The sequence below is a fragment of the Accipiter gentilis genome, chromosome 13 (genome assembly GCF_929443795.1).
Source record: "Accipiter gentilis chromosome 13, bAccGen1.1, whole genome shotgun sequence".
NCBI classification, from domain to species: Eukaryota; Metazoa; Chordata; class Aves; order Accipitriformes; family Accipitridae; genus Astur; species Astur gentilis.
Genome location: NC_064892.1, coordinates 34,188,688 through 34,332,866, shown reverse-complemented (window position 1 = coordinate 34,332,866; position 144,179 = coordinate 34,188,688). Strand labels below are relative to the sequence as shown.

The window sequence follows — 144,179 nt, the reverse complement described above, 5'->3', positions numbered from 1 at the left end:
CTGCTGCTGCTTCGTGTGACAACAAAGACAAGAGCTTGTGGTCCCCCTGTTCTGCTGCAGCACCAGCTGCTGCGGTGGGTGACACTAGACATTTCTGCCAGGGCTCCAAGAACGCTACCACACCTAACGATTGTGTGAAACCCTTTCCCATCCCTGCCAGAAGCATTTTGCAAAGGAATAGCTTGGAGTTTTGTCCTCCACTTGGCACCTATCCTGCCTTCAATGCAGTAAGATGGTTTTTAAGATAAATATGTTTCCCCAGCTGAAAAAACATCATAATAAGAGTTTCTTAGAAGCTTATAGATTTTGCCAAACAAAGCCTAAGCAAAGATCACAAGATTTTTGTGGCAGGAATCAGAATTTTCTGTTTGTCTACATAATGCCCCATGCAGTGGAGTCCCAACCTATCTGGGGCCTCCAGATGCTCTGAAAATATAATAGGATACTTAAAATATTAATGTATTTCAATAAAGCTACTAGTGTTACTGATTAAACCACTATTATGTCAATACTCCTCCTGATTATTAGTACCATTAATTATAAGAATAAAGTAATAATAAGTACAACAAAACTAAAACTGACTTTTTTAAAATGGAGATTCCTGAAACCTCTTGCATTTTGAGCTGAAATTCAGGAAAGAGTCCCATCATCTTTATTTGTCAAACAAATTGATGGTAGCCTGTAAAGGAGCAGCTCATTTGCTAACAGGTCATCAGAAAGGCTGACAAGAGTCAGTACACTGAACATGAATATATCTGTAATAGTGCCAAAGGACAGTACCTGGATAGACAGCTCTAAACCTACCCTTATACTACCTTTTTTCCTAAAAATAAATCAAAACTGTGTCCTTTGGTAACTAAAAATAGGTGCTCTCAAGGGGTTTAAAATCTGGTATTGACCTAGACAGTCCAAATGCAAGAAAAAGTCAACACTAAGAGGGGCCCAAAGCAAAACCTCAGACCTGAATAACTCCAGTTTCAGGGAACTTCTAAGTCTGGTTCATATAGATGTTTCACATAAGAGAGAGGTGCTCTCTGAGCTTCTTTTGTCCTGAGGACTCTCACAGCCTTGCCAACAGTGACATGCAGGTTGCACCTATATAATAACAGGGAACTTTCCCAGGCATGGAAGCTCAATCACCTACATTACAAGGGTTCCTGGCATGCTTTCGGCTCTCAGCCACCAGCCCCCACGACTGCCTCAAGAGCTGTCTGTGTTGTGAAGGTCCCTGAAGAGGAGAGAAGAGTGCTACTGCTGGGGGTGGCTTTGCAGGGCAGGCACCCTTGTCCCCCCCACCTGCCTGCCACTGCAGAAACAAGCTCTATGATGTGAAGACCTGCGCAGACCTTCCCATCACTTGCAGCCCTGATGCTCACTTCAGCCTCCAGCTGTCTCCTGTTGTTGTTGTCGCTGCCTCTTTGGAGGAGCGCGGGAGATGTCACCACCCATGTATAAAAACAAAACTCACTTTATGTTACATCAGTAGTCTATTGACATGGAACAGCAAAGTAAGCTTTCTTGCTGATAAATAAAAATTATTAGCCTAACTGACTGTTGTATATTCATCATTCTTGATACCTGGCAAACATTCTGGTTGTCAAGCAGGCAATATCTGATACATCTGCCCTGTTGTTTATCTCTCAGGCTACGCTAACTCAAGCACCTTGTCCTTGTCTGCATTCTTTGCCCACTCTCTCAAAAGGCCTGATTGAAAGTATGGCCATCTTTTTAATGTATTCTTTAAAACTCAGACAGTACAAGGCTAACAGTGGACTTTTGAAAGCTTATAAAAACTGCAGCTCGTACTTAGTGCCATTATTAATTCCAACCATTTGCTACCTGCTAATATAATAAACACTTGCTTAGGGCTATATTCAGACTACCTAAAATAGCACCTAACACTCCAACTTCAGAGCCAAAGCTCAGGGGAGCAGGAGCAGTTTGGGTTGGCTCCCCACAGAGCCTTTGGAGATAAATAGTCACAGTGTCCACATTAGGCACTTTATAAGTACTGGTTAGAAAACACAGCCCCTACACCTCTGTTGGCTGGATAAAAAGCCAGCTCTGCAGCCCTGGATAGCAAGCAGCTTGTTCAACTCTCAGGTCCCTTGAACTTACAGTTTGTAACTGGCATGTAAGCGCAGCTCATGTGAGGCTCTCTAAAAGGCAGACAGGATACTGCTTGAAGGGCTACATTCAGATAAAGTGGAATTTTAGCTAACTTTGTATCTAAAATCAATAAAGTCTGACAGGCACTTACAAAACCTTTTCAGAGCAATTTAGAGAGCTTACTCAAGGTGCTGAGTGCCATCTTGCTATGTTATTGGCATAGATTCAGAAGGTAAACAATTCTTACATGATAATGACCATTTCTGATCAATTAAACTATGTTCTGTACATCTAAAAAGAAATGACACGTGCCTCTGATCCCAGTTTTCAGCTTTTACAATCGACAAAGACAAAATTGTGGCCCTTCACCCTTCCACCAAGATGTAATTAATTTTCTTTTAGAACTATTAAAAACAAGAACAGCAACTGAAGTATCAACCTTAAAAGAAGATTGTTTTATATCCTAATTACTTTAGCAACAACTGGAAAGAAAACATGCAAAACCAGAGAAGATCTTCAGTGCTGGGTCTCACTTGGGACTGGGTCTCAGCCTCGCAAAATAGATGCAATGCCATACGCTTTGTCCTGGGATCATTAGTTTTCCCAGTTCTTCCCTCAAAATTGCCACAAGGTATAATGTGACCCTAACCTAAACATGGGAGAGAGAGAGAGAGAAGAACGCTGATGTTTTCAGGTGATGAGTGGACAACCAGTTGTGCCAGTCCAAAAGCAGCAGGGCTGCAGGGTAGGCAGGAATAGAGTAGACAGGGCTGTGGGACCAAGTGGATATAGATGGGCCCTGCCTGCTCCCTACCAAGGGGAGGCTCTGGATAGCGGGGCAGCTATCCAGCTGCATAGGAGGGACAGCACTGTAATTGGCTGGGCTTTTCTATTTTGGAAGTAGCAACTCTAATGCTATGTGATGCTTCACTGACCATATAGGCTCTGCCTCTGGCACGGCTGGTTTCTGCAAGAAGAAGACATGCAGATGTGCATCCCTTTGGCTGAGGTCATATAAGGCAGCTGTTCTGCACAAACTCTACACTACACCAGGATCCTGGGCCCTTGCTTATAGCTCGCCCAGATGGGTACATATCAGAAGGAATCCAAGGAGTTGGAGTAGCATTAAAACCCATGCAGGGTGAGAACCCCCTCCCATCAAGGAAAAGGGAGAATGGATTTTTTTACTTCACCTATTGTTTTCTCCACTTTAAAAAGTCCTGCCCTTTCCTTTGCAAGGCTGTATCAAACGTTCCCATGTCTTGATGACTGGAATAAGAAAGATTGAGAGACAGAAATTGAAAATGTGTAGAAAAATAGGAAGGACTGCTTGAAGCCAGAGAATGACAAAAAAAAGCCTGAGACTAGAGAAAGAGATGGGGAGAGCCCCTCACTTCCCATGACTGACTGTGAAATGGATGGCTGAGGATAGAAAGGCAATGGACAACCTGACAAAGAGCCATGTTGCACATAAGAACTGGGCCTAACTGGGCAGATTCACACTGGGCAAAACACTGACATTAGACAAGCAGCCCCAGCCCCAGAAGGACACCAGCCCATGCTGCTAATCTGGAGAGATGACTAGGAGCACAAGTGAAGATGAGGAATGATGAAAGGGAAGAACTCAGCAGCAAAGAGAAATTGATGGCAAAATGAAAGTGCTACAGTGCCAACCAGGAATGACTGGTTCCAGGCAAAACCAACTGGGGAATTTGGAGTGGGAAGTCATTGGAGGACCTGCTGAATGATGAAACTGGAACTTGAGAGAAGAGAGCTAAAGATGAGAGAATGAAGCTGGCTGGACATGGAGAAAAGGATTGGAACAAGCAGCCGGATTTGGCACAGGACAAGGCAGAAGGATGTGTTGATCCTGTACACTGAAGTAAGCAGTGCTTCTGAGCCCTCCATCAGGAAGTTAAAGACTGTGCCAGGAGATAGACATAGGAAATTATTATTAAGTTAAAAATCCAGAATGAGCCTTCACTCTTGGTCTAACTCAGAAGAGCTGAATTTTGCAGCCTTGGAGTTCTTGTAACATGCTGTGTGTGTATACATTTGTACTTTACAGCACAGGATGGGGTTGGTCTATTCTATGCCAGAAGCCAAGAGTGCGAAACCAGGGCTTTCCTTCTTTGTGACTTACTGCTTCTGACTCTTCAGCTGGAAAAGTTCATTGGCCTGTCTTGTTTGTGCTCCACATTACAGCAGCTAATCTCATGTCTGATCAGTTGTCAGACAAGGCTCGTCAGAGCTGTCTCATCTCCATTACCTGTCCCCCATCCTAGTTTTTCAAGCTTACTGCTCCACCAGTTTCTCCTTTCTGTGGGAGGAGACCTTACATCACCTCTAGAGGACTGGCTTATTTTTACCTACATTGAATTACATTGTGCTATGTTTTCCACATATTTTAAACACTGATATATCTCTTACTTAGCGTTTTTCTTTTCTCAGTTTAGTTTCCTCTGGAGACATCGCCTTCAGCCATGAGCCACCATTCAGCAGAGTCCTTAGCAGGCCACTCCTTCAGGGTGCAGGTCTTGGAGGCCACTGGATAGCCAGGTATTAGTGAAGTGGCAGGAGAACTTCTAAGAAGTGGGCAACAGTACGTACAGCCCCAGCTTTCCAGTCCTGCTTCACAAGCAAGACCGAGCTCCTTGTACAGCACCCAGTGGTGTGCAGACACATCCCAGCCCCGTCGGAGCGCTTTCCCTGCGGCTCTAGGCCATTCCACACACATCTAGCTATGGATTAGGAGTAGCTAAGCAGCTTCAGTGTGCCACCAAAACTTTCATGGGCTAACAGCCTTTTCCCCTCTCCTGCCTATTCCGGTGGAAGCCCTTTTCTTATCCCCCTTCAAATGCCAGCTCCCCAAGCCAGGTCCCCCAGCCTATAGATAACAGGATTTCTGATTCTCCCATTTCCCAAACCCTACTGCTGCCCACACAGCCCCAGTCCCTCAATTCCTGCTTCCCAGCTTCTCCTACAATTACTTCATAGAAGGAGCACTGACTACCGACCTCTTCCATACTTCACGTCCACAGCCCCTTTTCCTTACTTTCTGATCCCATGACTCTCCCACACCCTCAGCTGAAAGCATTGAGTCCAGCATTAGCTGAATTCCTAAATTCAGTGCTCCAGAGATGGCTATAAAACATACCAGAGCCAAGCCTGCCACCTTACACAAGACCAAGTCACCATGTGTGAGCTGATCCTTGCTCAGCAGTAACAGTTCCCTTGCTTACCCACATCATTGCTGCACAAGAATTTCTTCTCTATTGCTAGCCTAGTGTTGCTAAAGTCCATGCAGTCCCAAGAGAGTAGGCAGGAGCAGCTGATATCTCCTGGCCACCTCAAAACTAAGACATATGGAGAGAATTGCTGATGAATTTTGAGATGTATCATGTGACAGGTGCTTTTGGCTCTGGTTGTCTGGAATGAGGGGGAAGAGGTGGAGAGGGTCTCAGATGGATAGTTTTCTAGTGGAGGTTTAAATATGCCTAGCCATGAATCATTCTTGTCTATGCTGACCACAGAGCATCACATCTGTTGTTTTTATGGTCAAAAAAAATAAAAAAAGAAAATGACTAATACATCCTTATATAGACAAGCCACTTGAGTCAAGCCTAAAGCAGAGTCGGCTAGTTGGACAAAACCATGGCTTGCAATAGCATTTTAACATTTGTCCTGCTTAATGTTTGTGTTTTGGTTAGTTACTGAAGGGTGTTAACCTAGAAGTGGTCACCGCAAGGGTTTGAAGTTACAGTAACACCCCATTAAGCAGAACATGGCAAATGCACTTCACACCTGGCTTGCCAGTGGTAGCATTCACACTCTGAAGGCTACCCGCCAAGCCAAACAGCAGCACAGGGATCCATGCAATGACTGACAGTTTTACAGCCAGGAAAGCAGGCAACGTTCTTCCATCTCTTGAAGAAAGCATGGGGGCATTCAGGCAAAGACTGTGAATTGACCATGTCCATATCTGCAGCTCGAATAGGTCTTCTCTGCCAGCACTCATTGTACAGGTACATGCACACATGTGCTCCAGGATGAGCAAAGCTGCCAGTGAAGAAGAACAGTGGGGAGCCAGTCTTCATACACTGTCTGGAGCTCAGCACATAGATTCAAATCCCAACAGTGGTAAAAAAAACCCCAAACATAATAAAAGCACACAAACATGGAAGCTGTGGCAATAGATCAAGTGAAAATGTTGGCTTGTAGGACTTGTGTTCCTTTGCTATCACTGAGTTAGAGCCTATGAGGTTTCAATCATGCTCTGGGTAGTATTTCTGTGCACTCCAGAGCACTCTTCATGGCTGGGTCTGGAGTTTTCAGTCTTCTTTGCCCTTCTCCCCTACTGATACACTTAATAGATTACACCACTGTGGCCTCAAATCTCCTCTGCTACCATTCTACCAGTAAACATACAGCAAGGGAGAAAAAAATCTTTCTGTATTGCTGTAGTTCCCCAGGCTCAGCTCCCAAACTTCCTCTGAAATAACGCCAGCTGCTTTACATAGCATACATTCATGTTTTTATTTATATATGAAAATTTATTTAACCTACAGGGTGGGGTTTGCTTCTTGTCCACCAAATAGTGCTGCCTTCAAACATGCAAACTTGATCTGTTTGCAGCATACAAAATAGAAACACTGCTCTAACAGTAATTAGATCACAGTTTAAAAGGATCAGATCCTCATTAAGGCTTTTCCTCAAAGACTTTACAAGCTTAGAGCTTGAAGCTAATCTTCAGTGTCAGCTGAAAGGGAAGCCAGGGGGGTTGAAAGAGGGGAACAACAACCGTAACTTGCATTGGTTGCTGTTGGTGAAAAGAAACAAGGGTTTAGTGCTGCAAATACTTAAATCCATAAGATCCTTGAGGGAGAGCCACAGCCTTGAGACTCTCTTAAGTATGCCTGCTTTCAAGACTTTGGTGTATTGTAAAGCAAAAGCTGAACTGTGACTGCCCTGACTTTCCCACCCTCCCTCTCCCCCCAAAGCAGCTGTCACTGCAGACAGCCACATTGAGCATGTGGAATATCTCTGGAGGAAAAATCCATGAGAGTGCCGAACCAGCTAGATTTCTCTGGCCTGGCTTAATTCACTCTTTCAGAAGCTTCATCCTCTCTTTTTTCCCCTCTGTTTAGTCTTGGTTGTTTCTTCCCTTCTTCCTGCCACACTGGTGCCCCTTCTTCCACACCCTGTTTCTAAATAGCACAAATGAGTCATGAAATATCCTGGTGAGTTAGCAGGGTTTTATCACCCATGTTTTATAGACAGAAAACTGAGGGACAGAAATATTAGGTACCTGACTTAATCAGCTCTAAGAACTGTGTGGCAGGGCACAGACCCAACCTACAAAACCATCTTTCCTGTCTCTATCCATTCATTCGCACACAACTCTTGCACAATGTGTATCTTGTTTACTTTTCTGTCATTACCATCAACTTTCTTTCCTTGCCTCCTGTCTAAATCTTCAGTTTCATCACCCCTCTGCTTCTTAATGTTCTTATTTCCTTCTCGGTGTTTTGCTACAGTCCTCACTCCCACAGGTTTTTATTGGTACTCCAAAACATCCTCTTAGCAGGGTTCAGGTGATTTTCTTTGTGTCAAAGCTTTGCACACCCGAGGACAGCCTTCCATTTAAAAGGTATGAAAGACAGCAAGAAACCTAACAGACACTGGCAGATTTATTTCAAACTGTAGGGATGGCTTTAAGATACAACTGATTCTTAGGGTCTGGGATTTAATATGGAAGATGAGCTGGAGGAAGTAATCCAATTGATCTAAGCCTTAAATATGGCCCAGTTCTGCTTGCTAATTGAAAGCAGTAATTATGCATAACCTATAAAAGCATTTGATTTCATTTTAATGGCCTTTGCAAATTGCATTACCGGATCATTTGTTTACAAAAGCAACAGATTGTAAAACAAATCTATCACCTCTTACCCCTGTTATCACATTGATTACGATGAGTTGTGCAGGATATAAAACTGAGTGGAAACACATCCATATCTTTGATAATGCTGAACTTCAAATTTCTATCATATAAAAAGAAGACCAGTTTCCCCTTTAATACCCAAGATGGTTCTGGTCTAAATCTTATAGTATTAAGAATTGTATTTGTAGCAGATGAATGATGTCAAAATGCTGGTACACAAGTGAACTGATTGTAAAGATTGATGAGAGATAAGTGCAGTCCATAATTAGGGGCCACCGGTCTACTATGAAGCCAGGGTCAGAGTACCCTGCTCATGAGCCACTGAGTATGTGTGATATTGCCCCTTGTCTCACCTCTTGACACTCCTCAAATAACAGGGAAGCACCTAAAATTTTTTTCAGTGTTGAAACAATGCTTCTTCCGCATTACACTTCACTTCCATTTATTAAGATGGGTTATCCACTTCATGCTAAACGCTGACATCTTTTTAGTCACTAATTAGCTAAATTCCCATCAGACCTGCTGCTACACAGTTCTGAGATCTGTGTAGTCAGTTAGGCCTGGCCTAATCAGAGCGGTTTCTTTGTACAATCAGTCCTCAAAGGTATAGAAGTACATAAAAGGATAAGAGAGAAAAAATGGAGTGTTTCCTTACATTGAATTCAGTGAGTCAATGGGAGGTCTGAATGAAGACTGGGTAAGAGCCAAGGAAAGAACCTGATAAATCAGTGCAATACAGAAGACATTGTCAGTCTATAGAAATGCTTTTCCAATAAAATAAAAAGAGGGTCACTGACATGCTGGGAGAAATATTTTAAGTGCCTCCAACTTAAACAGAAGTAACAAATAAAAAGAGATTATCCATTCTGTACAGAAAGCAAAGGATCTTAGGCATCAAACAGAAACAAAAACCACAGTGAAGGATCCTCTAGTTCAGTGGTCCTCGTAATGGAGAAGGAGGGGAAAGAAGAGCAGACTATCCAGACTTCACTCCCCACCCCTTTTTCCCTCTCCCTGAGGATCATAAGGGTTAGCTGAGCCACGGAGAGCCGGCGGCAAGGATGGTGTGGGTGATGGCAGCCAGCCCTTGGACCAGTCCCATCTCTTACCTTCCTGTGGGATCTGGGGCCAGGCCCCCGTAGGGATGTGCCAGAACAGGAATTCAAGGATTGCTGCAGGGAGAGAAGGTATCATGAGCAGATAGTACTGACTGCTATACTCGAGGAAAGGCAGAAAGTTTGGAGGGGATGTTAGCAAGACAGAGTAGAGGTTGTGTGTCTGGGAAGATGGGGACTGGAGAGTGGGTAAGAGGAAGGAGGACAAATTATTGAAATAGAAATCATTATCCAACTGAATTATTACTGAACTGAAATAAAGTCATTAATTAATTATTTTTTTAGATTATTGAATTCTATGTTGAGGAGAGGAAAAAGGAAAACCTGACTGAGAATTGCTGTTCTGCTTTACAGATGAGCCTTTACGCCTGCTGAGTGAAAACAAAAGGGATAGGACTATCACCTCATGCAAGATAAGTGAAATAGGTGTTCTGCTCACCCACCCCAGCTAGGGCTCTGGGCCCAGATCCAACCAGTAACAAAAATCATAACTTCTTTTTTGCTTCTGACTTCTTATTTTACTTTTAAGTTGTAAACACGGGTTTATGCATTTTGTTTGGTCATGAATCTGGCCCCTCAAAACGGGCCTTTTAGATTTAAATCTTCTGGAATGTATACCAAAAAAAGAAAGCAGTGATATGAAAAAGAATGAAGAAACTGTGCAGTGAGACACCATTATGTCAGAAACGCTAACAGAGAGCTTTTTGCCCGTGCTAATGAGTAGCAAACCAGATCATATTCCTATCTGAACTAGAATTGGGGTACTTTCTTCAAATCTTGTTTAAAAAAAAAAACAACAGTAGGAATGAAAGAGGCAGAGAAGTCTCGTGGGCCAAAATCTGCTTTCTGAAGCCAACAATGGCTCACCTGGACTTCCATCAGACTCCTCAGAAACATCTTGGCTCACGCTGTGCCTGCAAGTGAGCAGTCACTGTACCCAACAGAAACATGCCGTGTCAGAATGAGACAGATACCTTTTTGCATGTCAAAGCTTATTTAGTAACTGAACAGAAATACACAGATATCATGAAGCACCTTTCATTAACCTCACAGAGCCTCTCAGTGTTTGAAAGCGGTCAGATTTTGCCTTTCTCTCTTCATGAAGTTTTGTAACCTTACTTCCCCAGCCATAAACACTGAATTTTATCCCTATTCTGGTTTGCTGGGGTGCAGCCACCCTGCCACCCAAATACCTCCCAAATACCCTGCAGCAGTGCAGGGAGAGCCCCGCAGCTGGAGCCAGGTCACACCAGGGGAGGAGGACAAGGAGCAGAGCAGGGCCTGTTGGGGAAACTGAGGCACAGTGCTTAAGCTCATTTGGAGGTCTACTCTTCAGATAAGAAATCTAATTCATTCTAAAGATTGTCATGATAGATGTTTTACAATGATTGTCACGATATATGGTTTGAAATGTATTTTCTTCATTTTAATTTAAATTGATTTGTAGGTTGCAAAGCAAGGCACATTTGTTGTTTATAGTATAAATGCAGTAATGTATTAAGACTTTCACCAATTAAACAATTAACATCAATTCTGGCTGTAGGATTAGTCCAGTGGTTGATGTTTATTACTAAACCCAGCATCCTGGAAACATGTCCAACATTTTCCTCAAAGACACTTTTAAGCCCACAGCCAAATAGCTTAGACATGCACATGGGACACATGCACAGTGAGCCTGCACTCAAAGCTCTGCTGCCATGGGATAAAGGTAAGAGTCATCCTATGCCTTGGGAGCTGGAGAGGAACATAGCCTAGCATAAGAGCCCGCTGGTTTTCTGCACAAGGTGAGTTTTACCTCAATTGCCACATAAACAGTCTCAGTTCTATACCTCAATATCACACTTTGGTGCCTTTAAGTTGTTAGAGCCTCTTGGGATGCAATATAATGTTTTATTTCTTTCATATATTTTGAATGAGGGGTTCCTATACAGGAAGCTGTGAAATAAATTTCTGTCTCATCATGCTTTGTCTTACATCATGGGTCTAGGGCTCTGGAACATGTAGCCCTCTATACCTGAAAGATCTGGGTAAGAGATAAGTACAGGTATCCCCATGTAACTTAAACATACTTTAACAGGCCATCTCAAAACACATTCTCTGACTGTGTATCTCTCCCTTATGCCCTATAAATGAAATCTCTAGACAGTAATTAGGCTTTCCCCAATTTGTTTTTCTGGAATGAGGGTTCTCCACATTTGTACCTAACTTCCTAGGTATGTATCTTCATAGAGGCCTCTTTCTCTGACAATTCAGATATTTTTTTAAATGAAGTGTCATCTACAAAGTGTGCTTTTTATTCTATTAGTACTTTTAACTCTTACACAAACAAAAAAAACTTGTTACAATTCCCTCGTTGTGATTTCTTCTTGGTTGGTTCATTGTCCAGCTGTACGTTCAGTGATCAAAATATTCAAGGGGCTTTCAGGAGGTCATCTAGTGGTGCCCAAAGGCAAAATTGACTATACATCAACCATTCTTAGCAGCTGCCTGTCTAACCTGTTCTTAAAAATCTCCAGTGATGAAGATTTCATCATCTCCCTAGGCAACCTGTGTCAGAGCATAACTGTCCTTATCATTAGAAAGTTTTTCTTCCCAGTATGTAGGATCACCTACTGGAAGACATATCAGTCCCTGAGAATTGCTTTGAGATAATGCTGTGCTGTCATCCAAATCCACCAGGTGCTTGCTTAGGCCTAACATTCAGTCAGGAATACGCCATCCTTGAAAGATACAGAAATGTTTTTGAGCCACTCCCAAGACAACAACTGATAGCAACCAGTTGAGATTCAATTAGCTATTGGCTCCTTAGAGACCATAAATATCTCAGTGGCTGCTCCTGGATATCTTCCACACAATGAATAGGAATGAACTGGGACGAACACTTCTCCAAAATACTTAATTCTTAAAGAATAGCCATTGGGGGGGGGGGGGAATATAAAGTGCCTGGATCAAATACTGAAAGCATCCAGCCCCTGATGAGATCCAGATGGCATTGTGAAACAGATCAGATTAGACTGGATTAGGCCAAATATATATTCCAAGTTCTTTTGCCAGTGAGCAAAAAGAAGCAGCTTCCAAGAAGGCCTACTGAGTTTGCAGTAAACTGGCACTCCCTGCAACATAATCAGATCACTTTAGTGACAGGCAGCTTCATGAAGGCATGCTCATTTCCTGCATGGCTGTTCTAATGCAAAAAAAATAGTTGTTTAATGGCACAAGAGAAAAGGCATTTCCAATGGTGTTCTGACCAGCAGCTCTTATTTGGTGTGCACATTTCAAGAAGGAAAATGGAGGCCAGGAGAAACCGATCACTCAATCCATTTTGGCTAATTCAATTTTCCATGCTTGAGATTCCTGACTTTAAAAAGATACAGAGGTGCATCTTATTTCTTCATTAACTTTTGTAAGAAAAATATTGAAGCTGTTCTCCTGCTCAATTGAAAGAGCTTTCCATGGAAACTAGATAATGAGAGTTAAAAAAGAAAAAGAAAAAAGCAAACAAACAGAAACTTTAAGTCTCAGTCACAAGCCCTCCATTAAAATTTTATTCTGTTCAGATCCTAGCACTCACTTGGTCCTCATCCAAATGATGGCTGAGAGATCCCACTGAGCCACCTACTTTTTTGCTTCCATTATCTAGCAAGAAAATCAGCAAGGTCTGTGCTTGTGTGAAGGCTCAAACACGTGCAGGGAGGCTACGACATAGAGGAAAACCCTACGACCCCAAGAATGAACCAGATGGCACACGAAACAAGGCACTTATCCGAGCAGATGAACACTGCAGTGGTTTTCAGTGGTCCCATGCTGGACTTCCAGGGGACTTGTGCCTGAATTCACCCCCTCTAACTCAGGCACGTAACTGAAGTGCCTCTTCACCCTTGGTGACCTCATTAGTCAGTGGAGGGAGACTGGTATTTCCAGCCCACCCAGGACCTGCATTGCTCTTTGAGATCTCACTCTTGCACCACTGTTGACAGGAGAAGTTTGGAGCATCCAGGCTCCTATTAGATATTTCCTATAAGTGTCCAAAATTAGATAGAATGCAGTCAGGGCTTACTGCACGGTGGGAGGCAAACGGGGCAACTTAGCTAGGCAACTGAATGCCTTGTGCAATGTATGATGGCAACTGGGGGATGCAGGAACCTGTGAAAGAGTGGGGGGCCTGTAAACTGTTCTAAGACATAACCTCTAAGAAAGTTTAGAGCTTGACTGCAGAGTGCAGAAAGGGCTTTTCACCCCTTTGAGTCTCTTCAGGACTTGGACAACATGGCGATAAAGACTTAGCTGGAGAAAGGCAATGCAAAAGGCCCCTGAGCAGAGTACTCCCTGGGGACAGAAGAATGCCGGGGCAAGGCCTCCTCCTGCCTGAGGGCATTTCAGACCACTTCTCCTACAAGACAGCTGTAACCACAAAGGCATGGAGCATTCAGAGGTTTTGGCCACATAGTCCCCATCTTGGCAGGCAAGGTGATCAGTTAATTTCTGTAGCTGTGATCAGAACACATCAGAAGGGTAGGTCCTAGAGCAAAACTGAACTAATACCTAGCTAAGGGTCTGCTTTCTGGCTCTGCGAGTGTGCCCGCACATACACTTGTCTGCCTGTGACTTTCCCTGTGGATTCCTCACCAAGGACCTAAAAAACTGAAGTCAAGACTGTTCTCAGGTAATGCGTCCCACGTTTTAGATCGAACCCCTCATTTCCCGGCAGTAGGAACTTAGTCAGCATTTTGGTAGCGTTCACACATTGCAGACATGATCATTAAAAAAGGCTTACGGCTGGCTGCAGCCAAGACTCCCTGTTAGACCCTTCATTTTGCAGCGCTGAGGCTGCGTCCCGGAGAGGCTGTGGCAGCATCCCCTAACCCTTTAAACTCAACCTTTGCAGGCTGCCGAGGACGAGCCGTCACAGGATCGGCACGGTTCAGCCTGTGGTTTTTCAGTTGCACGCGAGACTACCTCTTTCTCGCTGTCCCCAGCCCGAGGCTGATGTCTCGGGCAGCAGCAGCTCTGCCGTTTGCCTTCGCCGAGGGCCGCCGGCATGGCGGCCGCTGGCCTGCCCCGCGGCAGCGCGGCCCGCGAGGAAGCAGAGCCCTGGGCACAGGATGGCTGCTCTCCGGGAGAGCGGCCTCCGCTGCCGCAGCCCAGCGGCCTGGCCTCGAAGCGGCTCCTGCGGGCCCGGGGAGCGAGCAGCCTGCTGAGGGGAAGGCTGTCCCTGGCCCCGCAGGGCCGGGAGCACCTCGGCTGTCCTCTCCGTCCTTCATCCCCCTCCGGCCGCCGCTTATCCAAAAAGGAATAGCGACTAGGTGTGAGCATGGGGGAAGCAGAGGGTCTGAGCTCTCCACGGGCGTTATTTCACCCAGACCATTGAGTCTGTAAGAAGGAAACCATCGGGAAGAAGAATTATTTAATCTTAGTTTGGGCAGGACTAGCAGTTAAGAAAAGCTGTGTATTACCAATCCGTACGTTGTCGTGAGATCCTATTTCTCGGTGATAAACAGACCTAGAAATTGTGGTTAGACATAGGGATATTCAATTCTACTGGTTGAAAATCTAACTAAAGATTATAGGCCTAGGTCTGCTAATTGTTCTGTCTTCCATGTATCGAACAGCAAAAATCGCCCTGGCACTAATAGCTGGGAAAAGAAGAAAAAGAAACGACTAAAGTTGTCTCTCTTTTTCCTTCCCACCATGAAGTCATCCAGAGCCAGGTCCTTATCCTAATAAGGGCTAGTTAGCAACTCATTCTAGAAAGAATAAGTATGCACGCTTTCATCTTGCACCCTGATTACTTGCCAATGGTAAAAATAAATCCGTTCAGGCAGGAACCTAGGAGGATTTAGAGTGGCCACAGAAGTCACAATTTCCTGAAAGGGTTCGCTGAACAATCGACACTAAGTTATTTTCCTAAACCCTTGGTGAAAACCAGCCGAGCTGTAGGTCTGACACTTCAAGGTGGGTCAGAGCTCTATGGTCCCCTATGAATTCAGCCCCATCAAAATTATAAAAGGTGCATCCAAAGGGAAGCCAATCAGTGGGAACTCAAAGATTAATTAATGGGTCTAGTAACTCCCAGCCTCCCGATTCCTCTCCTGAAGATACTAAACCTGTACAGAGCAAAAACCCACTTCAGTATTCCTTTCTCCCCTTGCTCCTTGCCAAAGGCAGGTCGGATAAGCTTGTTCCATGTGAGGCTGCTTTCCCTGTTTGATGTAAGGTGCTTATTTCAGTACCACTGAAGCAGGAATTAATATTAATCATTCATTGCCACCACAATCTTGACTCATCCAAAACTGCAGGGGTAGGTTTTCTTTGCAGCTCCAATTAAAAATAGACGTGACTTTATCCTTCTAAAAAGGAACTGTCAGCAATGAAATACAAGTGACAGAAACTTTGATGCCTCGGGATCTTCTACCATTCTCTGCTGTGAGGTTCAAAAGGCCAGCAGGTTCCTGACAAAAAAAGTATTCAAACACAGATACCCACTAAGATTGGCTTTCAGCTACTATAAAAAGTTTATTTATTTCTCCGTGACCAAACTGTTGTTATGATTGGCTAGAATCTGTGTGTTTCCAAGATAAATAACTGGCTACAGGGGATGCTCTAATGGGTGGGGGCTGGTATCCAACCATAAAGGAGTATCCATTTTTAAACAAAATTATATACTTGTAATTGCGTTTTGGCTCTCATTTGCAATGGACCAAACCACAATAACTTCTCAACAAAAAATTCACTATCAACTACTGAGGCCCAACCTGGGACCCACAAATGAATTTGCCCTGAAGGATTAAAGTCAGGAGAGCACTTCTGCTAAGACACGATGCTATGAAGTGTTTCAAAACGCCAGTGCTGGGATATAAGGTTGACTTCGGGGAAACTTGCCAAGTCGGCTTTGCTTTCAAAGCCTTGCTTCCCACTCGCCAAGGCAGGGAGGATCTGATTTGGTGTCGATGTCACAGATTATGCAATATCACGCAGCAGAACACTAAAATGCACGTGTCCCACACTGACTCAGCAGAATGGGGTGACAGGGATGTGGTCTGGTGAGGAGGGATCACGCACAAGCTCAGGTCACTGGTTCCCTCTTTGTGGCCTTCCTCCTCCCAGGCAAACACCCGACCAGCTGACAGCTCCTCAGGCTGCCACGCAGCCTACACCCAGGGCAGCGCAGCAGGGCACCCAGGCACTACTGCACCCCGAAATGCACCCGTGGGTACGGAACCAACCGCCCAGACAGCGGGGACCCTCTTTGTCAGCTCCAGGATGCTGACACATGTGAATCATCCTCCTTCCCTCTTTCTGGGTTATTTCTTCCCACCCCCGCCGCCGAAACCGCTGTCCCTCTGCCTTCCCCTGCAACCCGCTCCCACCAGACCCATGTCATGAGCAGCACTTCTTAATCCTTTCTAGGGGCCCCCTCTTCCCAGCCATGAGCTGTTATGTGTGAGTGCAAACTTTGGCATTTCTCGTGGGCAATGCATTCATGCCCCTCTCTTCCTGAACTTGAGCTCAAAACTCAGCTGGTGGGGACAACTGTCATCTGTCTTTTTTCTTTTCGGTTGCTTGACGATTGAAGGGACCACCCTTCGCATCTGACTCACCAGCCCGCAGGCAGGCCCAGAAGGAGTTAACTTCCTTGTCACCCTGCTTTGAGGTTTCCTGCTTTGTTACTGCAAAGAGTCTTCATATAGCAATGCAAAGGAAAAGGAGGGGGGGAAGCCCTTCTTGTTGTAACACCTGGTCATGATCTGCTTGCGTGAATAAAAATTACACTCCCCTTTTGCTCGAGTTGAAGACAAACAGGACTACTTCCCTGCAACCAGAATTAAATAACCATACAGCCGTGCTGAGTGGGGATTGGGGAACTGCACATTGGTCAGTGCCTGAGATACAAGCCCCCTCAGCTGCCATAGGCTTCAGCCGCTCTGTCTATACTGCTGCAGTGGAAGGATGTACAGACCAGCCCACACTCACAATGCTTTGGGAGTAGCCCCTTGACGGCAGGCAGGCTATGGCTGTACTACACAGCACGTGGCCCTGGATCTCTGTCACTGTGGTCCCCTAAAACAGTATCATAGACTCACAGAGTATCTCAAGTTGGGAGGGACCCATAAGGATCATCGAGTCCAACTCCCTGCTCCTCTCAGGACTACCTAAAACTAAACCATAGGACTAAGAGCGTCATCCAGACACTCCTTGAACTCTGACAGCCTTGGTGCCATGATCATTTTCCTGAGGAGCCTGTTCCAGTGACGGTGTATTATTATTTTTCATGCTTTTCTTAACTGAAAATGCCTGAAGTAGTGAGGACTTGGCTCCACCCCAGGGGCATAGCGTTATGGCACTAAGAGTCCATATTGCATACTCCTGGGCTGGCAAGAAGGTATGTGGGCATGTTTGAGGATACCTAACCCTCAGATAGCACTGGATGACTGTGTAGGGTGGAGGCACCCACACCTGGTGCCCTTCCAGTGGGCACTATCAGCCCTTCTGAGGACTCTGCCCGGTGCCAAGACTGTATCTTGGAGACAGCTCATTGAAGGAGTTCGAAAGAGAGCTGGGGAATGAGCTATGCAGTAGAGTCAGTCATGGCTTCAGTGCTCAGGCTTCTTTCCTGGCCTTTTCTATATAACACTATGGACATACGCTATGAGGCTGAGGGTGGGGACTGCCATGTGGACACACACCCTCTCCAGGAATGTCCACAGTGGCATGCCTGCAAGGCTTTTGTCACTGGGAAAGACGAGCTAGCAAGGATGTAGGATCCACTTAATCCAAATGAGCTGATCCGTGGCAGTTATGTATGAGTCTGCTTTCTGTCTGCAGTAAATGCAAAGAGGGCCCGGCTAAACCACAGTGATAGGGGGTTAAGCCGGGTCAGATTTCCTCCCATGTGCCATAGGGTAGGAGCATGCACTCAATTACCGTGCCCCAGCTGATGCTCAATGTATTTATTGTGTCACAATATGCTGATCATATGTCTGAGCCTCAAGAAATGATTAACATTTCTGGTTTGATTAAGTAAAGGTCCCTTTTGAAGCTGCAAATGATGCCACTACAATCTATCAAGCAAATATGTATTTATGAATATTTAAAAATGCTAGTTATGCAAATGTGCACTTAGGGAATTTAAAAATACACGTAATTAATCTCTTTGGGGTTGCTGTGATCTGTTGAGTGAATACATATCCAAGGAGAATAATCAAGTCAATAAGCCAACAATGACTATTGCAGATGGATACTCAGTTGTATCTCCCTTCTCCCCAGGTGATGGTAACACACAGTGGTTCTGGAGTAGACAGTTATCTTACGTCTTGAGTCATTTCTCTGCTAGGTGGCAATAGTTCAGGCTGGCTGATGAAGCATTCCCTGCCACAGCCACACCTAATCAGGGCGTTAAGACTCATTATGAAATCATTGCTGAAAAAAAAAAAAAAAAGAGTATGCAGCATCTTTTCTAGATTAAATGTTTGTGTTCATGTCCTTCATCCCACCATTCACTTCATACTATGTCCTCAAAGGTACTCAATGCTTATTTTTGTAATGTCTGACCCCACAGCACCCCAGTCCCTGGTAGAATCCTCATCCCCAAGTGCATGCAATGCCCAAGGAGTGTGGATTGTCTAAAGAAAGAGGTCCTGGAAACCAGCCAAATCAGGATTCACTTAAGTTAGCAAAGACACAAAGGAAAGAGATGGTGCTTAAGGTATATAAGGGTTGTTTCTGTTATCTAATAGCTTAGATCCCATGCTTACTCCTGCATCTTGGTCCCCTTGCCACCCATACTGCATGTATATTACTTCACACCTGGGATCTTTTTTGTAGAAGTCAACAAGATAAAGCATGAACGCAGTAATAGCAGGACAGACATAGCCTAAGAGGCTAAATGGAGCAGCAGTGCGTGTCTGCTGGCCAGTTGGCATTCACACACTCGCTAGCTGTCCAGCTGCTCTCTCCTGACTTCTACCGAAGCCTATCAGCCTGTTCTTGTGGAGCAAACAAATGGCTATAGGAGCCACACATGATCTTGAGGCTATACAGCGTAAAAGCCCATTGAAGAAATCTGGTATCTTTGAGACTTATTTACATTTGCTGAATTTGACTGAAATCAGATAATCGATTTAAAACTTACTGGGGGCTGGGGCAGGGGGTAAGAGCTAGCAAGAACATACATGCAGAATATAATCTCAGAAGGCTTTTGTACAATTTTCTCAGCAGACAGTATTTTAAAAACTGTCTTTTCTCATAAATCTCCTGGTTACTTACCTGGTAATCTGTAGGAGATTTTTCTACCTGAGCTGCAGCAGACTAAGCACATCTCCTCTTAAGCGTTCAGATGTTCTGGGGTGGGCTTCTAGCTAGAGCTATTTTACTACTTCTTCCCTTATTCCTTATGTCAATTGGTGATTGGCTCTACAATCTGCTCAACAGGGCTTTCATCTGAGATACAAGAGACTGAGGAGCAGATCCTCCTCATAACCTATTTGTACATTGTTCAACATCCTCCCTGTGTGTGGAGCCAGCTCAGCACCCATCCTGTGTGCATGCTTAGGATTTCATTTTCTGGGTTCAGTAGGCATGATTTTCAAGACACCAAGAGAACTTCGTTGAAATACCTTTAGATTCAAGGCCTCATGCATAACTGCGGTAATGGTGGGAAAGGCACCATGGGAAGTACTGTTCTCCTACCTCCATGGCTTTCGTGCCATGCCTTGCCTGCTTATCCAGTGACAGAGCTTTGGTCCATATAGGCTCCTTCCTTGGAATAATCTCCCATGAAATCTCTGGGTTCACATTCACAGGATTTCTCACTCATTCTGGCATTAGGAGCATGTCCTTGCCACAAGGCTTGCAGAGGATTCAGCCTGCAGCAGGCGAGCATCCCTGGGGGTCACTGGCATCTACCAGAGCTGGCCTGGCCATGGAGCCCATCGGCTTATACTGCCCACACGCTCCAGCGGTTAGGGTCCAGCACAGGAACCCAAGAAAATGAACAACTATTTAGTCAGCACTGACTCACACCCGGAGGATAATGCTAAGCCTCAAATATTACACACAGTCAGCTCTGTACAAGCAGCATAGCTAATTTTTTATTTATTTTGTATATGAACTAAGACAAGCAGTCAATTTCCAACTCCAGACTTGCCAGAATAAAACAGAAAGCAGAAAAGAACCAGCTAAAATTTCAGTGACAAAACTGAGAATGCCATACAGGCATTTAAAAATAATTGCTTTGAAAGCATGGGACCTGGTTCCATTCTTTCTGGAAGTGAGAAGTATATCAGGATCCTCAAAAAGGCATTTGAACAGGCTACAGGATACAGAGAGTAAGGGCAAAATTCATCCTCATGCAGATGTCTACGGCAAGTTTAGGCTCCACTGACGCCCACATGGTCCTGAGTACTTTCCATCACAGGCGTTGTAATGCTAGCACTCTCCACTTGTGGTAGGCATGCCACACAGGACCAGTGCTGGTCCCAGAGCGGGTTCAGGAAATCTAAGGGCAGCTGAGTACCAACGCAGTGCAGCAGATGATACTATGGATGGTTACATACACTTAGCGATTACTTTCTGAAAGCAAGTAAAGGCAGCACCACCGTTCACAAAATAGTTGCTGAAACCTCAGCCGAGGGGCAGGCTTGTGCAGAGAGGTGAAGTTCAGCCTTTAGGGAACAGGCATTAACTTATAGCTGCCTTTACTAGCCACATCTGTATCCACTATTACCACACTTGTGACCACAGGGGCAGCAAATGCACCTCTAAACCCTGCCTGGAAATCTGATCGGTGTGAAAGGGACCAATGAACTTCACCATAGTTCAGCAGAACCAACTAAAGTTTAGGAAACAGCAGCCTGTTTCTAATTTCAGAGATCTGTGAGAAAAGGCAAAATCAGGACCATTATGTTCAGCAGCGCACTGACTGACATGTTCATATGCTAAGTTTCACTCACAAAACCACTTATCTCTAGTGGAAATATTGACACATATATGAACAGCAACACTAAATACTTTTAGAAAAGCATTTTATTCCTGAGCTTAAGACCTACTGTTTCAAGTGGCCACAACTAGTAGTTCTCTTAAGCAAATTAAGTCCAATTATCTGATTTCTCTCCCTCCTCAGCTCCATTTGCAGCAATTTTTAGCACAAGAGCAGTAACAGTTACACACACTTTTACCTAATTATAGATAATGATCTTTATAAAGAGCTGCTAGAATATGCTAAGCATCTTAGCATAAACATACCCATTCATTCCTACAGCAAGAGTATGGTAAAGCCCAGTGATCATGGCAAATATTACCCCCTTGGAAGCAATCCGCTCAGTACAAAATACCATGTCAGTCGAATGACCTACCTCCTCCCTTTCTTCCATCCCATCGGCTGCAGGTGTTCCCAGCTCGGAGAGAAGATCTCAGTCTGTCCCTCACACCAGCAGTTTTTAGGAAAGCATCCCTTATTGCCTCTGATTTGACACTTTCTCTCGTTGCTGCCATGAGGCAGGCCAGTTTGAAGACCCATTTTGTCCCAGACCCCACACTGCTCACACTGTTCGATAAAAATTAATGACCAGATTCTTCTGCCAGGGCAGATTAAAGGCACCACTTATTACAAAAAAGCCAGATTTCCTCAGTATGATTGGGATGGGTAACAGAACTCCAGTCCTGTCCACTACTCTTCCTTCCCTTCCTTGACCTTTGTAGTCTGATTCTGGACACTGATGTCCCGTAGAAATTAAATAATAGGTGAACAAATCCTTTTGTACCCAATGATTTTGGGTGAAACTGTATCTGCACCATACCCTGCATGCTGAAATTTACCCTGTGCATTATAGATCTTTCCTCACAGAAGTGCTCATTCTGCTAGGGACGGGTAAAAGGAAGAGATCCACTGGTAAAACTAGGAGCCTGAGCCCAAATATGGTGCTTGTGGCCCTGTGGGAGGCCACGGTCACATGAAAAAAAGCCCTACCTCTGAGCAGCCCTATGTCCTGACAGCACTCAAGGCTCAGCCCTATACCCCTCTGATGTCCAGGACCCCTCATCTACCGCTGCTCCCCAACACGCAGCAACCCCACAGGTAAAGAAAAAGGCTCCCCAGCAGCAGTAAGCTTTCCAGGTAACTTCAGGGAGCTGGAAAGGGAGAGGATAAATGCATTGTAAATACAGATTCCCCAGCACCTGGGCAGTGGAGCAGGAGACTATCTTGACATTAAGATCACAGCTTTGCCTCTCCTGACATTGCAGCCTAGGAGTTCAGGCGCAAACACTGCCAGTTGCCAGGACGGTCTGTGCCACGCTTCCCAGCCCTCCCTGCGTGACAGAAACAGCCTCATCTCACAAAGAGCAGCTGCTGGAAAGACAAGCTCTACTCTTGCCGCCATGAATTCCCATCGGCACATCTCTGAAAAAGAGCGATGCTGCTAATAGCGAGCTAAAAGGAGCTGAAATACAGCCCCTGCGTGAGCAGGAGCAGCCACCGAGGGCCCGGGGAGGTCCTTTGGCAAGTTTTGGAGGGCCTAGCCCCTAACGTGCTGTCTGAGGCACGCACACTTTTTCAGCATCTGAGGACCAGGTCTGCAAGCCCCAGGGAGGCAGGCTGAGCAGCAAGTGCATTTCCTCCCCTGGCTGCCAGCAGACCTGAAAAACCACAAACCGCAGGGCTGGGAGGGGCTGTGGGAGCAACCTCTTCACAACAGAGTGGTCCAGCATCTGCGCCTGATGCCAGAGGCTCCTGAGAGAGATTGTACTGGCCAAAAAGCTTCTGCCAGAGCAGTCGGTGCTTTTGAAGCTCTGACAGCACTGGGCTCACCTCCCCTGAGAAATTATTCCTGCTTTGTATCCTTGCAAAATAACAAAACAGAGGAAGCCAGTTCCCAGTTCTGTGGTCTGGCCCATCAAACTGCCAGCAGCTGCCCCAGGGTTTTAGGCAACGGGGGTATGACAGCAGCCTGAGGTAGCAAATTTTGTTACCCTTGTCACCTGGTAGAAACAGAAACTTCTGCACAGGGCGTTGGTGAGAACCATCACATGGGGCACTTACAAGATGTGTTTCCATGAGCTGTTGAGGGTCTGTGTCTCTTGACCATACAAATAAGCCACTTCTGTCAGGGGAAACACATAAGGGAAGCACCTTTGCTGCTGTCAGGAGCAGAAAGAGATGCAGCAATAAAAGAAAATTAGAAAATGGCCCCGTTAGGGCCTCAGCTGTTTGATCCTGCCAAATTAAAAGGTCTAGTCAGAGAAAGGCATGGTGCTGAAACAAAACTGCTTTGAGAGGTCAATCCTGTGCTTGGGAAAAGCAGTGGAGATGAGGCTGTTACAAAAGAAGTATGTCTGGTGAAGGACCTGCTTCTACCTGTGGTACACTATCTGTGCGAATACCAGCTCAGATGCAAACTCATATGACAAGTTACTGTACAAAACCCTTCATAATTTAGAGTTGAGGTTGCAAGACTGCTAACCTTACCGGCACAAACCTCAACACTGCGGACAAACCCATCTCACAGCTGCTGTTTGCAGCCTACAGCCAGACCGTCCCCACCGCCTCCGTACAAAACAACCATACAACGTGTTTTTAGGAAAGTCACACTAATAGCGTGCAGAACGGATGAGCGTGTAGCTGTTGTGCTGGGTTACGAAGACTTCCTGCCTCTTACCCAGGAAGGGCATGGTCTGCAGGTGTCATCTGGGTGAAAAATACAGCGCAGCTCCCAGTGACTTATTCCTAGTTACCACCTTGACTTTCAAGGTTTGTCTTAGTGAGAGAAGCCCATTAGCCATGTTGTAGTTATATGGAAACATATACATCTAGAGAACACATGTGATAGTAGGAAAAAGAAGCCTGCCATTATTTTGGGCAGGCAGAGAGGAATTGAAGCTACACACACACAAAACCCCATTCCTTGAAGTGATAGAGGAATGGACGGGCTGGAAAGGGTTGCTGGAAACAACCCTTGAAGCTGTATCTGCAGTGCCTTTGCATGACCGACCTTTGCATGCCCCAGGCGAGCGGAAAGCAAGAGACCCCGGGGGCTGAGGGAGGCTTTCCACCTCCGCCAGCTGCTCGCCGTAGCAGCTCTGTGAGAATCACCCAAGAACGGCCTCAGCTGGGTGGATTTAACTGTCAAGAAAGAAGTCATTTCCTGCTGATATGAGCAACAGCACTAACTCTCTCCTGCACAGAAATTTATTTGTCCCATTTTACAGATAAAGAAACAGAAAAGGGCTGTGATCCACCTGACCTGGAGTCAAGACCAGCACCCATCTGAATCAGCCAGGAGCTCACACTACCCGCTCCCGTGATCCAAGACTTTCTCTTCAAGGGAATACACCCGCAGAATCAATTTTAACAGTGTCAGCCAGGAGCTATTCTCTGGTGAATGCGTACAGGTGTACATTTTTCAGTACCTGAAACCATGCAGATTTTCTACCAAATGGGCTCTGCTAAGTGATCTGAAATACTCAGTCAAATAAATTCTTGATTAAATGAAGCTTTCCATAAAGTACTTCCTTTGCATAACTAGGAAATGTGAAGGGCATGTTTTCTTCTGCATACACCGGCCTCTTGCTGCATAGGTCCAATGGGCATTAATGATCCTAGTGTTGACAACTATTTGCCATAGACCTAATCTGGAACAATAACTCCTATAATGCCCTTAAATAGTTTCAGCTGATTCACCGCAGAGCTCATTCTTTACTTTCAATCACTAATCTTTTTCTTCCCCAGTTGACACTATGCTTTGCAAAAAAAGATGGTGTGCCTAATTTGTGTTATTACTACAAGTATTTATGAAAATGATGTTTTAATGAGGTCAAGGAACAGTGGGTCTGGTCCCCATCTCCAAGGCAAGGGCTGCAGAGCACAGTAATGTCTGTTTTACTAAGCAAAATCTAAGCTAGCAAGATGAGTTGGCAACATCATGCATGGGCATGAGACATTTTCTTCCTCTCATCACGTCTTTTTCAAAAGAAAATCGAGCCCAGCATGCTCTTTGCACTAGCTGAAAGAATAAGGAAGTTGTTCTATAGAGGGCACATCAATGGGGACTATATTTCACCCAGGGACGGCAAGGAACTCGGCTTCATTACATCATGATCAGTGGAGAGGATTAAATCTTTTTATCTACTTCTAAGCACAGTTTTCATCTCTTAGCCAACGGATTAAACGGAAGCAAAGGAGCAGCAGCCACAGTGATTTACAGACTGCTGATGATATCAAACGTGACTGCTCAGAGCAAGAAGGTATTCCTGGCTGTGCTGCACTTTCCTGTTACGATCCCCCCAGCAGCACCCTCCAGCCTCAGTCCCCAGCCACCACCTACTTAGCCAGACCCTGGAGACTCCTCAGCCTACCAAATGAGCATGTCCCTTGCTACACCAAGTGGGAAAGTTTGCAAGCACCGTTCTCTTATTTTGTGCTCTCTGGTCATCTATCCTTGCACAGGCATCTCCAACAGGGAGGTAGGGCCAACAGAGACCACACAAAGCTGTGCAGCATAGTGCACGCAGTTGCACGAACATCCTGTAGCCCAGCATGCCCATGCCTTCAGGCCTATGCAAAGTATCTTTAGCACAGGCAAGACATGATCACGGTGTAGCTACATCTTGAATACTGTAGCATATTTTGGCCCTTCCATCTCAAAAACTATACAGCAGAATTGGAAAGGGTAGAGTGAAGGGCTGATATAAAGGCAAAAAACCAAAGCAACTTCTGTAGTAGCAATAGCCAAGGAGACAAGAACACTTCAGTCCAGAAAAACAGGGACTGAGGGGGAATATGACATCATACGTAATGACACGTATCAAATCCTGAGCGGTGTGGAGAAGGCAGGGAACTTTTCTTCATTTTTTTTGCCTCATATGCAAAGAACTAGGGAGCATTTTATGAAACTAGCAGATGGCAGATTCAAAACAGAAAGAAATACTTCATACACACACAGAGTTCAGCTGTGTCCTCACAACTGGCTACTGTGGATGCTAAACAGTTTAAAAAGCAACCGAACAAGTTTGCAACACTTGTGAAAACTTCGAGACCTTGGGAAAAAGAAATATAACCTATTGATAGCTATTAAGTACAAGGAGACTTGCCTCCCTCCCAGCTGAGGAAGTGCCTAGGCAGATAGCTGTTGGAAGTCAGGAAAACTTTCCCATGAAAAGCGCACACTTGCCCTACATATCCCCATCCTTAGGTGCCCACTCTGAGCCTTCTGGGAGAATTGCCTGCCTTTCTTTAGTCTTACCCCTACAGATGCTCTTAGGGTGTTTCTCGTGACACACAGCTCTGGTGTCAGACCCTTAGTGAGCTGTTCAGACTGTGCCAAGGCAGCCCATCACCTATGGGAGTCACATAGCCCTGCAAGAAATCCCATACCCTCTTTTTCATCTGGAAGAAATATACATAGGTTCACAGTTTTGGGAAGGCCCTTTACAGCCACCGTGGTGTTGCAGAGAGATTACCTGTGTGTCACAGAGGAGTACAGAGGCAAGAGGGGACTCTGCTAGATGAAAGGAAATGCTGAAGAACACTTATTACAGGGCAAAATACACATAGCAGGCCACCACTAACAAGCAGGATCCCAGCCAATCAGCTGCATCAGGCAATAAATAGGAGGAATTACCCTTCACAAGCAGCATGATGTCAGATCCACCCAGGCCCTATGGCAGCTCAGCAAACACCACCAGAGGGGCTGCCATGGGCACTCAGAGGCACCCGCTCCAAGAGGGAGAGGAGAGGCACTGGGGCGGCCCTTGGGAACACCTTAACCAGGGCAGTGCAGATGTGGCCATCGTTTCTCTGATTACAGCTCAAGCATGTTCACAGACTGCATCTGTTCCTGAAGTTCCCCATTTATTTCCTAGTTGTCTTGTTGCATAAATCTTATGTATTACCTTATATGTAAGATTTAGGTTTGCGCCTGCTCGCAAAGCCTGTTTCCATTAGATGATGCTTCAGCATAGCTAAGAATAAAGGACCTCAGAAGGAAGGTGCTGAGCTCCATCCACTTTAATTCACTTAGAAGGAGTTGAGCTGTGATTCACAATAAGCTGGAGGTGATGGCAAGTGCATAAACATCAGAAAGAGTGTTTTTTCTTTCCAGCACAAATCATTTCACTTGACTAGGTCTCTGTCGGCCTCATTTACAAAGGTGAAAATATTTACCCTCTTTGGAAATCTACAAACACAAAAGCATGAGATAAGTGCTAAGTATGAGCTGAGGGGTTGTAACACTTCAGAGACATTGCCACCACCGTGCTGGAACTTCCTTTAGCAATGAGGAAAAGACATTGCCACGAGTAGAGGAGGAAAACATAATCCCTTCTCATTCACTCACTGAAAGCATAATTGTAAATCACCCTTGACCAGATGACAAGAGAGGAAGAAATGCTGTTTCTAAAGTTGTTTAGAAATCTGTGTCACTAGCACCAAATGCTCCAAACAGTTGTTTTTAAACTGGGGACAGTAAAATTACAGTCCTTGCCATGCACATCAGCAATGATAGATAATGCAACTAAATAGCTTCTATCGCACTCCTGCAAATTAAATGCAAGTGTTCACAAAGGGATGGGATTGTATGCAATCAATGAACAGCCACAGGGCAATTAATTACTGAGCCTACACAGTACAAAAAATCCCTTTCTCTGCAGGCAGATGGTTTAAACTATAGACCCTACACTGCTAGTTGAAGGTACATGTCCTAAGACTTGTGGCATTCTGTCCCTTTGTGCCAATGGAAAGTCTATCCAATTGTAATCAAGGTGAATATCATTGTTCAAGTCTCTGTAAAAGGTAAACACACATACCACAGGTTGGAGGAAATTGCAAGTGAACTATTACAATGATTAAGTAACCGAGCAACCTTTTGATAAGTCCCAAGTAATTTAGTTTTCCCTGGAGCCACGCCATTGAGTCCATACAGTGAGCAGCACAGGCAAGAGAGTGAGGGGCTGGCTGGGAGGGCAGCCATCCTACAGCTATGCTCGTGCATGCAAAACGAGTTTCTGGAACATGCACCTCCTTAACCACACTTCCACTGAGCTCACTTTTTAAGGCTACGATTATGTTACGCAGTCCTGCCAAAAAAGCAGGTGATACGTGATGAAATATTGAAGAAATCTGTTTGCTCTCTGACTACAGCACTTGTCCTGCCCCACATTACTTCTCTTGGCAACTCCATCGAAAGTCAATTTTATTTTTTGGCCGGTTCCTGTAAATAAGAATTTGGGGACAGAGGACATGGCTTCAGACCCCAGGTCTGCCAAACTTTCTTTTAAAGCGCTACCTTTGAAGAAACAGGGAACATTCTGCTGAGACAAAGAGTGACATTGATTGACTTTATATTGAAACTACTTCTTGGTCCTATTCTGCAGATTAAGAAACAAAGTCTTAAAGATGGGTTGCAATTTAGCTAGGAGCAACCACACAGAAGAGGCACGTGGAAATGAGCATCCGGAAGAACCTGGATTAGCATCTGGAAGTGCCTACACTGCCACATTCCCCTGACACAAACCCCTAAAGTGCTTGTTCCCGAGTAGCACTACTCCATGTGTACAGAAATAGCTGCACAGGACCTACACACAGACCTATTAGACAATTTCAAATGTCTCTCACAACATAGAGAAGTACCCAAAAGGCTGGAAGGAAGGGAATGGGAATGCAAGCACAGGAGGCGTTCCCTTCTCAGTGAAATCAGGTCCCTGGAACCATCACCTCCGACACCCAAGTGCGCATTCAGGTGCTAGATACTTCTGCAATTCCGATCCAAAATGGACTTCGGTCCCTGGGGATGACATCTTCACAAATGCTGTCCTCATCTTCACAATGCTGTCCTCATCTTCATCTGCAAAATAACCAGGCTCTGCTGACCCTTTTTTCAAGGGTTGTGTGTTCCCCTTAAAAATGTCTCTTAACTTGCAGGAATATAGCAGCATCCCTGTAATTTACCTCACATTACATGCAACCATAGCAATGAGATAGCAAAGCCTTCTGGTTTTAACCACAGCCCACCAATTAATGTTGCATAGGCAAATGTAGTTCAGAAGCAAATGAAGTTCTAACCAGAGATTGTAAGTGCCACTTTGTCATTTTTCTAAATGGGAGAGAAGTGAACACCATAATTTGAATCTAAGGTAGTTTTCCATGTTTTTCAGGAATCAAACCAAATATTTGGCTATGAAAGTAGATCTGCTGTTTCAGAAGAGACCCAAGTGGCATTTTTCTGTGATATTAATGCTGGCCCATCATCACCAGCACTGAAGTCAAAGGCATGGGGAGACGGCAGCTGATTTCAGTAGAGCGGGATTAACCCAGTCCTACCTGCCTTTGAAGACCCAGCCCACAGGTTGTGCAAAATCATGGCCCAAATAGCAGAACTTCAAAGTGGGAAGGAAGTAGGTGAAGAGGAGACAGCAGTGAGTTTTGACAAAAGGGGAAGCATCAGTCCAAAGAGAAGCTACTAATAGAATTACTCAGGGAGCAGCCTTGGCCCCATCTTGTTTAATGTTTTTGCAAGTGATCTTGCTATACAAAGCGAGTGTGCTGCTGATATTTGCTCATAGCATAAAGGAGACAGTTCTCATTTTTCTAGGGGAGGCTTGCAAAGCCAAGAACTGGAGGAGCAAGGTGACTGGAGACACAAAAATGGGATGAAGTTCAAAGCTACTCAACACAAGATCATATATCCATGGAGCAATAGTAAGAACTGCTACCCTAAGGTGAGAGCTCATTAACTGGAAATGACTGAGGAGGAAAAGAAGCAAGGAGCATTGGTTAATTATAGGATGACTTAAGCTATCAAGTGATGCAACTACAAGAAGAAGCAAATGTGATCCGAGGATATGTCAGTCAAGTTATTTCCAGAGGAGACAGGTAATTGTTGTCATTGCATAAAGCAGTGGTGCAACACAGAATGGTAATAACATACAAATGACCATCCTAGTTCAGACCAAGGGTCCTCCTACCCCATTACCATTTCTTCAACAGTGGCCAGCATAAGAACAGGAAGGATAAGAATAGGACAAGCACATGTAAGACTTCCCTCTGATACTCCCACAGCCTCGAAACATTTTCAGCTCAGGGGATTTCCTTCAGTCGTTGTGGTTTGACTATTAAGCAACCCACGATGGATTTATCTTCCAAATGATTCTCAATCTACCCTTGAGCCAGTGTAAATTCCTGGAAGCCACTGTGTCCTTCAGCAAGGACTTCCTCACATTTACTGTTTATCACATGAAGAATCACCCTCTTTTTTGTTTTGAACCTAGTTCCCCATAATTTCATCACATGGCCCCTAATTGTTGCTCGGGATGAAACAAGGAACAGTCAATCTACATCAACCTTTTCCCAATTTTTTTAGACCTCTATCATATCTTCCCAAGTGGCCCCTCTTCCAGGCTGAACAGGCCCCCTGTATTCAGTCCGTCCATATCCCTGATCCTTCCTGCTGCCCTACTCCCAGTTTCAATACACCCTTTCTAAGCTAAGGAGAGCAGGACTGCATTAAGCATTCAAGGCGTGATCAAGTCACAGGTTTAAACAGTAGCATAAAGATGTTGCGTTCTCTATTCCACTCCCAATAGTTCCTACATTTGATTGGGATGGGTTTTTTTTTTTACTTTCTGATGGGTAGAAAAGTGATGTTTGCATGTCTAACTCAGTCACCTATGCCCAAGGAACATTAGCTTCACCTTGAAGAGGTACTGAAGTACAAAATCAGGCTAAGATAATGAGAGACATGAAGAGTCCATCATATGAGTTGAGTTTAAAAGAAATGTTATGATTCCTGTTTGTACATATCACTGAAAGCACCAGGCAAGGAGCAGAGTTATTGAGGATAAAAGGCAGTATTGGGACAAAGATGTAAATTGGGTTTGGATGTAAATCCAGCTTGGATATATTCAGACTGGTGATTAGAAGAAAGCTGGGGGGTCACTCTGGAACAGCCTCTCAACAGAAAGGGGGTAAAAAATGAAATTAATTCCAAGATGGGGCACAGTCAGTTTGTGAAAAGGCAGTTGCCTGCAGAGATTGGTACCCCAGGAAGGCCCCACCTCGGTATCCATTTATGAGGAGCTTCACACTCACTCCCTCTGCAGCTTCCTTCAGGCCTTCCCAAGGACGATGCTGCTTCTTTTCCTTTTAGGATGGAGTATGTTTCTTTGCAGATAGACGTCCGGAGACCTACTGAAAGCATCGACAAAGAAGTGAAGGCAGAAAGCAAGACAGGCTGTAAAGCTTGCTGCTGGTTAGGGTTACGAGCCATTACCAGATGAAGAATTGGCTTGGGCAGGTACCTGGGAGTAGGAAACCTACATTAATCCTTCTACCTCAGAGCAAAGTGGTGGGAGGAGCTGGTTACATAATCCCTAACCATTTAAATAATTCAATACTTAGTAAATACTTAAATCATTTAAGCAATTATTTCTGGACTGACTAATCCCCTCGTTTATTGCTCCTTGTGTAGACAATCTCAGAGTAACCATTACTGCAAATACCTGAGCTTATAGTAGGTCAGATAACAGGAGTGTGGAACTAGGCACTGGATGGACAAAGAAACTGTATTGGTTTGGTAAAAGCAGCTTTTTGGTAGGCAGGGTTTTTTTCACCAGCCTCAGCACTTATAAAACCTCAGACTACCACCACATTAAAGAGGAAAAAAAAGAGCCTCCAGAAGTCTTCAGTCTTACTGTTTTCCTCATCACTCGATATATGAACAAAACACGAGAAGATACATATTGGAAAGTTAACAAGTCAAAGGTACTATTGTATCCACTGGCACAACACAGGCACATTTCAGAGAAGTGTAACGTGACTTTAAGACATTTCTTTTCTCTTGGAGGTCAGAAAACTGGGAGGAGACGTTTCCGTATGCTCAAAGAGATCCTGTCTCACAGGCAGGAACAGTAAAAGTCTTTCTTACTAAATTGCCAGTAGAGATGGCAACCCTGATTCAAAAGAGTGAGACCACTCCTGTAAAACTCTCTTTACCTCAGCTGTCAAACAGCTGCCAGGCTCTTTAACATCACTGACAATCTCAGAAGATTCAGCCTAGTGACATTGGTTATAATGCTGTCCTTTAGTGCCAAAGTTATCCAGCCAAAACCCAGTGTCCAAAGGGACAAAGACTTAGAGCTGACTACAGCGAGATCTTGTTAAATAATCTTGAAACATGAAAATATGAAATAAAAAGTAATGTAAGTTTTCTATAAGGTGCATGGAAAAAAATGCATGTAAAGATTGTTTAAAATTATTTATTTAATTACTTGGCATATATGGGCAATCCACAAATACATTCTTTTCTCAAGAAAAATATATTTTGCCCATCACAGAAACACAAAATCTTGGGTTTGATAATCACTCTCTATATTTTTCTTTCAAGAGTAGAGGAGGGATGGATCACAACAGTAACTGCAGAGTTTCAGAGGTCCAGCTTCGCACCACCCAGCTATAGACACCTCACAAAGAACCCCCAGCTTCTACGTGAATGGAGAGAGATCAGCAGAGAGCAATGCAGCCTCCCTAAAACACAGTCCAGTAAATTAACATTCTTGAAATCTTGTTTAGAGGAAAAAAAAAAAAAAAGAGAACAAAAAACTCCTCATGATTTCTGTTCTATTCCCACTGGGGCCATGTCTTCTCATCATCAAGAATAACAATAAAATCAATTCATTATGTTCCATTGAAGGCAGCCTCAGGAGAGAGATCAAAGAGTGAGAGGAAATGAAAGCTGACCGACTTTATCACCTTTGGAGTCAGTCCCAAAGATCTCAGATTAATTTAGATTGGTGGGGCAGTGCATAAAAGCTGGCAAGCCCTTTACCAGCGCAGAGCCTCTATACAAACCAGTGAAGTGCTGTCGTCTCCGGGGTTTTCCAATATGCCAAACATTTTTGCGAGTGCTAAGTACTTCTTCCTTTGGCCATTTCAAGTTTATTATCGGAGGCGGGGGGGAATACTTTCACGTTTTCCCCTTGAATTCTGCAGGGAGCCATCTCTCTCTCCTGAAGGGCCCAGCGGTGACATTTCTGCATGAGAGCCTTTCCCTGGGGGAGGCTGCTGGCCATCGCCCCGTCCCACTCCCGGCACCAGCCACCCCAGGACAGCATCCCCAGCCAGACCCCAGGAACCAGGGGCTGCCTGCAGCGAACCATCCTCTCTGCTCAAGAGAGCAGAGCACCTCCCCGACGCCGTCGGCCACGGGGAGTTTTCCAGGGCTGCCGCAGCGCAGAAACTCTCTGGGAAGGGGCTGCGACCCGAGGCTGCTCGGACGGGGAGCGGGCATCCCCCCCCCCGCACCGGCTACAGCGGGCAGCACAAACCCTGACCCTTCCCTCATCCACACCGGGGCCCCAATGGCTCCGGAGCCCCCTCACCCTGCTGTTTATTTCTGTCACTTTCCTAGGAACTTGATTTCAGACGTTTGAGAACAGCCCTCTGAGCACTAGTTTCCCTTCTGGTCTGTCCTTGCAATGCCTTATTGTGTTTGATTTTCAAACCAGATCACCATTTCCTTTTCAGCCTTTGTTTTAATACCCAGGGCCTGGACTCCCAGACACGAGACTGGCTCTGTTCAACTGCCCTGCCTTATCCCAGGCCAAATTTCCCAGCGTCCGTGGTACCACACGCCAGCGAGAGAGAGAGCAAGATCCTGACAGACACCTTCCCTTCCCTCACCTCCTCGTCAAGCGGCTGCCTCCTGGAAACACCCAGTTAGTCAGTGGATCCCATTAGCCCTGGTGACTCAGAGCTGTGTCATCTGCAGCTGCAGGCGGGCACTGCCTTTTTCCCCTCCACTGCATGCGACTCTTCAAATGGCGTCAAGGTATTAAGCATCTCTGGCCGGATTTCCTAGCAGCCAGCCACGTGGAGTCTGAGCCTACAAGGCTGGGGACTCTCCTTCAAAATGAGACGTGCTTGATACCTCAACACCTTCTGCACGAGCCATAGGATGCTGTGAACTCTGTGTTTCAGACAGGAGACGGGCTTTAAGGAGGCTTCCAGGTAGCCAGGCATTCCTCACGGTGCAATCAAGCCCCACCACCGAAACCGGACCCTATGAAAGGACTCTCTTTTCAGCTACTCACTGAACATCCAACAAAAATTGAATTCCCTTATTCAGCCCCAGCTCTACACTCAGTAGGAGGTAAAACCTCATGAAAAAAAATTATATTTTATGGAACAGTTCCTGATCTTCCAACTTACCTACCACCTGAGGACTCCCACAAGGAGTCCCACAGGGACTGTATAAAGTTTGCAGATCCTAATGCATAAGCCAGTTTTGAAGGATCAGCCCTGAAAGAAAGCTGCTCTGAAGAACTAAGAAAAGACGCAGTTATTGCCATCAAAAATCTGTACTCTTTGCAAGCAGTTTGCAAACCACCACTTTCTTTTGCTAGCCTCCTCACCATGTTGCCTCACTGGAGGGCAGCTAATATTTGTGGAAGGTGTCCTTGCCTGCTATTCCCAAAGCATGGTGGAAATGCATCGTGAATAAACCTAGGCCTGAACTGTGTGCTCCAAAAAAAGAAACTGTCCCCAGTCCATCTCTTGACCCACAGGCATTCAAATTTGCATGCAAATAAAAAACAAACAAACAAAAAAAAAAGTTGAGATTTTTTTTAACCATCTGACAGCTGTTCCTGGACTTGAATGCGAAGAGTCATTTGTCTCCGCGTAGCTCTTGATGGATAGATCCACATGATCAAAACCACTTTCAAAAGTACAGTGTAGTCAGGCTGCTGGCAAGCTCAGAGGACAGAAGGGAAGAGAGACAGAAGGACTTTTCAGCTGCTTTTCCTGGTGGTCAGTTCAGCTGAGTGTCAAAGTACAGCGATAGTCTAAAGAAGAGATGCTGTCACTGGTGCATGCCAGCCTCGCCTGTAAATAAATAAAAGGCATCATTTTCCTCTGCTATGAATCTGGCACTTTTCACCAACACTAAATTGATTTAAAACCTTCCAAAGGAAAAGCCTCAACGTTTAATTTCTCTGGCTAGCCTTACATTCTTGGCCCTACTTTTATTTTCCATAACATCCAGTTTCTTTTGACGCTTGTTATCCTTCAAAAATGCTATTGTAATTAGATCATGACACTCTACAGCTATCTCCAAACTTAAATATTCCCTTTCATTTAAGACAGTTTATGTGTAAATTTGACAAGATTCTAACAATGTTATCTTGAAAGTACACAGTGTTCAGAGCCAGGTTGGAAGGAAAATAAACTCATAGAGAATAAAAAGCAATTCAAACTTCTGCCCAAAAACTCAAATTAAACTCTTTTCATCCTCCAGAAAAACTTACTTGATTTTATTTATTTTTCCATTCTTCTCTGCTTCCTCTGCAGAGGGAGGGAAATACTGAAATACCACGTGAAAAAAATATTTTTTACTGTATTTTCAGCTCAGTGAGGACTGGAAAATTAAAGAGAAAGCAGTGTGACCTGAAAGTAATCTCAGTTCATTCACCTCCGGAAAGTTGTCTGATTAAGGGCCATTATGTAACATATTATCTGAAATATGGATCTGTCCATTTCAAACTGGTGCGATGCCACGGACTCACAAAGGATCACTTGCTGCTATGGCCAGATTCGTTGCTCCCCAAACTCCTTCGATTTCAGCCTCATATAGTTCACCATCAAATAGTTCTCTCTCTCCTATTTTTGCCATAGTGGCTGTGGCCTAAAACCAGAAGTCTTTGCTTTCTTTTCACAATTCGATTCATCTGCTGAGGAAACCTCCCCAAAAGCAAGCAAACTAAATAGCAGCTGGCTTTTAAAGATGAAAGGTTAATGCTCAGCCTCTGTTCATGCCCAAGTACACGTGAATGCTTGGGAGTTTGTTGGCACCTCTCTAACTGCTGGCACCAGCCTTGAGGGTCCCTTTCCACACCAGCATCCACAACTTTCCCCCTGAGTTTCTGTATGGGCCAGAGACAGATCCTGGCCTCGGCTTGGCAAAGCTGCATGACCAATCACATAAAAACACCTTCAAGGTGCTGAATATGAGAGCAATTTAATGCAGGGGGAGGAATCTCTGAGCTGCTCTCAAGCAAGTTCACAAGAAGAAGAGCCAGAAAAAAAACATGCAAGAAAAAATATTGGAACCAGCTCCAATAACGTTCCCACTGCCTTTGCACACTACTGGCACCAAATTTCTGCAAACCAGAGAATGACGTTGTGGATAGGGTTATACAGAGGTCCCAAAGCAGCAAGAGAAGCGACCGAGTCCCAGAGGTGGTTCCTTTTACCACAGACATGTTATGGGTTCCAACCACCATCACCCACAGACTAGCTGACCTACCCGACCCTGCTGCTACACAACAGCCCACTGTGCTGGACAGGATTCAGATTTTATGTTCGTGTTCTGGGTATATAATCCCTATCTAACCTGCTCAAACTGCCACCCAAATCACAGGCTTGCCATGTAGGCTTGATTTCCCCGAAGTTTCAGACTTTACACTCAGGCTCCCAGCTCTGCCATCCCCACATCTCAACAACCCTACCCCATATCAAGGCATCTAGAAGTCAGCATTGCTGGAGTCTAAAAGGAAACCAAGGGCATTTCTTAACAGGCTAAGGAGAGACGAGAACTTTCTTTACCATTGGTGCACTCAGCTTTTAGGAGCCCAAACCAAGCTCCTGAGACTGTTAAAACTGCAGAGAGTTTAAGGCACTTGGGTTTAGAGCAATCACACAGAAATCTGTTGATTCGGTGATTTGTTTCATGTCGATTGGTAGGTTTCAAAGCAGATAAAGCTAACTCTGCTTTTTGGCACATTTTGTAGGTGAAAAGCAGCTTTCTTGGGCCTGCCTGTGAAAATGTCCTTCCCCCTTCAAAGCAGACTGCCTTTAACAGCCAGTCACTGGGGTTCATTGCCCAAACCTTGAGCTGTGCCTCTGAATCACTTCTTCTCCCTCGGTCTCTGTATTCTCCCAGTTCAACAGGCATGTTCTGGAGAGCAGCCCTGCAATGAAGAGGTAATGAAAGCCCAGGAAGACTCATATGATCAGCTTGAACTCACCTCATCTCCCCCCAGCCAAACACAGTGTCCCAGTGCTCCACACGGTGATCTCCAGTGGTTCTCACACAACAGCATGAAAACCAACCAAGTCCATGCCTCGTTATCAGACACGCTGCCTAGTGCTCATGTACTGCATTTCTTAAACCCATGGGAAATGTCAATTCAGCCTGTACCTAATGTAAAACTTCTTAGAGTAGCAAAAAAAAAAAAAAAAAAAAGGTTACCTAAACCTATGTTACCTCAAGTAAGTTACCTAAACATTATGAAAAACAAGCAGTTCTGATTCAGGTTGCCCCAGGGCCAGTTGGCTTCAGAAATGAAGGATCAGTTCAGGATCCTTAGGATGAAGCTGTCTCCGAAATCCACAGGCATTTTACCCCAAGGGTCAAAAGGAGTGACCATTACAAGGCTCTTCTGATGGTCTCCCCCTTTAAGCCCTCTTTGTCTTAGTCCAGTCTAGTCTCTAGGAGCAAACACATGGTAATAGCATTAATCCTGTTCTCTGTTGAACAGATTTGTTTCCTTCCTCTGCTGATACCCAGTACAACTCCCAACATCAACACACCACTAGCAAGAAAGGTTGTGAATGAGCGGTAGTGCCAGAGGCTCCATCTCTTCTCGCCTTTTAGGGCACTGGGGTACTCCTCAAAACATGGTGCCCCACCTCCCAGGTTGAGTACCCATCAGAGGGAATCCTAGCTCTTCTCTTACTTTTCCTCCTCTGGAAAAAACAGTTCATACAAGGAGGAAACTCATCCAAGCTTAACTCTCCAGTATAAATCTTCTCAACACCTTTGGGTGCTATATGAGCAAGTCAGGGGGACTAACTAAATGGGTACCTTGTACTATTCAACTAAGTGGAATTCAAATTTTTTTAAAAAGCGTGAAAACAATAGAAGTGCAGAGTTCCCAGGAATGAAATTGGATTTTTCCTTCTACTGTTAGAGGAGTTAAAGGGGATGCTCTTTTCAATTAACTATGGTAATACACCCAGTATGTCCCAGGGCCAAAATGCTCCTTCAGTTCCCGCAAGTACAAGATGGAAAGAATTTCATGAGACATTATCAGAAAGAATTCACAGTGAGATAAACACTTACTTCTTCCATTTGTTTTCATTCAGACTTGACTTGTCACTAATAATTATGACAGAGGATGTGATAAATGTCCGCTCAACATTTGTAAGAACAATATGCTTTACCCAAACATGAGAACACACAGGAAAAAAAGGCTAATCACAAACTAATTATTTCTTTCACTAATCATTACTGTTCTGAGTCACTGTTTCTATGAATTGCCCCACTTTTTTTCCTTCAGGAGTGAAGCAAAGGAATACTTCAACTTTGGTTTGTTCCTTACCTTGCATCTTTTTCTTTTCATGTTCTTATGTATTTTATTTCTCCTTGTCAAGAGTATGTTGACGTTCCAACAACTAAGTTTGAATTTTCCAGCCTTTATAAATCTATTTAATGCCTAAGAGCAGTTAAAATACCAAAATGCTAAACCTGACTGTGTTTTCATTCACATAAAACGTGGCTCCTGGGAAGTTACATTCTTTTTATGGAGTTGGATGGAGCTTGAACGACAATTTAGACCTGAGCTTTACTCCTCTTTCACCTGCCACCTTTCCAGGGGGTGGAAAAGCTCTTCGGCCACAGAGATAAGACTTGCTCTTATTTTGGGCCTCTGTTTTGCTTTCATACTTCAGCGATGGGTGAAATATCTTGAGCAGACCACCTTCTTACCATTCCTGAATAAAAAATAAATATGATAGTTCCAAAATCTTGACACTCCCTCCTGCCAGGAAAATGAAAGTCACACCAACAGCCCTGGAGAACAGGTACCACAGGTAGGAGAGAAAGGTGGTGAGGAAAATGGCACGGGCTCTGTTGGAAGATTACAATTGTTGACCCAAATACATTTAGAAAAGTCAACGTTTCACCGAGTCAAATACTTCCTTCATGAACTGTTGAGGTTCTTTCATCAACAGGACTGTGTAAAACAGCAAAACTGAACAAACGCTTCGGGGTGTTGTAATTACCAAGAGAGTTTCACAGACACAGAATACCTGTGCTGCTTCTGGGTATGTTCCGTAGAGCTATGTGGACTCTCAAACCCACCTCCATGCTGTCCAGAAATAGGACTGTGCATCATGCTGGACACCTTCAGATTTTTGTGCTGGCAAGTAGGGTTTCTGCATATCTTAGGATTTCATCTTAAAAGACAAATTATAGATCCTGCAACTAACTGTATAACTCCTGTGGTACTGAGTACTACCACCTTCTCTTGGCTTTCTAAAAAGTGCAGGATTCTCAGTGCTTTACAGTAGAATCTCAGCAACCTGCTGGATTTAGCCCTTGATAGAAATGTACTGTTTCTTAGGTAGGAAACTCGTGTCTGTCATTTACTTAACATTCAAGAGATGTGAGATCTTCTGGATATTGCACGATCTCTGGGGAAAAGAAAAAAAAAAACCAGCAACCACCAGCAAATGAGCAGGGGCAAAATCAACAAATTGCTCTTCAGAAGCTGCACAATCTGACAGTTACATAGCAATTTGGAGTTATTGTCAACAACCCTATCTCCTTGGAGACTGGCTGACGCTGCAGAGAAATATTAGATGGGAAATTAAGGTTAACAAAGGGTTTCCTACTGTTGTTGCTAGTAATATAAGCACTTTACACCTCAGTTCTAATTCTGTTGAACTGAGAAAAAGGAAATGGGAGAAGAAAAGTTCAACAAACAGGGACCCTCATTCTACAGCAGAATTAGCTAGCAGAAACCCCCATTAAAATTAGAGTTATCCCATCCTCCAGAGACTCATAGTGCAGCCTTACCTTACCTTGGCTGGCTTGTTCAGAGGCAATCTTGTAATTACTTTAAAGTTCCATGATTTTGCTATTAACCCAAGTTCAATAGCTGTTTTTCAGCAAGGTCTTGTTTCTAGTCAAGTAGAAACTTGACATGGTAATGCCCTCCAAGGCAGGACAAATTGTTTATCCAAAAGCTGTCTCAGGCCTGATGCTGAGAGGCAATGGGCAAGCCCAACACGTGGTGCCACTGATGCAATGCTTGCTCAGCACTACTCACCACCATGTACTTCAAATGTTGCGAGTGAATATGAACTCAAGTCTCTTGATAACAGCTGTGTTGTGTTCTGCTTTCCAGCAAGGCTCTGACATGAACCAAGTAAAAGACAAAAATTCCCATTTCTCTTACATAGAGGTATCAGCAGTAATGAAAATATTTCAAGAGGTCTAGGAATTCATCTCCAGTCAGAGCCTGCCTTTTCTGCTGTTTTCCCAAAGTACTGCAATATTGCCATCTTCAACTGAGAAACCCTCGGGTGTTCAGAGATCATACTGCCAAATCCACATTAGCGTGAGTGGTTATGGTTCTCCATGTTCTCACATGCTTGGAAACAAAGGTGGCTATTTTGAAGTAGAAGCAGCACAGCATGCCTGCTTAATGGATCTTTCAGCAGGACCCTGAGAAGGAGCTAGCATTTCCCAGGTCAGGCTCCTGTCTGAAGAGAAAAGGCTCTCACCCTTCTCCTTGTTCATGTGGGGAGGAATGCATCCAACCTTGGACACTGAACGTTTCTATTGCACCAGGCCACATGGACCTCAAACATCATGTTTTGAGTTCTGCTCTGACTCAAAGACTCATGGCCGTCCTGTGAGTGCTCTTTGCTGCTTCCAGCTCTGCCTCACAGGGATAAACAGGTTTGCAGAAACTTAGGAGGGAGGGGAAAAAAAAAAAAAAAAAAAAAAATTTGCTTGTCTCTCTATGCATAGAAAACAGATTTGGCCTACGCAGTCCCTGCCATCATCATGTGTGTAGCCACTGCTGCCATGTACTTTCCTGATCCTTTTTAATTGCATTAGCCTTTCACTTCATCTTGCTTTTGGACTGAAAGAAACTTGGAGATGGACTCATCTATCAGTACAGTATAGCATATGCCGGGTAGAGAATTAAACACCATGAGCTTTCAGATAACATCATCATCATAGAATTCAAGGTATCGGAAGTCTGAAATTTTGCAGAACTTTTCTTCCTTTTGAACCACCTAAGCCTGGTTTAAAAGAACTGTGACAGAATGGAAACAATGCAGACTGGACAGCACAGAAATGACCTGCCAGTAGCAAGAGAGCTGATAAAATTCAGGAATTCTGGATCTGAAGGGCAAGTATGAATATATTGGCCAATATTTCCTCCAAACCCTTCCAAAATGCCTCTGTCCCCACCTATCTTCCTTACCCCTGGCTCAAGCTATGTCATGCTCATCTACCCAGTTCATGCCTCTGTATCCCAGTGGTCCTAGTCTATATTCCTGACCATCTCCCTCCTTTCACTGTTTCCAGTTTTCCTTGTTCAGTCAGTCCCAGCCTCCCCTTTTCTTCAGCCACATATCTGACCCCAGTTGCCTTCCCATCCACCTCCCTCTCTGCCAGTTCCTTCGTCCACCTAAACTGAACTTCCCCCCACTCAACCCCCCAACACTGTTTCTCTCCCCTCTTGTCACCTTTATGTGCTGAGGTCCTTATTTTATCCGTCCCCCCCCCGGTATGTGGATAAGACAGCTTTCTCCCCCATATGAGTGGGGCATGAGGAAAAGATCATGCACTGTTCCCCATCCCATCCTCACCTCCAGCAGCTGCCCCCAGCTCAGCCCACGGCAGCTGAAGGCACAGCCACAGGAGATGCTGCTCTCCAGCCCGCCAGAGACTCAGATGCTCTGCAAGGATGGAGCATGCACATGAGGACATTGCCAGGGCTGGAAGATGGCCAGTGAGGAAGATATCCTCAGGAGATTTGAACTCTCAAAAGACCCACAAGTTTCTACCTCCAATTTGTGCAAAATGCAGATTTCACGTGGCTTAGCAAGCCTGGAGAGATTTTCAGAGGGGTGGAAAAGAGCCATCTTTCTTTGATAGAAAAGCAACCATTTCCTACTGTATTTTGAATGTCTGCTACAAAGCAGAGGGAAGCATGGAAATTACAGCATTAAAAAAAAAAAAAAGAAAAATCACTAAAGTGCTAATAATTTTTTTTTAAATTTTGACTTTATCTTGAACTCTTCCTTGAGGGGGAAAAAAAAAAAGCCATTCTGGCCTCATTTGCCTATTATCACACACTGTATTGAAAATTTCAGCCTACATAGTTGAGCCTTGAGAACACGAGTAATAATTAAAAACAGAATACTGAGCTGCCAGGTATCACATGACTTTAATGATAATCAAAGCTACCAGCCCCATCTATAATCACATCTTTAAAAGAATAGAAATGAACCAGCCTTTTCTAACCTCTTTATATTCACTATTGCTACACCTTTTTTTTTTCCTTCTTCCCATCTGCCACTCTTCTCCAGCTCCTCCCATCCCAGCCCGAGTACATCGTGGAAAGACCAGTCGCAGCCAGGGGGTTATGATTGTTTTCTAGGACATGTACACAGAAGATTTCACTACAGCTGGCAGTTTAATGCTCCGGCACGTTGTACAATAACATAGTAATATTTTCAAGCAACTGTGTAATGCTCTATTCTTTCTGAATCAGTTAAGAGTTTCATTATCTAAATCCGTGTGAGAACACAGGAAGCTGTGTTTCCCCAACTCCTGAAATATCTGCCTCAGGAAGGAAGGTATATTGTCTTTTTGATGCCTCTGTTTTGCTTGTGAGGTGGTTCTGTGTGCCTGTTTTGCAACAGCACTAGAAAAGCAAACCAATTCAAATCTCCTATGGAAATGACATGTTTGCTAGACACAGTTTGCATCCTTTTAACTCAAGGGTGACTGGATCTTGAGTATATCTTTAGCATTATCAAAACCTCTATGATCTGGGGAGCTCCAAAGTGCGATCTGTTTGAGCTGCAGTGGGAAATGAACAATATGAAAATGATTCCCTGCATTTCAATCACTTCATGTTTTTGTTTTGAGAAAGGGAAATATGCTTCCTGAAAGTCTTTTGCTAAGTCCAGGACAAAAAAAAGAAAACCCACTGTAATCTTTCCTTTTAGTGTGTGAAAAATAATATCTGCAGCAAGGGATGATTTTTATGACCTCTGAAGGCATGAAAGCAGAGCTGAAATAATAACGATTACCCAGACTTCAATCTTCCTCGTTCTTTGCCTACACAAATCCTACTCCAGGCACCAGGAATTTGATCTGACTAATAAAACGTAAAGATATAGAGATTCAGCACAGTTAGGAAAGTAATACTAAGCAAGTGCATGTTGCTGACATGATAAATCTCAACCTGCAAGTGTAAATCATCAAAATATCTCTGTGAAGTTTAACTTCTTGGACTTAAAAAGAAGCTCGTTTTATAATGCTTCAAAATAGTTTCTGAAAATAATGCTCTTTCTTCTACTTTCTCGTTCCACCCCTACCAACAGAAGACACAGCTCAGAGAAGCATTTACACATGCATGTACAATGAGCACACCATCAAGTCCCACTGTCATCAGCTGGGAAGTGAATTTCGATTCGCACCAACCTATACCACCCTTTTGACTGCTCCTCTTCCAGAGTCACATCCTTAGTGACCTGCAGGAACCTCCCTCTGCTATGTCCGTGTCCAGTCCCTGACCCACCATGCCCATGCTTCAGTTTAGCTGCAGGAATAGACCCACTGGCTCGCAGGCTGCAGTAGGCTTTAGGTTAGACCTGGGAAGATTGCCGCTAGAGATTACCACAAATGCAGGCAGAGACAAGCAAGCTTTGAGAGGGTTGTCAGAAAAGGCTGGTAAGTCCCCTTCTGGGCATTGCTTCGGTCACTGAGGGAAGAGCAAGAGGGACAGACAAGTGCCCAGGGAGCAGGGCAGAGTAGGTAACTGAGTCCACTGAGGAGACATTCCCCATGACTCTTTTCCAAAGAGGGATGTGATCAGAAAAAAAGTCGATAGTCAGAAACAATCTTTATAGAAGGAAAAGGAGCACTGGGGTCCTGAGCCGTGCTGCAGCCTGCCATGCAGACTGGCATTTATTCTTGTGGTGAGAACACAAGGCAGCTGTAAGCAACAGCTCAGCCTTGTGCTCACCAGTAATTCAGGAAATTTTAGCCTCATCACATCTACTGTTCTCATATTTATTGGTCTGAGAGAGTTGGCGTGTTCTAGCAAGGCTAGTGAGAAAGGATAATACTTGAAAAAGGTGACAAAGGGGGTTTTCTTCTTGAGCTCATAAATGAATGTTTTTAGAATGGCAAGATGTTCTTTAAGTTTACAGGATACCTTCTCCCCCTACTACTCATTAGACTGGATAAACATTTCACAGCAACAAAATAAAGCCTAGAAATAGCCCCAGTAGGCTCTGGTAGTCCATACCACTTGTTATTCTCTCTCTCTCAGCTTACAGACAACTTGAATTTTTAATTTTTTTTTAAATTTCACATATCCATCTTTATATTGGCCTACTGGTATAAAACAGAAAAAAATTCTGAAAGGTTTAACATAGTGCTTTCAGGCCATGTATATTATCAGCTCAGAAAGCTTTGCCACAACACCCTATGGTATGAAACAAAGAACAAAAAAATGCTCTTAAAAGGCTGCTGAATAAGGTAGATAGAACGCTTGTTCAGGACTTCTTAATGTTTTTTTTATATTCTCCCATGGATACATTTGTACTTTATAATTCACTTTCTCCACTGTCCAATTATCTACAGACAATTTAGTCTTGGGTGGATTATAATAGGTTCTGCTTCAGTTCAGCCAAGACAGAATCATGGATGGTTGGTACAAGGCCAGCAGTGAAGGAGTGGCAGATTGCTGAAGTATTTTCAGGGTCACTTCTCATTCTGAGCTTCCTACACTGTGTCCAAGCATATTGTAATCTTAGCTTTTTATGTTCAGCATATATCCAGGTCTGAGATAGAAGTTTTTACTTCCCTGCTTATTTCAAACATCTTTGAGGTATGAACAATTACCAGCTCACCTCTTGTGCAGGGTCCAGAAATAGCCTACCTTCCCACTCTTCGTCCTCCTAACATCGCTGTTTCTTTCATTTTTTCAAGACCAGCAGCTAAAGAGAATGCTTTCTACTGACCAACTTATCTGACGTACAATCAAGCATAAGAGCTTGGTTTTGATTGTTTTATTTTAACCTTTTCACTTAGGAGGACCAGAACTTGGGGAAAAAAATTCTCTTTACGTGCTTTTTAAATGACAAGTCCACACTCCACAGTTCAAGCAGTGTGATACTGTATGTGTCTGGGAATATACTGAAAGAGGGATAAATTGAATGTGTCGAGAGCTCAGTTATTACAGTGCATTAATACCACAGACCTTAACTTCTCTGTAATTCTCACATGTAGCTTCCTGTAATATTATAAAGTCCCTATTGTCTTGTACGGAACAGAGTCTGGTACTTTCCTCCTTTTTAAATTATACTTGACATTTATAATACCATCAAAAGCTTTGAGGTTTTCTGACAAAAGCTCTCAAAGCCTTGCTTCCTGTTCTGATCTACAGGCAGACATAAAATTCACAGCAGAGCAGCATGTGCACAAGCAAGCCCTCGGTTTCTAAAGGGTTTGTGCGTTTTAGGGTTTTTTTCCATTTTGTCTCTCCCAAGGTGCACTATTAGCTGCTACTCTGTTTGAAAACCAGCATCAAGGTGGCCTTAAACCCCTCTTTGAGTGAAGGTAGGCTTTCAAAGTATTAGCTGCCAGACACCAACACGCTCTTCAAAGCGGATTCTTGGAGGCCCTGAATGACCCTTTCCGTTGTCTGGTTTGCTTTTTCCATCATCTCTCCATCAGAGCTAAAATCTGCTGCTTTGGGCTGTTGATATGGCAATCAACACTGTACGTTGTGAGGCAGAAGAGACCCAGGTGGTGCGAGTCCTTATCCCAAACCAGGCAGATCTCCCTGCTAGACCTCGATCTTTCTGCTGAACCATGGGAATGGTCCATCGGGTTCACGCACGCAACACGGGTCCAGCTCTAGTGCCTGCCCTCCAGACTTGGAGTCCCCAGCTGGCGGGAGCACCCTGCTGCGTAGGTGTTCAGGGTGACATGAGCGTTGGATCCTGCCAGCAGAGACATGCCTGGAGCCTCCCACAGAGAGCACCGAAGCTGTTCACAAACAACTATCCTGGAGAGCAACTACTCCATTCCCTCCACAGGTTTCTCGACATTTCTGAATTTCCTATTGTTCCCAGAGAAATAACTCCTGGGTTGTAAACCTGCCTGGTGGAGTACCCCTCCCTACAGCTAGGAATATGTTGATTCTGTGAATAATGGAAGGACCTTGGCAATAGCTTCCACCGGATAATATCCATTTCCTGCCACTAAACAACTCAATCTCCATCATAAAATATCCTTAGAAGGATATTTTTCATTTAGATAGTTGTGCTGCCTCCAAGATCAACCAGTCAGACAGGTCTATAGGTTTACTCCTTTGTCTCCAAAATCTTTTTTAGCCTGATATAAACCAAAGGCACAACTAAAAAGCCAATATCCACAACACCATTAAATCATTTGCAAAGTATTTAACTTCAAGACAATAAACTAATGTAGCCAGTGGGCTAACATAAGCTCGGTTGGTTTTCACTATCTAGCTTTTGGCAGTGACTCTGCCAACTTTATTGGGACTGTTTACATTGCAGATGGCCTCTTAATTATGTCTCCAAAAATCTAGCAGTATATCTTGGTCCACACCCTTTTTTAACAGCAAACAGCAATGCTTTTCAGTGCCTCTAAGTGACTGTTCTGTCATAATTAGGCCTGTTTTGCAGAAGTCTCTGGGCTGCAAACAGCTAAGGACACTCCAGTCATTCCTCCCAAGAGCGCATCCCCAGGTCCTAGGACAACCACCAAGCAGCTCTTCCACACACTTAGTTCCCTGTGTGTTTTTTCCCATGGACCATTTCAGAGCCGTGAGGAGTGTAGTAGCAGAGCCCATCATATCTGATGGTCTGAGAGGTATGTCAGAAAAGAAAGTAGTGTGCTGTGATCCTTTGCATGATGGGAGATTGGGCCACGGGGTGAAGGGTCCGTGTTCAAAGGGGCTGAAGAAGGTGGGCTGCTCCCAGCACGCACATCAGCATCATAGCATTTTCCCCATGTAAGACAAGATATCACATCACAGCTGGCAAATCTGATGTGCCAGTGAAATACAAAGGGTACTTACCATGGCCTCAGAGATCATCAGGATCCACAAACTACAATTTAGGAACCATTAACTTAGGCTTTAATAATAGAGACAGTCCATACACGGCTTAAACTTTTGTCAAAACTATTCACCTTTATGGATCTGCAGACAAACAACAGCTTTTCTTGAAATCACTGCTCCCATTCTAAAGCCTAGTTTCCAAGCTTCCCACCAAACATTTTCCTGTTACCAGAGGATGAAAACCCTTAACACTACAACTCTTAAGCAACAATGATGTTTGTGGAGTAAGGTAATCATGAGTCCAAATGCTTATATTTCTGACTCCTTCATGCTATGACTTCTTTGTGACTCCACTCAGAATATTAGTGCTGTACTAGGCAAGGTACTAGGCAAGCTGAAGACAGAGGTGCATCAGGATTTCAAAGCTCCTCAACACTCAAAGGTGAAAGAAAATTGGAAAAAGAGGAAGAGCATGGACAAATTGTGATGTCATATTAGTATCCCAGGCTAAAGGGTAAATAAATAGGTCAACCTCATTCTATCAGTCTGATACTGCCTAGTAAAATAACAATGTGATTGACAAAAGGATTGGGAATGATGTAGAATTATGTATCATTAATGATAATCAACATGGGTTTATGAAAAATAAATCCTATCAAATTAAGTTGATGTCCTAACATGACGCAGTTTTTCATAGCAGTAATAAGAGTAGTAGAACTGCTTAACTATACATAAAGTATTTCGATGGGTACTAACATTTGGACCAGGAAGACAGAAGATGAAGAAATCAATAAAATGCAAGTTTAATCAAAACCAGTATTGTCAAAATGTCAATGCCAATAAACATCAAGCAACTGTCTTAAGGGATGCTCCATAGGCAGAGAATCCCCTCAGGCATCCATGACTCTGACAGATCATGGGTCATGATTTGATAGCAAACTTGCAGTGCTGCACTTTGGCCAAAACACAAATGCAATCTTTGAATGTTAAAATGGACCTGTACTAAAAACATGGTAAGAATCATATGACTACTGCTGGTTCAGTGTACCCAGCTCTGACGCCAAGCAGGACACTGGAAATCAGAGGGGAACTTGAAGAATTACTAAAGGCTTTGAGAGATGTGCTTTATGAAGATTCCAGCCAATCACTCCAATTTGTTCCTCAAAGGTGATTAAGAGAGAAAATGACAGCACTTCACAAAGGAATAGAAATTAATCCACTCTATCAGAAAATATGAGGACAAGATTCAAAGGCTGAAGGCAGAGGTTAGGCAACTGGTGCAGCATCTTCAGCAGGGTTGGTTCTTTCAGACTCCCTTTATAGTCAACAGACAAAAATAGGGTCTTACAGGATGCAGTTCATCTACGCCCATTTTAGATGTCTAACTTCGAATGAGAGGCATCATAACACAATAGTGCCTATATCTCTTCACTGACCAGAGACAGAATCTGGGGTGGAGGGAAACAAGCTTGAATCTAGATACCCCTTTTGTAGAGATCTGAAGTTGGGAGGGAGCAAACCCACCTAGCCTAACTGGGAGTCAGATTCACGTCTGACAGCACTAGGACAACGTACCAAGAGGCCGAGTAGATCTTCCTTCAGCAATGGCATCTAAATCAGAGTGAGAAGGTGCATTGCTGTCGTGACAAGTCGCATGGCCAGCATGTGCAGGCGGTCAGGCAGCACTGTTGCAGTGCTTCCTTCTGGCCTTCTATCAATCTACTCTTGGCTAAACTTCTTGCAAGGCAGCTTGAATTCTTCACATGAGGAATTCCATTTATTTACACCATCAGCCTTTGTTCACTGCCTATTGTCATGTGGCAATGGCTATGCTATGCAGGGTTAAATAAACATTGTATGTGTGCTTGTGTATATATGTGTACAACAAGTGTGTATGTATACAAACACACAGAGTTGTTACATTTATGCCTGGATGATCTTGATCAGCAATGAGCAAGCTAGAGATACCTGTTCATTTCAGAGCACTTGGATCTAGGCTGTTGGCTTCTTTCCTCGCCAAGGAGCCCTTTACTTTAGAACAGTAGCAGTTTCCATCTGGACTTGCAGTGGTGGAGAGTCATCTGTTTGCAACATACAGTGTAAGAAAAAAAGGCAAGGTTTGTTGACACTGCTTTTTGATCCCCTGTGAAGCAGCGACCATTTTCCTCAACCCAGAAACCTACCAAACAACCCAGAAACATATCAAAAAAGACCATTTAAACTGTTTTGCAAGCACGTCAGTTTAGGCTCAGTAACTAGACATAAGGTCTTGCCAGCATTTCTTCTTGGTTTGCCCATGCTCCTAGTAAAATCTGAGATTTTTAAAGAAGATAGCTACAAAGGCCAGCCCAGCCTCTCTAATGACAGCATTCACACCAGTTACTTGTTTTTCTGCTCTTCAGGTTCTGCCTTGGCGCGAAGCAGAGGCCAAATGAAAAGCAGGAGTTAGCTAGGCCAGTTCACATCTTGTGTTGCAACTTTGTGGGAGGGAACGCTTGCTCTGGCTATTGTAAATTAGGGAGAATAATTCCCTCATCTCTGGCTGGGGTGGAGCTCCCACAGAATTGCACACCTTTGCTTTCTGAAACCCAGCCAAAGGCTATTACAGTTCCATGCATGACCAAGAAGCAAACAATCAGCTTAACCTGTCCGTGCTAGCTTCGGTCTGGGACTCTCGCTGTCCTGGCAGCCCTAGGAACAAAGATAATAAGGCAATGGGAAAAGAAATAGAAAGCGACATGGCTATTTTCAAACTATCAAGTACAGCACATAGGTCAGATTTGTTGGGTCACTGTTATACCAAGTCAGAACAGCTGCCTAGCAAGAATCCAATCCACTGACAAATGGTCCAGCCGCCACAGGGAGAGAGGATAGTGTTACTAAGAAAAGTTGCTCAGAACAGAGGACGTCTGGTTGCTTTCTGCAGTACCAGGTGACCAAAAAAAAATAGTTTATTGCAAGCTGAGGAGTTTTTCAGGCACTTTTTTTCCCCCCTGTTTTTTGCTCTGAGCCCCAAACTCCAAGCTAGCTCAAACACCTGCTGCATTTATCAGCTCAGTTCCTTGGAAATATCACGGAGTGGCCAAAGGGCTCCTTCAGTTCTCCCACGCAAGGCTCTTGTACACACAGAGCTCTTCTCTACTGTATGCACGAAGGTGAGACCAAAGTTCTAGCCTAAGTAAGCGGCCTATGTAGGAACAACATATAGTCATATATACGTATTTTCATCTGAAGAACTCAAAATATTTAGAAACTATCATTAACTAAGCTCCTAAAATCTCCTGTGAAATAGGTATGTAGCCCCATGGCTTTGGGGACATGGTGTAGAAGCTCTGGAGTCATTTGGGTTGTTTTGTTTTGTTTTGTTTTTTTAACTTTTACCAGCCTATTTCAGCTGAGAGTGAGATGGCTGGAAGCTAAGCAAATGCTGAACCTGAGACCTCAAAACTGGAACACATTTGTGGATTTAGCAGCTTAAATTTTCCAACAAATGCAGTTTTATAGCATGAAGTCTCCAAAGCTGAACATCTCAGACCTAAAGACATAGGGCTTAACCTATGCTTAAAGGTCCCTCAGCACCTGATAGACTTCACAGCTGCTGAGTTTTATTGCTAGCACCAGACAGTTCAAACTGAGGACATCAGCCAGTTTAATAAAAGCACAGCAAAATATCTCAGCAGTGACCTATTCCAAGTATCATATGTTATGGGCATGCTCATGCCTTATCACAAAGTCATGTTTGAACAGGTCATTAGACTGGAAACAGCAGCCTGCTACACCTGGTTGTGGAGCGTTTGACCATTGCAAGAAGAAACTGAACTCTCTGAAAGTGAAATCCACTGCACACCAACCACAGGCTCCAAAAAAGTAACAACACCACACAGACTAAAGACGGGATGGAGGAGGAATAGGAGGAGGAAAAAGCCTCAGGCTTCTCCTCGAAACAGACTTTTTTCTCCAAAAGAATTACGAGGAGCTGGGAGTAAATTTGAGCATTGGACTATGTACAGCTGGTTGTATTTCGCACAGATCCATCCATGTCTAAAAGTAAAGGGCTTCCTAGAAATCCTTCTATACAAAGTATGCATATGTTGGTTTCTACTAGCTTCTCTAGGGGGTTAAACTGTTAACCAGAGCTGCCAGAGGGTGGGAGAGCAGGTGGTGAGGGCATGTCAGTTACCATGAATTCTCTCAAACAAATGGGAATGTGGTGGCTAGCACCATAAATGGGGCTAGACTTCTCAGACCAGCATTGGAAGAACAGGCACTGGGGACTTTCCATGCCAGGAGTAAGTTTAGACCCCGAGTCAGGCAGGGCTGACTGCATTCGTTAGAAAATTTAAGCTGCTAAATCCACAACTGTGCTCCAGTTTTAAGGTTTCAGCTTCAGCATTTTTTTAGCTTCCAGCCAGCTCACTCTCAACTGAAACAGGTTAGTAAAAGGATAAAAAGAAGAAATCACTCCAAAGCTTCTAGACCAGGAGCACTGTTTGGAGTTCTCTTAATCAAATGGATCTGGCTTTGCAGAGGGAAAAAATGTAGCTGGCATGGGTGAAGCAATATTTAAAGCACGGTCCTTCGGGGCTGTCACAAAAGTGAAAGCTTCCTTGTCTGGCCAGTGCTTTGTGTCACTTGTTTTCACAAGCACAGTCCCTGGTGTAGGACTCGGCACCTGCCTTTTTGGCTGGATAGTAATGCCTGGGTTTCCTTGTGCTTTGCATTGGAGGAAGTGCTGACCCAGCATAGCTCCATCTCTTAGCCACAGCTGCTATTCTCCAACTCAGTAATTCCCAAGACCTCTTTTCTGGCAAGTTATTTTTTGGCTGAATCAGCTCCCTGAGCGGCTGCCCTGCGGGGTCAGCAAAAGGGCCAGGACAAGTAGCCGGAGTCTCTTAGGCTCTGGAGTCACTAACATGTGGAGCCACAGTCGGCGTTGGGTTTGGCTGGAGCAGAAAGGTGTGTCTCGGCTGTTTGGGTTTGCAGGTGAGTGCCAGTTTGCACAGACCGCTAATAGCCCCATCCCGACACTCAGCACTTGGCTACGTGAATCCCATTTCCAGTTCCCCTAAAGACGGGCAGAAAACCAGCCCCACACATAGCCTTGACAAGTAGCCTCTGAGGTGCCTGGGCACCCACCATTTTCTTGAGACTGTCTACCTAGACACCACAAATTCATCTGCTTCACCCTGATCCTGCGAGCAAGTAGGTGATAGATTAGAAGCTGATATAGCAAGCAAAGATGTATCTAGCAAAATCTAAGAACAGATTTGGTGTCTTGGAAACAAAACCCAAGATAAATCCTCACTTGCAGCCCTAGAGATTCAGGCAATATTTTGTCTTTCAAGGACTGCTTTCAGTTCTGAATAATCTCCATTTCCACTGCCATCTGCCTCATTTCGATTCCACGGGTACTATGCTTGCACTGAGAATGGCACTACCTGGTGTCACACTCTTCCAGTGATTGGCAGTATGTTCACTTTCTTGGTTCACACACAAATACCATTAATGACTCTTCCAGGAGCTGGGAGTCCATACGCCCCAGTAACCTTGTGGCCAAACACTCTCCATGTGTAGTCTAGACTATCCATTTTATACAGGACTGTTAATGCAGTCCGTAATATTATACAGTTATCCATTCAGCTATGAATACCTCTGTTAAGCTCATTGTTTTGGGTACTTTATCAGCTTTGGCATAAAGAGCATACACTGCCACATGGGACGTACGGGCCGAGACGCTGCTTTGCCTGGACGTGTGACTGGGATCATCCTAGCCCAGCAATTTTTGCTGGCTTTCTGCACCACAGATCACAGACATCTTGCACAGCCAGTGGTTTGAACACCTGGTAACTCTCCCCAGCTCTCTCTGTTTTGCACTGACCAGCAACTGAGTCTGCTCTTCCCCATTTCTTTCTCCGTCTAGCTCTTACCTCTCCTCCCAATCCCATTTCACTTACCTCCATTCCTTTCAGCAACTCACATCCTTTTGTTTTTTCTTTCCCCTTAGCTTCTCTCTTGCTAAACACATCAAAATCAAAGATGAAAAACTTAGATCCATAACAATGGTTGCCAGCATGCTACTCAATCCATTTCTTTGTTTTCCCTTTTCCCACCCTGTTTTCCTTTTCGCAACAAAGACCATAAAGGCTGCGACTCAGCAATGATTTCCTGGAGTAGGTTTTTCCAACACCCAGCCCAGTGGGGCCCATTCTGCCATATACAATGTTGATAAGTAGCAGTATAAATCTCTTCAAAGAGAGGAAGACTGTAGGAACATGGATAAAACCAGGTACCCAGAAGCCTAGCACCCCTTGATTTCCATCATCTGTCAAGGACTATGTTTATTTCTGCACTCCACATTACTGAAGGATTTCTTTCGGACTGTGTCATACTAACAGCAAATCGACTATTTCTCCGCACACACCTAATAACTAAGATGTGCCTTGTTCAAATACATAGCTAAAACGTGTTTCAGTATTGTCTGTAACCCAAAAGAGCATAAAGGAATACAGATTGGTTTTTTAAAATTTAAATTCACTGATCAGAGACATGTTTTTGTCTTGTCTTGAGAAAAAAAGTCAAAAATCCCCCCTCCTTCTCATGAAACCTGTTCCTACCAATATATCAGAATCCATTCTCATCTGAGCCAGAAGCAAATAATTTCCAAATATGGCAATTAATTGACCTTAAAAAAATCACACTTTCAAGGTTTTAAAACCGCAGTCCCCTAAAAAATGAGAGTCTCCTGGAGAAGTGGGACACTTTTTCAACAGATAGAGAGCATCCCAAGTAAACACAAGTTAGAGGCGGCTCTCGCCACTGCTGAGCATGATGTATTATTGTATCTGCAACACCAGCAACTCTACGCACCTAAACACGCGGAGTTGGGGACTATCCTACCTACTGCCTTTGATGAGTGCTTCCCAACTGGGTAAACTAAATCCTTAAAAAGGAAACAGAAAATCAGTCCCATCATGCGCTCTGCAAGGAGCGCTCCCTTCCTGCAGCTATCAGCAGGGAGGGCTCAGGGCTCTTCGTGGGCAGCTCCCGCGTTGGAGGAACAACTAACCTCAGCGGAGCAGCCTTCGGAGCCGGGGGCGGCCAAGGCTCTGGCAGTGGCCTAGGCAAGCCTCCGTTTGCCAGGGTTCATGCCCTCCCCTTGCGCCGTGGGTAGGAGTCACATTCCAGCAATTAGCACGGCAGCACGAGGAAGACAGAGCGAGCAGGGCTGCCTGACGGAGACCCCACGCCAGCAGATCTGTCAGCTGGATTTCATCCCCTTGGCTGCCAGAAACAGCTTGGTATCATCACTCAGTTAACTAATGCGCAAAAGGCAACTGTAATGTTGGTATGCAATTGCCTCTTAAATTAGGGAATTATGAGGCCTTCCTCAGACAAATTATGAGGATGCACAGAAACGCGGTGAATAAGGGGGCTGTCACAGTCAGCTGGGTCGTGGGTTCCCTTTACATGGCCAAAGGTGCAAGAAGTCCTAACTTCTGCTTGACAGAAGCTACCACTTCTCCAAAGAGCTGCAGTAACTGGCTGTGTAAATACCACCAGGCATTGCACATGAGAAAAAAAAGAAAAAAGTTGATACAAACTACCTCCAAATTAAGTTTATTCAGAGGGAGTAGAGTCACATGTTTCACTTTGCATTTGCAATAGCCTCAGAGTAGCTCTACAGCTTCTGGAGTGGGTGGCAGAGAGCTTCCTGAAGCTCTCAGAATGACCTCAACGCATCTTAATGTTGCTAATGGCTAATGCAGTCAAAACAGGGTTCAGGACAAACTAGGAAACTTTGGGGAAAGATATAGCAGCCTTCAAAATGAGTCATGCAAAACCATTGCTTACTACAAATTGTCAGTTGCAAGTTTTTTCAGAAACAGGAATATCTTCATCATGTTTGGAAAGTGCTTCACACCTTGTGAACACTACTAATAAAAGCGAGCAAAAGAGAAGCTGCTAAATAACAGATGCCAATATAAACAGGAAGGAGCTCTGGATGCCCAGTCTCTGACATTGCACCCATGATTTGGGTGTCACTAAGCCACTGCCAAACCTATCACCAAGGAGAAGGTGGGTGGGAAAAGACAGGGAAGAGGGAATGGACCTGCTTGATAATAAAACCTAACCAGCTGGTTCTCTATTATTCAATTTGAAATACATTAAAAAGCCCAGGTTTCAGTCAGTTGAGGTGCTAAACATTAAGGTAATTTAAACAACATACAGGTTGCATTTATGGAGGTTTAGATATCTCCATTTCCTTTTAAAGGTGGAAATTTAGAGAAAATAACCACTTGCTCTTGAAGGGGAACATACAGAGGTGACAGATTTCTTAAAAATTCTTTTTGAACGTTTTGAGAAGAGTCAGCATTGATCAGACTTCACATTTCAAAGCTTCACAGAGGAAGCAGCTTTGGACACAGATCTAAGGAAAGCAAGCTATGTTTGCAATGCATATGGTAGTCCATTAGCATTATATTTTCAACACTTGAGCGAAGTCTGTGATTTCCTGCATGCTGACTGGTGAGCTACAGCATAAATTCGCTCTCACCCAGTATTTATAGCTGCTGGCATTCAAGACTCAGTTGTGATGTCTCCTCAGTGTCTCTTCACATGAAGTCCTATAATGGGCTGTCTCAGCTACAGGCAGGATAATAAGCCTTACCTTTCCTTCATCTTTAGTCCAGCATTTCTCAATCCATTACGGTGAGTTAACGAGCCTGGTGTCATTCTGTTAATATACAAAGGAAAGAGCTCAAACCACAGATCCGGCAAGAAAATGCTGTTCTGTTCTGCACTAGAACTCCATTCCACATCATTAAAATGTTTAGAAAGAGATAAAACTGCATATTTCACACACATTTCTCTTCTGGCTGACCTCAGCTGTCAGCACACGAGAAGCTGCTACCACTGACACACCATTACTTCTAGACCGGTTCTGCTAGGCTCACTGTCCAGTATCACTGTTGACTATCTTCGAAAGGCTTTCACATGCCCACAGGAATGACTGTAATCCCTTACCTGCCAACAAAAGCAAAAAAAGTAGTGCTTTAGTCACGCGTGTGGAAGGGAGGCTGGGACTGGTAACACTGTCTTATCCCTGCCCTGAGCACAGCCTCCATAGAGCTGCTAGGGAAGAGCTGCTTGCAAAGAACAGAGATTTAACTCCTCCTCGCTCTGTTCCTTGTGCACTTTTTTCTGTCCTAAAAGCTTACAGATCTAACCAGGTATTTTGCATTTGTTACAACACAGCTTATTATTATGGTGAGAACATAACCTCAGTTGAGGCTTCCCAGTGAAAGGTATCAAGATTCCCAACAGAGAGACAGCCGGTCCACAACCACTGACAGAGAACTGGAAAAGGACACACGGATGTTTGAAACCTCCTCACAAAAGGGTATTGGGCAGCTGTTCCTGGCTGCACCTATTCCCAGCACAGCTAAGTATCTGAAGACACCCTTGTAAGGTCAGATCAAAGGCCCACTTATACCAGTGTCTGGTCCCTGACAGTGGCCAGCAGCGGATGCGTAGGAGAAAAGAGCGTAAGGAACAGGCCGCAGACTGAGTAATCCCTTCCCTGGTACATGCTCCAAGCTTCCAGCAACCGGCCATTTAGAGACTTCCTGAGACAGAGGCCACATCCGGACCATTGTATTTAACAGCCACTGATGGACCTATCTTCTATTAATTTATACAGACCAGGTGACTCCTTTTTTGAATCCATTTATACTTTTGGCCTCCACAACATCCCATGGCAACGAGTTCCAAATTTTAATTATGTACTGTGTGAAAAAGTACTGCCTCTTGTTTGTTTTAAACCTGCTGCTTGATCATTTCATTGGGTGCTCTCAATTGTGTCAAGAGAAATACTGATTAATCATTTCCTATTCACCTTCTCCACAGCATCCACAATTTTACAAACCTCTATCACCTCACTCATCTATACCCACCCTCACTCATCCCTTCTTCTATTTAGTCTCTGCTCCTGGCTCTTTGTAGCCTTGCAATACCCTCTTTGAAAACCAAACAGCATGCAATCTTTACGATATAGGTGCATTTTGCATGTAAGCAGTAGCACAATAGAGGTTTCCCATTCTCTTCTCCTACTCTTATTTCTACTGTGTCTTTTTCTCCATAGGTAATTGTGAGCTGAGACTTGCAAGAAATCTTCCGACGACTCCAAGATCTTTCTCATGGTGGTAGCACCTCAGCCAGGGTTCATTAACGCATCCATATGCACTAGACTCACTTTTCCCTTCTCTCCTGTGCATTATTTCACATTTATCAACACTTAATCACATCTGCTGGTTAATTAGCCTCTCACAAAATATCCTGAAACCCTTCCGCAGCTCTTGGCACAGCCTGACATTTCACTATCCTGTATAATGTTGCACTCAGCGATTTAGGTCATCAACCACTTCTGCTGATCGTTGTTCAAACTCACTGAACAGCACAGGTCCTTGAGGGAAGGCAGTGGCAGCTTCCCTAGTTTGGAAAAGCCAAGTACTAGTCGCACTCAGATGGCCAACCCTTCAAGGCAGCGTAGGCACTGAGAGGACCTCCATTACATCCCAGTTGTCTCAGGAACTTCAGTGAGGAAAATTTCTGAAGCCACTGAAAATCCAAACAGGTTACACTGATCGCCCGTGTCCCCATGCTTGCTGACTTAGCCACACTAGTGAAGCACAGCTTCCTCGAGCAGGGACACAGCCACTGTTCCCCCCATCACTCCACCCTGTTATGAGTCTGCGTTACACATTCTGTGAAGCTACCCTGCGTGGAAGTCAAACCCAGCTCCTCTGATCATGCTGGGACCCCTTGCAAAGACCAGCATCACCTTTTTTTTTTTTTTTTTTTATTTACTTCATTTATCTGCCACTCAGTCCTATTTAAGCAATGGGTCTCCCAGCAGTTATATGGGAATCCAGCATATTTAATATAATTATACTAATTATTTAATGTTATTTTTGAAGTAAATACTAGCCCCATCCGTCTGGCATGCTGCTCAGTCACTGCAGGCTCCTGGCTTGCTATACCTACCACACCAGGACCACTGAGATGAAGACAACCAGCTGCCCAAGCAGTCTGTAGGCAGGAGGGCTGCACTTCTTATTTTATGCCAAAAATAAACTTCCAGATGCAGGGGCTTACACCAGCAGATTCTGCCTGCAGCAGGACGAGACACCTGGGCTGCGGAAACCCTGCTAAGAAACCCCTCCTGTGAAAGCCTTGCCTGGCAGACCAACAAGGCTCAGCGCAAGGCTTAGAGGACACCGAGGCAGGGTGGGAGAGGGCCGGTGGTGGAGCAGCTGCACGGCCCCAAGACAAGGCCCTTCCCCAGGACTTCCCCTGCCACCTCCAGGCTATTTTCAGTTTAGAAGCCCCCCAGCAGGAGAGCCACAGGCAAACAAAACTTCCCACCTCAAAGTGCTCCTGGAGTCATCCCCGAAGTGAATCAGCTTTGGGGCTCATCTGGGCGTTAATTTGAGAGGTCTGTTGTATGGGCTGAGGGAGGAGGAGGAGGAGGCAAAGAACTTCCCTCAGCACAGCTCAGCCATCGCCGTTGGGGCTGAAAGAAGGACCCAGGGCCTTGCCTAGCCCAACTCCTCTGAGCAGCATGGAAAGATATAATAAAAAAAAAAAAGCCCCCAAACAGTAACACTCCTCTCAAGTGCCGTAAATTGATGGGGTGAAGGGGGAACCAAAGGAGGAGCAGGAAGCGGCAACTTATTGGGACTCCTGAAATGAAACTCCAGTTCTCACAGGGTTTAACAGCTCGTCACTTTTTTTACCTGGTCAAAAAGACCCAAGCAACAAATCAGGCTAGGACGCTGTGCCATCTGTGGCTGCTACTAAACACAACTTCAAAGTCCAGCAGAAAGGAAGCTCTTTTTTTGCTACGTTGAGCCCTTACCCCAGAGAAATCCAGCCTCCTTTGCCCTTCGAAGCAACTGCTTGCCTTGCTTCGTCATCCCAGGAACAGCTCATTATACCTGCAGAATTTCTCATTCCTTCTCCCTTTCCAGTGCCCATACATGCACTTCTGTAATGGGCTTTTCCATGAACTCCTCTGACTTCAGCAAAATTGAAGTCGATTGAATATTTCAGATACAATTTAGACATTCCTGCCGAACTCCACAGTTCCCTGGAAACCCAGCAGAGCTCTTGTGCAACCTCTGGGCAGTTGCCTGCTCAGGTAGTGTCACTCCAAGGCCCCAAGAAGGAAATGCAACCACTTGGAAAGGCCCCTTCATTTAAGGATGGCATGAGCAACTATAGATGAGCACACAGCAAGGACATAAAATGTTGAGGTTCCAAGTTACGAACAAGCTCCTTGTCAGACTCTTCAGTCCACAGCCCTGTTATACCCATCAGAAGCTTCCTGCAGTACTCCTCCAGTTGTACTGCACAAACCCCTCATCCCTTTTCCCATCATCTCAGTGATAAACACCCACGCAAGAAGTTTACTCGCAAAAAAATACATGCAAAATTTCTGAATGCCCCAGGGTCCAACAGCAAGTAGAAAAACATAAAATAAAATAAGATGGGGCGCTGCCCCTGCCTCCTCATTTTAGCTATCATTTTGGCACATGCCAGAACATTACCCCAGGGAAAACATCACCAGGTAACAAACAGGGATTTGCATGCAATTCCAGCAGTGGGCATGTCCACAGGCACTGCTCAGTGCAAGTTCTTCCTTCTCAGGGTCTTCACAAAACCCATCTTTGCATACAAGCTGCACGATAAATGGCTGCAACATCTAATGCTATTTGTACTTTTAATTGGATTATCAATTGACATGACATATTAGCTGATGTTTCTGTACAAAAACATGTTTATTGCATTGATGCAGAACTGACTCAGAGCACAAGGATGCTTTGAGGTTTCTGTGCTCGATCAGCAGATTCAAATCCCTTGTTGCCAGATTGGCATAAATTGCTAGCCGGTCCCTTCCCAAGAGACAAGCTTTGACTATCTCTCCTGACAGCAGTAACTAGTCATGTACCAATTAGATGCGCATCCTTTCCAACAACAGCTTCACGAACACCCGAAGAGAGTATCTTTGGATCTTACAACCCTCCCATTCCAGAAGTCAGGCTTTTCAAAACATCAGTGAAGATATCCTCAGCTTCCCCCAATGCGCAAAACCCCTTCCAAAACATAAGCTGAAGAAAAAAGGGCAAAGCTAAAATAAAGATGGGACTGCAAAGTACAAGGGGAAATTATTTTTTAAGTATCTTTAAATATTTCTATTTTTATGTGCCATGCATTCTTTCATGCTCTTTAAGTCTACCTCTGCTCACTTTAAGATCAAACTGGCATTTTTGCCAGCAATTCATTTAAAGCCTGCTCTCTGCCACCCCTCTCCCTCCCCACCTGCAGGCAAGCGGGGATCTGGGCCTCACAAAACTACTGTGGCGTGGGTGTTATTGGCTGCCTGTTTTGGCAGCCTCTCCTCCTTTCTTCCAGCTCTGTTTTGAAACACAATCTAAATTAAAAAAAAAAAAATAAAAAAATTAGACATTCCTGCTCTCTCTACTCACATCAGCGCTCCTGCTGCCACAGCATAAAGCACGGCTGTGAAAGGAGCAGCACCATGCAGATTGGCCTATATAGCCCAAATATTCAGCAAAGAAAAAACTCTTACTCCGAGAAAAGGTACGTACTTAAGGAAGGCAGGAGGGGCAGAGGAAGGCAAGAGGTGAAAACAAGGGAAAAGAAGGCCAAGAGGACTTTGTGAGCAGTCTCACTTTAACAGGGGGAGCAGAGGGAAGAGAAAAATGTCTCTCCAGAGCTGGCTCTCTCCCACATTTAATAGCATTAGGATCTAACATGTAATTTGGACTAACAGACTAATTCTTTCCTGCAGTTTGATGGATGTTAGCGTCCCCTTTTTTTTTTTTTCTTCTTTAACAATGTATTACATAACATTCTGATACACTAATTACCATCTCATGTCATAGCAATTTTATTAAGAGCTTATACTTACAAATACCCATTCTGAAAGGATTTCAGGACTTTTTTGTCATTTTCTCTGAACTAGGCTTGTTGAAGCACTGGCAACACAGTCTGATGCTGCCTAAATGCAGCTTGCAGTAACAAAGTGTCTCTACACGAAGATCTCTCGCAAGCCCTAAGAGTCAGGCATGGATTCTTCTTGCGTTTAGTCTCAAAGACTTGTAAACAAGTTACTTTTAGCACACTATGTCGTGATAAAACACTGGTAACACAGCCCTATTAGGTTCCTGTACCTGCTACAGCTCCAATTCCAGAAGCAATGCCAAGAGAGAGAAATTCCTTTATACCAAGTAATGGAAAATTTGTTAACTGTTCTGCAGTTAGTGTTTGCTCGTTAATATGGTATCATCTTGCCAGGCAAGACTTGGTACCATGAGGTATTTTTCCATATAAAATTGCTAATGCCATCAGGATTGTCCAAATGGGATCATCATCATTAAAAAGATTACGCGGTAAGGAAACTGATTACGACAATGTCCGAGTAGAAGGATTGCTAATCACAAGTAGAATCCTGGTACAAATCTCATTCTCCGTATACAAGAAAGGACACAAAACCTTTTAAACATAATTTATATACATTTATGGCTTTATACAACAAACTGTCAGGGATTGTTCTCGTGTGTCTGTAGAAGTACATCAGGCACTTTTTCTGAAAATATCCACGTATGAATTTTAATTCTGCAATGTGACTAAGTCAGAGCAGTGAAGCGTTGAAGAGCTGTCACACCACTCGCAAGTAGAACTAGCAGTATGTACATGCCAATCTCTCACGATATTGCTGGTTTGTGGAACACCCTCAAAAAGGAGGCCAGTTTTAATGCCAAGTAATTTGCTTTTTGCTTGCATAAACCATGCTGCATTTTACATTTTGACTACCAAAATAATAATAATAATAATAATAATAATAATAATGAGAATACCTTATTTAAAATCAGTCATAAATTAAGGATCCTAGCAATTTCATAATGAAAATAGGAATTTCAAATCAGTAAAAAAATAAAAAAGTACTAACATACATCCAGTGGTTTAACAAGTGCAAATTTTATACTGTTTTATAATTGGTCCAATTTTAACTTCTCTTCTTAGGGATGCTCTGTTGACTTAAGCCAATAATAAGCAATATGACTTTTGCTTATAAGTGTAGGCAAATTGTCAGTTTATCAAAGCAGAGCTTTCCAATTAATGCATCTACTACCTAAACATATATCATATAGCTATATTATGGAAACAATACATCTTTATATTTAAAATATCTGAACAGCTCTATAATACAATAAACTTTTAATAACAGTACAAACCAGAGAAAAGTCAAAAACAAGGCTGCATAGGTAAGATCATCTGCACAATTCACAAACCAATCATTTACAACAATTCTGACAAACTAAGTTACTCCAGAAACTTGGTACTTTTACTGAAAAAGGATTTATTACTAGAGGTCACATAATGTTTGTTTTCAAGGCAGAAAACACGCCCCTTCACCAGACTTCACAGTATTCCATAATTAAAATTGCAAAATATTAGCATGGCACCACAAAAAAAAAAAAATAAAAAAAAAAAATTTGACCACACAGCCCAAACCACTGATTATCTACAACTGCTTTCTCACAATAATTAAAAGGGGCTTCCTACAGACTGTTTTAATTAAGGAACGGCTACATTTATGTTATTCATAGTTATAAAAGGAAATGCAGAAAATATCTGTATACAGGAAGTTATACAGTAGCAGTAAATAATAAACAGGAGGTATATTGTTAAATGTAGCATGTTCAGCTGCAACCCCATGGAGTACAGCATTAAGTACTGCTTTCTTTGCAAGCAGAAGTGTATTTTTACAACTACTTTGGCCTATGCATATCAGTGCCCATTTGGGAGCAAACATTTTTGCACATGCAGCAGAAGGAAGGATCTTCAGAAACACGTATGTGAGCCCTTCGCTTGCTCCACTGCGAGGATTTACCATCATGCGTTAGAGACTACGAACCTGATGGTGAAGATGCTACTAGAGATATTTGCCTGTAAAAGCAGGCAGCTTCACTGAGGCTTCGGCACTAAGAACGTTTCATTTCGCTCAACAGAAGTTCAAAGACCAATTTCATGCTGGAGAGATCCTGTATCACAGGACAGCTTATCATCAGCCTCTGGAACTGCTGACAACCATAACAGGATATCTAAAAAAGTAGGACCAGCTGCAATTAGTAGTGATTTAAGCCCAACAGGGAGCTAAACGCTAGCACATCAATAAATACATTGCAGAGCCTTAGGAAAGTCATAACAGAATCATTAAATGTATGGCTTGTTACTAAACTTCATTTTCTTGGCACATCCCATTTCTTTCTCTACCACATGCCATCGCTACAGGGAAGATAAGTTTCAATTAGAATATTTTCCAGTTGTGGGCTACGTAGACAAAAGAAAAATCAGTGGAAAAATTTTTATTTCTCCCCTTTGCAACAGCCAGCCCTAGCACAAAAGCTGTTCATCCTGTCAGTGCATAAAAAAGCTCCAAGGATTTCTGTAACACAAATGGTGTGTAGCAACCAGTGAAAAGACAGGTGAGGCCTGTTATCCACATATCCATGAAAACTGCATCATATGATGACGAAAAATCAGAAATCATTTATCCAAGACCAAATCCTGAAAATGCTCAGGTAGCTGTCAGTGTACCTACTCCAACATGAGCAAGTTTTTCCACAGGAACAAGGCCTCTATCATTAATGCTCTCCCCTGCCCTAAAGTTCATGTATTTGTATAACTTTGCCACTTACTTTATCTTTCTTTAAAAAAAGTAATGTTTTGTCCTGCAATAGGGCATCACACAAGTTTTTGCCTCCCACTCAGAAGTAGCACTTCTGCCTCTTCAAATGTACTGCATTACAACAGAAACACTGACAAACCCTAAAACTAGTGCTAATTAAGACAAATGACAATTTTGTCATTAATTTTACTAAAATAATGAATTTTCTCCAAAATGTCCTGCTCTTGAGTGCACAAACATTATGAGACCTCCATGAAATAAATATAAATGTGAAGCATTGTACAAGCATCTAACAATGAATACTTAACACTTTGTGGTAGTCTGAGTTAAAATGATAGTAGAAGCAGATGACATTTCTAAAAATGCATATATAAAACTGATTAAATATTTCCTAAACATAAAAGTTGTCTATATTTATACATCACACAACAAAAAAAGGGACAGAAATGTTTTGTATTCAAGAACCTTATTAAGCTTTTCCTTTATTAGCACTCCCAAGTGCTAGGGAAATTTATAAAAACATGTACTTAATCCAGTTAAAATACTGTACAAAATGAAGAGGTTATGAATGCTGCCAGATCTCAGTTTTATTATTTTTTTTTTTAAGTTGCCTATGTAACAAAAGTAGACTTTAATTATAAGAAAAATAGCTTGGAAAGTATTCCAAAAATTATCTTAAGTCCAACAATAAAGTCATTAGTCTGACAATGAAAACCAGATATATACTTGCATAAATTTACATGAATACAGGTAACTTATCAAATGGCATTTAGCCTACTGTTTGCTTTGAATAATCAGTGAGTTTAGTAGGATCATATTTAACAGGCTATTCTGTTCCCATATGAAATGTGTGGCAATTTTGAGTAAAATAATGCAGTTCACACTGCTGCAAGGGAAGTCCACAGTTATCTCAATTCATCAAAACACAGGTAACATCAACGAAGGTTAAACTTACTTAGGGCATGAGATCATCACAGTATTCTTACAAAAGTTTATAAACTTTTCTTGGACCAAAACAGATAGTCTTAAAAAACAATTCGTCTTCTACAGATCATTCTGTACAAAACCGAAAGCACAACATGATGTAAGTTAAGAGTCTTTGCTGTGATTATATGGTGTAGTGAATTTGGCACTTCAGAGTAATGAAATTTCCAATGGCACAGTTCTTATCTACAGCAGCACATAACCTGCAAACCTTGGGCAAACATCCTGTACAGGAAAATACTCTGTCTGCTGCCAACTCTGACGAAAGGAAGAAAAAAAAAAAGAAAAAAAAAGACCCAAAAAAAAAGCTAGTGCATGCACACAGCTTTGTCAAGAAAATTAAAAAGGAAGGTGAAGGACATCTTTGTACTGCTTTTCTCAGTTCCTGCTGTCAGACAAGTCTGGAGAATTTAACCGTAGCCTAGGAAGAAAAAAAAAAACAACAAAAAGAACAAATTAACATTCACACCAAAAGATTAAATCTATTAAAATATGCTCAAAGTAACTTTAAGATACCTTAAATAGGGGGAAAAAATGTATTCATTAATTGCTAGTTACCAGCAAGTTCTTTGTTTAAAATATTAATGGCAAAACATCAGTGCTTCACATGAAGTAACAGACAGAAGTTAGTACACGGCAATCCTAATGCACCGGTGCAAACCTGATTTTCAAATAACAAAGGACTGGAAAGTGACTGACTGTAATAGAGGCACTTCACATGGCAACACAGAAGACCACCCAGTTTTTAAGCATTTTGACATCTCTTTTCCCTTTAGCTGTTTTTCAGATTTATTATAAAAAGCACAGCTTACCTCCTACTACATCCTAGCCTGACACCCAACTGTGTGTGGTTGTCTTTACGCTGTGCTGAAAACTTTGGTTAGGCAATACACTGTCAAAGTTAAAATCTAAAGTTTCTCCATCCATAAGGTCATTACGGATAATCGACTCCATGTCACAGTCCAACCGTTCAATTAACATGTCATCTAAGTCACTGGGAAGCTTCTCCTGGTGGAGGGAAACAATTCCCACCCTTCCGTAGCCATTGCAACTGTTAACAGGGGCGTACGGGTTCATAGCATTCATCTGCATTGGGTGACTCATAGGCACTTGTAACGAAGTCTTCACTGTCGACAAGCGATTTAGACCTGATGTATGTGACATGGTGTTCACTGTGTGTGACAAGGCACGACCATTAACTGCAGGTGTTGGCTGATTATGTCCTTGGTGAGGGCGGGTGTTAGGGTTCATCATTTTGTTGTGGGGCGGTTGACTGCCGTAAGTTGGCATCACCGAGTTAGCAACCATCAGCACACTTTGGCCCAGCGCCCTGCCACCAGTCTGGGAAACACCAGTGTCTACTGATGCCAGGATATCATTGTGCGGTGGAGAATCGGAAGTCAGTAACTCCTTCAGAAGTCCTGCGGGACAGTTATATTGGCTCATCGATCCATAGCTTGATTTACTGTCTTGAAGAGTCTGCATAGGAATCTGGGGCAAAGAGTTCATGCTAGCTTGAGCATACGTAAATTTCCTGTAGTCTGGATTTGGTGAACCTATACTTGTGGTTGAGGATGCGAATGAGTAACCTGGTGTTTGCTGCATCAGGGTAGCAGATGAAGACTGGGTTGACACAGTCATTGACGTATTAGGCGACAAGAGATTAAGGTTATCCAAAAGATTTTCCATGTTCTCAGAATTACTCATCTCTGAAAGGCTGGGTAGAGTAGAAGTCATTTTGGTGGCTGATGATGGGTATACCATGGAGTGCACATCCCCATCTCCAAGATCATCTTGCTCTGGCAAAATAGGAGAAAGTCTTCCACTAATTGTACTAGCGTTAGAGCTAGTTCTAGGTCGAAATGTACTCCAGTTATCAAAGTCATCGTTACTGTGAGAGCTGGGGCTTGCAGGCCACTTTGAGAACTGCGATCCGGGGCTGTCACCATTTCCCTCTTGACCAGACTGAAGGGATGCTTTTTTCTTGGCAGCTCTGCCTCTGCTTTTGGCAAACTTGCTGTTGTTATCCATGGATGCTGCTCGCCTCCTAGGAGATTTGCCACTCTTTCCTCCTTCAGGATTGAGCATCCACCAGGAACTCTTCCCTGTTCCTTCATTCTGCACTCTGATGAACTTGCTGTGCAGAGACAAGTTGTGACGGATTGAATTCTGAAAAACAAAATAAGGTGTAAGAAATGGAGAAAACATGCATCTTTTATGGCGTACTAACATTTGTCTTTGCAAACATGCTCTCATTTTGTTAGAAAACATAGGGGTAATCATGAAATGGGAAAACACGCCAGTCTAGAAACATCTTTTATCAGCTCACCACTCAGAAGTGGCCGCAACGAGCTTGCAAAGAGTTGCCATGTTGATTTGTCTGTCATGTGGCCCGATCACATCTGACGTTATCAAAAGTTAAATAGAATACCGAAGGAGCTGTTTTGAAATACAAACACCTCATAAAGGAGACAAACTGTACTAGAAGACCAAGATGACGACTGAAGATCTCATTATCAGCTTCACTCTAGTAAGTTGAACCTGACTGCATTTAGGGTGTTGTTGTTTTTTTTTAAATTAATTTACCCATAGTTCAGGAATGCTAGATCCTATTCTAGGGTCCTTATAATGGGTTCTCATCCTGCACATCCCTAAACCCTGCAAACATGCCAGCCTGTGAGTATTGCCACTGAGTATTAGTGAGGTTTATATTACTTGTGTTATGTGAGAAAACACATATAGAAAACCAGTTGAGGATTAAGTTCTAATTTTTATAAATAAACATCACAAATTGCCTAAGAAATCATTACGGAAAAAGGAATGCAAACAGCATAGACAAAATTGCATTTAAAACCTCAGTCTTAAAACCATCTTGCTCTTTCAAAATCAACATTTTAATATGCAAAATTGACTCTTCTAATACCTGAGGGCATAAGTTATCTTGTGCCAAGACTGACCAGACGTACTGAAGCTTTTCATTATCTCTTCGGCCACGAGTAATGTTTCATGTTTTGCTCTTAAATAAAAAAAAAAAAAAAAAAAAAAAAAGAAAAAAATTCCCAAAATCCAAAATCCAAGCCCACAGGTTGACCTGTTAACAAGAGGCTACCCTTTGCATCACCATGCTGTAGATAAGCATTTTTCTTCCTCATGTAATTTTCTGCTGAGCGCATGTAAAGAACATTATATCAACAGAAAAGCTGTCCTATATTTTGACATAATTGCTAACAAAGGCCACAAGTTCTAAGAGTGCTGAAGCAGGCAGCCATGGGAGTTGGCAGGAGGGTGGGACAGTAGCACAGTCTACATGGGGACCCAGGGTCTGCGCTAGGACTGCAGTTCATGTAGAACAAGTAGGAGGGAACCACAAAACAACACATGAAATGGGTAAACTAGAAATCAGAACTCAATGGCAGAGAAGTCAGTGATGCAGTAGCTGCCTTCCATTCATATTCATTTTTAGCAAGTTGTCTAAAGAAAAATTTGGGGGAGCAAAAATGGAAAGACCGTTTCTAGAAAGCAGTAGCCAAGCTGATCTTGACCAGCAGGCCAATTATCTCAAAACACTAAATGGTTACCAGACCTACAAAAACCCTGTTCTGTCTTTCCTGCTTTCCTACCTTTTTCCTCCCATCTATCTTAAGTTTTTAACCTGACCCCCAAGACCCACTACAAGAGCAAACCATGAGGATGATACAGCTCAGGGAGTTTTGCGTGCCTCGCGAGGCAAACCAGAGGAGGAGGGACACAGCCACCGCTCTGCTCTCTGGCTGCTTTTGCTCTATTTCCCAACCCAGAGTGCCGCCTGTGACAGCAGCATCTCCAGAAATGTCTTCCCTCACCTCCTCTACTCTACCTGTCCTCCTGTGTACGTCCGCTTTCTCAAAGCTGCGCCTCTTTCCCCACTGCCCATAGACCCAGCTGCCAGAAGAAAAGGAGCAAAGACCGTGAGGAGGCACACCAGGTGACAACGGTCACCTCGTAGGGCCTGGCCTAGATCAGAGACGAGAGGCTCAAATTCCCTGCGAGGGCCATGACACGCTGTGGACCACGAGAAGCCAGCCAGCCGAAGCGGGCCTGGCCATCTGCAGAGCTCGCCGGGACTGGTCACTCGGGGGTCCAAGAGGAGACCTTAGGCAAGACGAGGGCAGCAAGGAGGTGTGACAGTCCTCTAGCTCCTGACAGGGAGCCATGTGCTGAGACTACCCCGCCAGGAGGGCGGCTTCACCCCAAAGAGGGGCACGAGGCGCTCTTGGGCGGCAGAAGATGGCAGAACGTGGCCCCGCGGCAGCTCGCTCTTCAACCAGCACAGCAGGGCGTCAAACCGCGTGCCTCACCTCAGAAGCCTGTCCAACCTCTCCTTCCCTCCGAAGAACCACCTTTAACAAATTACCCCAGTTAAACAAATGCCAGCAACAATTTGAGCGTTCCCTTATGCAGTTTTGAAAGGAAGTCATTCTCCTATTAACTAATTAACGCAGGACTGTCTCTCTTCGCTGCAGGTAACCCTGCAATCAAAGTCTCATCCTCCACCTAGCTACGGGGCATTAGGGAAGGCCTTGGAATTTTATTTTCACCAGGTACAGCTGGCACGTCGGGAGGGTAAGCCCGAAAACCCACCTTTGGGCTTGCCCGCGGCCCCAGGGGCTGAGCGAGAAGCCTCGCGAGGCCGGCCTGGCGCAGCCCGTTGTTTTCACTCACAGGCCGCGGCCGAATCCCCGGCTGACACAAGTCCAGCTCTAGAAATGTCGCAAGAAAGTTGTTCTGCACGTCTGTTGATTAAAAAACCTCCTGCGCCAGTTCATTTTTTTACTGTATTTTGTAAACATACCCAGCTGGCTCAGGCTTACTGTTTACTATCAAAACAGGCATATCAAACACACAAAACATCAGGCAGAGAAAATACCGTGCTAAGGCTCAGTCCCCTCTTCTCTGCAACAGAAGTGTTAAATATTTAAGAAATTGCTGCTATTCCTTAGTCATCAAAAAAGTTATAATCTGGTATTATTGTACTGAGGACATCTGAGGTCGCTCTTTGAGTAACAGAGCTGTCTCCTAACTCTGCCAGCGATGAAAAAAAAAAATTTTTCCTAACAGGAAAAGGTTTGTGGCCCAGAGCTTGTTACATAAATTCCTGTTTTTCACGCAGCCAGCAGGACATTAAAGAAGCTATGATTTACTAACTTGGAAAAAGTGTTGAAGAGGTAAATCTTGTGAAAATATGCACTGCTGTTAATGATGTTGTGTCTACAAATCTTTGCCAGACACAAACATGACCTGATAAAAAAGTATAGTTTCAGCAGTGGATCTTGGCAGCCGGAGGAGCGGCACAGCTGTCAGCGGCCGGCGTGCTCCACGGCACCGCCGGCCCTGGCACGCCGTAAGACGCCTTCAGACCCAGCTTTCAGCGGGACTTGGAAGCAAAACCTCCCCAAACCTGGCCTGAATGACGCGAAAAGCACGCGGCCGCATTTCGAGATGGGTTTCCGCGCAGGGGCGATGCACGCGAGATCGCTCTGACAGCATCCGTGCTGGAATTTTATCAAAACCTCGTCAGGACGGCAGCAGGGCTGCTGCCACCTGTGGGGTGTTTCCTGGGATTGATTTTCCACCTTTGAGATAAAGCGCAGAGAGCCTCCGCTCCGTTTGGTCTGTGAACCGACTTCATGCCGTACTTCAGCACGCAGACCAGGAACTGTGGATGTGCTTATCGCTACTCGCTGATTTAAGAGCCAAAATATGCAAACCCAGTATCTGCTAAATACAATGTGATGAGCACATACCAGCTAATAAAACTCATGAAGCCAAGAAAATGATTCCTTGAATCTACACATTTATATCATTCAGCTGCGTTTCCAACATTTCCTACAGCTGAACAGCACTGCTGTGAGAACACCCTGCTTGCCACTCTTCTAAACAACAAAAAACCTCAAACTCCTTTACGTTTTAAAACAATTAAAGAAATAAATGTCTCAGCCATTTAATCCCTGGGTGCAAGTAGCTCTGCTGATATCCAATACTGCATTTAAACCCAAGATATTCATACTAAAACATGCAACTTAAGTTTAACCCGACTAATTGCTGAAAAAGAATCATACCCCTATTACAATTAAAGTTGAGGTATTTGATTATTTTTTCAGTAAGTTGTTTTGGTGTTTTACTGAAGAGAAACACCTGAAAACACAGTTGCTTTGTTAAACCTGACAGCTTTGTAGGCCTGTACTTACTGAAGTGAGACCATACAGTCACGCTGGCCGTCTTTCCTCCACTCCAGCCCTTGGAGCATGCAAGGGAGAGGGAAGCAGAGCAGAGCTCCTGCTGCAGAGCTCCTGTTTAACACCACCGCAAAGCTCTCCAAGCAGGATCTAACTGTGGAGCTGTGAGTATCTGTGGAGCTGCAAGACCCAGACTTTGTAAAAGCATCTACAAGTGCCCATGGTCTCTCCCACGCTCACACCCTCACACACAGGCAAAGGCAGCACCCATTCAGGCACAGTGCTGCGACAGCCGCCAAAAGGGAGAGCAAGAAATGGATGCAACAGTCGATACACTTCACAAAAATGAGCGGATTCGCCACCAGAGTGGATATGCTGAAGGTATTGCAATAAAGCACGCCATGGCATCTCAGAAAAGAGATTCACCAGTAACTAGTAACAAAGGCAGAAGGAGTTGGCCTCGGGAGGCAGAGGCTGCCATAACAAAGCCAGAGGCTGTAAGAGCAAGACTGCTTCCATAATACACAGGTCAAGCATTTCTATTAAAATTAACAGTCTAATGACTGCCCATTCATTCAGAAGACATCTCAGCAGTCCACTGCTTCCTACACCTCATCCAAAGGGACAGTCTACGTATGTTGCTGGTCAGCTTGCACTACCATCAGCTCAAATGGCTGCAAATACAGACTGGGGCACAGTATCTGACTGTACTTCTCAGATCTCTCCAAATAATATCTGAAACAGATTTGGAAGCTGGAGAGAAACTTTCAGGAAATATGACACTCAAGACTGCTTCTGCCATGACCCTCTAAGATAATCACAAATCAAAAAAAGAAAAATAAAGGAGATTTTATTTATTTATTTTATTTTATTTTAACTGATAGTTGGAGAATATTGCAACAGGAACATGCTTGGCAAAAAAGTCAGGGTTGAGGACTGGTAGGAGAGAAGTTCAGAGACCCATCAGCTAACATCATCACTGCTGAGAGCTGACTGCTACAAGCAGCGGTGGCTGGCACATGAGCCAGCTGTGTTAGCATGTCCTGTTACTGACAGCTTACAGCAGGATTCAGAACAAGCAGAATCTCTCTGTGGAGACAACACCAAAGCAAAAGCTCTGGAGCAGAGAAGTGAAAACCCCAGCATTTCCATATACTGTTACAGAGGACATCAGTCCTGCCTCTCAAGGTCTGTGTATGGTGACTCTACAGCAGGTCCAGAAGTTCAAATCACCCTCCTCTTGGAGCCTCAGCAGCAAGCACCACTCTAAAAAGAAGTCATAAAAAAAACCTCCGAGGAAAGCATGCAAAGGACAGGAAGGTCACCAGCACACTCGCTCAGGGTTCCTTCAGCATTAACAGCTGGACAGCAGCAGCAGGGGCTAACCGTGGCAAGTGGCACCATGCAACATCTATCCAAGGCTAAGCTAGACCACACCTGGTGAAACAGACAGGTCTCCTTGGAATGGTTACACTGCCGGCACCCTCTTTGCTGTGGTTTCCAACCATCCTGCTAAGTTTGCAGGGGCAGAGTGAGGAGGCTAAGGAGGAAAGAGAACACGGATAACTCCAGATGTACCAGAATTTCCTTTGGTACAACAGTCTGGTGTAAGGGAATCCTGTTTGTCTTATCTAATGACTATGAGATACAAAAAGCTCAGATGCAGATGCTGCACATGGAGCTTGGGTTTGCCTCGGAGCTAGCGTTGGACACTCAAAAGCATTTGGTCAACAGATAGCACGCTTGTTCATAAACAGCCTTAGCCCCATTTCTCTCTTAAAAGGGTTCCTGGTACCTACAGTGTTCACCAACACAACCGCACATCTGACTGCAGTGTCAGAGGCTTCAAATGCTAATGAAATAGTTATCTCTGCCACCCAATTGTAGCATTCTTTGATTACAGCTCAGAAACCTTCTCCATTGTCAGGTAAGAGCATGGACAGAAAGCATGTCACTTAGCCTCAGGTCAAAGAGTCACATTTAGAAGATGCTGGCAATGTGCCACCTGCAGCTGCATGAAGGTGGAAGGACAGGATTTCCTCCCAAACAGGTCAGGCTTTTTTGGGTCCTTTGTTCTTGGGGGGGGGTGCTTTTGTTTGACTTCAGTTTTGTCCTGCACTGTTAATACAGTTAAGAAGTGTCAGCTGGAAAAAGTGCAGAAACACTTCAATCTTACTAGAGGGACTTTGCACTGTTTCTCTGTGCTTTTGATTACAGATGGTGGCATAGCAAGAACCTTTCCCAGACCACGACCCATGAAACACCATCTCCAAACATGGAGATACTTTCATAGACTGTTTTATTTTATAAGATTTCAGCAATGCATCCCTTGTTCCATGCATGAATGTGCAAGAATGGGACAGACTGTATGTTATCACTAATGGTCTCTACACGTCTCTCCTGCTGGGAAGGGGGTCTCCCATGACCACATATCAGTGGCTTTAATCTAAGTCCTGCACATTCTGCAGTTAAATCTGCAGATTTATACTCTCCTACACTTCCTTCTCACAGCTGTAGAAGACTAAAAATCTTTGGACACCAAAGGGGCTTGGCCATCCTCCAGGCTGCATCCTGCTGCCACACGTGGCATCAAGGACTGGACAGGATTTCACAACCACCGGAGCTTTCTCCTCTGGAGCATGGTATGTAGTAGCAGAAAATACATGCACAGCTCCAGACACTGATGTTTAAGGGACTTGGCTATGCATACTTACGTGTCAGAACTGGCAACTCTACTGACATGTATTTAAGCAATTCCAAATTGCTATCCCCAGATACCCTCCTCCTCATTCTAGGCAGACTCCTTTGAAGCACTTTTCCATAATGGCAGTTTGGACATTTCTAATGAGATGATAACACCTGCCTACTTTCCCTACACGGGCATTTAGAAAGAATGAGCGTAGAAACCATGAACAAGGTAAAACATAATATGAGCAGTATACGCACAGGGCAAGCACACACCTGGATACTGTTCCACACCCCAACCAAAACTTCCATCCAAGAGAGAGACAGAGCCACAACTAGGTTAACGATCACCTACATCAGTGCCAATACTCCATTTTATAACTACATTTATTCCTACAACCACAATACAGGCATGATATAATATCAACACAGCATACACCAAATATATAAACATTTGCTAGCATTTCAAAGCCAAGGAAACTAAGTGACACTGATTAGGAAAAACAACAGACGAAGATGCATATGAAAATTGTGAGATTTTTAAAAGGGATTTGTCAAATGGAACTTCCTCCCTCTCTGGTAAAATTATCTGGGAAGCCAAGACAGCCAACAGGTTTGTCTAAAACCTACCTGTTTTCAGGGGTGAAAAAAAGGCAACAATAAGAAGGCAGCACAGTGTTATTTAAAAAAAAAAAAAAAAAAAAAAAGGCAAAATAGCCATCATGATAAAACAAAAGTTGTCAAGTGTAGAAAGTAAGAGAAGAAATAAATATCGTATGAAAAAAATTCAAAGCTAGCAGGGATAACTATGTATTTGGTGATCCAGACAAATCCTAATACTGCCTTTACAAAACTGATGCTGTAAACTTTCTGTTCCAACAGATGTAAAACAAGTGTTTGACAAATATAAGGGTTCCATATTTGTAAATAAACATGCCTGTTTTCCAGAAATATGCAACACACACATGTATATATGCCTATGTACATATATAGCTTATGATGAAGAAGCATTTCCCAAGTTCACTAGTGATACAGGCCAACACTGGGGCCTCACTGAAGAGGAACATCTCAAAGTCAGGATGCCCTTATAACTGGAGCCTCTTCTCCTCCCTCTTTAAGCGCTCTCAGACCTCTGGCCTTTGCAAGCAGCCTGTGCTGCAATTAACATCAGTAACGCAAAAATAGCAAAGTAGGAGGACACATGCATAACCTGGGTGCCCTGACATCAGTCCCAGGTGCTATCATAGAAAAGCTGGTAAAGGATTCAATTAATAAACCATCAGAGGTCAGGGATAAAATTAATGTCTTTCGAAAGAGTCCCACAGAATATAGGCCACCACATGCACAAGAAAAATATATCTTTTGTTCAAGAAAGGTAAGTGAGAGAACACCTGCAGATATGCCAATGCCATACCAAATGACAGTGCAGTCAAGATTAGCACCATGCACCACTGCTAATGTGTGCTCATCAAAGGGATTACAACCATTAAAATTATCTGTAGTGCAATAAGCCGTGAGGAAGGCTGCTGCGATTCATGACAGGCAGGTAGCCCTCTTACAATTATTCAGTGCAGGTTCTAACGCGCCAACAAGGAATACAACTGTACAGGGGACACAGGCACCGCAGCAGCGGTAACGGTTTGATGCAAGGCTGTCCTTGAATGCAGAGCACAAGCACGTTATTGCAAGGAAAACATGAATCACAATTGTAAGCAAAGTTTTTTTAAAATAAATAAATAAAAAATTTGGAGTAATAAAGTAGCAGTTCATCCGTACAATGCCAGAATGACTAATAGCTTTAAATTTTATTCTGACTATAGTAAAGAGAGACTAAGGGGTGTTTATTTTTTTTCAGCCAGTGGGAATAATTATGATCAGTAGGACAAAAAATGTTAATCACTCGTTTCCTGTTTAACAGACAGCCCGTTTCACCTCTGCCACTCTCCACGGTTACACCCAATTCATCACAAAGACTACAGCACTGTTTATAGAAAGCTTCCCCCTTTTTTTCTTTCTAAAACTAAGCTGCCTTTTATTGACATTCATTAGCTCTAGTGAAGAGGTACAAATGTGTATGCATGCTAAATATATCAATACTAATTAGACCAGCAGATCATCTTAAAAGGAGCACTAGAAACATGTTCTCACCAATAAGAGGGAATAAGGTGAGAAATAGGCCAAAGTCTCAGTGTAAACCAGAGAGGCAAGTAATATCATAGTCCGAAAATAGGGTTAATTTTTTGCATTGGCCTTCATGGACATGCAGAGAACTCCCACGAATTAAAAAAAAAAAAAAAGAGAGAGAAAAACCTGGTATGATTACTCCAAAAACATTAATAGGATAAGTGAAACAATTGGAAAGATCTCTGCCTAAGAAGTCACATAATCTTTACATGCTAAAAGCTCTGCATAATGACCAAAGCAGTCATTGGCCACTTGCCTAGGTAAAGGCACAAGCAGACTTAACCCTAAATGTTTCGCTTCAGTTGGATGCTTTACTAGGGAGCCACACAACTCCTCCTCATCTTCATGGATCAAGATTATTTGCTTTCACAAAATCACTGACAATCTAAGGGGTTGGAATGATTGTCACGACCTGATGAATTTACAAGCAATGGTCTACCCGCAACAGTGGAAAATAAGTTTGAAACTGAGGCTGGTAAAGCCTGGTAAAGCTGGTAAAGCAAAGCGGGATGCACTGGAGACATGGGCTAAGCCCATGACACTTGCCCCATTCGCTGTGCTCCCCATGGGCTAGCCGGGGCTGGAGAGGCTTGAGGATTTACTTCATTGCAACAACGCCCACTGCCTGACTGCAGACCTCTCCTTAGGGACATGGAGAAGGAGCAGCTGCAAGTTTGCAGCTGTGGATCCACAGACGGAGCCAAGCACACCTGCAGCACTGCACCCACAACTCCTACAACATCTGACATGGGCAGTAGAGATGTCTGTTGATTTGCAGGAAAGGCACCAAGCCTGTGTGTATTTCTTACCTTGGGAAGCAACATACCAAGGGGATGTACACATGCAATAATATAAAAAGTTGGGTTGACTGAGTCTTTGTGTAGATTGGGAAAAAAAATAAGAAAGAAATACATCTCCTTATTACACTTGTACTAGCATAGCAGAGGGAGCCTTTTCCTTTAGCAAGCAAAGGACTCAAATTCTCCGGACACGGGTGTCACTGAATACTAGTTTTTCAGAAACAAACAGTCAATGAAAGCAGCAAGCTTCCTTTGCAGCAGGGTTAGCTGTGCCCCACAGGAAATCCCTGGCTGAAGGAAACTGCAAGTCTTGTAAAAAGAAGGGCAAAGCCTTCCATTTACAGGTCGAACAATATCTTACGCTACATCTCACTATGCATTTGATCTTTATTTTGACTACAGCAAGTGCAAGGATAGGCTAGCAAAACTTTAGTATAGTCCCCAAAACTACAAAAACGAAAAAAAAAAACCAACCCAGAGTTCAGTGGGATTTTTTGTTTAGCTTAGTGCATCCTTAGACTCTTTACTGCATCTAGTGGTAAAGATGCTGAAGGTTCCACATTTGTAAGGGACAGTGTCAGCTTAAAATTAACAACCACCCTCTGGATTTCACCTAATGTTGTAAATATCTGATGTTGCTGTCGTCTTTCCTCGGTTTCTCTTGGTTACAACAGGGACATTTCTCTTTCCTCTAGTTTCTTTTGTACGTCCAGTGTATAAAGCCACCGCTTTTACTATTCCACCTCTAGCCAATTCTCCCTTTATCTGTCTCATATATAAAAAGAAAATACTTGTTAACAAAATATTAGCAGAATATTTTATTAAAATAGCTTAAACAGGATCAGATTTAAGTTCTCTTTAAACTACTGCATCATCTGCAAATACATAGATAAAGAATATTGCCTTATGCAGCCAATATTTGTTCATTTGTATTTCTGTTGTGTTTTTCATACTTGTTCTTTACTCCAAAGTTACAAGAAGCAAGTACCGATTTCCAGTTACTCTTTTTTGTACATTCTAAAGAGGCAGCACGTATACTAGGTATTGTGTTTCTACTCAGCTTCTTTAAACACAGTTTGCCTTCGTACTTTTTTCCCCCAACACAGAAGCATGCCAGACCACCAGCACACTCTCTTCGGGAGAGCTTTTCCAATTCAAGCTTGCTCCCATAGCCTAGTAGATTTTATATAACATGATTTACTACTACAATGCCCACAAAAACCCCTCATCCAAATTTCATTAGAGCCTTAAGCTATATTACAGTGCGCATTACCCTTCTCCACTCTGGCCAGTTCCAGCTACCCTCTTTCACGTAAGGTGTGGTTTATACTTAAAGGGTTTTTAGTTTATTTTCTCACAAGGGGGTCTCAGGACTCAGAGGACTCCTGACGGGTGGTTGCACTGTTCATGCCAGCGTCTTCCTCTCGAACGCTGCTTTCCGTGACATTCTCCAGGCTGCAGTTTCAAGAAACGCTGGCACTCGTCACTGGTTTTTATGACATCTGTTCAGCATTATAAAGCCACAGTCGCCCAATCTTGCAAAAAGTGTAGCACCAACTCTGAACCAAGTTGCCCCCAGAGAAGCTCACAACTTTCAGTAGGCTACGGGAGGCAGAATATTATTTCTCAGAGCAAGCTGGGCACACAGAGGAGGGAAATCTAAAGTGTAATTTCTTCCCTCACACCCATTTTGGAAGCATTCCTATTCCCTCACTACTGTAGGCTGTGCTCTGTACTTAACAGACCCTTATTAAATCAAAGGACTATTTACAATCTGCATACTGGCAAGTCCACATTCCCATAGAATGTCATCTGGCAACAGTGACTTAAACCATCAGCTCTGTATTTACTTGCTTTCCTCCTTCCCAAACAAGAAAATTAAAAAGGACAAGAAAAAGCCATGTTTTTAATGACAAGAATGGAACTAACAGGGTAAAGCCCAAGAGCTCTGGTGCATCAGTATTCATCACAATACCCAAACATCCATTTTCTTTAAAACAGTAAAATATTACAATGAGGACAATAAAAAGGCAAATAAGCTATACCATTGTGGCTTGAGACCTTTTACATACACACCTGCTGCTAGAGATGCGCAGGACCATGATGGACACAAACTAAGATAGCTCCCAGAGTTTCCGGAATGCTGTTACACAAAAACGAGCTTTGTTAGGCTTTTTGGGTGCTATTTTTCTCCTGCTAACTAGGACTAATTAATCTCCCCTCATTACTATTTCTCTCCATTTGATATACGCAAGGAGACTGGCCTCACCACGGCTGCTCAGAGCAGACCTCACCCATTCTCCCATTGCCCTGGACAGAGCCTGACACAAAGAGGCTCTGGGCGCACTGGGCACTGCCAGGTGCAACAGGAGGTGTCCCAGGAAGGACACTGCCATCACCCTCATCAGTTCAGAGAAGAAAACACTGGTTTTGACAGCCTCCCCCCCCACCCTTCACTAACACCACAAACTCACAAAAGCTCTTATCAACTTTCAGATTAGGCTCCCTCCTCCTGGAGGTCACAGTCTTCACTTGGTGCAAACTTCACCATCATTGCTCCCATCCCCCCTCAGTGAAAAGCCCATGGGTAACTGGGCAGCCTGAGCCTGCCTGGCTAGTTATTCAGATTTAAGGACTGCAACATCCAGCTTTGCAATCCCAAAGGCTGCCATGGGCCTCCCATGCCTCCTGTGCCTTTGTCCAAAGATGAGGATGGTTCGGGAGCTTTCCTCCAGCTTTCTCTGGATGTGCACTGAAGTATTATGGCAAAAGCACTGCCGAGATGGGGAGCTAAAATGCCCTCATCAATTCAAAGGGCTGCAACAAGGAAGTCTTAAGACACACTACAGGGACTTGCTCAGTATTTGTCTCCTTCTGACAGCTTTTGCTTCTTTCAAGTACCACAGCTTAATTTCCCTCTTGCAGATGTTCAGAGAAAGAAGCAACACAGCCCCCTGTGCAGCTCCAAAGATGTGCAAGCTTTCTTGACCTAATGGGCTTGCTAGGTCACAATGGGGCACTTGTTGCAAAAAAACAAATAAAAAAAATTTACAGGACACAAACTTACATCAGATTAAAAATAGCAGGAATGTCAGCAGTAGGAGCTGTCATTTGCAATAGCTATCAAGACACAGGAAGTTAAGTTATTCTGTGGATCACATACGGGCCTCTCCAAAAACAAGGATGAAGCAGAAAAAAAAGCTGTGTTTACTGAGGCATGTTTTCCAATATTATTTATCTAGCCAAGTTTGTTTATAAAGTTTTATAATAATTCATCATTGATACATCTATGGGTTTATGTCCAGAGATTCGTTAAACTGCTGGCAAACTCCAGCAGACACTGCAGCCCTTGCTGCTCTTGCTTAATTTTTGGATTATTTTCAGTTTTGAAGATATTACAGGGAATGTTTCCACATTTTCATTTTGTTTTAAAAGAAATTAAAGTCTTCCCCCGGAAAGTCAGGTGTTTTCAAGTATTTTGTTTGTTGATTATTCATGTAGTCATAAATTACGCAGAGTATTTGGCAGGCCATGCCCTTCTCTGTTAAAACGTTTGTTTTTACTTTTTCAGTTATTGTTTAGATCCTGGTCATAACATGCTTCAGGTTGTTTTGAACAGCAAAGAGGAAATAAGCAATATTTTAACTTATATCACACTGTAACAACATTAAGTGCCTACGCAGCAATATGCTGCCTATTCAGTATTTTCAACTTTCTTCCTGTCTGCCGCTGACTTACAACAGCAAGAAGATAATTCATAATTTCACACAGCTTTGCAACCTGTAAACACAGCTAGGATTTGGCTCACAAGCATGCTCAGAACAAAACACAAACAAAAAGGAGCAAGAAACTGGACGTAAAAAAAAAGAGCAGAACATAAAGTAACCGTATTTGCTGAAGGTTGGTTTTGAAATCATAGGAAAACCAACAAAGTTCTTTTGGAGTCAGCTCACACGCAACCAGGCATTGCAGGTAACACCGCTGGAAGAGGCAGAGCCCCAGCAAGGCACTGTTTGCCTACATTCACCCTGACACTAAGGCAGAGAGCTAGAAAACAGACTTTGAACTACATGCCATCCCTGCTGCTCCTCAGCACCACAGTCTGCTGTGGACATGAATACTAAACCATTGTGACTCCTAAGAATATGCCCTCAGGATTAGAAAAAAGAGACACACCATTCCAAAAGTCACACAATTCATACAAAACAGCCTATGCGCCAAAGTAGAAATTACAGAACTGCATTTCAGGAATTTCTCAAGGGTTGTTTCTATAGGGTTAAGTTGGACATTATCTTTCAAGCATTCAATTCTCATGCAGCAAGATTTCTGCCTCTCCTCTGCTAGAGAAGTCTTAGGAATCCCAATAAATAAGAGGGAAGAAACATGACTGTTTCACTACATGTTTTCCTTTGGCTATCTTTGTGGAAAATATTTCTTCAAAATTTAAGAGTTTGAGTTTTGACATAACTTCATTATTCATGCCTCAAGTCCTCCAAGCACACGAGCTCAAGAAACCAACCCTTTCTGTTCTCGAAAGGCAGCGTGAATGACCCCACCTAAACCTACCTTATTTTGGATCCCCCTAACATGAACTTTGAAAGATCTCATTTTCTAGGAAAATACAGACTACTGACTCAAACATAAAGGTGCATGGCAAGCTAACTCCCTCTCCCCACAGACATCTACGTCTACCCAAGCAAACCTCTGCGCGCTACCGCCATCCAAAAATATCCTTCTTTTGAAGGTGGAACACATTTACCAACTTACCGGCAGAACAATTCTGGCAAACCAGCAACAACAGAAGAACTCCTTCTCCCATCCCCGAATTTCAGGTGTGTAACTAAAGTACAAGGAGGCATGCAAGAAAGAGCAGATCTGCTTGTCTGTAAATCAGAAGAGCTCACGGACCTTTCTGAGCTGTAAACTTCCAAAGTTGCTGTCAGACCTTGAAATATAGCAACTGGGGATTGAGCTGAGCCAAATTATAGCCAACTGGGCAATAATAGTTGGGGCAAAGGTAGTTTTCCTAAAGATAAGACTATGTACATCAATTAATTTTTCTTCCCTTTCTCTCCCATCACCAGTTGCATGTATGCCAGCCTTGACACCAGGCATCACCATTCTCTACTTTTCTTTTAAATTAAATTGAAGCATGCCAGCTCAATAAAGTCACAAAGGAGCCTCTCCAACAGAGCAATATTGTATTGGCACCTCTCTCTGACAAAGTTGGTATCCGAAGGCTCAAAAAAGTAGTGGTGGAAGTCGAGAATAAACATAAATATTGCAGTTTATCTGCTTTTACACTTGAGCAATATCGAATGTATCTACTTCACAGTGCTTGGCCTTAAATAATAATAGGAAAGCTTACTTATCCTACCCTTTCTCTGTCCTTTCCTCTTCCCTTACTCCCTATTTCCCCTCTGGAGTAAAAGTAATAAAATCAAAGATAACAACAGCATAATTATCTGCTCACAGGGCAGAGTCTTGACCTCAACATTTACAAGCTAGTTGTTGTTTGCCGCAGGATCAAGTTTGTATCTCTTAAAAGGACTACAACTAACAAGTGCTCTGATTTAACTACATGTTCCCTATTTACCTAGGAAGGGGAGGGAGCTGACGGAAAGAAGAACATTTCTTTCAAGACTAGCTTTGTAAAAAAGGTACTTTCAAAACTCAGCTTTGGAGCAATGGCTGAAGGATCTGGACCTAGTACCTTGAAGATATCTAGGCACCAATTACTATTTTAACAAAGTCTAGTACCCCCTTAGACACTCCTTTTAATGAAATGCTCAAGGCATCAGCTGAGTTCAGGACCTACCACTCAAAAACACATTGCACACATCAAGCTCAAATAATGGAAACTGGCAAAACAGTCATAGCCTCAATCCTCCTTTCCTCCTCCATCAATTATTCAAGGACCCCTCCCTCATTCACTCCTCCACTGCTGCCTACTTCCTTCAATGCCAGGCATCTCTGGGGCATCTGATAAGGAAGCTCAGAGTTATCTTGCTCAAAGTTTGTCTAACAGCAGCAGCCATCCCCCACACACATACACATTCAATACATTTGACTGATTTTCCAAGGAGAGTAGCAGCTGAGTGTTTTTGACAACAAAAATACAAATCTCTGGACTCTACAGGTCTTTAAAAAAAATTAAGTGATATTTTAAACAGAAAAGATGGAATTTTTAGCAATTCTCACCTATTTCCATCTATTTTCGTGTTAAGTATTTAAATGTGAAAACATTCAAGATCGAGCGTGATCAACCAAAGCATTAAGAGACACATTCCCCCCTAAGGAGAATTGTAGAGAACTCTGTGATTCGTACAAATCCCCCAGCTCCAGTGACTTTCATGCAGTATGGCTAGCTAATAAAAGCCACAGCAACACGTTTAAAGCAGGCTTAAAGGCCTTTTACCCTAAGAAAGAACTTCCCAGAGAGCAGCAGTGACAAGGCGCTTGCTTCCTGGCACAGCTAAGGGCACACTGCAACTTTTGCATTGGCTTGCATGACTCCTCCGCATTGCCACAGAGACTGCCCGCTTCTCAAATAGCCTTAACCATACAGACTTAATTTTTTCATCAAGTCTGTTGGCAAATTCACATCCTTTCTACTGTAGCTGTTCTCAGCTTGAAGCCCACAGACTCTTAGGGCCTCCAAAATACTTTTAAAATCCTTTAGAAGGCAGCTCGAGGAGGTAGTGGCAGTCAAATGTCCTCTCTCTGATTGTACTGGCTTTCTTGTAATCCTGGCTTAAATACACCTTCACCACAGGAAGAAAATAGACAATTTTAAGTTGCTGACTCTAGAAAAAGAGCAAGAACTACCTAAGATTAAACCCAGCCCCCAGACCTTGTCAGAAGGCTGATTTAAAGGATAAGGCCAAAGGAGATTAACACAAGTACGATGTCAAAGTACACTGAAACGGCAACAGCTTCTCGACAAACACTGAGGGGTCGTAAAAAACAGAACATTTAGGAAACCAATACTGCAGAGGAGAATTCATAACCCTGCAGTCCATGCATGAAGGAAAGCTCTCCCGGACCAGGTTCTGGCACCTGGTAAACTCCAGCAAATAGCTTTGGTTGTAGTGATGCAGAACAACAACTCACTGAGCCTGTAACCAGAAATGAAGACAACCCAGATGACTTCAGAGTAAGAAACCCCCCCCGAGAGACATATTGCCCAATGGAGAAGGCAACATTGACATTCTTCCATGCACTTTGGGACCTGGTGGTTCTCCTTGCAGCTGCTAGGAGCTGGGGAGAGATGCAGTAGCAGACAAGTGCACAGTTTAGAAGGGGACATCCACAAACCCATCAGCAATGTTAGCAAAGGGCAGGAAAAGAGGTGGACTCATCAGCTGCCTCCTCTCATTCCTGCTATGAGGGGCAAGGGGCTTTGGGGATCATTCCTACGGAAAGGCCTGTCAGCCCCTCACATGCAGGGAACAAACAAGAGTGAAAAGACATCTGGGGAATAACCCCCACTAACAGCATTATCAGAGAAGGATTTAAAGACCATGACTCATATTGTACAGCAGTTTCGTCATAGCTGCTCAACAAGCCATAGCAGATACCAGTCGCCTGGCGATGCCGAGGGAAGAAGTGTTGGCCACTGAACCAGGCAACGCTTCCCTGAACACTTTGGGTTGTCCAGCTCCTCTGAGGCAGTGGTGGGCTTCTGGGGTCGTAGCACCAAAGCAACTCAAATTAAGCTGTTTCTGCTTCAGATGAAATCAGGAACCTGCAGCCTCAGCAGCAGCTTCAAAATAGAAAGGCTGCTGCTTCAAATAGACACCCAGAGAGAGCATCCCTACGAGAGCTTCTGCTGAACACAATCCTGATTCCCAAGCACAGCTCGCTAAGAAATGGGGCCAATGCAGCAAGTTTCCCCATACAGTAGATACTCCTCCACACCTCAGCTGCCATACCCTGAACCCGCATGTTAACAGACTCAATCCCGTTGCTTACCAAAATTTTCCTCCTCCTCTTTCTCCTACACCAAGTTTATTTCTACCAGAATGATGACATCTCCAACACCAGGACTGAACACCGGCACTTTCCCCAATGAAGAAACCAATTCCCACACACCAATTCCCAGCAGCAAAAGCTGCCAGTAACAGGATCCAACAATCCAATATATGGACAAAACTGAAGTCAACAGAAACTTTCCATCCATTTCTCTGCATCCAACACCCACTTTCTATTGAGGGCATTAAAATACTACAGTTAATGTTGCTACTTCTACCATATGAAGATCTGCTCTGCTATGGTGCTATTTTTCCTTTGCCTACATGTCAATACAATATGCTTGAATATTTTTGTTTCCTTTTTTTTGGAAGATGAGTTTATTATCCATCCTAGGAGCCCCAAGATAAGAGAAAAGGCAGTATAGGCACTATAAAGAGTACTTGTGAACACTAAAGACCGTAATGACGATCGCAGGTCACGCACAGAGGAGGCTGACACCCTCGCTGGTATTTTGGTTGTTGACTGCCTTAACCACTTTGCAAAAGTCTAACTGAGCAGCAACAAGTAGCTGTGAAGAGTAGCTTTCTCTCCCAGATGCTCTCCCCGATGATTCGAGACACAAAAACCTGCAACGTGCAGTAAGCTGCCCTCCCTTATCTACAGCACCACTGCTAACAGGTGTTCCTGCCAGCCCAGCACCTACTCCCGTGTGGAAAGACTGAGGGAGAAGAGGAGGGAGACGAAAAGGTGCCTGGCACCCTTGTCAGATGTTCAGAAAACACCATTTTCTCTAGTGCAGAGAAGGAAGCAAACAGCAAGCACTGCAAGCACCATCCCTCAGCCGTGGCAGCACGCACGCACATGTACACGCATTTCCTCCGGCTTCACGAAAACAATGAAGTGTAGGGAGGCCGTCTCTTATACGAAGTACATACCAGCTATATATAAAATTAGGAAAGCAGCTGCTTCAAAAGCTCAGTCACCCTTTTATCATCAACAGGGCTTTAATTAGTACCCATCTGCTTCCTGTTTTATACTACAGAACTAACTTTCACCTGTTTCAGCAGAACACCCCTTCCCCCAAATGCAAGTGTCTGCATACACACGAACACACACAAAAAGTTAACAAACACCGTTACGCTTAAGTAATTAACATCGGAGCTCCTTGTTCTGAGTATCTGGGCTATTTATTTGTTATTTAAAAAACTAAGCTTTGCCAGAGTTACCAAATTTCACAGCCTACACCTTTAAATCATGCACATTATATGCTTCGTCGTTAAGATTAATTCCTTGGCACTCGGGCACCCCAAAGGAGGACTGGAGCCCTGTTGTACTGGCACTGTACTACAGAGAGCCTGCCCAGAGGACTCACAATGGAAGTGTGGGTTTTTCCTGAGGTCCGTCACACACATGAAAGGATTTAAGAATAAACAATGGCAAGGCTGATAGTTAAGAATGGATTCAAACTCACCCCATTGTTTGAAGAGAAGAAACAACATACAGAAGAAAAATATTACTGAGGGAGGAAATAGCTTCACCTTTGAATTTCCTGACATTTTTCCTCCCACGCTTTTCCCCTTCACGCGTCAATTATTTATTTATTTTGCAGGGAGAAGACAAGTGAAAGTTAGGTACACCAGCAAAGCTACGTGCTGTCAGACCTGCCCACCTCTCCTGCATGGAGGAGCTACCAGAGCTTGAAAGCTTGCCAGGCACATGGTATCCAGAGAGCAAAACAAGGGCGAGCGAAGCACCAGGAGGAAGAATTGCTTGGCAATGGCCAAGCAAGGAGCACCGCTTGCCTGCCTCTAGGCCCAGCTATAGGAATGGGGAGAGGGGCAAGTGCCAAAAGGAACAGTATTCCTAAGGACTTTACGTGAATTTTGGGGGTATGCGAAGCGTTCTCAAACTTAAAGCCGCTCATTGCGGAAAGGAGCTTTTCTTAGCACACCTTTAGCATCAGCCACCACCTCCAACACTTCTTCTGCCAAAATAAACCTGGCAACCACTCGAGTCGTGCTCCAGTTTTGGAGCGGGAGGAGATCCTTCTCTCTTTACAGTTAGAAACCTCATCTGCAACAGCTTTCCCAAACACACAAAGCTGACCTAACCCCTAATTAGAGTTTTCTTCCATAGCATCTCGGAGCTGCTTGCCAAGGTTTTGGACCTGCCCATCTGCAGGTTCCATGAGATTCACCTCCAGAAGGCTATTTTGGAAGACTGAGACTTTTTTTCCATTCAGTTCAAACCTTAAACCATTTGCTAGTTTGGGGATTTAACTTTTCAGAGACTGCCAATTAAATAGGAGAGCCATGAGAACAGGTAAACACATACACACTCCAGTATCAACCATTGCAAGTGCATTTATTCCCCTTTCTTTCCCACTCAGTGACAAAAAACAGTTCTCCTGACATCCTCCTTATTAGGGGACTTTTCCATTTCGTTCTCTGGGGTTGGAAAAAAAAGAGAAGGATAATACAAACACCTGAAGACTGAAAAGTAAAAAGAAAAACAAAACCAAATCATCCCAGTAAAAAGAATTTCAGCAGTTACCCCCTGATGTAGCTACTCATGGTGTTACCATGAGCAACGAGCCTACAATATCTTCCTGTGCCCCCTACATGATCATCCAAGGGTAGATCACATTGTTGGCAACACCAGAAGGGTCAACGCTAACAACCCAACATTGTTGGCTGTAAGACTCAGAGTATTCAGACTAGGTTCCCAAAGAAATTTATTTGCAGCATACTGCCATTTGTTATTGAAACAGCACACCAAAGTACCATCTATCTCTGTACGCATATTCACGGGGGGGAAATGGAGAAATTTGTCCAGCATCACACGAGTCTGATAAAGAATAAGCATTGTCATTCAAAAGTAAAGATTGAGCCTTGTTTTTAAACCTCCAACTTCTAAAAGTTCTCACCAACTCTTCTGCTGTATCGCTGTCTAGCAAAGGCAGGATTTTGTACATACACTAAGGGAGGCACTAGTGAAGGGAATGAGCTCTGTCTCTAGAGGAAAAGATCAAATTAAAACAAATAGGCTTCCAGGCACAATGAATGCTCTGAGCATGTGAAATCAGTGAGAAAGGATGGAGCAAAATGAGCACCAAATGTGAGAACTGCAAATATTCCTTGGAAAAGAAAAGGTGGCTCACTTCTAACTCTACTGCTGCAATCAAATATGGAAAGAATAGGTGCACTAGAGTCTTGGTGGTTTTTTTAAAAAGATTCTATAGGTTTTGTTCATTGATAAAACCAAATAATCAATTTTCTACTAAAAAAATTTATAACCTTGTGTTTTCACCTAGAAGATTACACCACCACTTAGATATTTTTCCATGATATCTCAAGTAACATATTACAAAACTTCATCCAGGACTGAAACAACAGATTGTCTCAAGAGCAAATGACAAAATATTTGTACCAGAAATCCTGGCAACGTTGCGTGCAGATGGGTTTCTGAAAAACGGGGTTCCAAGAATAAGTCACCCATGGTTCCAAAAATAAGAGTTAAATTCAAACAAAAACTGGATGTTCACTTAGCAGGGCACTGCAGTCCCTCCCCAGGGTCCCACCCTCACCACATACACGAGACACTTGCTAACCACAAGCCTCTGAAGTCTGAGCTTCAGCTAAATACGCAAGACTGGGGGAATGCAACCAAGTCCAACATCCTGGCCACGTAACCCAGAAAATGGCACGCTACGGGGTGGCCAGCCATTTTACTGCCCATGGACTCGAACCTGAGCATCAGGGCAGCCCCAAAATTGCATGGCCACCATCTACAGGGGCTCTGAGCTGCAGCAGGAGAGGGACCACCCCATCAAACAGGGCCAGGAACATCTCTGCCTGCGGCTAGAGATGTGGGGACGCTGGTCGGGTCTCTCAGCCTAGCGAGACACAGCTGGGACCACCTCCAAAACACTTGCCCTCCCCAAAGCCAAAGCACCAGGGCAGGCGCCGTGTGAACTGAGGCACAGAGACATGCCACGCTTTGGTGAGGCGAGCACCGGCGCATGACTGCACCACAACTGAAACAGATGTCTGCTGAGACTACTTTTATAAACAGGGATGGAGGAATTTAAGACCTGAGGGTTATTTCTCCTCCTCCCCTTTTTTAAGGGGAATCAGAAGCAAAATTCATTGGACAGTACTGACCTTTTTTTGAATGATTCCTGGGGTCTGGGACGCACTGCTTTCAAGGCTCTGTTTGATTTCGAGAACCTTACTTAGCCAGACAACCATGGTTACTGTATTTTTTTTGTTGTTACTGTCAATAGCTACTGAACCGACAGGGAATTCCAGGATATTTTGAAACAAGAGTAAAAAAAAAAAAATGGATCCTTGTTTTAAAAGGCATATTTAGTCAATATATATGCTATCCCTAGAATGTAGAGCCTTCAACAAGTTTTTCACTGTTAGCTTGTCTTCCTTGGCAATGGCCAACTTCAAATATATATAAATACTGTTCAAAAAGGCTATGCAAAGCTAGTAATGTTTGGTAGGAGACAGGCACACATTAACAGTTCTAGCCTGAGATGAAAAAGCTAATACAATTTTTTTTGAAATTCAACACTCAACCGAGACCAAACTTTTCCGTTAAGATGATTAAATAACTGGCTTGACGTATTTTGCATAAAAGTCTTAAAAATGCAATAGGGATATGGGGGAAGGAGAAGTGAAACAAGAATGGGATAATGACATTTCTTGATAACAGAGAGCATTACAATCTTGTGCACATAAGCAAACAGTGCCCTCCCTTTCCTTTCTTTCCCTCCACATTTCCCTCTGTATATGAAGTTAATGAAACTTTTGTTTGGGTTTTTTTTTAAGCTTAAGAGATGACATAAAAATCAGGGCTTAAACTAAAAGCTTGGTCATACTCAACAGAGCCCAAAGGAATGTGATAAGAGGAACAGAAAACAAACTCAGCACCTCATAACATCAGCAGATACAGTACACACCTATATTTTTGGTTGTAATAATTACAAAGCCACACACTGAAGTTTATTCATTCTCTGACATAGCACAAGCTTCCAACTTCCAAACCTGAATTTTCAAGAAAAAGCAAAGCTGTTGGTGTTACCACAACAGTTGTCTAAAGTATATGCTATTCTCAACATATAATTAGTTCAAATGACAATTGGACCAAACCTTAGTTTCTGCCCCCCAAAACATCAACAATAATCAAGCTGATGACTTTAGAAACTCAACCACTTTCCAGCATTTTACTGGCTCTCCATCATATTCTTTACTTTGACCAACAACACTTATTGGATAGTTACACGCAATTTTTGTTGCTTCAACACATTTAAGGCTTATTTAAGCGGCACTGCAAATTTATCTTTAAAAAGACACACACACAAGAAGGCTTGAATTAATGCTCATCCAATATAGCTCTGTTTTGAGCAGGTCAAATCACTGGACAGAATCTGCAGATGACAGTACAAATTCCTGCTGCCAAGAGATATGCCTGAATTCAGAGGCGAGGCTCTCTGCCATACTTACTGTATCTAAATAAGTGTTCACTGGATCTATTAAACAACCTGCTTACTCAGGACAAGCAGTATTACATGCCAAATTTTCTATCAGAGTTAAAAAAAAATTTCTTTAAAGATCTTTTCTTTCTTGAAAAATTAGGCTAAATGAGAAAAACAAAACATGCAGCTTTGCACAGTTCAAATAAGGAATAAGGAAACTACCTACATGAGCACAAGAAAACCTGCAGGGACTCAAAGGCCAGTGATAAATAGCCCAACTCCACCTTATATTTTTTTTTCTTTAGAAGAGAAGCTTGGGAAGGGTCATTCAGTGACAAACCAAAATCAAATTACAAGTCTGCAGTCCTGCTGGACCCCATGGACACGCAAACTCTGCTTCAGAAGCTCTAGATTTCAAGGGAAGTGGGAAGAAGGTTCCCTGCTAAAGAGGAGAGATGGCAACATGATCAAGTAAGACCTTATTGCATACTGCTCCCTTCCTATCTCAGTGGGGGCCAGAGTTCAGCAAAACTGGATGAGCTTAAAAACCAGTAAACTGAAGATGACTTCCTTTGCTACAGGGGAAGGCAGAAGACAGACCCCTGAAGCATGCACGTGCATGCAAATACCAGCTGTAGGAGGACACGGGCAGCTTCACACTCATCCTGAGACCTGTCCACAGAGCAGCTGAAGACAAGCAAGTGAGCTCCTATATGCTTAACTTCTAACAGCAAAAGAATCACCTTCTACCACCTTTCTTAATTTTGCATCTGGGCATTGCAGTAAGAACAAAAAATAACCAGAAATATATTTCTTAGAAATTCCAACCTTTTAGAAATACTAAGTACATTGAAACTAGCATTTTAGAGCCATCGGTGTAAAAGTAATCTTAATGATAAATCACTACTAACCCTCAGTTCAGTCAGAAGTTATTTCATAATGGAAAGCAACCCTTAAAAAAGAGCTCAGATACTCAAAGCCAACATTTAGCTGTTGCTGTGTCTGTATGACTACTAACATATCTCAAAGTTTGATTTACTGCTAGAAAAACTCATAAGCACAGCTGTGATGAGACATCTTTCTGCATCCAACTATAAAGGTGACTTTACTTTTAAATTGATTCATTTAACTTCAGTGTCATTTACTTCTGTAGTACCTCAATCATGGCAAGAACATACTTCTGCTTTAGGCCACAGATAGATGATACATTGTAAGAAGGTAGAAAGAAAAATTCATTTTCTGTATTAACGCAACAAGATGACTCACTTTCTCTATATAGCGATGTTACCTATATTACACCTCTCAAAAGAGGGAAAAACATCTTCTAGAAAAATTTATTACAGCAGTCACTGTACTCACAGCCACCTAATCTTGCCAACTTGTGGGTACTTTGCACTACAAACACAACCACAGACAAGACAGGGTAACACCAATGGTCCCCAAATTCAGCTGGTCATGACACCGCAGCCAACAGGACCACATCAACCCCTCAGCAACTTCATTACTTTTCCCTGCCTCCAGCCCAACCACAGGCAGCTTCTTGCCACCACAAGCACAAGAATGATTTGGGCAGCGTATTGCCCAAAAGCCAGGGATGGAGTACACTGGAGTACATGTAGAGTTATGCCACAATTCCCAGCAACCAACCTTGCTCTGTTTTGTTTTCTGTGGGCTTAATCTGGCTGATCTTCCTTGATAATCCTGCCCAAACTGTTGCAGAGCATCTTTGCAGAGATCAAATCACCCTACAGCTGTTCCCCTCCCACCCAAACCAAGGCCAGGCTGTAGCATTTTTAAGAGTTCAGACATCTTCAGCTAACAGAGGTCACCTTCCAAGACTACTTAAGATTCTTCTGTTGTCCCCTTTTATATGTTTTCACTTCTAACCCTTAAACCTGGCTCTGTACCCTTTGGACCACAGGGCTCTCCACACAAGGGAGCTGTTCGTCCAAGTTCACCAAGGTAACAAATCAGGTCTCTACATCGTAGATCTACCATCATTTTCTTGTGTTATGGATTATTCCATCAACATAGGGATTGTGTCCTATTGTACTGGGCCTTCTGCAGAGGGAGAGAAACAGTGGCCTCTCAGGCAAGGGGTTTCAACCTGAGATAAGAGAGTACAGCAACAGACAAGCTGTGGTGTGGGAGCAGCCTAACGTTGAACGATGAGGGAACGTGCATCTGCAAGGGAGTAGTAGGAACACACCAGCAACCCAGCCTGTTACCAAGGTCTTTAAGACACTACAAAGACTTGAAATAGGCTTTTGAACGAGGATAATGAAGCAGTTTTGTGGAAGCTTTCTCTCCAACAAGAGACCACCAAAACAGGTTTTGTACAGATGCCTCAAGTAGGCAATGGAGACAGATACTGCAGGCAGACTAGAGGCTGGCATGAACATCACAGGAGTGAGTAAAAGTGCAAGGGAAAATAACAGTGGGTTAAATGAGGCCCTGAAAGTGAAGACGAGACACTCAGATCTGACGCGACAGACGGAGGAGCAGGGAGGAGGTGGTTAGGCAGGATGAGGCATGGCCCAGTAAGGGATATGGGGTGCCATCTGTGCAACCACACTGTGAATGGACACAAGCATGGTGCTTTTCTCATGGTTAGGGACACAGTGCAAACACAGAGCAGCTTCTGGCTTCTCAACAGTGATCTCATATTTGTTTGAAATGTGCTTCAGATCCTTTAGCAAAATTGAAAGTGGTCATTTGCTTTCATCAGGTCCCTGGCACTATCTCCCCATTTCCCTAGGGGATCACCATTTCCGTGTTTTGAGAAAAAACACCTTTATTGTGACAGTAGTGAAACAGTGGCAAAAGTTGCCCAGAGAGGCTGCGGAGGCTTTACCCTTGGAGATATTCAAAACCCAACTGGACCTCATCCTGAGCACAGCCCCAGCAGATCCAGCTGTGAGCAAGGGGCTGGACTAGACAATCTCCCAGAGGTACCCTCCTGTCTCAACTACCCTGTGATTCTGTGATCTCTCCCTTAGCTTATCTCCACTGACGGTCATCTTATATGCCCTGGAGACTCTAGCACTGCCATGGGAGGGATGGCCACATACCCCGTCTTAAACAGCAGTTTGATCCACAGTGCCTCTGTCCTCTTTTGACAACTTGGCCCACAGCAATTCCAAAGGAATTGCACTCCCTGTGTTTTATGAAAAGCATGAAAGACTTTCAAATACTTAAATGGAAAATTACATGGGGCCTCATGTTCCCAAACCATCTTGGACACTGACTCATCACTGTCCAAGCCTTCCAAAACCATGTCACTGCGGCTCAAACGCACTCGATCCACCCCTTGAAACAGAGCTGGCCCAGCACAGCTTTGGTTTACGCTGCTCTGGAGCACGTTGCGGTGAGACGATGGACTTTCCCTGCAGACTATAGTCATCAAACAACAACTTCTTCACAGAGCACAGGACGGATTGAAGAGCAGATGGGTTGAGACGTTACTGTCTCTCTACTTCGGAAAACAGCATTCAGACGCAGTCACTGCAAGCTGTATTTGAGATACTCTATGGGTAAAGTTTACGTCACCCTCAATAGGCCCAGACAGCTATGAGCATGCATCTGAGGAGCTCTGAACAGCAGGAAGCCTCTCCTCGCTCCCTCTACATCCCCAGGGACATCCATCAGCCGCAAGGCTCCTCCGAGAGGCTCCAGGCTGCGCTGTCCGTGGGGGTGTCCAGCTCTTCCAGCTTCATCCTGCGAGGAAGGTGTTAGCAGGCACTGGGGGGCTGGGTGAGACATTGCTCCTGGTACTCTGGAGCTGCAGGGCGGCTTTATGGTCACAGGCCCTGAAGTAATACACGGGTCAAAAAGATAACGAAGACGTTGGCATGCAACTAGTGCTTCGAGTAAGGGAAGTTCACCTAAAACAGCGTCAAAGATTGCAAGTATTTACGTTCCTGATGGTTATAAACTTTTTTTTTGCGTGCGATCTCTCTACCGAAGAAATCAGAGGCAGAAAAAGCAGAATTATTACCAAGTAATATCCATCAATAAAGATAGATCAGCAATGTCCTTCAAATTAATTTACATTAAGCATTCTGAAAGCTTTTCTTTTTCTCAAGAAAACATTCAGTATAAATTCTAATTCATTTTCAGCTCATTACCTCCCAATCCATTCAAATGCCATCAACAAATAAAGACAAGAAAGAAAAATCATCATCTCCCTCTTCTCTCATTTTATCATTATGGAAGTTTGATACAAAGTCTATCCTTACTAAAAAAAAAAAAGAAAAGAAAAAAAAAAAAGAAAAAAAGGAAGGGGAATCAAATCCCACAAGCTGTAGCAGGCACCCAGAACAGAATACAGTTCTTAATAAAAGGAATGCAAATAACTGTCATAGCAGATAGCTTTCACAATGGACTAATTTATTAATTTATTTTTAAAGCAAGACCATAGGAGAGAAAAAAAATTCTTCAACACTGAAATGAATCAAAACATCATTTTGATTAACCACAGCTAAAACCATGCAGTTTTACTACAGATTTCTGAAAGAAAATTCCAAGCATGTTCACAAAAATCAGACTATTTTGATTTTTTGCCAGACAGGCTACCTTCCAAGAATAAAAGTGTGGGAAAAAATGCTAGTACAGTGACAGAACAACATCCCCACTTCTCACTCCTAAAAGAGACAAACTGAAGATAAAATGAAAGAGTTGACAATTACTTGGTGGATCTTAAAGCTCATGTATTCCAACAACTAAGGTGCGATAATAAGTGATGTCATCTGGAGAAAGCAGGTGAAAAAATGAACAGAGTGTCTAAAAAAGCACTAGGATTTTCCTGAGCATTTATCAATGGCAAGTACGAGAAGAAATTAAATTTATGGAGGAAGGCTTTTTTCTATTAATTACTCTGAAAGAAAAAATACTATTAAACTTTAAACCATACTTTCATTGCCAAGGGTGGGGTTTTTTGTGGGGAGGGTCTGATAAATTTGCTTCTCCTGTTTCTTTTCCATGGGCAACGCAGAGACATCTTTAACAGGCAAACTACGTAGGTTCCACCAATCTACACTTAACATTTTAAGTGTAATCAAATTAACATTGTCTCAAGCGTATCGAGTCCATAAATTTTTAAGCTGCTATAAAGCAAGAGCCACTTAATGCCGGTTTTTGTTTGTAAGGAACCAGGCAGTACTCGATGGTGTAAACACGGCCACCTGTCTCTCTCTGTGTCTTCACGTATTGCGCGAAAGCCAGCGTGAACATTTGTTCGCCTAAAATGCTCGGCATATGGTTGGACTGACAATTTAATAATATCCCGATAAGGATGTTGCCAGATTTTTGGCGGGAGATAAGCATGTTTTACCATTAAATATTTGTACTACAGTAGCACCCAGAGACCTTGAGCAGAAAGGGGCCTCGCTGTGGCAGGCACAGTGGCTTGCCAAGTCAGTGACCCAAAGAGCTGACAACCCAGGACAACCAGGCCACGAGAAGAGACCTAGGAGGGTATGTACCACATGTCCTACACTGGAAACAAGTCCTCCTCCCAAATACACCTACACACCTACCCATTAAGGCTTCTTCTGCAAGTCATAATTGCCCCGGAGACAGAAATTGGAAGGATCTACTCTGCACTGACCTCCCACCATGCTGAGAAACCCTAGTGACTTTCACGGGGGAGAGGACTGGTTTACCTTCAAGATGTTTTCTTCTTTATGCATCAGAAAACCACACTTCAAACGCAAAATCAAAGTGGGCATTCGACATAACAGCTAGTGGCTTCATTAACAGCACCACTCACTGAAGCTGTGTTTCCTACAAAGTTTCCTTTAAAACACTGCACGTGAACATTGCTCTGGCACTGCAGATCGTTCTACCTGCGTAGAATTTATAGCGTATTCTTATTTATGGCCCATGATCCAGTGAAAATCTCCTCCTCCCTCCAATTCCATGGATATGATTTCTTTGTTTCCAGAACATCTTCTATCCTTAACAACCAAAAAGTGAAAAGAGGAAATTGATTAGGCACAAAATTGGGTCTTGAGATACCTTCGTTCCATTCACACTGCTAAAGCCAAGTTAGTTACGTAGACATTGCTGAAAGTAGTTCTCCTAGGCTGTGCATTAAATCTAGTGGCAACCCCATAAGAGCAGAAAACAACCCCCTGTATAGCACAGCTGTCTAAGTCTTGCCCTTCTAACAGTGTTTCCTACTCAGTGACTTCCTATGAAAATGGGCTTTATTAAACCCTGGACCAGGAGATTGATAACTATGACCCCCGGTACAGAGAAAAGATGAGAGCAACAAAAGTTTCTATTCAAAAAGAAACTGTATGTGTGGAAACTTAGCAGTAAGACTACAAAAATGAAAGACCTCATCACCAGTAGAAATGTCTCAAGTCTGATTCACCTCAATCTTTAGACAATGACCCAACGCATTTGCTCCACTGTTATATCCACAACGTGAAAATAACTGCTGCAGAAACAGGATTTTAGCATATAGATGTTACATGCCTCCTAAAGGCTGCATGCAATTAAAGCATCTGCCTTTCCAGCACCACCATTATTTGTGTATTGGCCATTCTACATGGTTTTGATTTGGTTTTTTTAAATGTAAATACATCATACACAAATTAGCAATGAGACACTAATATTTTATATATATTATATAGAGATCTACAATATTTTTATATATATCTATCTCCATATATGTGTGTGTGTATATATCTTTAGATGCTTAGATGAGGCATCCTCCAGGCTTACATTGCACAACAGCTGGTAACACCTCCTTTTCCCTTTCTCCACTCCCAAAGGAATAAGCAGGGGCAGGCTCAAATAAGTTACTTTCATCTAAGGTTCATACCAACACACAAATTCTAGAATATTTTTGCCTGCCATGTGTTTTCAATTGCTTTTTATGTACCACATTTGTTCCGACTTCATATTTAACCGAAGGTTTAACTTAAGTAACCCGTAGTATTTTAATTTGCCTTTACAAGCCCTGTTCACAGCTGACAAGTGAACTCTGTCCTTATTGCTATTTGCAGACATGTCTGTACATGCAAGTCAGCCTTATTCTGCCTTCTTGCTTCTGGGACTTGAGGAAGTATACACAAGACATCATTTCTAAGAAAGTTATAATGGTTTTAGTGAAAGTTATTCTAAAAGACCAGAGACCCTTACTGCATAATTTTTTTTTAAGATAGCCAATGGGATTCACTTTTTTATTTAGTATTTTTGTGATTTCTTCCTCTTAACAAGAAATATGACTGAAAGCTTCAACAGCAGCAAGTACCTTCTTGATGAAGATTCTCAGCTTGTAAAATTTAACAAGCATTTTATGCACACCAATGACAGTAGTACAACATCGTATTTTAGGAGCCCAATGTGACACCATTAGCATTATTTGCTATTCATTTAATCTAACATGACAAATTAAGAAACGAAAATGTAATATTTATGAAGATACATGTGTAACTTGAAAATTCAGTGTGTTCCAGCTATCCAGCTACTTTAAGTTATAATTACATGCTTTCCACAAAATAAATTCAAAGACCTTGCTTGAAGTGAAGGTGTTTCACTGAACAGATGCATGCCTGGATCTTGAACTCTAAACGCAATAGTTCCCAGGCAGAGAAAAGACTGGAGTAGAACGATCTTAGGCCTAATCCAATAAAGGCCATTCTTATATTCTGAAATTCACTTTTAAAACATCCTTTGGCTGCGGTCGGGTAGCGAACGGAGCCTGCAGGCAGACAGTGATAAGTGCACTCAGATGAATTGGTTTCAATCCTGACATTAAGCCCGATGGGTCAAACATCTCCCGTTCTCCCAGCTCCATCTCACGGAGCCCCTGCCAGGGGGTCCTGCCTGCCTCCCCCGGCGGGTGAGGAAGCCAGGCACAGCTTCTTCCCCCGGACAGACAGCAATACCGGGGGGAAATCCTTTTACGACTGGAGCTCCTCCCCGCTCCTTCCTCCCTGCGTTCGCTATCATTGTGCTGTAAAACAAACTGGAGGGGAGATGTCGGGATAACAATCACAGGAAGAGAGCTTGTGACAGCCTGGCCGCAGAGTTATGGTGCCCTGAGATGGGAGGGCAGGGGTTCACGCGGGAAATGATGCCGAGACCAGGACGCTGCCCTGGCTGGCAACCGGCCTCTCAGGGCTACGAGTTTCAGGGGTGGAGGGAAGAGGAGGAGGAGGAGGAAACGTATTTTGCTCTTTACCTTTTTAAAGGAATCAAAGTACATGGTGGTGTAGAGCCACTGTACAGCACAGGCTGCCGGATGTTTGCACTGACAGAAGACCCGAAGGATTCGCACTTAGAAAAGTCCGCTTCGCTCGGCTCTGCGCCGCTGCAAAGCCAATAGCAGGCTCTGCTCCGCAGCTGTTTAGCACCACGCGAGGAATTCAAGCGTCTCTCTCGCTTGAGTTGGGAAAAAGTTCAGTACCATCTCCCATAGAGGAAGGGCTTCTCTGGCTCCCAAGATGACTTCCAAGAGTGGCAACAAGTGAGTCCTTTAAAGAATACCATCTGCCAAACCGAAACACAAAGTTGCGTCTTCCAAAGGACTAGGGTGCATTTGAGAGCTGCTGCAGTCTCCAACACCATTAAACATTGACTACAACAGAAATCGTGCAATAAGGAATGAACTAAAAAGGATCTCTGAAAAATAGATACATTTATTTTAGATGATTCAGAGTACTGTGTGCTCTAAATTTAAAAAATCCTTGTGAGAAGATTACAGATTATGCTAAAGCAAGTTATGCTCACTCCTTTCTAGTGACCGTGCTCTCTCTCCACTCACCTTCTGCTGGAGGAGAAACAACAACATCACATGCTGCGCTGCAGGTCTGGGACGGGACAGATGTTCATAAACACTTGGTCATGTGTCTATCCTGTTTTCCACATTTCTAACTTCATGCCAGTTATTGATACATTTTGAAATTCTAATACAAACATGAGTTTAAAATCCTCTAAAAGCTGCCCCTTCTTGCAATAGCAGAGTTTCTGATTTGTTTACCCATATACTGCAATACAAATACAACTTTCACTTGTGTTTCTCTACCCCATTTCAGACGAAACTCCCATTTGCCCAGGCCATTCGCAAGCAGAAACACTGGGCTTTGGAAATGCATGTCCTCATCTTCTGGTAACAGCTTCCTTTAAATTTTACAGCCTCTCTGGCATGTTACTGCACCAATGACTCCAAGGGTGGTTTTGAACTTGGTCTCCCCACAAACGCCTCTTTGAGAAGCTCTAGCCTGGCACCACTTTTATGCTGCTGCATGTGATAGAGGCCAAAGTCTCAAAGCTATAAAACCCAGCAAGTTCAATCACCCGCAGGAGCAGGAGGCACAGTGCTCTGCCCACACATTGCTGTAGAAAAAAGCCTACCCAGACTTCCTGATCCGATTAGCAATGCTGGCATCAAACCCTCACCCAGACAAAGTACGTGTGACTGATACTTGCCTAGGACCAGCTCGAGGTTTCTCAACAGCGTAGGCAAAATTGAATCTGGTGGCATTACCGGGTTGGTAAGTGGGAAGCTGAGAACAGCCCCAAAAAGGTGTTTTCCATTCCCTGCAGCACGACATCCTCCATCCATCTACCTCATATACATTCCCATTACAGCATGCCCATCCTCCATCTTCTCAAACCCAGACTCAACTAACCACATTTGTCCAAGCCTCATTCTTTCTACAAAAGCTATTCACCCTCCACCTTGCCCTGCTGCAACCCTTAATCATGGTCAGGCAACTTTCAGGCTGCTGCGGCAGGGAAGAAATCACCAGGCTGAGATCTTTGCCTTGGGGAAAAGAGGCAGTGGGATGGGGCAAAAGCACCAGGACTGAGAGTCAGGCTTTCTTCTTTTACTGCAGTCTTACAAAGCCAGAGTGATGACTGATGCTGCTGAAGAGGGCCTTCCTCCCACAAAAATGCAGCCTGATCCTCCCAGCGTGGCAGAGGGCTGCGTGAAGGAGAAGTAAAATAAGCCATCTGGGCACCAGGCTGGTCCTCGCAGCCTCTGGTTCAAACAACGCCGGCAGCCGTCACCCTGCCAGCTTCACCCAGGCCATAGCGTGCCACGACATCCCCAGAGGACTTGCACAAGGGCTGGTGTACAAGGACGCAGGGAGCTGTTTTCAAGCCAGCTCTACAGAAACCATCATTAGAAGGTCCATTTCCTGACAGGTGTAACAAAAAAGAAAAAAAAAAAAAAAAAGGTTGCTAGCTGCAATGCAGAACCTCTTTCTGGGAGCAGCTTTTTCAAGGTGTGCATTTTATAACAGAGGGAAGGTAACAGGAATGCTGTAGCTAGGCAGAACAAGCCATTTTTAATTTATTTTTTTTAAAAAAAGGGATGGGCCACAGTTGCACAAAGCAATGGAGTTCTCCATCCCAAGAAAAGCACTGTGTGCAGGCAATACTTAAAAAAAAAAAAAGGATTATTTCCAGGTCCCAGAAAGAAAGAAGACTCAAAACCACACCTAAATACTTCCTACAATGCGACTGCTTAAGAATTCCTTGCTGCCTTCTCTAATTTTCCATGGATATCACCTTGGGGGGTAGAGACTTCTCAGCTAGATATTTAGTGGTGGGTTCACAGAGCAAGCAATGGCTCAAAGAAATGAGGTGAATGGAGGGCCAGGGGCAATAAGGATCACACCACACTTTCTGACATGCTACGGTTTGGGTTTTCTCTGGACTGTGAGCTCAGTGCTCTCACTGTAGTCTTTTTCACAAAATAATATGCTTCCTAGGAACACCCTTCCTATTAAATATTTGGGATAACTACCACAAATAGGCTCTAGCAAAATACTGCTCACAGAGGTTTTTTGGTCTCTATATAGGACAAATCCAGAAGTGGACCAATTATAAATACTTGTTGTTAGAGGAAAAATTCAATTTTTATTAATGAATACTCCCAAGTTTTCCCCAGAAATATAGGGTAAAATATACATATATATTCAGCTACAGTTTCTCAACAAGAATTCTTATCGTAAAGCAAATGGCTTGAGAGAGGCCCACATACTTGAGCTTAATACAAATCTAGCTTGATAAATTGATGGGAATGTGGGGTTGGTAGGATTTAATTCATTCTTAGCCTCAAACCAGTCTTTCATAGTAAGTCTAAAGCTAATAATATCAAATAACTGTAGTAGAAAGATGCTTGGCACGTGTAAAGTAGAGTTAATCATCAGTACATTCCTGCTTTATGATTGTAAAGCTGCTCATTATCCAGCACCATGCATCTAAGAGAAGATGTAACCCCTATACATTTCTTTACTAGCCTGGATTTAAGTACCTAGAATTTAGTCCTGCAAGTCTCATTTTTATCTCAACACTTCTTCTTCCAAAACACATGCAATAACATCTTTGCTTTTTCATAAACAGTTATTTGCATGGGTCTTTTGAAGTTTAAAGAAAAGTATGGAGCAGAAAACTCTCCTGGCTAGGTAAGTGGCTTGCCTAGAGAAGGACTTGGAACAAACATGCAATGCAGTGCTACAGCCAGACTAAGTAACAGCAGCAGAGAAAACACGAAGTATTTTGACAACACAACAATCTTAGTAAAAAACCCACCTTGTAACTCACAAGGAACACCTACTCACACATTCTTTGTTGATACACATACAAGGGTAATTTCTTACTCTAAATTTAAACCAGACAGCTCTTCCTACTTATAGATCCCCATGACCCCACGGAAAGCACCTACTGACTACAGCTCTATCTCCAAACCTGCTACCTGTCTCCCACACAGGAGCTCCAGTGCCATTCGCTTGTTAATCCTGTTCTGGGAGAAGCTCTCTGGTTCTCCAAAGAACACAGTCAAAGCCCGTTCAAAACCTATGCCTTCTAGTTTTCCCTTCAACACGAGTTCAGGCCAAAAAAAAAAGAAGAAAAAAATCATTCATTAAAGTAAATGACAGATTACCAACATGCTTCATATGATAAATAAAGGGTTCATAACATAAATGCTGCCTTGGGCCCACACTGCCTTTCAACTTGCGTATTTTGTATAACCTTTTCCCATAACTGTGATTTTTCAGATTAGATTTGCCAATATTGTAGCCTAGAATCCAGTATTTCCTCTTCATCTTGGAAGGTCTGTGCAGACCCATGGCACTGGGAGCTGACAAGCCTACAGAAAACCACATAAGATTCTGGATCCTGGACAATTTAAGGAGAACTGCACTGCTTGCATACTTAGTTTCTTCTGTGTGCAAATATGCACAGATTATGCATTTATAAAGAAGCAGCTTAAAAGACAGACTTCATACAAAGGGCTGCTCTGCCTCCAAAAAAAAGAAAAGAAGGAAAGCAAGGAGATGAGTAATTTCTCTTGCCTCTTTTATCATATAAGTTATGAAGCCTGGCATTAATATTTACTTATTAAGAAAACTGCATGTTCACCATCAGATTTTCTTCTCAGCAAGTCTATGCCTTCAGCTGTCGTACATTCTTACGCACACTAGAGCTTCAACACAGCTAGTGAAAGTTCCTGGGCTACTATGATGAACTGCTTGTGCCTCCAATCTTGCCATTTCCAAGGAGTCTCAAGCTATCAGACTCTCTCTCTGCTAAGTTTTAATCTGTATGCTTTCTTGCATCCTGGTTTTGACAACACGTTAAGTACCACATAGTCCCTAAAGATGAATTAAAAACAAACCACCAAGCAGAATTTGCTATGGAAACCTACCAAGCAGTCTTTTTGATGCCTTGCTCAAATTACCCTGCACAGCTAAGTGGGCAACCTGCATTGGAAGCAACCAATTATTCTGACTCCCATCAAACATCCTATATTGCATATATCCAATACTGTGAGACAGAAATGCTGCAACACTGGCGTACTTTCTGAGCACCCAGGGAGGGAAGAGACAAAAGAGTAAAATATGTGTTGAATAGAGGATTTGATGGTTAAGTACAGAAAGCTGCTAAGTAGCAGGCTTCAAGAAGACATGGGTAGTCTCCTCATCAAGAAGAGACGCGATGATGCAATTAAAGGGCAGTTTAAGAGGGGATCATGCAAAGCCTAACTTCTTCAGGATAATAAGTGGCAAAAAGGTAGCTCCTGTATGCATAGGAAGTCTCACTGAGCCTTGATTTAGTATTTGTACTCAAACATGTGCTCAGTATCTGGCAAGCAAAAGATTATACAGTCTGTGCCAGATGAACTCAACAGAAAATCTCAGCATAAGCTTAACTCTGAGGTTAATCTCTCCATCTTCCTCATAAGAAAGCAATCAAGCTCTTGTGCGCATGAGCCCACACACAAAATCAAGGGGCCAAGATCTTCAGCTATGTCAACCAGTTCTTCTACTTGCAGTTTGGCTCTTGCAAGTAACTTTTGCATGTGTTAAATGTGTAAGGGCACATCTGAATCACACTCCATTTGTCACTCACTGGCAAAACCCAAGTTGACATAAGAGTCTTTCAGCTATGCAGCTCAGGGAACACATTAGCCAGATACCAGATTAAACCAACTGACCAGCGAAAACCAGTCTATTGAATCAGCGGCCACCTCCTCTCTCAGAAGCGCCAGACCTCAAGTCTCTGCTGTTAGAGGAAAGAGTAATGAAATGCTGGCAGAGCCCCATATGTGGAAGGGGGTACAGTACCCACATGCATGCAGGACTGGTCCCTCCCATGGAGCAAGACGGCTTTCCTCCCAGCATGGTGGGATGAGGTTGTCCGAACACCAAGGCCCAGAGCAGAGCACTGGCTACGCTCTTACTTTTGAAGACACTCTCAAAGTAGACATGACCTTCTGACCTGCCTTCCTACTCCTCTGATTCACTATATACGTGGAGCTGTGGGTTTGAGTAGACTAGAGATATCCCATCTCAGGTTGCCCACTGTGATGCTTATCAAAGAGCAAGAGACCACCTACTGTGCTTAAATAGCTACGTGGAAGAGTCTTAGCTCATCCACTGACGAGGATCTCAATATTCCTTTCCCAATCACCTTTCAACATTTGGCTATCAAAAGGCCATGAACTTCACAGATGCCCTCATTCATCAGTAAATGCAATAGTATTCACAGACTGTTTCTGAAAAAGTAGAGTACAAAATGATGTGACACATTTCATAGTAAAAGGAGCATTTTGGGAGTTGGCTTGGCTAGTCAAACACTCAAGTTCTGGTTATTTTTATTCCCAGGCCATATATTTTGAAGTTATTTATACAAGCACCAAACATGACGGGACACATGCTTTCACGAATGCAAAGAATGAAAGCCAGGACTTAGCACCCAAAAATGTACCAGAGCATTTCTCGGGCTATACACAAGTGCAAGCATAAAGTCACTCACCCAACATCAAAATACAGTTACCTCCAAGGTGCGATGAAGCAGCCACTCTGCTTGAACACTATGGGACTGTTTATAAGAAGGGCAACCAAGCTCAACCTCTCCAGCTGAAGCTGCAGAGGAATTCAAGGCAGGCAGCAAGTAATTATTCAGCTGGAGTTTGGCCAGGACACTGGAGTTAGCGCTGCTGTTCTTGCAGACTGTGTCGGGGGACTATGCAATGACCACCAGCGCTGCCTACTGAGTCATCAGCACCGCTTCCCACAGAACCTGGGTTCTCCTTGGAAATCTCCCATTTCTGGACAGAGTAAGCCCAGCCCCAGTCGGTTTGGGAACAACGTAGGACAAGGAGGAAGGGCGAGAAGTATAACTATTAGTGTCACTTTCAAGAGCAGTAAAATTTACATGGATTAAAGGGATGAAATCTTTATATATAGTAAAAAGGATAATTATAATGAATGCATCTGTCTAGCTGGCACCACCTACAGCAAGACCTGCAAGCAGTAATTGTACAATAACAACGTCGTGTTTAGTGTGAGGTTTAGGACATTCTGCCAGAAAACCTAAAGCATCCAGGTTGTAAAACACTGTAATAAGTAGGTAATCCCCAGCCTGGCGTCCAAGTTACTGCCCTAACCTGTTCCTTATGATTATAAAATGTCTCAGTGTCAGCAGGTTCACTGTGAGTCAGAGCTGAAATAATAAATGGCTTATTTTCCATCCTGATGGAGGAAATACATCACGGCTCATTGTGGCTCACTTACTGAGGCTTTTTTTTTTTTTTTTTTTTTAAACAGGAAAATGTAAAAATAACCAAGTCATTCTGCCTTATTGCACTTATTTTTGATTAACAAAGCCCTTATTACAATCAAATTGGAAAAGAAAAAGAAGCATGTTTTCAATATGGTCTGCAAAAACAATACCTTAGGAAAAAATACAGAAGAAAAAATACTGCACAAACAGCCAAAGAATATGAAATTTGTGACAAATAGCCTCTTTGCCAAAGTGATTCCACCACTACGCTCCTGTAAACAACGGGTTGCTTGAGCTGAGGTAAAGGTCTAAGCTCTAACCTCGCTTGCACTTTTGCTCCCAAGAAGCTGTCTTTAATCAAGTCCCAGTGCTCACAACACACTCACAACTGCTCTGTTGTGTGTTTGCACACTCAGAACCTCTGGCTGTAAGCTCCAGAAGAAAGGTGCTATCTCTTGCTTGGTGCATTGCTAGCAAGCAATAGTGCCCTACTTCTGGCAGGTCTGCCCAAACACTACATACAAACCACACAAATTGTCCAACTGAAAAGTGTTAAGAGACAGATGAAACACCAGCATCCCCAAAACACTCATCCTTTACCTAACACAGAAATATGTGACAGCAGGAGTATTGCCAGCAAGGTGCAATCAGTCCTTATACCATTAGCAAACTAAAAGAACTGTAACAAGTAGGAGAAAATAAGCATCATTATTTTATGGACTTAGACAAAAGGCACAGACATATTAAGATGGCTATTTCAAGCTCAAATTTGGAGCACATCGTATATTTTTACACACACACACACACAGAGTGGCCTACATACACAGAACATGTAAAACCACAGAATAACGTAGAAAAAATAGAATAGAACAATATAGAAAAACCTATAAGCAAATTATATATAAAAGTCTTAAGTGGCATCCATTTTTTAAAAAGAAAGAAAAATACTTAAAATAGTAGAAAACACAAACAGACCACTATTTGCAGAAACTGTAAAAGGAAAAAATCTGGGGTGGATATCACAAAGACAGCCCTGATTGTTTCCAGGCAAAATATCTGTCTCAAAGAATTGCAAGCTCTATGACTGTGCATATTTGAAATATACAGTAATTGATATTAGACATACAAAGAATGCAAAATTCTTTGAATTAAAACAAGATGGACTGAGAATATAAAATTTCTCCAATATTTCATTGTAGGGAAAAAAACCTGACATTTCTCTGCATTATATGTAGAATAACAAATTGTAAACCAATGCTTTAGACTGGAGTATGAAAAGCAAATGGTAATTCCTGGGGCGCTACTGCTAGTAAACTGGCAATCAATAACTACTAAGTTATTTGTGACCAAAAGTCTAATAGTGTACCAAAATTGCTGATAAAAGTACAAAGTTGCTTTTAAAGTGCTGTCTCCTGACTGCGAGTTTTTTAAAAGTACAGTTTAAATGCACAATTTAAATGAACAATTTCCATTTCTTGCATATCCTTCCTGCAGCTTCTTATGCATGCTTCAGTAACTCAAATTTTTCATGACCTTTAAAACCTCAAGACCCTTTGGCTCACAGCGTCAGGACTCTGAGCTAGACTTGCAGCAGGCCAGACTTTCTTCCCATGCACGTTTTACCGTGCCAGAATTTGCCTGAGACACACACTGCAGCGTTGGTTTCCACCCCATGCTGCTTTCTAGCTGAAAACCCCGAATAATTCGAGTTCTGTTCTGGCACTATCCACCAGCCCTAATTCTTGGCAGCCCTTAAGGCAGCTACTTAAAAGGACTAATGGTCTTTCAATGGAGTCATGGGACTTTGACTCACGGTCCCAGATTCAGCTCCAGGTCCCACCACCAGCCCCAGGCAGCCCCAGCCCTCTCCTCTGCCCCGTGCTCCTCCTCAGCTGCCCACTGCCGGCAGCGAGGACGCCGAAACCCCTCTCCTCCTGAGCCTCCCTAGGCTTTAGACTTTTTTGTGGAGGTTTCTGATACATTCAGGGTTGCCTTGGCTTACAGGTGCTCCTCTCAGCCGCCCTCAGCACAAATACATGTCAAAATAAGTGAAAATACCGTCACGTGAAAGGTTGACATGCTAAAGCTATGCGAGCACAAGCCGTGCCATGGTTTCCTGCAGATTTACACCCCCCTCCCACTGCCATGTCCCACTCGGCTTCCCACGGGCATAACCTCAACCCCACGATCTGCACCCCCCTTTCAACTTAGCTACTGTCACTCCTTTATATCAGCAGCCCTTACGTACTGCAAGCCCCCAGTACACGGCCCCCGAACTCCACAGCACCCTTCGGCCCCTCCTCAATGACGGCCCTTGGGGGTCCATCAGGGCCACGACAGAACTTGGACAGGCCAGCAAGCTGCTAGCCACCAGGAGGCAAAACAGGAGATCCCAAGCAAGGCTACTTAACTCTTGAACTGAACCTTCTTTTTTTTTTTTTTTTTTTTGTGATGTTTTACGACAGTTAGCTGTAATGACGAATATTACAGTGATGAGCACAGAAGCTGGATTCACTACTGCCTTGTGAGTCATTAAAGGTTTTTTCTAAACTGAGTAAAGTTTCCATAATTTTTGGGCCACATTTCACATCAGAGCTACACTTCAAAAAGTGTTACAAATCAAAACAATTTTGATGACAACGCTACAGGGAAGCACAAGCACCCAGCATTTGGAATGGCAAGAAATTAGGATTTATAAACATCCCACAGACACATTTAGAATTTTTTAATCCTTTTCACACTTTGGATTTCAACCCTTAAAAATGCAGGAAGAATGGTTTGTTTCAAGCTTCTGGATTTATTTATTTTTTTTAATTTATTTCCATTTTGGCTTGTGATGTGAACAGATCCATTCAATGACATTACGCAGCAGTGCTTCTGAAAGCAAAAGTGTGCTCTTTTCTATCCTACACCAGTAAGAGCAAAGAAATTCTCTTCCTTCCGACCCAAAGATCATGGAAAAGAATACGTATGTCTAAAGACAAGACTTGCAGACAGACATCATACCTTGTACTGGACAACAAAGTTGGAAAAAGGAGACAAGCTTTGAACTACACAAGCTCTTCCTTTGACTTTTTTTATTATTTTAATTTTCTGTATGGGAATAGCCATTTTCTTAAACACACTTCATAGCAAGTTACCTTCCTTATTAATTGCAGCTTGTTTATAACATTCATTTAATTCTGCATCTTTTTCTTCTCTTCTCATCTGTGTTTACAATGTTATTGAAGAGGTCATGCTTCCAGGTAAAGATCGTTTTTTTGAACTAATGGGAAATCCTATAAGGCCTTACTGTTGCAGTTTTTCTCCATAACAAGCCCTTCCGTTACATAGCAGATGGCATACCTTTAAGATACTCCTTTTCTTTGTGACACACATCGTCTTCTCTTTAGAAAGTAAAACTTTACTTACTAAGCCTCAGCAAGAGAAAGCAGGATTTTACAATGCAAAAAACGAGAAAAACACAACAACTCATGGCAGTCATGATTTAACTCACATTTCAAAGCCTTCTCATTTCCTCTCGCCTTTTCTTATAAACACCGCAACCAAAACACATTTGTTTGCTTTGATTTTCAAAACTCTACTACTCCTAAATATGAGGAAATTTCTTTGCAACCCACTGAGGTTACCGGCACATTATAGCCTTTGTCCCCATATCGAAACCATCCAGCCTTTGCAGACTTTCTAGGAAGCACACAACAACTTGCAGTTCAGATATTTCTGACGTCTGTCCTGGGAGTGGGCAAGCCTGCGACTGACGGACGTCCTGGCTGTCTCTGGCTCCAAGAGCCTATTTCATCACATGCAACCGGGACGGACAGCGTACTGCTCTGTACGCCTGGTCCTGCTTTCAAAACGGAAAAGGGGGAGAACCCTCTCGGACTGCACATGCATGGAAGTTACGCTGTTTCTCTGAAAAAACACATCTGTGCTCCGTGTGAATCATGTGGTTGTGCTCAGTCGTTAAGGGACCAGAGCAAAGACCTCCTAGCGCTGGCAAGCAGGGAGTCAGGCGCTGGTTAAACCCCATGTAAGACTCTCACCTTTCCACCTCCTTGGAGGAGCAGACTGCTGCTACTGCGCGTGACACCCGTGACTTCTCTACCGACTCAGAGATTCTTGCTTTTTTAATCCTTCTTAGAGAACCTTCCTCCCAGTCCTTTAGTGACCACTGTGGTATGCACAGGAAGATGCCCAGAGCTTCATTTCCAAATCAGTTTGCCAAAATATAGCCAGTACAGAGAAAGCCAGAGGTTCCTAAACTCTCAATGTCTGCACAAACTGGGCCAGTGCCTCAAGGAGCCAAAATACAAAGTCCTCATATCAGCTGGAAACAACATGGTCCGAGGTACTATCTTAGTCCCATGCACTCGGGACTACTGGCTTGAATTTGATGAGGTTATTTCATAAACACTTGAAACTGCCCCTTGGCCTTTTCCCTAAACTGATGGTGTCTCATCGTTTGAGCCCAAAAGGACCTCTGAGGACATTCACAAGGGCTGCCTCCTTTCTGGGGAGTTACTCACCATGCCCGATGAAGTTTCTCCTTGTGAACAGTTAGAGCAGGAACCTATTCTCCTTCACCGACTACTGATCCCATAGAGACCAGCCTCCTAAGCTAAAAGCAGCCTACACAACCCTGTTCACATCTAGCTGTCTTATTTCCCTTCTGCTGTTACCCAAGGGCTTTCCTTGCAACACCAAGAGGTACTTTGAATCACAAAAGCCAACAGACGCAAAGGAACCACTACGCTTAACTGAAGGCAACTACAAGGCTTTCTGACTCCAGGCAACCTCCCGTGGAGTTCAGCAGAGGACTGGGGTCTACACACCAGCTAACCAGTCAGGGACAGGGAAGAAACCTCTGTTTCCTACTCAGAAGCTTCGATGCTGCAGAGGAACCTCAGAACCCCATCGGACTCTCATGCAACCCATTCCCATCAGCAGGTACACACGCAATCTTTAGGCTGCCAGTCCAAGATGAAAGGTCAAATCTTAAATGGTAAGCAAGATCTACTTCTCCTACTGGCGCTACATATGTGAACATTAATGCAAGACTTACATGGCAGAGGAAAAAAGGTGTTAACAGGGAGGGGGAATATTCGGGTCAGTACAGATACATTTTGCTACTCTGTTTCTGTTCCTCATGTAATAAAATGCAGTGTATGTGGTACTTCAGCAAATCAGCAGCAGAAGCAATAAACCCGGTCAGAAGTTTCTGACAATAAAAGCATATTCTGCCCTCTGATTTTTATTTTTTTTTTGCCTTAAATTTGGAAAGAAGTTTCACATTTCAGTATAATTCAGACCACGTTAAAGACATTTCTAGGAAAAGGCACGTTTCCTACAGCAAAGCTCATTTAACAGTCGCTTAACAGCAACAAACTTAAAGCCTTGGTTGGCAATTTCAATTTCTCCTCTGCAGGATTCATTTATCCCTGGGATAGGCTTGAGCAAGGGATTCTCCCAGCAAAAGACGGACTAATCAAATTATTTCAAGTCAGTCAGGTATTCACTTTATGCCATCCGGCCCCGATGGCAAAATCTCTTGTAATAGCAGATCTCCCAACGTTAAAAGAAAAAAACATTCGCAGGCTAAACACTGGCTCAATCAGAGCCAAGAGGCAAAGCTCCTACAGTCAGAAAGACATTAAGTGTTACCACGGTCTCATTCTTGTTCCTAATCTTTCACGCTGCGTTGGAAAGTGGCTTATATACATACAGATACACGCACCCCATTTCAGACACGCGCTTGACAGAGCACAAAATGACCCCCACGTGCCAGGCGCCACCGGTACGTTGCGCCCCAGCGGCTGGCAGGGAGAGGACAGATTTTTGCAAGATGCTGAAAGATCCCGGCACGGTGGCCAGCGCCGAGCAACAACCCGAGAAGGCCGGAGGCTCTCCACCCCCCACCTGAGCCGAAGGGCCTTCCACGTCCGTCCCAACGCACGCAGTCCGGGAGAGCAAAATTCTCCTTTCCCGTTTCCTTGGCCTCCAGCGAGGAAGGGAGATGTGACCCAAGTCAGTCCGCCCCAGGTTCCCAGCGGCCGGCACAGCAAAGGCCCCGTCGGGCCCACGTCCCCAGCCTCGCGCGCCGCCGTCGGGCCGGGACGCCGGCCTGCCGCAGGGATGCCGCCCCGAGAGCCGGCTCTGGAAAAGCCAACGCCGCCCCAGGCCGCAGCGGCCAATGCAGCCCGTGCCTCACTAAACCCCGGGGTTCAGCCCAACAGCTGGAGCTGTTTGGAAACTTGTACCTCGGGAGGAATCTCGGCAGCCACAGCGCTGCCCCAGGCCATGGCCGGGCTAGTGGAGAAGGCCTGAAGACCGTGGCCTGAGTCGCAGCTGATGTGCAGATCGTTTGCTGCCACCTTTACACGACGAGCCTAGCGAAAGACGCCTGACCTAGTAAGTGATTTTTGGCGTAAATATTTCTTACCTCTGCCTCAACCTGGACTGTAACTTGAAAATCGGGACGCCTGGTGCGCTCTCACTTTACCCTGGTTTCCAAAGGACTGGCTGCAGCATCAGTTCGGCCGCCAGGTAGGTACCTGCGCTGCTGCAGCTGGCTGGCGGTGAAAAAACACGGCAAATGCCAGCTCTTGCCCCGCGAGCAGATGGGAAGCATGGGGAAAAGATCAAGCAGTGATGCCGATAACTACGGTGGGTTATTCTCTTCCTCCCCTCCCACCGAGCTCTCCAACAGCTTCCAGCTCGCCCTCCTTTGGGAGAACCACACAGGGTGCCCCTTCTCTACACCTGTCAACGACGCTCTTGCTCTGATGGTCTTTGAAAACGAAAATATTTCTTCTCGGCTGTACAGTTTTCAAGTTGACAGCTTTTATTTCACAGGCGGAGAACCTCCTGCAGGCCTGAGCACCTGCCAGCCTTTCCCCCACGGCACCCTGGGCTCTAAGAAAAGGCACTGCCTCCTTTAAGAGCATCGTGACGCCGCCACCGCTATTTCCTACGTTCTCAAATCCAATGCAGAGGGCAGTCACATGCTCCTGTTTATACATCCCATAATACAAGGCCCCTATTTATCAATAAATGCCTTGAGGTGCAGAGCAAAGCCCAAGCTAATAAAAATCTGCTAGGATTATCTGCTGGTGTTTCACATCAGCAACAGCAGTGGCCAGGGGAAAGTGAAGGGAAATGAGGATGCAGCACAGAGTCCAAAGAGTAAAGAGCAAAAGGAAGGGGCTGCTACAGGTATTTGAAGAGTTGGGGAATGAAGAGGGAGGACAAGGCAACAGAAGTAGTAGCCCAACTCTTTTTTTTTTTTTTTTTCTTTTCCCTTTTTTTTTTTTTAAATCTAATTCAAGGCATTAAAGAATGACTCAAAAAAATACACAGACAAACAGAAAACTGCTATGTTTTGCTGAGTAAATAACTAACCATTGGAACCCAAGGCTGCAGGATAACTACTGGAAAATAACTTGCAGTGATTAAAAAGGGATTAAATGGGTTTTATAAACAACAGTATCTGTTGTTAAACATGCTAAAATAAAATTACAAGAGTTAATAACCCATTTGCTTCAGGGCATGAACTAATCCTCATCTAAGGGTAGCAGAGATCTGCCTGCATGTCAGCTCGATATCTGGTGCAACAACTCCTCTCTATAGGCAAGCAATCCTTGCTTTTAATTCCTGGCATTTAGAAATTGTCTTTCTTGCCTGAAAAAGAGAGCACGCTATTGTTCAGGCCTTCAACTGACCTCACATAATTAATTCTGGAGTTTACCAGATATATCATTCCCTTGAGGGGTGGGGGTGAAATGCATGAAAAGGGAGGAAAACAGTTTAATTGCTCTGCACTTCGATATTTTGCTCTCGATTTCCTCAAATATGGTTTGTCAGGGCACTAAAACCAAGCACATGAGATAAAATTCTTGTAAAAAGCTTAAAGACATGAACAAAGCACAAAATCTATGAGTACTTTTCGATGCAACAGTTCACCAGCCAAATCAGTTTATGAGAAAATTAGATCTTTAGGACAGGCAGCAAGGGAAGATTTTTAATATATTAGAACAGAAGAATTTACTCTGCCTGGTAATAATTAAAGCATTATCTAGTATCATAGCCTGTTCTCAGAGATGGAATAGGGTTGAAGTACAAACTCCTCGAGATTACGATTCCAGCCCTCTCCAAACCCAAATCCAAACCCATGAGCCTTACTAACAGATTGGCTAGTGTCCCAAATAATTGCTTCTGGACAAAACACGAGATGGGACACGACATATCCAATGCTCAGCCGTGGTTATGAGTTTTTGCTTTCAAACGCCAGCTTGCTCTTTCCCACAGGTAAGACGGCTGCGCGCTGGCGACGCTCCTCCCCTGGCTCAGGAGAGCTCCTGGAAGAACAAGTCTTGAACATCAGCCCTACAGAACTCAGTCCACAGGCGACCTTTCCCTCTGTATTGCCAGGCTACTTGCTCCAGTTTCATTTGTCTACAACTTTTTAATTATTTTTTTATTTTATTTTTAGGGGGGGTGCAGGTTACAGCTGGCTCAGTCTGGCTATCCCAAGGGTCAATATTTGAACTGTGTTTTCAGAAAAGGACTTTGCAATGGTCCACTTCAACTCACTAGCAGGCCAGATCAAGCGTGCCCTGTGCCTTATGAGTCTCTGCAAAGTTTGGCACTGGCCACCCAACAGAGCAATATCAGTGCTGGAGCCACACATTAAACCAATAACCAAAGCAAGAAATATAGAATGCCTGCTGGGGGGGGGGGGGGGGGGAAAGCTCTGAAACTTCAATTAGTTTTACAGTGAATGCAAACACACTGTTTCAGATCACTGTACGTACACATTCCCTCTCCTCCCCTACTGCTGAAACAGCAAAGCATGCATGGCAGATGGCATGATTCATCTGAAAATTACTCTAGCAGCACTCTATTAGCCTCTAAGGAGTAAACTAGGATAAAAATATTCTGAATGTTAACTTAAACTAGGCAGTTGTCATGAGGAGTCGTCAGGTCAGTCTACTTGCTTAGTCTGCAGAATTTTTCTTTCAATCAGCAATAAGCATTACATATGAAGATACCATCATTTATTTGTTCTACCAACCAGGAATGAATACAGAAGCAGGAAGGGAAGCAACTGAGGGACAAAAAGGTTTATTTCCCCACACGTACGTAAAAAAGTACCAGCCAGAGTCAGGTCGAGAGCCACAGCACATCACGTTAACAGTGGCACCAGCCATTTCTGGCGCGATGGGATAGACACAGCTTCAGGAGACTGCACATCTTAGCTGGGAGAACAACTTCCCCGCAGCAGCTGAGTATAAACCTGCCCAACTGAAGACATGGAAGGGATGTCCTGGATTACATCCAGGACATTTGCAAGAAGCTGCTTGGTAATAACACCCACCCTGGGAGGACCCCCAGCCCCAGCCCCCAGCTCGCTCCCAGCCCCACAGAGGACACGGGTGGCCGGCAGCCACCCTGAAGGGGTGAGTGAACGCAGCGAGGGGCTGATCATGCCTCTGCTCGGCTGCAGTCCCGCTCCGGGCTCCACGGGCAGCACTGCCCACCAGCCCGCGTGACACGCAGGGTAACTCGCCAGGGAGGTGACAAAACCAAAGCCTGCATCACTCGCGCTTGGTGTCAAGGCAGTCTTACCTGTCAGCCTGCCCCAAAAAAGCAGTTGGAGCACCCAGGGCATTGGTCCCTCTCTTTTACACAAAAGGCAGGGGTCAGCGGTGCTGCACATCATCTTCCAGAGAAATTAAAAACCATAGGAAGTAAGGTATTGGGTTCCCAGCTGCAAGGAACGCTGAGCACTCACTCGTGGACCTGTTGGACTGGCAGACGATGCCTCCAACTGAAACTCCATCGCTCATTTGAAAACAAGAAACAAAACACACACTCGGGTGGTTCAGAGTATGCTGACGGTACAAAAACTGACTACAGTGCAGGATACTGCCCCAGGACTGACTACGGTAACGTTAATTGCCTGGACTCTGGGCCCCAAGCTAAAAAACTCCTTCCCAAATAAACAGTGCACAAGAACCAATTTATTTTTTTTTGTTCCATCAACAATAAACCTCACTCAACAGAAGCTGAATATTCGGTGTGCTCTAATAGGCAGGTTAACCAACCAGGGATGAAGCCAGTAACGCAGTTGCCCTCATCTTTGGGGAGAAGGTGGTGAAACTGTGTTTAATGTCATCTCTTCAAAAAGGCGTTTTCTACATATGTATACGCTACCACGTCAGCCTCGTTGCATAACCGGGTTGTGCAATCGTTGCAAATTCATTTACATCTTCATTTTTGCTCCAGAGCTCCAGAAGGGGGAAGGAGGGATCGCTCTCAAAGGATGGGGTGGACCTTGCAGAACTGGCCTCCTCGGCCGCAGGAGGATGGTCTGAAGAGGGGTTGGAGGCAGCGGGAGGGCACCAGGACTCCCCCACTACTGCCACTACCGCTCACCCACAGCAGACGCTTCGAGCAAAGTCTTTGTTAGAAACCTCAAAGCAAAGGATGACTTCATAGCATCAGGGTATGACTAGCGTTGGCTTGGACTGCAAGCAGAGAAGATTATGGTTTCTCCTTTTAATACTTATTACTATGTCATTGCCACAGAACTGTAAAGAAGAAATGGGCAAGAGTGCGGTATCAGGTTTTCATAGACTGAACAAACTGGATTATTCAAGAGTGACTCAAGTTTCCTAACAAGCATGGAAAAGTCTGCATTAAGATAGCATCTCTTTATTTTCCCAAAATCGGTTGCAACAGGCTGCGTTTTAAAATACTGCTTTAAACTCCTGTCCTCGTTTTTATTTCAAGAAGGCATTTACTGGATTTGCTATATTTATGGATAAGGGCGCAGCGCACCAACACCACCAGGGACCAGACCCTAGGCCAGCATTAATACCCCACCAGCTAGAACATACACTTACATAATGTTAGGAGAGACGCTTAGCTCTTGCAGCGAAGGCAAACCCTCAGCCGTAAAGATCTGACACCATAGTTTTACTCACAGGCTGTCTATATTCATCAAGGAAGAAGGCGAAATAAGGCAAAAGAAAATTAATCCCCCAACTTGAGCTGGAAGAGGAAAGGTCCTGGTTCAGCCCTCTCTGTCATTCTCCCAGGTTTCCGAGCACCGTGCCACCTGCGTTTAAAACGTAGAAGTGCCTTCCAGCTCTGCCTGATGCCATCCCAGGAATGGCAGGGCCAAGATACCATAACAGCTACAAAAAAGTGAAGCTGCTCTGAGTTAAACATGCAGTCACACTCCGGGTTTTCACATCTAAAAAAAAATTAACCCCTTTTTTGGTATTACTTCCTTCACTATAGATTTCTAAATATTTATCAAGATCTAAATACATCTAGCTAGATAAAAACCCGTAGTAGTGCATTTTTATTTCTGTTTGAATTACATAACACCATTTGATCAGCTCACACGTGAATTCACCCTGAATTTCAAATAGCTTCTGGTTTGAGCTGCAGATCCGTCAGCTGAGCAGAGCTCAGCTCAAAGAGGCAGGGCTGAAGTAGGACAAAGCGTAGCAGTGGCAACAGGCAAACAGCAACTGCAAATACCTAAGCCAGATCTGGCTCTGGCAACTTAACCTTCCTTGATGTCACCGCAAAGCTCATTTTAAAAAAAAAAAAAAAAATAAAAAAAATTAGTAGTAACACTAATGAATCTAATCAATAAACATTTATCTTGGAGCAGCACTTCCATCATGAATCTTTCACGTTAGTACAAGTGTTGCTTCCTCACCTGAACCTCCGGAAACACTGGAAGGTCTCACTGAGGAATAAAGGCAGCAGCCCAGTATCCTGCAGGGAGGCCAAGGGACGTACCTTAACGGCTTTAATTTGGAGGGAACCCATGGGGTAGATGACAGCAAACTTCTCCCCATAACTGCTCAGAGGGGACGCGACTCCCTTCCCCGACCTCCTCGTCACACCTGAGCAGTGAGTGGAGCGGTACCCACAGCTGAGCCCGACGGACGGCAGCGTTTCGGCACGACCCCCCCGCCAGCGGGCTCGGCTCCGGTACGGAGCAGCCGCCGGGTCACGGCTCCGACGCCCAGAGGAACCGGGGCAGCAGCACCCTGCCAGCACTGGGGCAGAAGGCAGGCTTTCCCGAAAAGCCGCCTGCTCACACCTCCCCACCTCTTGATGCCATCCCATGCTTCCATCCAGAGGATGCTGCCGGGGGCAGCCGGGAGCAGCCCCCCGCCCCGGCCCCCCCAGTGCTCCGATGCTGGAGCCTCGCAGGGCACTGCTGGGGGCAAAGGGGGCGAAAAGGAAAGAAGAGGGAGACTAACCAAACAGTTACAAATTACACCTGCTAATTATGCCTTTCCAGAGGGGAGACAACAGCAGGAATAATCCCTCTTCCCTCAGCACGCCGCCAGGGTGCCTTCTGAGCCAGGTTTTCTGGGAGAAGGGGTTGTGGGGGTTGCAAATAATTACATTTAATTTGAAGGTTCACATTTGAAGAGAGTATTTTTGGAAAGAGAAATCAACACGTTAACAGCGAGCAGGAGCACAGAGCGCATAATCCTTTCACATCCTGACAGGGGAGAACTGCGGAGGCCTGCTATGAAGCATCTCTGAATAACAGCATCTTCATTTTTTGAATATCTAATTAGGAGTTTCTATATATTGCAAAGCATCGCTATAAGATATAATTTAGTTGGCAAACACTAAAGATCTCTCAGTCTGTAAGTATGCTTTTGGCAATCAAAATTTAAATCTGGATATGCATCCGAGATATGTACGGCACAGGTACTTTTTCTTTTTTTTTTTTTTATTTTAACAATCACGTCCAAATTAGCAGATTAACTCGAAACAGTTTTAAGCAAATGCAAGCTACAAGCAAATCAGCCTCCACCACCACCACCACGGTGTATTTTTGGATTGTTAGTACCCTTATTCCCGTTAGTGGCTTCAAATACATTTAACATATATTAAAGGGCAGCAGACAAAGTGAAACAAGTTTTGTCTAAACCTGAGAAGGCTACAGATGCCAGAGCTTAGCACCGACTCGGACTTGAAACTCACACATGCCAAAAAAACATTTGCAATTGCGCTAGTTCCCACTGTGGGAACTAAAAGGCAGCTTCATATAACACAATGGGCAACACATCCATTCCTTTAATTTCAGTCGCCAAATTTTAATTAATTTCCATCCAGGCAAACATTAAGCGTTTCTGCTGATCTTGCGGGATGCAAGCTCATTTGCACAATAAATGCGGTCTAACAAGTCACCACATTTATAGCACGTTGCTTCAGTCTTATCTAACTGCGTAGTTTAAGTCAGTGATGGGTAAGTGAAACTCCACCCACGTCACAGTTTCTGGAGTTAAGCATAAGAAAACTGAAGAAGTTGCTGCTTCGCACTGCAAGCAAGACTGCCAGCAGTATTTGGACGATTGGAGCCCATATTCTGAACTACACATACAGCCCTTGTTTAGGAAGCGGGGGGGAAGCATGCAATTTTCACTTCAGTTTTCTTCTACAAAATGAATGTCTGTATCCCAAAGCTCCAGAGCTCCCCTTCCCAAAAAAAAGCAAAGTCAAAGACCCTCTACTGCCCGCTCGCGGTAACTGCCAAAATGAGAAAGGGGGGGGGAACAAATCAAACTCAAATCAAAGTGTATAAATTTAAATAGGTCGGCATATAAACAAACCAGTCACAAGTTCTGCCCATGCCAGGAGGCACAATCCACTGCAGCGCCAAAGCAGGGACCCTCAGCAAGAACAGGGATTCCCCAAAGGTGGATCTGGCAGCAGAAAGGGCAGCGGGGCAGCCAGGGCATCAGCCCGCACACAGGTAGCGGCTCCAGCCCGGCGATTTAAGAGCAGCTCCGGGTGAAGAGCAGCGGCGCAGGGCCCTCCCAGACGCAGCACTTTTGCTCGCTTGCCTCCCTCCTCCTCTGCAACTCCGACAGCGGAGCAGGAGAGCGGTGCCCCGGCACCGAGCTGCGGGTCCGCCTCGCCGGCGAGCGGCCGCCCTCGGCATCTCCTCTCTTTACGAGCCTTCAACTCTTCCCAGAACTGCAGCTGCCATGCGGAGCACAGAGGCTGCTTACACGTACAATTCCTTCACGTGTGCGTGCCGCTCGCTTCGTAAAAAAAAGTTTTTAATTTCCCAATTTCTGCGCGTGATGAAGGCTTCACTCCAGTGCTGACTAAATGGAAAGGGGGGAGGGTGTCTCCAACGCTTCTAGAGGGAGACGCAACACCCAAGACGCAGAGAGCAGCCCACTTCACCCTTCACATCCTGACGCAGGAGAAGCATGGAGGCCTGGCACGAAGCGGCCTCTGAACAGTAAGAGACTCCAAAAAAAATGAAGACGCTAAGTAAATAAGAGCTCTTCTGTATTCCAAAGCATGGCTAGGAGATATAATTTAGCCGGCAAACACTAGGGGTTAAGGGCACCTCTGCTTGCAAGCACTTTGTCGGCAATCAATCCAAATTTAAGTCTGAATATGTACTATTTTAGAGAGCGTGTCCCACACATACACAGCACGTTCTCTCAAGCACGCACATGCCAGGCCCCAGAACTTACGCACCCCTTAGACCTAGGCAACAAAACCAGCCTTGACAAAACGCGAACGGAGCCCCACGTGCTCCCACCAACGTGCGCCTGGGCCGCAGCTCACACACCAGCAAAGCACCGGGGGAAACACGGGCTGCTTAGAAATGCAGTCGCAGCCATCCCTGGCATGCTGGCTTGAAGCGGCAACGGGACTGAACGCACTTCCAGCTGCATGGATTCCTAGCATTCCCAAAAATTAGGTTTCTAAGGCTAGAACAAGAGAAGACTTGTACCTTTAAGTTTAATTAACTCTAGAATAAGACGTATTTTCAAACAGAACTATAACATCATTGATACTGTGCAGTGGCGCAAGATGCCTTTAACAACGGTAAGCTGTCTGAGCAAATCGAGTGTGCTCTCCGCTCCTCCAGCAAATTTCTAATCTCCCGTCTCATGCGGCAGCCGTCAACGGTCCCAGGAGGTTTTCAGCGACTACATTTTTAAACCTAGCCACTTCTGGTCCCATCCACGTACCACAAAGCAAAGCACTGCTAAACCTTCATCATTTACTGCAATAGTGCTTCAAAACTAAATACGTTTGCCTCCTTGGATATTATTTTAAGTCATCTGGTAAAGATCGGTATCCACTATGGAAATCTAGCACAAGCATGAGGCCTAATGAAGTTCTTAGCAGATAATCATCAATCCAGTAAAAGCAGCTGACTTTGTTCGTTTTATTCCTCCACCTCATCCGTTCGGAATGGAGACCTACCAAGAAACTTTGTGAAACGGCTGCTGCGCTGCTAACGTAAGATGTCTGCGTATCACAAGCTACAGTACAGGAATGAAGCACCTTTGCATGACGAACGCATGTGAATAACATTTACTACGTATATTTAGAAATAATACCTAAATGTGAATAGCGCTTGTCCTCAGAGATCAATTTAGTTCATGCTGAACCTCTCTGTGGAGCAGCAGAGATGCTGTTCTTCAAAATGTGACTCCTCCCCGGGCACGCTTTACTTCTGAAGTGCAGCCTATCATCACAAAGAACAGTGTTTCCCCAGTATTTAAAACCCATTTTGGCAACCAGACTTACAAACAAAACGCTACAAAATTCATTAAAATATTAGTATGCACTGCCATATGCTTTACTATGACTAGCTGCAGCCAGCATCAGTGAATTTGAAGTTTCTTCTTCATACGAGTTGACAATAAAGTAAATAAATATATCTTTTACATACTTCTGGAAGAGGAAAACAATAAACTATTTACCAGGTATCTTCACTGTGTCTTACTTCAGCATTCATTACTCAAGGTTATAAACTCCTTTCCATTAGAAAACCTTGTTTCATATACAAACTTTCTCCCAAAACAGAAGGGGCTGAAGGATGAATCTCTGTAGCCACAGCCCTACATATTTCACAAATCTGTGGCTGCGAAATGTATCAGCATTTTTGTTCCAAAAGCCAAGCACTCATTTTACAAAATATTCACCAGTTGTGTAAACAGAGGAGCACATATTTAGGCAGTATTATGCTTTGGAAACTGAAAAAAGTCTGAACAGACATCTCAAGAGTACATCATTTCTGGAGTCTTATAAAAAACCTAAAGCACCCAAAAAATTGCCTATTTTATTGTTGATCAGTGTATTAAAAAAAAAAAACAAAAAAACCAAAAAAAACCAAAACAAACAACAAACCTCACATAGCCTACCTAAACATCTTTATCCCCTTGTACCACACTGCTTCCCCTTTCCATCCCAGGCAGCAAAAGCCCCAGTTCCCTGAACCACCAACTTCACCGACAACTTGTGAAATCGTCTAAATGATACAAAAATAATGATACTAAGGAAGCAGCTGACTGTGTCATAAGGAGTACGGTGGCAAAGGGAGCAGTTACCTCGTTTTTTTGTATTGAAGTTCTTTAAAGTTAGGCAATTCAGGAAAACTTGGTTCGTTACGTCAGTACACAAAGCCACTCAGGCATTCTGTTTTGGTGTTTCATCTTACCTATAATCACACGAGTAACTGAACAGACATCACAGCAGATAGAAAACGGGCAAAGATAACCAAAGAGTATTTCCAACACGTCATTCCAGGCCCTGACGGGAAGCTCAAAACCACCGACGAAGGCTGGGACACATCGCACCAGCCCCAGCTGCTGCGAAGCGGCTCGGTCCCTCTCGGAGGCGACCTGCCTGCGGGACAGGGCCGGGGAAGCCTGCACGCCGCCCCAAAAACAGGGCTGCCACATACAGGTTTGAGGTCAGAATGGGCTTTGTCCTTCAAGCAAGGGCTGAGGTCCAAAGGGCAAATGCAAAAGGAGAAACAATTATGTTTAAAAGGAACAGACAGTCAAGGGCCAGCACTGCCGCTCAGCTTCGCCATCAGTTATTCGGGCGCGGGCGAGGAGAGCGCCTTGCACCTCCAAAGATTAAGCTGAGCTTTCATACCTGAAGCGAAGTGGCATGCAAGCTGGTGACTCGCAGACGATGACGGCTGCCTCGGAGAAGCTTTTTTTAGGGGCAGTGAGCAGCTATGCCAGCCACTAAAGAGTAAAACTCCCAACGGGGTGGGCAGAGGCTGGAACTGGTCTGGCCGTTGCTCTGAGCTGCCCCAGCTGAGACCAGGCGTCAGGGCAGAGCAGATGCAACTCCAGGTTCCAGCTGTTGAGGCTACTACTGGTGCCACATGTGAAAAAGTGTGACTGTCACAGCGTTCAGCCTGGCAGAACCCAGAAAGAGAAAACCAACCATACACACTGGTATATGCATGCGTGTGTGCTGTATGTACATATAATACAACACGTGATGCTAGGGGGTCCCCAAATCACCCAGGGAAGCATCTAAAGGCACAGAGGTAAATGCCCAGTATGCAACCAGGACTGAGGGAATACATAGCAATTAATTCTTCAAGGTAATCTTCAGTTGTGGTATTTCCACGCAGAAAAAAAAAATGTGTGATAAAAACCTCACAAAGATATACTCATTTCACTTTTAATAAATAGTACAAATTTCCGCAATTTAAATTGTTCACTCATCTAGAATCAAAAGTTTTGGACAACTTCTGTGAAGATTATTCTTGATTTCTCAAAGTCCTTCAAACACTTCAGGCTACGTGTGGCTTTCAAATCAAATACACCACTACCCAGAATTTATTGTGCACGGAGACCGATTCACTACAGAACAGAGTCATGTCCACCGAGCACTCCTGAAGTAGGGGCACCCAAAGCACCCGTCCCATGCCTGTTTTGTCCTTGGGCTTTCAGGCTTACACCCATTCACCCTTCTGCAGCTAGGCATCAGCTATTCTCATTCCTTTGGCAATGGCAACAAAAAAATTTAGGGGATCAAGTTTCCTTGGGACTAGAAGTGGAGGAGGTGTAAATGCCCACGTGACCTTAACACCTGCCACTGTGAAAAAATTAACAACACATCCACCTCCAGGGGAGTGCCACCAAAACTCTGTGTTTTCTGTTTAAGAAAAATTACAGCTTTTGAACTGAACCCATTTTCAAACGCAGGTTAAAAGGACGAGACCGTTCAAGGAAGCTTAACTGTGATAGCTCCTTTACAATAAATCTCAACCGTCTTGCCATAAAGCAAAGACATCAAGAAATACGCTCATCCCAGAGATGTTTTATATTTTACGTATGATGATTAGCCCAAAGGCTATCAGATTGGAGTAAAGGAAGAGTTACCTATAGCTGCAGTGAAGTTCTTGGAGGACTCCAGACCGTCTTAAGCCCAGTGCCTCCCACTAGCACAGGTAAGGGAAGAGGTTGCTTTCACTTGACTACAACTAGGATAGAAGTTTTGTTCTTCCATACAACTTTCACAACAATTTCTCTTGTTATCTCCAAAAGAGATCTCATTCTTGCTTCAGCCTTCTCTGAGCAATGCCGGTCGCTGTCGGCACTCGTTCACAACCAACAATACAGCGGGTCTGGCAGAGCACATCTCCAGCGCTTCCTTCCGTCAAGGTAACCACTGCACAGGGGTCCTGCAGACTTTGCTCCCCGAGAGTTCAACGGGGCGGGGGGGGGGGGGGGGGGGGGGTGTTGTTCATAAAGCAGAGTTTCTGCTAGGTAAGTCTGGAATAAACTGCTTCGTACATATAACTGAGAACAACTTTAACTACCCTAATAAGCTAGCTACTACTGATAATTTCATGTTACTACCTATGGCTTCTCCCCTTATTTAAAAAGCTGTTTTTATTTGGAAGAACTTGGATGCTATTTTGAACTCCTAACAGATAATGTTGACACTGTTCAGCTTCTTTATTCAGTGAAAAGTGAAAAAGCAGCTTCGCATCAGATATTAAATCAGGGCAGTGCATGTTCACAAGCATCAGAGCAGTTAGCCCTCATCTTCTGGGCGAGAAACACAGCCTTAGTACTATGCAGAAAGTGCACATTCTTTTTAAGTTCCTGTGTGTTTCATAGGTTTTGTGTATAATTTGAAACGTACCTTGTTGTGCTTACAAACATGCAAACTCCTCCAAGATGAAGTGCCTCCAAGCTTTATTTAAGGGCAGTGGAGGGAAAAAAAAAAACCAAACAAACACCACCCACCCTCTCTTTCTCAGACTGCAAAACACCAGCACGGAACGCGCTCCCGGCCCCAACGCAAACCCGCGTGCCCTGTCAGCAGAGAAGTCGGCCACTACCGATCTGTGCTCCTCGCCAAGCGATGCTCCTCCTCTGCCAGGGCCCTCGGCTGAGTCTGGCTTCGCTTCCAGCCCCGGGCCCGCACCGACAGCGGGTCCCCGGCCCCCCAGAGCCGCGGCACACCGGCAGCTCCCAACCCGAAAAATAAAAATAATCCTCACTCAAGCTGAGCCGCAGATAAACGGTGAGAAACAAGGCAAACGGGCTGCACGCCTCGACCAGAGCAGTTACGGCATTGACACCCAGTGGCTGCCAGCAACTAAACTTGAAAATGCATTTAAGAAATGTTGCACTTATCTGGCCGAAGTGGTACAAGCTGCAAGCGTGTAGCTTTCTGAGCAGCCTGGCAGCGACACGGCCAAAGGAAGGGATTAGGGCAACGTGTGTCCAGCGCAGAACAGGGTAACCACCCAATTACGGCAGGAGAGCGCACGTGTCTTTACCCGCTAGCCATGGCAGGGCACCTACTGCACCCTACCAGAGGGTACCACAGCCAAAAACCATACCGGCAACGGCTCTGCCTCTCTCGGAGGGGCATGGGGGCAGAGGAAGAGCTCCGTCAGAGGGAGGGGTGCATGACTTCTTACTTGCTGAAGCACCACAGGAAGAGCAGCAGTAAAATAGGAAGCACCTAACAAGTTACACAGCTAGCAGAGTTTCTTAGCTGCTGGCTTGAATTTGGGAGTTCTTTGCTTTGATTTTGTTTTGGTTTGTTTGGTTTTCAGTTCTCTTTTACTTATTCTAAAATTGATGCATCTTGCTTTTTTCCAAGGAGACCGAAATACCTCTGGAAAAAAAACTCCAGCGTTTTCAAGTGACAAGTTACCTTATTTAAAAGTTGTCAGCTATCAATCATTTCACTCCTACTAAGGGTTTTCAGGAAAGATGCCTTCAGACAATTATCCTTTAAATTTTTCAGTCAAACACATCGACAGAAACTAACAAATTACTATTAAAAGCCTTAAAAGCCTTCAGCTAAAAATGAGTTTTAAGATTACCCTGCGTTTCCTTAGCAGGGTGTTGCTTACCTCCAAAACAGAAAAAATTTATTTTTTTTACAAAAATCTGAAGCAACAAACGTTCCTAGCTATGCAATTGAAAACACATAAACACACTTCCTTTTTTAAAAAAGGCACATAATACCGATACTAGGAAGCAAAGCAAAGAGTTTGGCTGGCCCCAGCTGGACTGCAGCGATGAACGCACCGGGACGCGCTGACGCCGCACCAGGTGCGTGCACCTCACACGTTTATTGCCGTCGCTTAATCCCCGGCGGGGCGGCGGAGGCTCTGCCTTGACGCAGACGGCTGAGGCTTCCTCGGACCACGCTCCCACGCAACAGGGCCACGACACGAGGCGCTCGGCCCCCGCCGCGAGTGGGGACACGGGTGGGTGACACTTTCTCGAGGGAGGAGGCCTCGGAGAACGGAAGGATTCGTTCGCAGCCTTCGCCACCCCCGAGGGGACGGACGCGGAGCCGGATGGGACCACGGGCCCGGCGCGGCCACCGCCACGGCGGGTGGGCGAGGGCCGGCGTGGCCACAGAGCCCCACGCGACACTCGACGCCCGGCCCAGGGCCACCTCGCCCGGGGTGACCGCGGGCCCCGGGGGCCAGCAGCCCCTCCGGCAGCTGGCCGTACGGCCTGGCTCCGAGCAGCACCGGCCGCCGACCGTCCCAGCGCCTGAGAGGAGAAAGACGCTCCCGCGACCCAAGTTTAACGAAGCCATCAGGACAAATACAGCGGCTTACTCATTAAACACACGGTATTTTTGCAACCCTTGTCCTGCCTCCGCTCTTTCCCCATCCGTGTTTGCTTCTGTGCCTCCCACCCCGCGCCCCGGTGCCCGACGGCGATCCCGGGACCGGGCAGTCCCAGGGGACGCGGCGGAGCCTCCGCAGGGCCCCACGGCCGCCCCCCCACCCCCCCCCCCCCGACATGGGTGTTGAACGCTGGTAGGGGCAGCCCCCCCGGGGGAGCGGGAGGCAGCAGCGGGTTTGCCCGGGGACGGCGCCGTGACACGGCGTGAACTTTTGCTTTCGGCCGGGGGGGGGGGGGGGGGGGGGGCGGAGAACGGAGGAGGGGGGGACGGCCCCGGCGCTCCCTGCGCCTCACCGGGGGGAGGGCAAACCCGCTTTTTTCCCCCCCCTGAGGACTAAGGGTGAAGAAAAAGTAAAATTTTAAGAAAATAAAATAGTAGTAATAATAATCCAAAAAAAAAAAAAAAAAGGCGTGGAGCCGGAGCGGTGCGAACGGCGCGGCGGGCGGCCCGGGCGGGGGGGGGGGGGCAGCGGGCCCAGCCGCTGGCAGCGCCGCGGCTCCCTGCCCGGGCGGCAGCGTGTGCAGCGCCGAGCACGGAGCCCAGCTCCGACGGGGCGGGGGGTGTCCGTCCCGCTGCGGTGCCCGTCCCGGTGCCCCCCACCTCCGCCCCTCACCTTCCAGCCGGCCGAGCTGTTGCTGTCGCCCTTATCCTTGAAGTAGGGCACGCTCTTGACCATCCACTCGTAGATCTGGGAGAGGGTGAGCCGCTTCTCGGGCGAGCTCTCGATGGCCTTGGTGATGAGGTCCGCGTAGGACAGGTTGCCCCAGGCGTTGCGGCGCGACGAGCTGCTCTTGCGGGGCTGCCCGGCCACGGGGCCCGGCGAGAGACCGGCCACGGGCGGCGGCACCGGCGGCACCGGCGGCGGCCCCGGCGGGTGGAGGCGGCAGCCGGCCTCGGGCGCCGGGAAGTCCCCGCAGCGGCAGGCGGCCGCCTCCGGGGGAGCGGCGGCGGGGGGCAGCGGCGCGAAGTCCTCGCTCTCCTCCAGCAGGCTGAGGTTGCTGATGAAGTCGGCGCTGAGCGCTCCCGAGGCGGCGGCCCCGGCCCCGGCCCCGGTCCCGGCCGCGGCCCCGGCCGCCCCCTCGGGCTGCCCGCCGCACGACGGCGCCGGGCTGGAGGTGGCCGAGCTGGGGGGGTTGAACTCCGGCCGCGGCAGGGGCCAGGTGCAGGAGCGGGGCCGCGGCAGCGGCTCGAAGTCGGGGTCGATGTCCACCAGCTGCGGTGCCTCGGCCATGGCGGGGCCGGGGCGGGAGCCTGGCGGCGGCGGCGGCGGCGGCAGGAGCGGGGCGGCTGGGCTCAGCGCCGCCGCCCCATGCGGGCTCCGGGCGCGGACCGGCGCGGCCCCGACGGCGCGGCCGCCAACTCCCCTCACGGCTCCGGCCCCGCCGCCCTCGCCCTGCCCCGGGCTCCCTGCCCGCCCTCCCTCCCTCCCTCCCTCCCTCCGCGGCGGCGGCAGCAGCGGCAGCAGCAGCAGCAGCGACCCGGCCGCCCGGCGCGCACCGACTGGAGCGACCGCCCCGCGCGGGCCCGCCTCCAGCCTTCCTCCTCCTCCTCCTCCTCCTCCTCCTGGCGGGGAGGGACGGCCCGCTCCGCGCCAATGGCAGCGCCGCGCCGCCCGCCCGCCTCCCGCCGCGGGGCCGGTTTGGCCGGAGGGTGCCGGTGCCCCCCGTGCCGCTTCTGGGTGGGTTTTGTTTCCCGGCGGGGGTGTGAGAAGCGCCGTGCCCTCCCCGCAGCCCCGGGCTCGGGTGCCGGGGCTCCCCCGCCCCGCCGGGCCCTCGGCGCCCTTCGGACGGGGCATCCCCCGGCTGCAGCGGGGGGGGGGGGGGGGGCCGGGCGGCGGTGGGGTCTTCGAAGCGGGAGCTGGTGCCCGACGCCGCGGGCAGGCTCGGCGGCGCGGGGCGGTCTCCGTCCTCGGTCAGCTCCGAGGCGCACTCGGTGCGCTTCCCGGCAAAGCCCGAGGCCCCCCCGGCTGGGAGAGGCTTGTGCCCCCCCCCCCCCCCCCCCAGCCCCGAAATGTGCGGAGATGTGCGCTCAAGGCAACGCCGAAGCGCGGTGCTGACTAAAACTAAAAGCAAGACGGCCGCTTGCGCTGGGGAAGCGATCCCCGGGACGAGGCACGGCTCAACGCCTCGTTCAGACTGGCAAACCCCACTTTTTGGGAAATCGGCTTCGTGTTCGGTGGCGGGAGCGCTGGTAAAAGACGTTCCTCAGGCGCGGCTTAGGAAGTCACAGAATTCGCAACCAGCCGTGGCACCTGGCGGTGCCTGCCGGAGAGAGAAGCAGCGGCGGGGGGAACTGCCACCCTGGAGCCGGCAAACCTCTTACTCTTCCCTCCGCTCTGCGTGAAGGCAGAGAGCGTTAGTGTCATCTAAATGCGGTTCATTGTTCCCACAAAAATATTTCCTGAAAGTGAGTAACAATAATGAAGGAGAGAGAGCCTAAGACTGGACCTAGGCCCACGGCGCTTAATTCGGTGACGGATCATACATCCTCATACACACGCTGCCTGTTATGAAAACACTTTCTAAGACGCGCAATGACACCTAACTACATAGTTAGCACGACATATGCATAAGTGCATAGTAACTGGTCGAATTTTAAGGCACTGTTTTTGTCATGTTTCTTTTCCCAAATGCCAAAGGTGATTATACCTTATTTTAGGTTGGCTGCTCGTCAAATTTCAGAGTTGCTTTGCCTTTAAGTCATTTCTGTGTTTTACAAACCCTTTAAGGGATTCAACCCACAAATTTATACTGTTTAGCCCACGGAATTTAGACACACACACACACACACACACCCCCCTTTTTTTTTTTTTTTTCAGTTAAAAAAAAAAAAGGCAACATAGTCCCAGTTCAAGCTAATAACTTGCATGCCACGTTTCAGCTTGGAACAGCTTTATCCGGCAGCGTTACAAAACTCGGCTACAGTAGTTGCCCTGCAATAAGGGAGAGCACCCTGCCTTGGAGAAGCAGAGATTATATAATGGTGAGAAGCAGCCAGGGACGCGCGGCGACTGGACGTGCTGAAATGGGAGCCAAAGCAAAAGAAGTGCCTGAGAACACTGAAACATTTTCTTTTTCTTTCCTTGGTGTCTGAGAAAAAAACAACACCTAAGAGCCAGACTGGCACCCATCCTGCTAGAGGAAATGGATTTATTACCCAGGCTTTCTTCTAAGGATTTTTTAAAATATCTTGCACTCCTTCCTTTCTCGCTTTGTCAAAAGTAGGGATGTTATTCCCTGGCCTCTATCGGTATATGCAGATGTTGAGAAAAAAAAAAATCGCTTTCCTCTGTCAGGTGCCAGCTGTGAAAACTGGGAAGAAAGCTACTGCTGGGGGATTTTCGGAAGCCCTGGTGTGTTCGCGGTTCAGCCCAGCTCGCTCTGCAGGGGAGGGGTTGTGTGGCCCTTTCTTGGCCCCGCATGGCATTGCTGTCACCCACCCCACCGTCTTGGCAGGGCTCTGCCACCACGTCTGTGCCCCACGTCACTGCTGGTCTCGCAGCTCAAAACTGAGCAGTGGACACACGCAGCAGTTTGCGGCGAAGGGTGAGGGACATGGAGGTAGAGAGCGATAGAACTAGAGCCTTCAAAATGCTGCGTTTGCCCGGCAAGCAGGGCCCCATGACTCACAACGCAACCGGCAGGGCTTAGCTCTGCCGCGGGGATTTTGCCTGTTGCAGGCGATCGGCTGGGCCCAGGTCTGCTGGGGGCTGGAGGAGGGATGGAGGCCGACGAGACGATGCTGCTCGCTTTCCTGGGATGAGTAATCCAGGCAGTCTGCCCTGACTTCGGCGGAACCGCCTGGGTGAGTGAGTCCTTCCGAAAGGAAGGAATCCTTCCACGTCAACCGATTTTAGAGTCAAAGCAACGAAGTGACACGCACGCCACGCACAACACGAGGGTCGCGCCGGCTGCGTGCCCTAACCCCGCTGGCACCGCTCGCCCGCGGCCCCCCAGCACCTTTGACCACCCTCAGGACACGTTGCCGTGAACAAAACCGCCCGTTCGGCAGCTGAAGGGGGGCTTCCTCCTCCTAAAACAGCTCAGCACAGCGACGGCTCGGTACAAGAAATGTTACCGCATCTACAAATGACAGCGTTAAGTTTATCTCATCTCCCACAATGCCGAAATGCTGATGGATGCACCACAATTCATTTTCTACTCCCACGGCCCTCCTCCTACACTCCACCTTTTCATTTCTCTACTCCTACTCCTGCTCCCGTTTTCTACTCCTCTACAGTACAATATCTCCTATCATCCTTAGCTTCGACTGGTGGGTTTTTTTCAAATTAAAGACCTGAAGATTGCCTTTTATCATCACTGGAATAAAGCAGAGCCTTCTATTCATAATCTGGGTTCGAGGCAGCCAAAATAAAGGATCTGTACTGTCTTTTTACTGCTGCCTGTATAATTCACTTTCTGAGGTTTTGATCAAATTCAGCAGGAGACTACATGAAGTTGAAAGCACTCATACTCCGCGTACAGCTCTTTTTTCTACACGTATGTGCATGGCGAGAGAGTACAAACCTTCTAACAGAACAAAAAGCAACCATGAAACACCAGTTTGCGCCTGGCACCGTAAGAGCTGGGAGAAAGGTCATTTTCTGAGGAAGGCTGGGGGAGTCCAGCACCTCCAGTTTACTCCCACGTCTCTCGGAAGGGATCGACTTCAGTTCGCAGTCCGCGTTTCCGCGGAGCCAGGGTATCGGAAGGGTGGCGTGGCACCTCGATCGCCTCCCTGCCGGGCCCAGGGTGACTGAGGGCCCCCCTACAGCCAGACTGGGAGACGTCCCAGGCGCACGGGTCATTCGCACTGCCCAGCTAAGGGAGTCGAAGGTGTCTGAAGCTCTCCCAGCTGGGCTGGGGCTCCTTACACAGCCACGGAGAGAGGCAGTCCCTCCGCAGCGCGTTTCGGAGCAGGCGCTTAACGTCACCGCTGCGAGTTAACCTCCCGGGACCGCGCGTCTCTCCCACACGGACCGCGGAGGGAATTTAAGGATCTGCTAATCCCTCGCCACAATTTGGCGGTTCTAATGCCCCCGCTCCCTTTCCATCCTGCCCTTCGCCTCCCGCATCGCGCAGCAGGACCCGCTGCCGGTCAGAGTCCGGCTGGCCCGGAGAGAGGCGGGTGTCACGTCCAGGGTCACTCCGTGGCCGACGGAGGGAAACACGTCCCCCCCCGCGGGTGATTCCCCCACCCCAGGTGGCAGAGCTGACCGGCCGCGGGGATGCCAGGCTCTCGCTCGGAGCAGTTCGCGCTCGCTTCCAGCCAGCTGCCTTCAGGCCAGCAAATCTCACCCGTCCCGTTTTATAGCGCGTGGGAAACACCTCATCTACTCCCTTGCCATCGCATCCCCGGGATTTTCAGGGCTCTGGAAGTGTCCGGTGGCCCAGTGCAAGCCAGAACTGATGGGCAGGACGATGCTGATCTCAAGGGACCACTTGCTCGAGCAAAACAAGCGGCACGCAGCCTTGCCTGGCCCAAACTTTGACTTTTTTTCTCGTTATTCAGTGTACGCTAGCACCTAGACCCCCCAGGAGGGCTGCAGCCCTCCTGAGCTCCGCAGTAAGAAGAAGGCCGTGCTGCACAGCGTTGGGCTAACGGGCTAACCGGGCACTGCGGAGAGATGGCCAAATGATCAGTCCTACTTTGCGGGGGGGGAACCGGGCCACCGTGAACTCACATGAGGTGCAGAGGTCCTCACAGAGGACGCATGGGCAGAGATAGACTTTGAAGCCAGGTCTACCAAGACCCGGTCCTTAGGCTTAAAAAAACCCATATCACCAAGGAGTTATCAAGGTACTTGCTGGTGAGGGGTTTGACATTACCTTGTCTCAGGTCCATCTCCTGGTATGCAGAGAGGAAAATCCTGAATGCTCCCCACAGAGGCAGCAAGGTCCTCCTGGACTGACATCTGTACGGCTGAAATTAGGGCCACGTGCCGGCTGCCCGCCTCACTGGACATATTTCGGAGTCGAGAACGGCCAGGTCCTCACAGCGTGGCGCAGCTCCAGCCTCCAGAAAGCCTCCAGGCAGCCCACCCCTTCTTCTCAGAGGAGGTGGGGAGCCATGGCTGATGGTGGGAGAGCTGCCCAAAGAGCCAAACGCCTTCTCCTTCACCTCCTCACCACATGCCGCAGGGAGCCGGGCTGCTGCGACCGGGGCTCTTGCAGCAGCTGCTGCATCCTCCTCCTCCTCCTCCTCCTCTTCTTCACTGCCAGCAATCAACAGAGAGTCTCCAAATCGGACAGCGACAACCCACAGCAGACCCTCTCCCCCTTCCCCAATTTCTCTACAGCAGCTGCGGTGGTGGGGGGCGACCGCAGGGCTCGGAGGGCACCGCTGCCGGGAGGAAGAGCGAAAGGGAGCCGTCAAGAGTGGTGAAGGTGGGTTCTGCTCCCCAGACTGGGAGATGGAGCTGCTGGGGGGTGGGCTCCCAAAATCTTGGTGCAGACCTAGTGGCTCCTGCGGTTGGACCACCCTGGCTTAAAAGAAATGCCGCAATAAATATTCAGTTAAATAAATTAAAGAATGATTTAGTAAAAAAAAAATAATATTTTTTTAATTAAAAATAGCTAGTAAAAATATTTACTATGTATTTTTGGACTATTTCCTTTGATGTTGTTCATACCTCATTTGTCCTCAGCATCTGCAAAAATGTAAACAATTAAGATCTGAGGGCGAGGTTTCATGGAAAGCATTTCTAAGTTGCACTATTTGAAGGAATCGGAATTTAATTTTAAATTTCCTTGTGCAAGAGCTCATGTCAGAAACACTCGTATGTTTTTCCAGTCAAAGAAAAGAAACAATAATATGACTTTACTGGTTGGTGCAATTAATACAGCTCAAATTCCTAGTAAGTGTGGCTATTACTTAGCATTTGGACAAAACCATATTCACTGAATGAGCTCAAGCAAGGCACACATTGCTGAGAACCACAGTCTGCTCCCACGTTTCCTAAACAGAAGAAGGTAAACTAAAGAACACGTTTGACACAAACCCATCTCTCGACTCTCACAATCCAGGCTCAAGACCTCCCATTTGAACATACATCCTCTCGCACCCACGAATGCGCATCTGTGAGTGAGAGACTGAAGCACAAATACGCCCAAGAAATGATCCTTACCGGGGTCGATATGATAAACACCAAAGGTAGCGTCTATGTAGCGATAATCGGTTTTTAATGTGTCACGTGCAATCACTGGCTGTGATGTAAAAACAGAAGGCAAGAGTTTATTAGGTTTCAGATTCAGCTGAATCACCCGGCCCACCCTTATGCGAAGGCCAATGTGCCTGGAAGTAAACACAGTTCAAGTGGTGTGTATGTTTTCCAGGGTGTTGAGTTTCTGTTTTGTCGTAAATATGATCTATTACAAATATTCTCCCACATCCTACGGTCAATGTTTCAACATTTTCAGGTGCGTTTCTCATGTCTTGTTTTCCTTGATATATTGCTGGAGGAAAAACTGACTGGCTTCGCATGATAGCTTTTGTATATTAAATAATTTTATTGTGTTTGAGCAACAAACTAAAAACAGGACGCTTGACAGTTACGGTATAATTCAGTGGTTTCTTTTCAGCCTGTAGGAAGGAAAATTCATGGCATGGTACAATGCAATGCTTGACACCTATTTCATCTTCTTTTCCTTTGTTTCACTGGAAAACTGATAGCTACCTGTCATCAAGGAGAAAAATAATTTTTAGCCAGAATCAGCATGGAGGCTGTGGCATAATAAAGGCTTACTTTTAAAAACAAATGGGGTTTTTTCCATTGTTGAATTCATGCTTGAAAAGCGTATTTATATATGTATACAACTGTATTTGCATACAAATGAGTGCATTATGTATATGCTACACAAATGCATATGCATGGTATCATTATATACATTTTATGCTAGATTTATATAGATGCAAACATGGCTAGACAATAATAGTAAGACGGTATTTTGACATATATGCATATATTCCTACGCTGCTGGTGACTAACAAACACATAACAGAAGGCAGTGTTTGGGCAGGATGCTCAATAGGTAAAGTTTGTAGCGTACAAATACTGTCCATGGCGTAAACGTCCGCAGCAGAAAGATGACAACCCCAGGCAGCTACACTCCTTTTCTTCTTGTGAAACACAGTAACTCTGTGCTTTTTTTTTTTTTTAACCTCCCTGTAAAATGGGTATAAAAAATGTCTGCCCATTGCAAGCCGGTTAGTTGACAGTTTAAGTGCTTTCAGATCTGGTGTTGCAAATGCAAACCTTGCTTACGCCTGGCCTGCGAGGAGCACGTACCAACGAAACTGAAACCAGCAAGGTCCCAGCAGCAGGTTGTGCCTAAAGGCAGAGGCGCACCACGTACCGGCCCGGAAAGAGATAAGAAGAGCAACCAGTAGTTTCAATTTTACATTTGCATCTTCCAAGCCCCGAAGAGTGAACCTCGACCAGGACCAGACGAGCTCGTGCCACGTGGTCAGTAATAGGAAGGCACATGGCGGGTGGCAGCTTGGTGGCTTCCCTTTTTATCCGAGAAGGAGAAGGGGATCTCCGATCAGGTGTAGGAGGGGGCTCGAGGCGGAGAAAAGCATCGGGTGCAAAGGGGTAAGTGGTGGGGCTGCTCAGATGCGTCCTCCCACACGTTACAGAAATGCTGCTGCAGCTGCAAAGAAATCAGCAGTGGCTCCCTGAAAGCCACCCACTTTCACTCTGCTCCAGCTGTGGGTACCAACCTCGCTGGCTGATGAAGCAGCTTGCAACAAAAACTCCAAAACCCCCAAAGCAAACGAAAAACTAAGTAGAGTCTCAGGCAGCAGCTGGACTCTCCGGCATCCCCTCTTTGCTGGGGTGGGGATCGGTTCGCTGAGGCACAGGCTCACGGGGATGCCTCGTCCCCTCCGATGGGTGCCAGAGCCACCAGAGGATGGGAAATGCAATGAAGGGGCAGAAGGGAAAGGGTGAGCAGAGACAAAAAAGAGAAGAAGGAAAGGGTGGGGAGGGATCAGGGAGTCACAACAAGGGGAAAAACAGCAAGGAAGGAAAGGGAAAAAACAGAAAGGAGGAAAACGAGCACGAAACAAGGAGAGAAATGAGACTTGGGCAGCGTATGAAGAAAGAGGATGTGTATCAAAGTGCTCCAAATTGGAGCTCTTGCAAAACAAAGCACCCACAGGAATACTTCACAGGCACGGAAGGACTGTCATCCCGGAGCTGTGCCTCCAAGGGACAAGGGGCAGCCTCCGCGGGCGCCCAGGGCAGGGCTGCCTGCGTCTCCCAGAGAGCTCGCCCCGCCACACGCACGTCCCCACCACAGCGTGCCTTGCGGAGGCTTCACGGGCGAATGGATCCAGAGCTCCTGCCCCTGGTGGGGTCGGATGTAATTTTGCATTTCCAACGTCTACGCCGCAGTGAGGTTCACCCGGGCGAGTGCGCGCTGCAAAGCTGGCCCCGCGCCTCGCTTTCTGCTGCCGTGCAGCAGCCAGTCAGGGTTTCCTTTCCCTTTAATCCTAACAACGTTGCCCTGCAGCGCCCACAAGTCCAGAAGAAGCACCCCTGGGCTGCGCTTCCCCGCGATGTTTCCAGCAAAGCCTGGCGGTGCTGCAGAAAGACACAAGGTTTGGAGTTGGCCAAGGAGCCCTCGCCCGGCAGTGCTCCGTCCGGACCGGCCAGGCACCGCGCATTGACTGACGGGCTCGGGGTGCCAGGGACTGGCACTGGCTCTGATATACCACTGATGAAGTGGTATATCAGAGCAGCCAGCTGCTCTCTCCTTGACCCACCTGAATAGATGCCACGGCACCCTCAGCATTTTTTGCTAGCGTTCCGCCCAGGAGGACCCAGCAGTGATGGCTGGTGTTTGGATACACACTGAAAGAAGGACTCAGGAGTCAAAATAAAATGGACAAGGGACAAAAATGAATTTTAAAAAATTCCCTAACGTATGTTGGTTTGTTAAAAACTTGAGCCTTGTATAGTTTTGTTGCAAAACTGCATTTTTACATTACAGAAAATTCAGTTACTTTTCCAGATCTGCCAGATGTGTCTTCCCTTCAGCTGGTATCTTCCTACAATTTTTTTTTTAGTGAAACCTTTTCTTACAGCTGTTTTTCTTCTTTTCTACATATACACCTAATCACACTCTTTGTAAAATCACCGTGGCGTGGTTTAAAAGTTGCTTTGCCAACAAGCAAGGAGCACACTTTTGTCACAAGACTCAAAAAGCATTACCCTCTCCGCACATGAAACTTCACAAAATAAGACTTCCATCATGAGAGACAAGAAATGCAATTCTAGATGCTGGAAGTGTTGTGTTAAGGCTTTGACACCACCAGGCAGAGCTGCTTTCTCCGTCGTTCCTGAACAAGGCTTTCCAGCCACTCGTGATGTCAGGAGGCACCATTCAGACAAATAACAGCAACCCACATCTCTGTGGATTCTCCTCAGCCTCCATAAATAGGCACTTTCTTTGCTGCTCCATCATGTGAACCTAATGAGGGGCTTTTTTAGTATTGGAACTGAATCAGGAGTGCAAACACAGGCACCGCTCTGACGCTGTCTAGACCCTTCCTCCCCCACCCCGTCCACAGAGTCACACATCGGGTGTGAAGCAGATGTACAGCCTTCTCCAGAGCAACACTCGAAATCCAGCACAGCAGCGTGTAACCCGTCCAAAGTCGGTCCCCCAAACCAGGCAGGCTCCATGCCTCAGCCTGCCAAAAAGCACAGAGGTGAGGAAAGGACTTGCCCTCCCCAGAGCCCCAAGGCTGCGGAGATGGCTTGGTTTGTGACCAAGAGTCTCCAGCTTTGTCACCCTGGAGACTGACCAACGGACAATAACTGCATTGTACGCTTCTTATTTTACAGTGTTGGCACCGACATCACTCAGACCCCTCCCGGGCACCAACTCGAACCAGGGCTGAACAACCAGCAGCCTGAAGAGAGGGAGAAAGAGTGAAGGTGGCGATGTTCAGTCATCCTCTGTGAAGGGTGCGAAGGTAGCTCGAGAATGGGCCTAACTGCTGAGATAAGAAAAGGAGAAGACGGGAGAGAGAAGAGGGCAAGGGTGAAGGAGCCCAAAAAGATGGCAACATGTTCCTACAAAGCTATCAGTATCTGGTAGCTGAGAGGGGAGATGAGCGTAAAACTCACCATTGAGTACGTTGAATTTCTCAGTAGCTGACTGGTTAGCAAAGGTTGTAGTTTGCAGACAATGATGGCCAAATATTTCTGACTCGCCAGAACAGCTCTCATTTTTGTTTGCTTTTCTGACAGATCTGCAGGAATAGGTCTTTGCCCTACTGCAGTTTTGCAGCGTTACGGGTTTGCATTATAATTTTTCTCCTCGATTCTTCTTTCTCCAGGGTCAAGCCTAACCCAGCCCAGAGGAAAGTCCCTGCAGAAGCAGTCACCCAGAGCACCTTCGTCCACTCCTTGGTTTTCAGCTTGATCCAGCCGCAGGTGAGAAAGGAGACTCAGCGGTTGCTGGTGCTGTGAAAGCAGCAGCCAGGGTAGCTCAGCGGCCAGACGGATGGTTTGCAAAACATCAGCTGTGGAGCACTGGCACACCGATTACAGGACTCTTCATCCCAAGCACCGCTGTTACAGCATGGGTAGCGACTCCTCCTCCATCATCAAACCCAGGATTTTCTTATGGTGATCAGAACCATCTATTTGAGTAACGTCTGTGAAGTCGTGCAAACGGGTCTTCAAAAACACCTACGTCAATGGATTCTTTCTTTGATATTTTAATCAAATTCATGTGCCAATGTCAGATGAAATCAGCACATCCCTTCCTCAGTGGGGTTACTGTCTAGCTGACAGATCGCTGCATGTGCAACGATGTCTGAGCCAGCCAACGAGATCTGCAGCTCAGCAAGGAAGTGGGTAAATGCCATGGAGGTAAACACAAGGTCAAGAAAATGGCTATAGCGAGTGCAAAGGTAAATGCTAAGCAGAGCAGTGACAGGCATCCAGAAGGGATTTTTCACAAGCACGCTGGCACGCTGTGTTGCACAGCTTGCTCTGCTCCTGTAGATTTCAAGCAAAAGCAGTCTGTGACAAATATTTTGAGAGTGCTCTGCAGGAATAGAAGCTGTGAGATGTTCAATCTGCACCGGCAGAGCCAAGCACAAAAAAGTGGCGAGTGAACTTTTTCCTATACTGACTGCACCGCAGAGTAAGTTTCCTGATTTGCAGAGGCTTTTTACACTTCTTGTCACAGGCAACCCTGCTATGAAAAAGTATCTGGAAACCTCTTTTGCAAAACCTTGGTGGCATAACTTGTTTGAATCAACGGGGGGGGGGGAAAGGCCAAAAATTTTGGTAGTCAAACCAATGACCCACGAAAGCTGTTGGATGCTCGTGTTGGGCATCGTCTTGCAGCAGGCAGGGAGAGCAGCCTGGCAGCTGCTGCGCTCACCACGGTAGCAGTGCCGTGTTGCTCCCTCGTGGATGATTCACAAGGGCTTGGTGAGGGAAGCAGGCAATTCACGACGGGGATTTCTTCTAATGCAGCGAGTTTAGTTAGAAACCAAAAGAGCAACCCAGGCTGCTGGAAATAATTCAGAAGTATGATTTTCCTTTTGAGAAGACAACAGCTTTTGTTAGCCATATCACTGCGGGCACAGCGAGAACGTGGGAGAAAAGCCCTGTTTCTCAGTATAGTGCATGTGGCTTGCATAAAACCTTTGCTCAGCTTAGTTGGGGGAAAACGGAGTTAATTAACTTGTTATGGCGGTAAAACGGGCCTCTGCTGCCTTCTAACAATATCTCCAGGCAAAGGGGAAAGTACCTGCAATCTTCCCAGTCATAAGGTGGAAGAGCGGCTTTCAAGTCGTCTTTGTGCTGGCCAAGGCTTCTGGGGAGGCAGGCGTTTAAGAGCCTGCGTGCAGCTTCTTTTAGCAGTTCAACGTGTGGGTAAGATTCACCCGCCATGACTCTAAAACTTAACGCTTAGGTCCTTGCCAACCACCTTCAGCGCCATTTGTAGTTGAGGAAGAAAAACAGGCAGAGAAAGTTCACTTACCCAGAGCCTGGCCTGAAAGCCAGGAGAGCTGAGCAGCCCTCTGTCTTGACTTGGTGGGACCAACGTGGAGGAGCCAGCGCTGACCTGGGCACCGGTTACCTTCAGACCTCTGCAGCTGGGTGCAAAGCCCACCCATCCTGCAGGCTGCTAGAGATACGTGCAGCTGCTTCACTAGCCCGTGCTCATTCCCCAGGGGTAATCCCAGCCCTCACAAAATGAAACATCAGAGCACGTCAACAAGCAAAAGGGTTGGTAAGCTTTGGCCCTGGCTCAAACTTTACAGTCACACCACTGGCAGGACATTGACCAAGAAAACCCTCCCTCAGAGCAGTATTCGAAAAGTGTTCTGCCTTCACAGTTGTCAGTCAACTGCCTTTTTTTTTAAGGTCTGTCAAACGCTTGATCCAATCCACATCAAATATCAACTGACACTTCTGAGGCAATTTTTGTGTTTGAAGATGATGTGTTGGCTAGTGCCGTCGCTTCCAGTCTGGATGGAAAACCTTCACATACTGCTAAGTTTTCAGGTGACTTACAGGTGCCCAATGGCACTGAAGACTGAGGGAGCGCATATTTTCTTTATACAAAGGTGAATTGCACCATTCCAGGCAAGAAATCGAAGGCGGCAGCCATGCTATATACAACACCATTTCTTAATCAGAAAGACCTTCAGCTGGAACTGCAAACCATCTTCTTTTCTGTAAAATAAATCCACAGCTAAATGCGAAATTGTGTGTTTGATAGTACCGTGTAATAATAGTATTGATGGTATTAAAAAAGACTATTATTTAAAAGTATCTTTGTACTTTGCTTTGATAAAAGCTACATAAATTAGTAAACTGTGAGCACCGTTCAACCCCTGCTACTGAATTTACTTCAAAATGCCATGCCAGTGTTGTAGACTTAATAGCAACTTAAAAATGAATATGTTGACCTGAAAATGGGCTGGTGTCAGTGGAAAGGGAGAGAAGATTGACAAGGACTTTAAAATCTGGTCCCCCTGCACCGATTTTAGTCAGAATTACCAGTGGCCTTTAGGAGACCAGAATATTTTTGTTTAGAAGAGCTGTAGATGGAGTCAGCTGGTACTGGTACTACAGGGTAAGGTAGATTTCCCCCTCTCAGATTGCTCCTTTTACCTGTTAACCTGTTCTTATAACAAAGACTCATCTTCGTTAGCCGCTCTGCCGCAGGGCTCACCTTATCTACCAGCAGAGAACGCTGATTTCAGATCAGAAGTGGAGGGGGGGGGGGGGGGGGGGGGCAAGAGCAATGGGGCAGCAGGGCGACCAGCGGAGCGAGAACCTCGCAGCAGCAACCAGGGATTCCAGGGTGTTGAAATATCTTGGGAATGCACCGACCACGGTGAGAGGATTTCTTTGTCTTTACGTGAAGGTAGGAAGAAATACTTCAAAGCAATGTGTGCAGGAAGGGGATGCAAACTAAGGGTCCAGGGAGACATCGGCAAGAAGCACCGAGAATGAGCTCAGGGAGAACGGCACGGAAGACTGTCTAAAGCACGGAAAGAAACACACACTAGCAGCGTCTGGCTCTCTAAAGACCTCTTTCACTTAAAAGAAGCAAAACCTTTTCACAAGAGTCTTCAGACAAGGGCTTCTAGTACCTCCTGAGAAGCAGAGCATGCACAACCCGCACAGTCAAAAAGGGAAAGATTAAAGAGGAGCAGGAGAGACTTTTCAGAAGACAGCTATGTTCAGTGCCAGAAACATCATCGTGACTATGAATGGGACTCTTCACCGTTAGAAGTGAGGCGCTGATTCACGAAGTGGTGCTGCACCAAGAGGCAGCAGGAAAGGTTTTGAAGAGCGAACCTGCTTTTGCTGCACACAGCATCTCATGGTCGGCTCAGAGTTAGAGGATCGTTTCAGCGCTGAGTATTTGTGAACTAGATAGATAGAAAAGCAGAACACAGCCTCGGACATGCAAACCTTAAAACTGTTCACAGGAATGGAGGAGCAGTGCTAGGGTCAGAGGCCAGGTTTCTCTGAGAGAAGCTGCACCGTGGGACAAGGGCTCATGAAGGTAAGAACAAACATGAAGGCTCTCAGGCAGCCGTCCAGGTAACCTGGGGTGAACGCCACGGATGAACATCCTCTGCAAGTGCATGCCTTTAACTCAGAAAGTCAGAGCTGAGGGTAAAACTAGGGAATTCTTACAAAGACTATGAAAATAACGAAGCAGAAAATGCTCTGTGATAACCCGTGAGCGGAAACTCTGGCACACGCAGAACCGTGCGCACATTTGTAGGGATGAGCTGCAGGCTCACAGAAGCATTAGGTGCTTGCGGAGGCACTCCTGATGCCTTTCAGGTGAGTATTAAATCAAAGGAGACCTACTGGGGAGACAGCCCTTCGACTTCTACAACAGGAGGAGGACGATCGGCCTCCGAGGTCAGCTGGCCCTTTTGCCCTGTTAAAACATTCTGGCTTCAAACAAGCCCAGCTCGCATCGGCCTGTTAGCCAAGCGCTAGTGTCCTGATACCATGAGAAATACAGGTTCTTTTTTCTCCCCTCACTAGTTTCTTCCTCCTCAAGTGTTTGCTTATCTCTTTTTCGGCAGAAGACACGATTATCAGCCCAGCTCATCGCCTCCTTCACCAACACCGGCACCGCCGGCAAGGAGAGATTTCAGGCGACTTTTGCCCAGAGCCAGAGGGGTGATCCCGCAGCGCCCGGAGCCAGCGGCTGTGCGGAGGGGTGGGCTGAACCCACCCGCAGCCCTGAACCGCAGCGGGGCCATCCTCCCACGCGGGGACTCGTGGCGACGCTAAAGCCGCTCTTCACTAAAGCACGCCTACCTCATTCCTGTCACTGAGAGGCGATTGCGTCAAGAAGCACCGCGTTGCAGCAACACCCTGTGGGGAGATACGATGCGCTGGATCTGGGTCATCCCTCCCAGCCTTTGAGGGACATCCATGCTGCGCTGGGATATGGGAGCCTCCTAAAGCAGGTGTCGACATCTCTTCCCAGCAGCGCCCCTTCCAGCGGCTGCGAAACCCCGCCGATCCGAAGGCGCTCCCAGGGCTGCAGGTGCGGCGCGGGCATGGTTCGTGGCTGCGCAGCGGCTGAAGGAGGTGGCCGCAAAGGGGCACTCGGCAGCGGAGCAGCCCGGAGGGAGGACGGGTCCTGTGGTGCACGGGTTTCCTTACGCTGGGCATCCTCGCCATTCCCTCCGCCACGACGGAGGAGAGCTGCGCAAAGCCATCATCTCCCTACAGGGGTGTTGATGGGCTGAGATAATCTCCCCTCCAAACAGGAAAGAGGCACGTGGAGTGGGTGCACCCGGGGAAGGATCCCGGAGCACGATAAACTGGTATTCGCCACTCAGCAGTTACGCCGCTGCGCTCCCAGGCGCGAGCACCCACGTCTGCGGGCGAGCGGCAGACCTTCTCCTCTGTCTGCCGGGGGGCATGGGCAGGCGGGCGCTGGGTCACGTGCGGCTTCTTTTTTTATTTTGGCTGGTTTGGGGGAGGATAAAACACTGGGGCATTACAGAAGGCTTCTGTCGTGCACGCCAGCGCAGCGGGCACGGGGGAACTGTCGTCCTGTTCTGTCTATGAAGGGCTCAAATTCACGCACATCCCACCAACTACATCAGCCTTTCTGGGCTCCCGAGGAGATGAATTAAGGATTACGCTTTATGGGACCCTCCTCAGACGCTGTCAGCCGTGAACATACCCGGGCGCATCCATCACCCTCCGCTCCCGGCCAGCGCTGGCGACGGTGGGCTTCTGGCACGGCCGCATCTCGTCGCCCCGCTCCGCAGCCCCGGGAGAGCAGGTTCCGTCCTCTGTCTGGGCAGCATCCTCTGGGGTGCGATTCCTTGTCTTCTCCCAGCAAAGAAAGCAAGCGTCCTCTGGAAATGATGCATTTCGGTGCCATGGTTTTATGGTCCTTATAATCAGCATGAAGCAAACACTGAGTTGGAGGAATAGGTAAATCATCGCGGACCAGAAAGAAGAATAATTCTTTGTAAAGCATTTACAAAGATGCTTTACAAAGGAGGTTATTGAAACACTGAACAAACATAGCCCGAGAGACTTCTTAAGCTTCAGAATATTTCTGTGAAGTATGCAAAAAAAAGATAAAAATATGCTGGAGCTCTCTGTTCGTGTCTGGGGTGGGAAAGCATAGCTTCTTGGCCGTGTATAGCAACCATAGCACCAGCAGTTAGGCACAGGAAGTTGAGAAGAATACCACAGACATTTTACGTGCGAAGAGATAAGTTAGCTAGTCTGAACATATTTTACCTGAGTAAGGGTGGGACTAGTCTATAGGGGTTATCATCTTTTTAGGGTGTAAAGAGCTACAGCATTCCTTCTTTCTCTGGGATAAATGTCCCCAGTCCTCCCGTGGAAATTTCACCCAGGATGGAAAAGCCATTTATCGGGACATCGGCCCAAGGGAAAACCTTGCAACGCTCTGGGGGTGGGGGGAGGTGACAGGCACGAGGTCTGGCTGGGACCAAGAACCGCAGTGCCATTTGCGTGCAATTTCTCATTCATTAATGCAACTCCAGGAGAGATGTCAGAGCTTTAATCACTCCGATTGATTGTGATTAGTAATGATTTGTTGCAGTGGTTTGCAGTGTATTTCCTTGTAATCCAGTTCAAGTATAAATCTGCCTTGGCAGTTTCTGGATAATTCAGATAGCCTGTAAGAATTGTTCCTGTGGGAGCAAAAGTCTGGATATTGTATCACCAATTTCCACCATAAGATGCTTTT

At 45.2% G+C, this 144,179-nt stretch overlaps 1 protein-coding gene across 1 annotated transcript; it reads right to left on the bottom strand.

Annotated features, from left to right (window-relative positions):
• Positions 1 to 61,237: 61,237 nt before the first annotated feature.
• FOXO1 (forkhead box O1) lies at positions 61,238 to 127,725 on the bottom strand. The gene is made up of 3 exons (XM_049815968.1): positions 127,034 to 127,725; positions 65,854 to 67,210; positions 61,238 to 65,462 (listed from the first exon to the last, which is right to left on the bottom strand). The coding sequence occupies exons 1-2, from the start codon at positions 127,649 to 127,651 to the stop codon at positions 65,867 to 65,869; spliced, it is 1,962 nt and encodes a 653-aa protein (XP_049671925.1). The 5' UTR covers positions 127,652 to 127,725; the 3' UTR covers positions 61,238 to 65,462; positions 65,854 to 65,866.
• Between the last annotated feature and the right edge of the window lie 16,454 nt (positions 127,726 to 144,179).

What these genes read in the sequence shown, in the direction of transcription:
- FOXO1 (XM_049815968.1), bottom strand. Translation starts at nt 127,651, where the DNA reads ATGGCCGAGGCACCGCAGCTGGTGGACATCGACCCCGACTTCGAGCCG. An exon ending in ACAGCTCGGCCGGCTGGAAG is followed by an intron (nt 67,211 to 127,033) that starts GTGAGGGGCGGA and finishes TTTGTTTTTCAG; the next exon opens with AATTCAATCCGTCACAACTT.